Below are 124,763 nucleotides of genomic sequence, written 5' to 3' on the forward strand. Positions count from 1 at the left end.
GATCGCTGGCAACTGACTCCTACGACTTGTGATCAATGTCACTGAACTTTATGTAGCGTTTGCAGACGTCTTTAAAGCAGAGACATGGATGGCCGGTGGGTCTGATCCCAGTGACGAGCTCGCTGGACAATGTGTCCTTGGGGATCCTGATGTCTTCCATGCAGCTCACATGGCCAAGCCGTCTCAAGCGCCGCTGGCTCAGTAGGGTGTATATGCTGGGGATGTTGGCCGCCTCGAGGACTTCTGTGTTGGAGATATGGTCCTGCCACCTGACGCCAAGGATTCTCCGCAGGCAGCGAAGATGGAATGAATTGAGGTGTCGCTCTTGGCTGACATACGTTGTCCAGGTTTCGCTGCCGTAGAACAAGGTACTGAGGACACAGTCTTGATGCACTCGAACTTTTGTGTTCTGTGTGTTACACACAACCTCACTAGTGGGCAAATTATTGGAATCTACTCTGAGAGACAAGATAAACTGTCACTTAGAAAGGCACATACCAACTTAATTGAATTTTTTAAAAGGATGATAGATGAGGGGAGTGCAGTTGATGGTGTCTACATGAATTTTAGCAAGGCTTTTGACAAGGTCAGAAAATGAAGAATCTTTAAAAAATAACATCTCATGGGATCCAGGGAAATGCAGCAAGGTGGATGCAAAATTGGCTCAGTGGGAGGAAACAAAGAGTAATTGTTGAAGGCTGCTTTTGAGACTGGAGGGCTGTTTCCAATGGTTTTGCACAGGGCTCAGTAATGGATCCCCTGCTTTTTTTGATGATCTATATGAACAATTTGGACATAAATGTTGGGGGGCTCGATCAAGACGTTTGTAGACAACACCAATATTGGCCGTTTGGGACATAGCGAGGAGGATTGCTGTGGACTGGTGGAAGATGTTTATGGTCTGGTCAGAAGGAAACAATGAGGTTCATAAAAATTTGGCTGAAATTTGCTGTCTATGATTTATGTGGAATCGTCCTCCACTGGTAGAGAGTTCTGCAGATTTTATTTTACAATGTAATTTTATTTTTTCATAAGTCATTTTGGACTTTAGATAAGTACGTGCGATTACAATGTGGCACAATGGGCAGATCTTTTCTGGAATTCAACCTGGAGATGTGTGACGTAATGCACTTGGGGAGGTCAAACAATGAAAAGGAATACACGATTAATGGGAAACTACTGAGAGGTGCAGAGGAGGTGAGGGACCTTGGAGTAAATGTTCACAGATCCCTGAAGGTAACAGGGCAGGGCGATAATATGGTTAAGAAGACATATGGAATCCATTCCTTTATTAGCCGAGGTATAGAATACAAGAGGAGGAAGGGCATGCTGAAACTTTATCATAATTGATTCGGCCACAACTTGAGTTCTGTGTGCAGTTCTGGTCACCTCATTACAGAAAGGATGTAATTGCACTAGAGAGGGTACAGAGGAGATTTCCGAGGATATTGCCGGGACTGAAAAATGCAGCTATGAGGAAAGATTGGATAGACTGTGGTTGCTCCCCTTGGAACAGAGAAGGCTGACGGGAGATCTGATTGAAATGTACAAAATGTTGAAGGGCCTGGATCGAGTGGAGCTGAAGGGTCTATTTACCTCAGCAGAGAGATCAAAACCTTTCCTGGGAACTCTACATTTAGCGAATAGTTCGGCATGAAAATGTGTAGATGTGAATATTGTGTAAGAGAGAGTGTATTAAAGGTGCTGGCGGGTTAGTCTAATGTCACTGTGTTTGTGGGAACGGTCTCATCGCCGGATTTCCGAGTCCCTCTTGTGTAAAATAGCAAGATTTTCCAGTCAAAGAAGCACATTGCTCCCCTTCTCATTCCCAAAGTGGGAATTCAGTGTAGTTCCTTTGTTGATTTCAAGATCTCCGTCCAAAAGTGGAGAACATGTCAGCGATCGGGGGAGAGAGCGCCATCAGTGCAGCAATAAAACGGGTTTCAGTCAAGAATGGAGTCTTTACTTCAAGTACAAACTTTTGGATAGCAAGCAGTCTGATGTCAGAGACAGGAAGGATCTAGTCTGGCATTCTGCAGTACCGAATTTCAGTGGAATTGGAGAGTTTAAGATCAGAGACAAACACAGAGAGGCAGAACGAGCCGGGAGCTGACAGCAGGTTGTCTCCGCCCCCGTCCGCTCACTGCCTTTAAGTTGCTCAGTGGGTGATGGGACAGTGTAGAGGGAAATTTACTCTGTGTCAAACCCAACATTGTGCCTAGCTTGGGAATGTTTAATGGGACAGTGTAGCTGGAGATTTACTCTGTATCCCTGGAATTTTGAAGGTTATGGGGTGATTAGATGAATGTTTTCAAGATGATAAGGGAAACTGATCGGGTAGACAGAGAGTAACTATTCCCACTGGCTGCGCAGTCAGGAACTTGTGGGCATAGTCTAAAAATCTAAACTTAGTTTCAAAAGGTTTCAGGAGTGAAATGAAGAAACACTTCAACACACCAGGTGTGGTTTCAGTTTGGAACTCTCTTCCACAAACAGCAATTCATGCTGAGACACTTGTAAATTTTTTAATATGAGAAAGATAGATTTTTTTAACCAGTGGGATTAAGAGATAAAGGGCAAAGGTGGAAGATATGGTGTTAGCTGGATCACAGTTTAGCCCTGATCTCATTGAATGCTGGAACAGGGTCAAGGGGTTAAATTGCCTCCTCATCTTCCTATGTCAGATGTTAAATATCCTTCTTTCACTCTCAGTCACCCTGTCTGTCTGTGTCTGCCTCTATTTCTTTCAATCTCTCTCTCTCTCTCTCTGTTTCGGACAGTGCAGAGTGAAATTCACTCTGTACCCACCCCATGATGTTACTGTCCTGGGACTGTTGGATGGGACAGTGGAGAGGGAGCATTACTCTGTATCTAATCCAAGCTGTACCTGCCTGGGGAATGTTGATGGGAGAGTGGAAAGAGAGAGGTCTGGGACCAGGGTCCTCATGGGGACGACTTAATGCTGTCTCCTAATTGACCAGTTAGCAATATTGGTGCTCCAGGGATGAAAAGGACATTGGCTGAGTGGATACGACATTGGCTGAGAGAGTGGACAATGGTTGTTTCAGACTGGAGGCAGGCATACAGTGGAGGTTTATATTCGGACCACTGCTCTTTTTGATATATACTAATGACTTGGACTTGTGTTTACAGGGCATAACTTCAATGTTGCCAATGTTTGTGTCATCTGCAATGTAATAAAAGGGAAGGGACTAGCAGCAGACTTCAGGAGGATAGAGGCAGTCTGGTGAAATGGAACACACAAGAACAAACGAATTATGAGCAGGAGTAGGCTATTCGGCCTCTCGTGTCTGCTCTGCCATTCAATGGCCGATCTGATTGTGAACTCAACTCCACTTTCCTGTCTGTGTCCCATAACCCTTGACTCCCTAACTGGTAAAAGATCTATCGAACTCAGCCTTGAATATATTCTATGATCCACCCTCCACTGCTCTCTGGGGAAGAGAAATCCACAGACTGACCCCCCTCTGAGAGAAAAACATTTCTCCTCAGCTCATTTTTAAATGGGACGTCCCTAATTTCTAAACTGTGTCCCCTAGTTCTAGTCTCCCCAACAAAGGGAAACATTCTCTCAGCATCCACCCTGTCCAGTCCCGTCGGGACCTGAGATGTTTCACTCAGATCACCTCTCATTCTTCGAAACTCCAGTGGGTATAGACCCAACCTGTTCAACCTTTCCTCGTAAGATAACCCCTTCATCCCAGGAATCAGCCCAGTGAACCTTCCTTGAACTACTTCGAATGCATAGAACATAGAACATTAGAACATTACAGCGCAGTACAGGCCCTTCAGCCCTCGATGTTGCGCCGACCTGTGAAACCATCTGACCTACACTATACCATTTTCATCCGTTTGTCTATCTCATGACCACTTAAATGCCCTTAAAGTTGGCGAGTCTACTACTGTTGCAGGCAGGGCGTTCCACGCCCCTACTACTCTCTGTGTAAAGATACTACCTCCGACATCTGTCCTATATCTATCACCCCTCAACTTAAAGCTATGTCCCCTCGTGTTTGCCATCACCATCCAAGGAAAAAGGCTCTCACTATCCACCCTGTCCAACCCTCTGATTATCTTATATGTCTCTATTAAGTCACCTCTTCTCCTCCTTCTCTCTAACGAAAACAACCTCAAGTTCCTCAGCCTTTCCTCGTAAGACCTTCCCTCCATACCAGGCAACATCCTAGTAAATCTCCTCTGCACCTTTTCCAAAGCTTCCACATCCTTCCTGTAATGCGGTGACCAGAACTGCACGCAATACTCAAGGTGCGGCCGCACCAGAGTTCTGTACAGCTGCAGCATGACCTCGTGGCTCCTAAACTCGATCCCCCAACTAATAAAAGCTAACACACCATTTGCCTTCTTAACAGCTCTATTTACATGGGTGGCAACTTTCAGGGATTTATGTACCTGGACACCAAGATCTCTCTGCTCATCGACACTACCAAGAATCTTCCCATTAGCCCAGTATTCTGCAATCCTGTTACTCCTTCCGAAGTGAATCACCTCACACTTTTCCGCATTAAACTCCATTTGCTATCTCTCAGCCCAGCTCTGCAGCCTATCTATGTCCCTCTGTAACCTACAACATCCTTCGGCACTATCCACAACTCCACCGACCTTAGTGTCATCCGCAAATTTACTAACCCACCCTTCTACACCCTCATCCAGGTCATTTATAAAAATGACAAACAGCAGTGGCCCCAAAACAGATCCTTGCGGCACACCACTAGAAACTATACTCCAGGATGAACATTTACCATCAACCACCACCATCTGTCTTCTTTCAGCTAGCCAATTTCTGATCCAAAGCACTAATTCACCTTCAATCCCATACTTCTATATTTTCTGCAATAGCCTCACGTGGGGAGCTTTATCAAACTCCTTACGGAAATCCATATAGACCACATCCACGGCTTTACCCTCATCCACCTGTTTGGTCACCTTGTCAAAAAACTCAATGAGGTTTGTGAGGCACGACATACCCTTCACAAAACCGTGCTGACTATCTCTAATGAACTTATTCTTTTCAAGATGATTATAAACCCTATCTCTTATAACCTTTTCCAACATTTTACCCACAACCAAAGTAAGGCTCACAGGTCTATAATTACCAGGGCTGTCTCTACTCCCCTTCTTGAACAAGGGGACAACATTTGCTATCCCCCAGTCTTCCGGCACTATTCCTGTCGACAATGACGACATAAAGATCAAGGACAAAGGCTCTGCAATCTCCTCCCTGGCTTCCCAGAGAATCCTAGGATAAATCCCATTTGGCCCAGGGAACGTATCTATTTTCACACTTTCCAAAATTGATAACACCTCCTCCTTGTGAACCTCAATCCCATCTAGCCTAGTAGTCTGTATCTCAGTATTCTCCTCGACAACATTTTCTTTCTCCACTGTAAATACTGACGAAAAATATTCATTTAACACTTCCCCTATCTCCTCCGATTCCACACACAACTTCCCACTACTATCCTTGATTGGCCCTAACCTATCTCTAGTCATTCTTTTATTCCTGATATACCTATAGAAAGCCTTATGGTTTTCTTTGATTCTATCCGCCAATGACTTCTCGTGTCCTCTCCTTGCTCTTCTTTTCTCTCCCTTTGAATCCTTCCTGGCTAGCTTGTAACTCTCAAGCGCCCTAACTGAGCCTTCACGTCTCATCCAAACATAAGCCTTCTTCTTCCTCTTGACAAGCTCTTCAACTTCTTTAGTAAACCATGGCTCCCTCGCTCGACATTTTCCTCCCTGCCTGACAGGTACATACTTATCAAGGACACGCAGTAGCTGCTCCTTGAATGAGCTCCACATTTCGATTGTTCCCATCCCCTGCAGTTTCCTTCCCATCCTCCGCATCCTAAATCTTGCCTAATCGCATCATAATTTCCTTTCCCCCAGCTATAATTCTTGCCCTGCTGTATATGCCTGTCCCTGCGCATCGCTAAGGTAAACCTAACCGAATTGTGATCACTATCACCAAAGTGCTCACCAACTTCAAAATCTAACACCTGGCCGGATTCATTACCCAGTACCAAATCCAATGTGGCATCGCCCCTGGTTGGCCTGTCTACATACTGTGTCAGAAAACCCTCCTGCACACACTGGACAAAAACAGACCCATCTAAAGTAATCGAACTATAGTATTTCCAGTCAATATTTGGAAAGTTAAAGTCCCCCATAACCACTACCCTGTTACTCTCGCTCCTGTCAAGAATCATCTTTGCTATCCTTTCCTCTACATCTCTGGAACTATTTGGAGGTCTATAGAAAACTCCCAACAGGGTGACCTCTCCTCTCCTGTTTCTAACCTCGGCCCAGACCACCTCAGTAGACGAGTCCTCAAACGTCCTTTCTGCCGCTGTAATACTTTCCTTGATTAACAATGCCACCCCCCCCCCCTTTTACCATCTTCTCTGTTCTTCGTGAAACATCTAAATCCCGTAACCCGCAACATCCATTCCTGTCCCTGCTCTACCCATGTCTCTGAAATGGCCACAGCATCGAGTTCCTAGGTACCAATCCATGCTGCAAGCTCACCCACCTTATTCCAGATGCTCCTGGCGTTGAAGTAGACACATTTTAAACCAGGCTCTTGCTTGTCAGTGCCCTCTTGTGTCCTTATAACCTTATCCCTGACCTCACTACTCTCAACATCCTGCACACTGGAACTACAATTTAGGTTCCCATCCCCCTGCTGAATTAGTTTAAACCCCTCCCCGAAGAGCACTAGCAAATCTCCCCCCCGGGATATTGGTACCCCTCTGGTTCAGGTGAAGACCATCCTGTTTGTAGAGGTCCCACCGACCCCAGAAAGAGCCCCAATTATCCAGGAAACCAAAACCCTCCCTCCTGCACCATCCCTGCAGCCACGTGTTCAACTCCTCTCTCTCCCTATTCCTCACTTCGCTAGCACGTGGCACGGGCAACAACCCAGAGATAACAACTCTGTTTGTTCTCGCTCTAAGCTTCCACCCTAGCTCCCTGAATGTCTGCCGTAAATCCCCATCTGTCTTCCTACCTATGTCGTTGGTGCCTATGTGTACCACGACTTGGGGCTGCTCCCCCTCCCCCTTGAGGATCCTAAAAACACGATCCGAGACATCACGTACCCTGGCACCTGGGAGGCAACACACCAACCGTGAATCTCTCTCGTTCCCACAAAACCTCCTATCTGTTCCCCTAACTGTGGAGTCCCCAATGTCTAATGCTCTGCTCCTCTTACCCCCTCCCTTCTGAGCAACAGGGACAGACTCTGCGCCAGAGACTTGTATCTCATTGCCTACCCCTGGTAAGTCGTCTCCCCCAACAGTATCCAAAACGGTATCCCTGTTGTTGAGGGAAACGGTCACATGGGAACCCTGCACTGCCTGCTGGTTCCCTCTCCTTCCACTGACGGTAACCCATCTACCTTCTTCTTTTACCTGAGGTGTGACTGCCTCCCGATAACTCCTCTCAATAATCCCCTCCGCCTCCCCAATGATCCGAAGTCCCTCCAGCTCCAGCTCCAGTTGCCTAACGCGATCCTCGAGGAGCTGGAGCTGGGTGCACTTCCCGCAGATGCAGTCAGCAGAGACACCCTTGGCGACCCTTAGCTCCCACATTCTGCAGGAGGAACATTCAACTGCCTTAACCTCCATTCCCACTATTCTAAATTCCCAAGTTTTTAACCAATCACACGATAAAACAAGAAGAGAAATAGAAAAAGCCTTACCTTACCGACACACAACCGAGTCCTTTTTTTTTTTGCTCTGCTCGTGTAAACAGTCTCTCCTCAAGACTCCAAACTGAGGGAAAGACTTTGACTGCAATCAATTTCTCCAGGACAGCTGCTGCAGAGGATCTGGAACCTTCTTAATTTGGACACGCGATGAACAAAAATCCCTCAGAATCCCCCAGGAACGCATCGGACAGAAACAGTCAGGAAGCAAAGGGAAACAAGTGACACTTTATTGCAGCAGTAAAAACACTTTGTCAGAATGTGGAGGTCTTTATCACTGAGCTTTATATAAACTGGAGTTGAAAAGTGGAAGCTCTTTCATACAATTTGTGTTAAATGGCCAATTCCCGGTTTGTAAACCCTTGTAACATTAAAGTGGTAAATGTCAAGAAAGATTTGTTTACCAATTACTAAAGGGTAATACATAAATACAGCAGCCTTAAATAAAGTACAAAGAATCATTGACAAATATAGCTGTAAATATGGGTCACAACTGTTGTGTGAAATGTCACCAGTTGTAAAAGTTCCTTTGGCTGCATCATTAACTTGGCTCCAGTTTCAGGCTTTGTCACACAGTGGAATTGACAATCCGAATAAAAACTGCCTGTTTATACTGCAGTCAAACAGGCATCTCCAGCAAAAACTCTTTGCCAGAATTTCAAGGTAACTGCAGGGAGACATTGTCAGTAATTTTCTGAACTTTCTGTAAACTGGAGGTGAATAGTGAAAGCCATTTAGAGCAATGAGTGTTAAATGCCCATTATCCAAACCGGCCTCTCCATGTTTTAAATTGCAGCAGCTTTTCTGCACTGTTGATGAGGTTTTTGGAGGAGGGAGCGAGAGAGAGACAGACAGGTTTCTGTCTGGAAAGATCCATTTGGGATATGGCTGGAATATCCCTCTCTCCCCCATTCCCTGTTTACACAGAGACTCACCTTGGAATGTCCCATACCTGGGAGGGAGTGTCCAGATGGAAGAAACTGAGAGCTGGTTGGATAAGCTGTATTTTCGGTGGACTGTCTGTTTTGAGTGACAGGTTCTGGGATACATTAGGACAACATCAGCCTCCATTCTTTCTTTCCATGCGGCTGGTTTATGAAGGTGAGTTTCTGTGTCTCAGTCTCTGTGCCCAGGTGAATTGGAATTGATTACACTGTGTGTGTGAGAGAGAGTCCAGTCTGAATTCCTCTCTCTGTCCCAGTCCTGACCCTTTACTCCAATTCCCACCCCAATGCTTCTGTCCAGGATCTGTTCCCCATGGACAAGCTGATGGAGGGAAGGAGTTAGAGTGAAACAATGGACCACAGACGTTGTGGGATGGTGAGTATCACATCTTTATTATCTCTCTCTCCCTCAATCGCAGTCTCTTCCCTTCAGTCTCTGTCTCTCTGAGTCATTGTGTTTCTCTCTCTCTTGCTCTCCCTCTCTCTTCCTTTGCCTCTTTCCGACTTTCTCTCTCTTTCTCTGCTTTCTCTCCCTCTTTCTCTGCTTTCTCTCCCTCTTTCTCTGCTTTCTCTCCTTCTCTCCCTTTCTCTGCTTTCTCTCGTTTGCTTTGCCCCTTTCCGACTTTCCCTTTTTCTTTCACTTTCTCTATTTTCTCTCTCTCTCTCTCTGCTTTCTCACTCTTTCTTTGCCGCTTTTCAAATTTCGCCCTCCCTCTCCCTTTCCCGACTTTCTCTCTCTCTCTTTTGCTCCTTTCTGACTTTCTCTCTCTTTTCTGCCCCTTTCCGACTGTCTCTCTCTCCCTCTCTTTCTCTGCTTTCTCTCTCTATCACTCTCTCTCTTTTTGTCTGCTTTCTCTCTCTTTTTTTGCCGCTTTGCAACTTTGTCCCTCTCTTTCTCTTTCCCTCTGATCTCTCTCTTTGCTGCCCCTTTCCGACTTTCTCTGTCTCTCTCTTTCACTTTCTCTGCTTTCTCTGTCTCTCTTTCACTTTCTCTCTTTCTTTGTTTCCCCCCCACGGTAAATATTTCCCTCCCCTCCGCAAAATATCCCCCCGCTAAACCACCGCAACCAATTATTTCCTTATGCAAATTCCACTTCCACCCCCTGAAAAGCTACCCCCGCAATTAATTTACACTGCAATATTTCCCCCGCCGTGCACATGCCTCCCTGCAACAGGCCCCTCCCCATCTAATACCCCTCCTGCGAATAGATCCCCATCTAATACCCCCCTGCGAAAAGATCCCCATCTAATACTCCTCCTGCGAACAGAGCCCCATCTAATACCCCTCCTGTGAACTGTCTCCCATCTAATACCCCTGCTGTGAACTGACTCCCATCTAATACCCCTCCTGCGAACAGACCCCCCCGTCTAATACCCCTCCTGTGAACTGTCTCCCATCTAATACCCCTGCTGTGAACTGACTCCCATCTAATAACCCTCCTGTGAGCAGACCCCCATCTAATACCACTCCTGTGAACAGACCCCCTTCTAATACCCCTCCTGTGAAGAGAATCCCATCTAACCAGCTTCATTTCTGACCCAGTTCTGACTGACAGAGAGAATTTGTGCAGAGTCCCGGACATGACCGATACAGCAGCCGCCGAAGCGGCTCCTCCAGCCACCGACGCTCAAGTCAAGACTCGCAAGAAGAAGAAAGCGGCTCCCCGGAACAAATCAGCCGGGCCCACGTTGAGCAAGAAGATCCTCAAGATTGTGGCGGATTGCACCGATCGCAGGGGGACCTCACTGCCCGCCATAAAGAAGGCTCTGGGGAGGAGCGGTGTGGATGTGGGGAAGTTCAGGACCCAAATCAAGCAAAGTATCAGGAGGAATGTGAACAAAGACTCCCTGGTGCAGAGCAGCGACACGGGTGCCTCCGGCTCCTTCAAAATCCCTAAGCAGGGAACCAAGGGAAATGTGGGAAAGAAAGTGAAGTCAGGAGCAGGCAAAAAACCTTCAGTGAAGAAAGCAGCAGGCTAGAAAGTGACCAGCAAGAAGGCGGCAACACCAAAGAAATCCCCAGCGAAGAAAGCAGCGCTTCCGAAAAAGTCTCCTGCAAAGAAGGTCAAAAAAGCCAAGAGTGCCACGGGCGGAAAGGCGCTCAAGAAAGTTCAAACATCAAGGGGCAAGACCAGGCCGAAAGCAGCAAAGGCTCAAAAAGCAGCCTCTGGAACGAAGTGAAACTGCACGGGAAAGTTGTAGACATCTGAACCCAAAGGCTCTTTTCAGAGCCACCCACATCTCTCAGGAAGGAGCTGTTCCCCCGATCTAATGACCCCTGTCACGCCGCCGTGTGCACATTTCACATAGAAATGATGGGAAGTAAATGCAGGATCCCTGGTGACTCGCTGACAAACACTACACTCAGCCCTTCCCCGACTCTCTGCAACAAAAACAGAGGGATGTCCCGGCCTCACTGGAACTGGGGATATGTTCGGTCCATTCTTAGTTCATGCTCGTTTCACTAATTCAGAGTGAGAGGGTCTAACACTGGAATACTGGCGAGAAACCCCGAATCACAACTCAAACCCCAATACATGAGTTTCTCTAAATCAGCTGGGGTAAGGTGTTAGTAAACTGATCAATCCGTCTGGGAGGGGAGGTGTGTGGAAACGGGGTGACTTGTGATCGGAAGCACTGTACTTAGGCGGATATATGATCAACTTTTAATTGTAACAGATCCTTATTTAAAAGCAATCGGGTTCTGTTATCTTTGACTATAAAGGCCGAGTCTGGAAGTTTTGCGCTGAGCTCTATTGTTGAGAGTTTTTTTTTGAATTGGCGGTTCGAGCAAGTGGGAGGCGGAGCTGGAGGCTGAAAGACATTTCTCTGCTCTGTCTGTCACTCAGTTTCCTCCCCGCCCCGCCTCTCGCTCACTGTCACTTTCTCAGTCAGGTCCGGGCGGGCTGTATAAAAAAGGCAGCAGAAATAGCTCGTTTCTCATTCAGCAGTGATTTGAGTGAAGAAGCGTCATGTCTGGAAGAGGTAAAGGAGGCAAAGGACTCGGCAAAGGCGGAGCAAAGCGGCACCGCAAACTGCTTCGTGATAACATCCAGGGCATCACCAAGCCAGCAATCCGCCGCCTGGCTCGCCGTGGTGGAGTGAAGCGCATCTCGGGTTTGATCTATGAGGAGACCCGTGGGGTGCTGAAGGTTTTCCTGGAGAATGTGATCAGAGATGCGGTCACCTACACTGAGCACGCCAAGCGCAAGACGGTCACCGCCATGGATGTGTTGTATGCTCTGAAACGCCAGGGCCGTACTCTCGATGGATTCGGCGGCGAAGTAAATCCACCCTTTCTAGCAAACACAAAGGCTCTTCGAAGAGCCACCCAAAGCCTCACATAGAGAACAGTGACCTTGCAACTGGAATTAATAAGACCAAGTTATCTGTATATTGTTTATCTTTATCAACAACTGCTTCTATACATCATTACATTCTCTCATTAAATTTACATATAGCAGAATTTCACTGTCTTTTTCTCTTCATTGTTTATCGAACGCGTCATGAATTAAACGGTTGCATTTGATAATTGAGGGTCTGAACTGCCGGCACGAAGGGGGATTTACTGCTGTTATAGTAAGTAATGACTGGCGCTTTATTCCCGCCAGAGAACACTATTCAAATTGTGTTGTAAGATACAGAGGGGGAATCTAGGAAGAAAGAAATAAACCCAACTCTGTTTGTTCTCGCTCTAAGCTTCCACCCTAGCTCCCTGAATTTCCGCCTTAAATCCCCATCTGTCTTCCTACCTATGTCGTTGGTGCCTATGTGTCCCACGACTTGGGGATGCTCCCCCTCCCCCTTGAGGATCCCAAAAACACGATCTGAGACATCACGTACCCTGGCACCTGGGAGGCAACACACCAACCGTGAGTTTCTCTCGTTCCCACAAAACCACCTATCTGTTCCCCTAACTATGGAATCCCCAATGACTAATGCTCTGCTCCTCTTACCCCTTACCTTCTGAGCAACAGGGACAGACTCTGCGCCAGAGACCTGTATCCCATTGCCTACCCCTGGTAAGTTGTCTCCCCCAACAGTATCCAAAACGGTATACCTGTTGTTGTAACTACAAGGTACAAACTCAGGTTCTGTGATCAAGTCAGAGAGTTTATTAGGTTTAACTGAGATGCACAAAGTTAATACTTAACAAGGCAATAGATATGCAGTAACACACAACACCCGTTCTTGTTTCTGTGCTTGCTGCGGCACGGACTTCTCTCCTTCTTCATCCCTTCCTGTGTTTTCTTGACTGTATTCTATCTTCTCCTTTTAAGTACCAACGATCTTCTGTTGACCCCTGTCTAAGTGTGCTGACGATGTCCTGTAAAACACTTTCTTTTAGCCTTCTTGTGGTGCAAGGATGTTACCATATTAGTTTTGAATTGTTCTAAGTGTCCTAATTGGTCCAGGTTGACATCATTATTTGACAATAGTTAGTTAATGGTTGAATCTATATACATTACAGATGTTTCCCAATTCTTTCTATTTTAGCAAGGATCCGAAAGGTTACATTCTTGCTGATCCCAGATATTTTTCTTTAAATCTGCCTTTATCCCATCTCCCTCCCTGCAAGGAGTGCTGGTTTCTTTCCCAACGTTCTCACACAAATGTCGAAACAAAGTATAGCCTTGAAAACACATTTCAGAATAAAGCAAGCAACAGATCAAACAGACTTCAATATATTGATGTACAAAGCATATCATTAATCCTATTATTTTAGCTGTCCTTATTTGTCACAAACGTAAAATATATCACGCTCCATCGCCGCCACATTGTGGATCCCCCTCCAGCTACATGACTTGCCTATGGCTAAGTGCATCTTCCACACTGAAACATCTTTCAACATGACATTTTAACATAGTTCAGTGAAGATGACCGTCATGCTTTACAATCCAACCTTGACGTTGCAGTTCTTGCATAAATGTAAGCTATGAAAATGCTCTAAACTTTACACAGCGGTGAGCAGTGTTCAGGTGATAAAGAAAATCTGGTGCGTTGGGCAGAGACAATCAGTTGATCTATCAAAGTCTCTTGATGTTATGCTCCTATGTTATGCTCCTATCTATACTACTTACAACACAACTATTCTTTTGTTATTGAATAGCTTGGATAGAATGCTCTGGACTATGTTATCTAAGTAAGTGGTTGTTCTCCTTACAGTAATGTGGATTGAGGGGAAATTTGACACAGGTGTAGGTAAGTTAGACAAGGATAACCTGTTCCCATTAGTTGATGGTACATGGACAAGGCGACACAGATTGATGGTTTTGGGAAAGAGATGCAGGGAAATGTGAGGAAGCACTTTTTGTTTTACCTGCGACAACTCCCTGCCCACAAGTGTGGTGGAAGCAGAGACAATCAATGATTTCAATAGGAAATTGGAGAAACACTAGAAGGAAACAAACTTGCTGCAGGGCGACGTCGATGAAGCAGGAGAATGAATCTGATTGGATGATGAGAATATTTTGTCAATTTCAATTCTGTCAAGGCTTTGACATTTTTTTCCTTTGTAAAATACTGCAACATAAAGACAACCTGCAATTTAAGAAACAAAAACAAGAAATGCTGGATTCACTCAGCAGGTCTGGCAGCATCTGTGGAAAGAGAAGCAGAGTTAACGTTTCGGGTCAGTGACCCTTCTTCGGAACCCTGTTGTTGATAGATTGCGATAGCTGGGAATCAAACCCAAGTCAACTGCTTGGAAGGCAGTTATGCTCACCACTACACCACCACACCACCATCGCGAACGTTACTGTCCTGTTTGGGCGTCGGTTTGATTAACAGAACGCATTAAAATCATTTTAACTTGTACCTGAGCAATACGTTTATGTTAATAAAAACGCAATACTGTGAATGCTGGAAATCTGAAATAAAAACAGAAAGTGCTGCAAATATTCTGATCAAAGATCACTGACCTGAAACGTTAACTCTGCTTCTCTCTGCACAGATGCTGCCAGACCTGCTGAGTATTTCCAGCATTTCTTGTTTTTATTTCAGATTTCCAGCATCCGCAGTATTTTGCTTTTATTTTAGAGTTTAGTAGTGAACTGATCCTGTTTGCTTACTGGGCAGAACTATGCAGTGGAGTGACGCAGAAAACTGTCCGAAGAACAATGTTTTTAACGGGCCCACAATTTCGAAGTTTGAGGAGGACAAAATACATAGCAATGTATGCAAATAGTAAAGAGCTGTAAGTTTCAGGGAGATGTTACCTGAACAGAGGTGAGACAGACAATACTCAACCCGTCTCACCTTTAGAGTCCTGACCAAGATAGACCTACAAGGTACAAACTATTGTTATGTGACCAAGTCAGTGACTTTATTGGGCTTAACTAAGATGCACAAAGTTAATACTTAACAATGGTAATAGATATTCAGTAACACACAACACCCGTTCTTGTTTCTGTGCTTGCTGCGGCAGGGTCTTCTCTCCTTCTTCTTCCTTTGCTGTGTATTCTTCACTGTGTTCTACCTTCTCCTTCCAAGAGGTAGCGATCTTCTGTTGACCCCTCTCATTGCAGAAACTGACAGATACAGAGTAAAATCAACATTCACATACCAGGAACTGACAGGTACAGAGTAAAATCAACATTCACATACCAGGAACTGACAGGTACAGAGTAAAATCAACATTCACATACCAGGAACTGACAGGTACAGATTAAAATCAACATTCACATACCAGGAACTGACAGGTACAATACAGATCGTTCGCCAGTATTTATTTTAAGGCAGGGAATTAAAAAGTGACGCAATGATCGAATCGATCCATGAAAGTTCTTGTCGGAGATCTCGAAGTTACCTTCAGCTGAAATGTGAGCAGTTGGTATTCAAATAACTGCAGTAAATCGATTCTTTCAGAGAGGATGTCAGTGGATCCTAAAAGAGCCGATGTCCTTGGTGCTTTATTTTTGTACATTGTTGAGATCTGCAAGGAACTGTTCTGCTTGGTCACCGCAATGTCCAGTCGCAGGTCCAATTTATGTTGCAGTATTTTACAAAGGAAAAAAATGTCAAAGCCATTACAGAATAGAAGTTGATAAAATATTCTCATCATCCAATCAGATTCATTCTCCTGCTTGTTCGACGTCGCCCTGCAGCAAGTGTGTTTCATTCAAGTGTTTCTCCAATTTCCTATTGAAATCATTGATTGTCTCTGCTTCCACCACACTTGTGGACAGACAGTTGCAGCAGGTAAAACAACATTCCCTGCATCTCTTCCCCAAAACCATCATTCTCTGCCTCCCAGTTCTTGTTCCATCAACTTTAGTTTCGAGATACAGCACTGAAACAGGCCCTTCGGCCCATCGAGTCTGTGCCGACCATCAACCACCCATCCATACTAATCCTACACCAATCCCATATTCCTACCACATACCCACCTGCCCCTATATTTTCCCGACCACCTACCTATACTAGGGGCAATTTCTAATGGCCTATTTACCTATCAACCTGCAAGTCTTTGGCATGTGGGAGGAAACCGGAGCACCCGGAGAAAACACACGCAGACACAGGGAGAACTTGCAAACTCCGCACAGGCAGTACCCGGAATTGAACCCGGGTCGTTAGAACTGTGAGGCTAATTACTGCGCCACTGAACACTGCTCACGCTGTGTAAAGTTGAAAGCATTTACATAGCTTACATTTATGCAGAACTGCAATGTCAAGGTTGCATTGTAAAGCATGACGGTCATCTTCACTGAACCTTGTCAAAATGTCATGTTGAAAGATGTGTCAGTGTGGAAGATGCACGCAGCCATCGGGAAAAAAGGCAAGTCATGCAGCTGGAGGGGGATCCACAATGTGGGGACGATGGACCGTGACATATTTTACGTTTGTGACAAGTAAGGACAGCCAAAATAATAGGATTAATGATATGCTTTGTACATCAATATATTGAAGTCTGTTTGATCTGTTGCTTGCTTGATTATGAAATGTGTTTTCAAGGCTATACTTTGTTTAAACCTTTGTGTGAGAACAAAGGGAGAGTCACCAGCGCTCCTTGCAGGGAGAGAGATGAGATGAAGGTGAAACTGCAGAATTGAAAGCAAAATGTCTGGGATCAGCAAGAATGAAAACTTTAGGATCCTTGCTAAAATAGAAAGAATCGGGAAACATCTGTAATGTGTGTAGATACAACCATTTACTAACTGGTGTCAAACAATGATGTCAACCTGGACCAATTAGGACACTTGGAACAATTCAAAACTAATATGGTAACATCCTTGCACCACAAGAAGGATAAAAGAAAGGGTGTTACAGGACATCGTCAGCACACTTAGAGAGGGGTCAACAGAAGATCGTTGGTACTTAAAAGGAGAAGACAGAATACAGTCAAGAAAACACAGCAAGGGATGAAGAAGGAGAGAAGTCCGTGCCGCAGCAAGCACAGAAACAAGAACGGGTGTTGTGTTTTACTGCATATCTATTGCCTTGTTAAGTATTAACTTTGTGCATCTTAGTTAAACCTAATAAACTCTCTGACTTGGGTACATAACTTGAGTTTGTACCTTGTAGGTCTATCTTGGTCAGGAATCTAAAGGTGAGACGGGTTGGGTATTCTCTGTCTCACCTCTGTTCAGGTAACATCTACCTGAAACTTACAGCTCTTTACCATTTGCATGCATTGCTGTGTATTTTGTCCTCCTCAAACTTCAACATTGTGGGCCCTATTGAAGTAATGTTCTTCGTACAGTTTTCTGCGTCACCCCACTGCATAGTTCTGCCCAGTCAGCAGAAAGGATCAGTTCACTACTAAACTCTAAAATAAAAGCAAAATACTGCGTATGCTGGAAATCTGAAATAAAAACAAGAAATACTGGAAATACTCAACAGGTCTGGCAGCATCTGTGGACAGAGAAGCAGAGTTAACGTTTCAGGTCTGTGACCCTACTTCAGAACAAGCAAATATTAGAATTGTCAAAGGTGAAAACCAAGTAAAGCGGGGGTAGGGCAAGAGATAAAAAAGGAGAAGGTGTAAATAAGACAAGGTCACAGAATAGGTTCCTATCCTTTAACCAACTACCATTTCAGGATACCAGTGTCAATATTAACATGCATTTCTATTCTCCATGTAAGTCTGTTATTCACTACTTGATTGAATGCCTTTGGAAGAGCATATATCCAATAATTGCTGTACTACCTTCAGTAACTTCAACCACAAGAATTCAATCATGTTAGTCGCACATGATTTGCCCTGAGCAAATTCGTACTGGATGTCCTTTATTAACTCACCACTGATATCAAAAATAATGGTCTTTATTACGAGATTTTTCCTTCCCCTGGTTCTGCCTGGTTGGAATCATGGTGTTAGGGTGGATATGGAATATTTTGTACAAATCACTGTCATCATTATTTCAATGATTGTCGCTGCAATCAAGCTTTGAATTATATTGATCAAAAGCAAATTAATGGTAACGTGTGTGACACTGAGACTGGAAGATGGTCGGAAGAAAGCGGAGGAAGGGGTGAGGGGGCGGCTCCTAAACTGTCCAAACGGATCTCGTCGAAGTGTAAAAGTGAATCCGACTGTTTGAGGGATGAAAGTTAAACATCTGATAGTCTCTGCTTCATATCATCAGAATGAATCTCTTAGTGACTGAACATATATCTGAATGGCCTTGTCCTGCGAATCTGCAGAGAGTCCAACAGGTAAAAGTGGTTCAGTGAGAAATACAGTATTTGTTTATAATCTGGCCCTGTTTTGATTTTGGAAATAATAGAGGTTGTCTCTGGTACAATATGTCAGCGAGAGACTAGTTTACATTTTTCTACATTGAATAAGTCTTTACCCAAATAGAACAGGATCTCTGTCAGTGTGTTACATTATATAAACGTCCCAGGCAACTTCCCCTCCGTATTCTGTCTCCCTGCTCTCGATCTCCTCCCTATCCAGTTCATTATTATTGCTGATCATTATTTTGGCCTATTAATTCTCTTCCATCTCAGACAGTCCCTCGCGATCAGGGATGACTTTTTTCCACTCCAGTTTGATGGGTTATGAAATGGCTGATAAGTCCAATGCATGATCTGCAGACTCAGTCATATCAGGGACAGGTGGTGCTGGAAGGGTCAGGTAAATGACTGCATCGGAGGTGTGGGTGCTGCCTTCGCTCCCTTCGCTGCCTAGAGTTCGCCTTTGCATGTTCCTGACAAATATCCCTGAAGAGTACAATGTCTTCCCAAATGAGGGATGATTTGAGGACATCTCTGAAGTGTTTCCACTGTCCTCCTGGGGTTCTCCTACCATGACCAAGTTCTGAGTAGAACAGCTGCTTCGGGATATTGGATTTACAGGTTCTTGGAGAGGCGCCTATTCATGGTAAGTGAAAGACGAACACTGACTGACTGAACACATGTCAGTTGCTGTCTGAGAGTGAGAGGTACTGGAACACTTTCCCTCACATAATGTACCAGATACAGTAAGGAAAGATGGAGTGGACTAGCCTCTGTCTTTCTCCAGTACTGAATTATAGTGAGTTGGATGTTCAGTCAGTCCCGAACTGTCCTTGTTGGGTGAGTAGGCAACGGAATCGAGACCATTTCCCGTCCCTGTGTGACTGTCACTCAAACCGTCCTGTGTGTGCAGGATTAACCCTGAGTCCCTCTATCCACCTCTGTCTGCTATATCTGGAAAAATGCTGAACCTTTCACTTGTTGATCTGCTCAAACCGAGTTCAAGACCCAAGTAGTGAACAGAATGTCTCATTAATTGTTTGAACAATACTATGATTGATCAGCAGGTTATGATCGACTCAGCCAAAGTTTAGAAAGATTCCTGTCCATAAATCTTTCAAAATGGAGTGTGAGGATCTCCTCACTCCGAGTGTTTAAGGGATACAGGACTAGACATCAGCAACTAACCACAGAGATTCACAGCAAAGACTGTGTACATGAGGACATTTAACAACCGGGAGCTGAAACTCTGGGACGGTCTCTATTGTCACTGTGTTTGTGTGTCCGGTATAATCGCGGCAGCTCCCTGTCTCTCTTGTTTAGAATGAAACGATGAAGATCGCCATTCGGTATTACTCACATTGACAGCGGGTTTCACTCCGGTTAGACAAACCTTTGCTGACTGAAATGAATTCTACAAGGTCCCAGCAAATACAACGACTCCCTCCTTCCTCCCATGTTTCTGTCGGATTGTTTTGAGAGGAGGGTCTCAATATTAACAAACACCCTGCAGGGAGAGACGGCAATTTGAACATCTAAATGGGATCAGCTGCCGGCTTTCCAGGTTATAGATTCCCTCCACCCCTCCCCACCCTCCCTCCACCCTAACCCCATGTTCAGTTTCATTGTTCACACATTGATGACGGTGAAATGGGGAAAGTTCCCATTGAGTTTTGAACGCTGAATTGTTGCAGAGATCTGCGCAAGCGCAATATAGCTCCGCCCACTAGGACATCATAATGAAGCGAAGAGCGCATGCGCTCCCCTTCCCCCAACGCTGTCTCTGAGCGTCATTCAGTGAGTGAGCGGAAGATTGTTTAAATCAGCTGCGAATGGAGACATCCGGGTCCCGGGGTAAGTGAACAAACAACATCTGCTTCCAGCAGCAACACCAGGTTTGGGAGCGAGTCTGCAGATGTGTTCCGAGATTAACAGTGAATAGCGGGGAAGTTCAACGGGAGTCGGGGACTGTGTGGAATGTGCACTGGAGGCCTGGATACCCGAGTCCAACCCGAGCGGGACCCGAGCACATGTGTCCGCCTCGGCTCGGGTCCAGCTTGCGGCTCCGGCTTTCGGGCTCGGGTCCAGTTCTGGTTCAGGTCGGACACACTCGGTCAGTCTCTGCTGGTCGGTATTGAAATTTTAAAAACTGACCGGAGCTGGGAGTCTGGCTCGGAACTGAGTCTGCGCAGTGAGCTGGTGCCTTCACTTTGCCCTCATCACGCATGCGCTGCAGCTTCTTGCAGGTTGGGTGTCAGGAAGGGAAGTAAAGGGATGGTCGGGACGGGTCGGGCTCGGATCAGCTGTGGTTCGGTCAGGTACTGTGTGTGTGTGTAGATTTGAGTCCTGACAGTGAACAGGTTATATTTTTAATACAAATACTGTACATTTTATAATCATTTTCTAATAATTAATCACTCAGGACCTTCCTGCTCTTTGCCACTCAGCTGCTCACTGGATAAACTTGCAGCAAGTATTTCAACCTGTAAAGCAGGAGTTTAGGTAATGTATAATGATATTTACTGAGCCTTCAGGCAATTGCTGTGTTTATTTTAAGCAATACAGATACTGGTGCAGTGTGGCACAAACTGTCTGGACACAACTCCATGGGTTTCTGTTTAACTCATGACCAAGCAATCACTGACATCGTGGCTCCAATCTTCACCTTTTTAAACAACCTTTGAAGTCCGATTAATACTGTGTTTGTCCGACCCGAGCCCACAAGCTCGACCCGGAAGAGTGACCGACTCAAACCCGACACATGTCGTCAGGTCCTGTCGGGTTCGGGTCTGGCAGCAGGCCTTTAGCAGGTCCTGGTCCTGGGACATGGAGTGAGTCAGGAGAAGAGAGTGATATTTCTCAGGCAGTGTCTGGACAGGGTGAGAGAGACATAATGAGAAGAACTCACTATTGAAAATTATTGCTGCTTTCTGTCTCCAAACTGTAATGAATGTTCCTGGTTCAGATCTAGAGTCTCACTGTTCATTGTTATTGGACAGTGAACAGCAGAAAAAAATGGCTGCACTATAACGATGCGGCGGTTTTTAAAAGACGAGGTGTGAAGTTCAAGGACACATTTTATACAGTGTCTGCTTGTTTTTCCTTCAACAATAGGACTTGGAAGTAGAAATCTGACTTAAAGATGGGCTGCCTGACCCAAACACGATTAAACCCGACTACATGTGTCCAAAGGTGATTTTACACTTCAGTGCACTATGGATGTAAAACAAATGCTGTCTACTGGAGAATGTTTAGCAGTGAAAAGTCCTGTAGCTGGAAAACGTAAATCTTCCGTGTGGGAACATTTCAATGTTGTTGTTTTCCGCAATAGTAAAAGTTCAAGTGGATTTGTACAATGTAAATCTTGCAAACTTCGACTAAAATATCACAGCAAAAAGACAGGAAATTCATCTTTGCAGCAGCACACTGTAAAAGGATGTACTCAACCCACAGCAGGGCCAAGTCGGTCAGACTTAACTTGCTTTGTACGGACAAGAAAAAAAAACATACCCGCTCACAAGAAATCAGAAATTATAGACAAATGCGTGAGTTTCTGTTGCAAGGATATTCGATCTTTCCAAACTGTCTCTGGTGAAGGGTTTGTTGAGCTAGCACAAGAGCTTATCAATATGGGTGCGACATACGGTCAAGTATCAGCATCAACTGTGTTACCAAATCCAAGTACAGTTTCAAGAAGGTGTCGTGATGTGGCCAAAGAAAAGAGATAAGAACTAATTTCTCAGATTACTGACATACTGAAGGATGTGAATGTGGGAATGACAACTGACATGTGGACAGACGACTACAATAAAATCCATTATATGTCGATAACTTGTCATTCCATCACAGTAGATTTTAAACTTAATGTCAAGGTTTTAACAACAGCAATGTTTCCACTGGAGGACGACAAAACTGGTAAAAACATCAGGCAGGAGATTTTAAATCTGCTCGTGAATACATTTGGATTCGACCCAGCAAATTTACATAAACTAGTCTGGGTGATTGGTCAAGGCACTAACATAGTGTTTTATCTTAGACATATCGACGTCTGGATTGTCAGGGCCATGTATATAACACGGTCCTTCAACGTTCACTTGGTACAAAGGAATTAGCTTCTGAAGCTCCAGATGTTGTAGAAACTATACATCATGCCAAAGAATTGGTGACAAGTCTGGTCTTGCTGCACAGTTGTCTAAAACTTGAAATACAATGGAAGAAACGAGGTACAGTACTGTATAGCTGACACTGAATTCAATTCAGGATATTTATCATGAGCTGCAGGAGAAACTGGAACAGCGTGGGGAAAGCTACAGTCTGGAAAATATCACCCCTGATGTCTTGCAGTTTTTGGTGGATTTCCTCCGACCATTTTATGAAGCTCAGAGGGAACTCGAGGGAGACCAATATCCTACATTGAACCTGGTAATTCCATGGTTTGAGAAACTTAAACGACTCTGTATGCCACTGTCTTCAGATACTCCAATGCAAGCAGTTGTCAGGGAACGGCACAGACAGTGGCTTCTGAAGAAAGTTAAAATAAATGACGAGCACAAGATAGCAATATTTCTCTGGCCTAAATTTAATCAGCTGCGAATGTTATCCAGCCATGATAGGGAAGAAGTTTATTCTGAAGTGTGCAGACTTATCAACAACATTAAAACAGAAGACCCGGTGAAGGAAACGGCAGTGGTTGATAATGAAACTACAGCTGCCAAAAAAGCAGTGACTGCATTTGCTGAATGGGAGAATGTTCATGAAGAAATAGACACAAATGATGAAGTGCAGCAGTACACAGCACAGAGACCTGCTGTGTCGGCGATGGAAAACGAACGTGATCTGTTGGGCTGGTGGAAGGAACACAGTGTTACATACCCTAAATTGACCAGGCTGGCGAGAAGTATACTTTGCATTCCGGCGAGCTGTAGCATCAGGGAGAGGAAATTCAGCGTAGCTGGAAGGACATTAAACCAGTGGAGGACTGTCCTTCAGCCTTCCACTGTTGACTCTATTCTTCTTTTACATGACAATTTATAAGACCTCTTGTTCTTTTCTTTCCTATGTCTGTGACAGAGACTACTGACTTGCTGTGGCTGTGACTGAGACTACTTACTTTCTGTCTCCGAAACTGAGACTACTTACTTGCAATCTCTGGACTGAGACTATTTACTTGCTATGTCTGGGACTGGGACTACTTACTTGCCCTGTCTGTGACTGGGACTACTTACTTGCTCTGTCTGTGAATGGGACGACTGACCTGTTATCTCTGTAACTGAAACTACTTACTTGCTCTGCCTGTAACTGAGACTACTTACTTGCTCTGCCTGTAACTGAGACTACTTACTTGCTCTGCCTGTAACTGAGACTACATACTTGCTATGTCTGTAACTGAGACTACTTACTTGCTATCTCTGTAACTGAGACTACTTACTTGCTCTGCCTGTAACTGAGACTACTTACTTGCTCTGCCTGTAACTGAGACTACTTACTTGCTATCTCTGTAACTGAGACTACTTACTTGCTCTGCCTGGAACTGAGACTACTTACTTGCTCTGCCTGTAACTGAGACTTCTTACTTGCCCTGCCTGTAACTGAGACTACTTACTTGCTATGTCTGTGAATGGGACGACTGACCTGTTATGTCTGTAACTGAGACTACTTAATTGCTCTGTCTGTAACTGAGACTACTTACTTGCTATGACTGTAACTGAGACAACTTACTTGCCCTGCCTGGAACTGAGACTACTTACTTGCCCTGCCTGTAACTGAGACTACTTACTTGCTATGTCTGTGAATGGGACGACTGACCTGTTATTTCTGTAACTGAGACTACTTACTTGCTCTTTCTGTAACTGAGACTACTTACTTGCCCTGCATGTAACTGAGACTACTCACTTGCTATGTCTGTGAATGGGACGACTGACCTGTTATGTCTGTAACTGAGACTACTTACTTGCCCTGCCTGGAACTGAGACTACTTACTTGCTATGTCTGTGAATGGGACGACTGACCTGTTATGTCTGTAACTGAGACTACTAAATCCAATGTTCACCTCACTGCTGATTGGGTGTCTCGTTGGAGTAGGCCATTTGTTTTCTTTGTAATCTGCGGTTTGACACGATTTGTTTCTGTTTTATTTGGTTATTATCACAGTGCTGTTTGTGGGAACTTGCTGTGGGCAATGGCTGTTGTGTTTCCTACTTTCCAACAGTGACTACAATTCACAAAGAACTGCATTGGGTGGAAAGTGGTTTGGGACGTCCTGTGATTGTGAAAGTTGCTCGAGAAGAGCAAGTCTTTCTTTGTGGAGAGAAAATGGAAAATCTCATGAGAAGACTGCTTAAAAATTATGAGGGAGTCAAGACATTGTTTGAAAGTCTCAGAAGAGACAGGCTGATATTTCTGACAGAAAAGAGAAACACTGTGTGTATTTGAAAGTTATCTACGAAAACTTACTTCCACTCCGAGAGTTGAGATCTTTAATTTTATGTACTCAAGGAGTTTGAAGACAGATTTTCAATAAATTCATAACTGTATTTGATCACTTTTAGATTATTTGTTTTGCATTTTAATACTTCAAATCAGGGTTTCTGGGATGTTTTATCTCTTCTAAGACTGAACTGTAATCTTATAGAGGAACAAGAAAGTCCAGTGTGGAAAAAAAATTAACAAGCATCACTTGCGGATTGTTTATCTGGCAGTGCTACAAAAACTTACAAATATCTAAAACATAGATGGACAATCTGAAAGTGTTGGGGGGTTGAGTTTCACCCTTGACATCAAATAATCTGGGGGAAGAATATTTTCTTTAAAAAAGTGACAGGAAACTTTATGTAAAAATGTTTTAAATGTCAATGCTAGAAATTGTTCAACATACTTTGTCAACATGAACATATATGTTTTGTTTTCCTTTGCAAGCTATTCAATGTGCAGGCCATTATGTGCATGCTGAGCAACCAGATATCTTCCATCAATCAGTACTGTAGATCTGTAGTACTGTAGACTAAAGATCAGACAGCACCGGGAATCTGCAGTACTGCAGACCAATGATCAGACAGCACCGGGAATCTGCAGTACTGTAGACTAATGATCAGACAGCACCGGCAAACTGCAGTACTGTAGACTATTGATCAGACAGCACCGGGAATCTGCAGTACTGTAGACGAATGATCATACAGCACTGGGAATCTGCAGTACTGTAGACTAATGATCAGACAGCACTGGGAATCTGCAGTACTGGAGACTAATGATCAAACAGCACCGGGAATCTGCCGTACTGTAGACTAATGAACAGACAGCACTGGGAATCTGCAGTACTGTAGACTGATGATCAGACAGCACTGGGAATCTGCAGTACTGTAGACTAATGATCAGACAGCACCGGGAATCTGCAGTACTGTAGACTATTGATCAGACAGCACCGGGAACCTGCAGTACTGCAGACGAATGATCAGACAGCACCGGGAATCTGCAGCACTATAGACGAATGATCAGACAGCACTGGGAATCTGCAGTACTGTAGCCTAATGATTAGCGAGCACCAGGAATCTGCAGTACTGTCGACTAATGATCAGACAGCACCGGGAATCTGCAGTACTGTAGACTAATGATCAGACAGCACTGGGAATCTGCAGTACTGTAGCCTAATGATTAGCGAGCACCAGGAATCTGCAGTACTGTAGACTAATGATCAGACAGCACCGGGAATCTGCAGTACTGTAGACTAATGATCAGACAGCACAGGGAATCTGCAGTACTGTAGACTAATGATTAGCGAGCACCAGGAATCTGCAGTACTGTCGACTAATGATCAGACAGCACCGGGAATCTGCAGTACTGTAGACTAATGATCAGACAGCACAGGGAATCTGCAGTACTGTAGACTAATAATTAGCGAGCACCAGGAATCTGCAGTACTGTAGACTAATGATCAGACAGCACCGGGAATCTGCAGTACTGTAAACTAATGATCAGACAGCACCGGGAATCTGCCGTACTGCAGACTAATGATCAGACAGCACCGGGAATCTGCAGTACTCTAGACTAATGATCAAACAGCACCGGGAATCTGCCGTACTGTAGACTAATGATCAGACAGCGCCGGGAATCTGCAGTACTGTAGACTAATGATCAGACAGCACGGGAATCTGCAGTACTGCAGACTAATAATCAGACAGCACTGGGAATCTGCAGTACTGTAGACTAATGATCAGACAGCACCGGGAATCTGCAGTACTGTAGACTAATGATCAGACAGCACAGGGAATCTGCAGCACTGTAGACTAATGATTAGCGAGCACCAGGAATCTGCAGTACTGTAGACTAATGATCAGACAGCACCGGGAATCTGCAGTACTGTAAACTAATGATCAGACAGCACCGGGAATCTGCCGTACTGCAGACTAATGATCAGACAGCACCAGGAATCTGCAGTACTGTAGACTAATGATCAGACAGCGCCGGGAATCTGCAGTACTGCAAACTAATGATCAGACAGCACGGGAATCTGCAGTACTGCAGACTAATAATCAGACAGCACTGGGAATCTGCAGTACTGTAGACTAATGATCAGACAGCACTGGGAATCTGCAGTACTGTAGACTAATGATCAGACAGCACTGGGAATCTGCAGTACTGTAGACTAATGATCAGCGAGCACCAGGAATCTGCAGTACTGTAGACTAATGATCAGACAGCACCGGGAATCTGCAGTACTGTAGACTAATGATCAGACAGCACTGGGAATCTGCAGTGCTGTAGACTAATGAACAGACAGCACTGCGAATCAGCAGTACTGTAGACTAATGACCAGACAGCACTGGGAATCTGCAGTACTCTAGACTAATGATCAGACAGCACCGGGAAACTGCAGTACTGTAGACTAATGATCAGACAGCACTGGGAATCTGCAGTACTTTAGACTAATGTTCAGACAGCACCGGGAATCTGCAGTACTGTTGACTCATGATCAGACAGCACTGGGAATCTGCAGTACTGTAGACTAATGATCAGACAGCACCGGGAATCTGCAGTACTGTAGACTAATGATCAGACAGCACCGGGAATCTGCAGCACTGTAGACTAATGATCAGACAGCACCGGGAATCTGCAGTACTGCAGACGAATGATCAGACAGCACTGGGAATCTGCAGTACTGTAGACTAATGATCAGACAGCACTGGGAATCTGCAGTACTGTAGACTAATAATCAGACAGCACCGGGAATCTGCAGTACTGTAGACTAATGATCAGACAGCACTAGGAATCTGCAGTACTGTAGACGAATGATCAGACAGCACCGGGAATCTGCAGTACTTTAGACTAATGATCAGACAGCACCGGGAATCTGCAGTACTGTCAACTAATGATCAGACAGCACTGGGAACTGCAGTACTGTAGACTAATGATCAGACAGGACTGGAAATCTGCAGTACTGTAGACTAATGATCAGACAGCACTGGGAAAGCCTGCTATCTTATCTTTCATTTTTCCAACCAATCAATCTTTCCGTTCACTGAAGGTCACTTGCAGGCACAGCAAGCAATTATCAAGGTGAATGGTATGTTGGCCTTCATTGCAAGAGGATGAGTGGAGGAGTAAAGATGTCTTGCTGCAATGAAATAGAGCCTTGTTGAGATTGTACCTGGAGTATTGTGTGCAGTTTTGGTCTCTTACCTATAAAATGATATACTTGTCATCGAGGGAGTGCAATGAATGTTCACCAAACTAATTCCTGTGATGAACGGATTACCTTATGAGGAAAGATTAAACAGACTGGGCCTTTATTCTCTGGAGTTTAGAAGAATGAGAGGTGATCTCATTCAAACATACAAGATTCTTGCAGGGCTTGACAGTGTAGATGCAGGAAGGATGTTTCCCCTGACTGGGGATCTTGAAACAGGGGACACAGTCTCAGAATAAGGAGCAGGACATTTAGGACTGAGATGAGGAGGAATTTCTTCACTCAGAGGCTGGCGAATCTTTGGAATTCTCTACCCCAGAGGGCTGTGGATGCTCAGTCATTGAGTATGTTGAAGATGGGGATCGGTACATTTCTATATATTAAAAAATGTCAAGGGTTACAGATGTTGAAGCAGACCAACCATGATCTCATTGAATGGTGGAGAGGGCTCAAAGGGCTGAATGGCCTACTCCTGCTCCTAGTTCTTCTGTTCTTGTGCTGTGGTCAGGGTAAGGGGGAACAAAACTGTGCTGCTGTACTGCAGTGCTGTCCAACACTGACACTTTGTATCACCGGGTTCCCACTGTGGAAATGACAATGATGAAACTGTAAAGTTCTAACCCTCACCTGTTCTTGTCTTACATGGAATACTTCTCCTTTGTGCAGGAACCGGAATCCATGCGATGTTTCCCAGGACCAAGGAACAGTGCAGCCCAGCTCCTTCTAACGCACAGTAGGTCTGTGATCATTCCCATAGTGTAAAGGCACAGACAGCTCACCAGTTCCACTGTCAGGGACACCAGAAGGAATCAGTCTCACACTGATCCCAAGATCCAGACACAGATTTTCAATCCCAACAAGGTAAACAGGGCAGGAGAGACAGACATTGTATCCAGTTCAACCCAATTCAGTGCTGCTGAGAGGTAGAGACATGAATCCCAGGTCAACTATCAGATTTAAACAGAACCAGACAGTTATTTACAGCCCAGAGGAGGCTATGCGGCCAATTGACTCCATGTTTACCATCCACGAAGCAATACAGTCAGTCCCACTCCCCGGCTCGATCCCCATAGCCCTGCAAGTCTATTTCTCACAGGTGACCATTCAACCTCCCACTGAAGTCAGTGATTGTCTCCACTTCCGCCTCCCTTGTGGGCAGTGAGTTCCAGGTCATTACTACCCCCTGTGTAAAACAGTGTTTCCTCATATTCCCCCTGAATCTCTGGTCAAAAACATTCTATCTGTGTAAGCTAGTCCTTGTCCCATTTGTTAATGGGAACAGTTTTTCCCTTCCCAGCTTGCCTGTTAATATCTTGTACACTTCAGTTAAATCTCCCCTCAATCTCCTTTTTTCTGAGGAGAACAAGCCCAGATTTTCCAGCCTAACCTTGTAACAAAAATCCTCCATCCCTGAAAACATTCTGGTAAATCTCCCTCTGCACCCTGTCAAGGACCCTCCCATCCATGCTGAGGTATGGTGACCAGAACTGGACACACTACTCCAGTTGGGGTCTTACCAGAGCTTTATAAATGTTCAGCAAAACCTCCCTGCTTTTGTACTCAATGCCTCTGTTGAGAAAGCCCAAGATCCCATTTGCTTTACTAACCACTCTCTCAATATGTCCTGCCAGCGACAATGATCTCTGCACTTGCACCCTCAGGATCCTCTGTTGTTGCAGATTCTTTAGAACTGTTCCAATAATTATATATTGCCTCTCCCTATTCCTTCTGCCAAAATACATCACCTCACACTTGTCAGTATTAAATTCCATCTGCCACCTCTCTGCCCATTCTACTAGCCTATCTATGTCCTGTTGCAGGCGGTTCATATCAACCTCGCTGTTTGCCTCACCTCCATGTTTGGTGTTGCCATCAAATTTTGAAATAGACTCTGTGCAGGCTGAGCTACAAATTAAATATTAGATAGATCTGACACACTGTACTCGATTGAAAGGTGTTGAATTCATACCAGGAAGATGCTCCGGGACACAAATTGCAATGTCACCCACTTAACCTACAGTATGACTTTAAACAATATTCATCCCAATAGTGTAACCTCACAGCCAGCTTCGATGCAAGTTCAAAATTCTGTGCAGTATCAGATTGAGTGATGCTGTAAAATAGTGAAACCCCGAGGGACAACTTTGATCATAGTTCAGCATTCATCCACATTATACAGCTGCAGGATACAGTATCAATTGTTTTCAGCCCAGAGCTACACATCACATCCCATTTCAAACTGAAAGATACAGTGTCAATTCCATCACTGTACATTGAGTTCCAGAATACAAGCCAGTCCAAAAACCTCATGCACTATTATTAGTGCTGTAAAGCTTGAACTAATATTATGTATCTCTCTTGTGTTCATAGGGAGACTGAACAATAGTAGTTAAAAAGACTCTCATAATAGTTAAATAAAACCAACAGCATCAAACAAAGTGTTGCCATCATTTAAATTAAATGTCAAGCAAATATATTGTGTGGGATTAATTCTGTTACTTCCAGTGTCTGTTACTGTGTGAGAGTGTGGGATTAATTCAGTATCTGTCAGTGTCTCTTACTGTGTGTGTGTGGGATTAATTCTGTATCTGTCAGTGTCTGTTACTGTGTGAGAGTGTGTTATTAATTCTGTATCTGTCAGTGTCTCCTACACTGTGTGTCGGATTAATTCTGTATCTGTCAGTGTCTGTTACTGTGTGTGAGTGTGGGATGCATTCAGTATCTGTCACTGTCTGTTACTGTGTGTGAGTGTGGGATTAATTCTGTTTCTGTCAGTGTCTGTTACTGCGTGTGAGTGGAGGATTAATTCTGTATCTGTCAGTGTCTGTTGCTGTGTGTGAGTGTCGGATTAATTCTGTATTGTCACTGTCTTTCACTGTGTGTGAGAGTTTGGGAGTAATTCTGTATCGGTCAGTGTCTGTTACTGTGTGTGAGTGTGGGATTAATTCTGTATCTGTCAGTATCTGTTACTGTGTCTGAGTGTGGGATTAATTCTGTATCTGTCAGTGTCTGTTACTGTGTGTGATTGTGGGATTAATTCTGTATCTGTCAGTGTCTGTTACTGTGCGTGAGTGTGGGATTAATTCTATATCTGTCAGTGTCTGTTACTGTGTGTGAGTGTGGGATGAATTCTGTATCTGTCCATGTTTGTTTCTGTGTGTGAGTGTGGGATTAATTGTGTATCTGTCAGTGTCTGTTACTGTGTGTGAGTGTGGGATGAATTCTGTATCTGTCCATGTCTGTTACTGTGTCTGACTGTGAGATTAATTCTGTATCTGTCAGTGTCTGTTACTGTGTGTGTGTGTGGGATTAATTCTGTATCTGTCAGTTTCTGTTACTGTGTGTGAGTGTGGGATTAATTCTTTATCTGTCCGTGTCTGTTACTGTGTCTGAGTGTGGGATTAATTCTGTATCTGTCAGCGTCTGTTACTGTGTGTAAGTGTGGGATTAATTCAGTATCTGTCAGTGTAATTTACTGCGTGTGAGTGTGCGATTAATTCTGTATCTGTCAGTGTCTGTTACCGTGTGTGAGTGTGGGATTAATTCTGCATCAATCATTGTCAGTTACTGTGTTTGAGTGTGGGATTAATTCTGTATCTGTCAATGTCTGTTACTGTGTGTGAGTATGGGATTTATTCTGTATCTGTCTTTGTCTGTTACTGTGTGTGAATGTGGGATTAATTCTGTACCTGTCAGTGTATGTTACTGTGTGTGAGTGCGGAATTAATTCAGTATCTGTCAGTGTAATTTACTGCGTGTGAGTGTGCGATTAATTCTGTATCTGTCAGTGTCTGTTACCGTGTGTGAGTGTGGGATTAATTCTGTATCAATCATTGTCAGTTGCTGTGTTTGAGTGTGGGATTAATTCTGTATCACACACTGTCTGGTACTGTGTGTGTTTTTGTATTTCACCTGCATCTGTCAGTCTCTGCTATTTTTTCATGTGTGGGATTAAAATTGTTACTGTCAGTCTCTGTTGCAGTATGTGAGCATGGGATGTATTTTATATTTATATCAGTCTCTGCGACTGTGCGTGTCGAATTCTACCTGTATCTGTCTGTCCATGGGAAATGTGTGTGTGTGTTTTGGATTCATTCTCAGTGTTCATTACTCCATGAGAGAGTGGGATTCTTTCTGCATCTGTCTCTGCTACTGTCTGTGAATGTGGGATTCATTCTGTATTTGTCAGTCTATGTAGTTTATTGTCAGTGTGCACTATCTTTTTTATCTGTAAGTCTCTGGTACTGCATCTGAATGTGTGTGTGTTTTCTGTGTGTGTGACAGAGAAATTCATTCTCTGTCAGTATCTGTTACTGTGTCTGAGTGTGGGATTAATTCTGTATCTGTCAGTGTCTGTTACAGTGTGTGAGTGTGGGATTAATTCTGTATCTGTCACTGTCTGTTACTATGTGTGCGTGTGGGATTAATGCTGTATCTGTCAGTGTCTGATACTGTGTGTGATTGCGGGATTAATTCTGTATCTGTCAGTGTCTGTTACTGTGTGTGAGTGTGGGATGAATTCTGTATCTGTCCGTGTCTGTTACTGTGTCTGACTGTGGGATTAATTCTGCATCTGTCAGTGTCTGTTACTGTATGTGAGTGTGGGATTAATTCTGTATCTGTCAGTGTCTGTTACTGTGTGTGAGTGTGGGATTAATTCTGTATCTGTCAGTGTCTGTTACTGTGCGTGAGTGTGGGATTAATTCAGTATCTGTCAGTGTCTGTTACTGCGTGTGAGTGTGCGATTAATTCTGTATCTGTCAGTGTCTGTTACTGTGTGTGATTGTGGAATTAATTCTGTATCTGTCAGTGTCTGTTACTGTGTGTGAGTGTGGGATTAATTCTGTATCGGTCAGTGTCTGTTGCTGTGTGTGAGTGTGGGATTAATTCTGTATTTGTCAGTGTCTGTTACTGTGTGTGCGTGTGGGATTAATTCAGTGTCTGTCAGTGTCTGTTACTGTGTGTGAGTGTGGGATTAGTTCAGTATCTGTCAGTGTCTGTTACTGTGTGTGACTGTGGAATTAATGCTCTAGCTGTCACTCTCTCGGACAGTATGTGGTTTGGGTCTAAGTCTCTAGCTGTCATAATCTGTTACTGTGTAAGTGTGAAATTAGTTCAGGATCTTTCTCTCTTTCTCTCGCTCTCTCTCTGTTGTCTGTGTGTCTGGAATTTATTCTGTATTCACTCTGCTCTGCTATAATATGTTAGTGAGTGTTTCAGTCTGTATCTGCCACTCTGTAGGAATCCGGATTCATTCTGTATCTGCCTGTCTCTGCTATTGTATCTTCGTGTGAGAGAAATTGATTCTGGATCTCTCAGTCCCTGGTGCAGTTTGTTAGTGTGAGATTCATTCTGCCTCTGACACTCTGATTCAATATGAATGAGAGATTAATTCTGTATCACACACTGCCTGGTACTGTGTGTGTTTTTGTATTTTACCTGCATCTGTCAGTCTCTGCTATTTTTTCATGTGTGGGATTAATATTGTTACTGTCAGTCTCTGTTGCAGTATGTGAGCATGGGATGTATTTTATATTTATATCAGTCTCTGCTACTGTGCGTGTCGAATTCTACCTGTATCTGGCTGTCCATGGGAAAAGTGTGTGTGTTTTGGATTCATTCTCAGTGTTCATTACTCCATGAGAGTGTGGGATTCTTTCTGCATCTGTCTCTGCTACTGTCTGTGAATGTGGGATTCATTCTGTATTTGTCAGTCTATGTCGTTTATTGTCAGTGTGCACTGTCTTTTTTATCTGTAAGTCGCTGGCACTGCATCTGAATGTCTGTGTGTTTTCTGTGTGAGAGAGAGAGAAATTCATTCTCTGTCAGAATCTGGTACTGTGTATAAGTGGGATTAATTCTGTATTTTTCAGTCTCTAGCACTTTATGTGAATGTGTGGTTCATTTTGTCTATGTCAGTAGTGTGTGAGTGTGGCATTCTGTCTGTACCTATCAGTCTGTGGTACTGTTTGAGGGGTCTGACATCCACTGCTACCGTGTGTAAGCATGTGATTCATTCTGTTTGTGGTACTGGAGGAAAGTGTGATTTCGTCTGTATCTGTCAGTCTCTTGTATGTCTGTGCATCTGCTGTTCATTTGTCAGATGTATTTCATTTGCATCTCACTTCTGTTCTCTCAAATAATATATTTAACATTACTACCTCAGTAGGTATTTACGTCACATTTAATTTAAATTATGACAGCACTGGGTTTGATTCTGTAGATGCTGTTTAACGAATATGAGAGTGTTATAACTACTATTGACTCAGTCTCCCTGTAAACACATCAGTGATACATAATTTTAACCCAACCTTTACAGCACTAATGATAGTGCATGAGGTTTTTAGACTGGCTTGTATCCTGGAGCTCAATCGACAGTGATGGAATTGACACTGTATCTTTCAGTTTGAAATGGGATGTAATGTGTAGCTCTGGGCTGAAAACAATTGATACTGTATCTTGCAGCTGTATAATGTGGATGAATGCCGAACTGTGATCAAAGTTGTCCCTCGGGGTGTCACTATTTTGCAGCATTACTCAATCTGATATTGCACAGAATTTTGAACTTGCATCTAAGCTGGGTGTGAGGTTACACTATTGGGATGAATATTGTTTAAACTGATACTGCAGGTTAAGTGGGTTGTTTTTTTTAAATGTGAGTCCAAGTGCACCTTTTCTGTGATGAATTCTACACCTTTCAATCGAGTACATGTCTCAGATCTATCTTATATTTAATTTGTAGCTCAGGCTGCACAGAGTCTATTTCAAAATTTGTTGACGGCACCAAACATGGAGGTGAGGCCAACAGTGAGGATGATATGAACCGAATGTAACAGGACATAGACAGTCTAGTAGAATGGGCAGACAGGTGGCAGATGGAATTTAATACTGACAAGTGTGAGATGATGCATTTTGGCAGAAGGAATAGGGAGAGGCAATATATAATCATTGGCCCTGTTCTAAAGAGTTTGCAGGAATAGAGGGGCCTGAGGGTGCAAGTGCATAGATCATTGCAGGTGGCAGGAGGTATTGAGAGAGTGGTTAGTAAAACATATGGGATCTTGGGCTTTATAAACAGCGGCATTGAGTACAAAGGCAGGGAAGTTATGCTGAACCTTTACAAAGTTCTGGTCCAGTTCTGGTCACCATACCTCAGCATGGATGGGAGGGTCCTTGAGAGGGTGCAGAGGAGATTTACCAGAATGGTTTCAGGGATGGAGGATTTTAGTTACAAGGTTAGGTTGGAAAAGCTGGGCTTGTTCTCCTCAGAACAAAGGAGATTGAGGGGAGGTTTAACAGAAGTGTACATGATTTTCACAGGCAAGCTGGAAAGGGAAAAACTGTTCCCATTAACAAATGGTACAAGGACTAGTTTACACAGATTGAATGTTTTTGACCAGAGATTCAGGGGGAATATGAGGAAACACTGTTTTACACAGAGGGTGGTAATGACCTGGAACTCACTACCCACAAGGGAGGTGAAAGTGGAGACAATCACTGACTTCAGTAGGATGTTGGATGGTCACCTGAGTGAAATAGACTTGCAGGGCTACGGGGATCGAGACAGGGAGTGGGACTGACTGTATTGCTTTGTGGAGAGTAAACATGGTGTCAATTGGCCGAATAGCCTCCTCTGCTGTATATGACTCTATTTAAATCTGACAGTTGACCTGTATTCATGTCTCTACCTGTCAGCATTACTGAATTGGTTTGTATTGGATACAATGTCTTTCTGTCCTGCACTATTTACCTTGTTGGGATTGAAAATATGTGTCTGGATCTTGGGATCAGTTTGAGACTGCCTCCTTCTGGTGTCCCTGACATTGGAACTGGTGAGCTGTCTGTACCTTTACACTATGGGAATGATCACGTACCTACTGCTTGTCAGAAGCAGCTGGGCTGCACGGTTCCTTGGTCCTGGGAAACATCACATCTATTCCAGTTCCTGCACAAAGGAGAAGTATTCCTTGCAGACAGGAACAGGTGAGGGTTAGAACTTTGCAGTTTCATCATTGTCATTTCCACAGTGGGAACCCGGTGATACAAAGTGTCAGTGTTGGACAGCACTGCAGTACAGCAGCACCGCTTTGTTCCCCCTTACCCTGACCACAGCACAAGAACATAGGAACTAGGAGCAGGAGGAGGCCATTCAGCCCTTTGAGCCCTCTCCACCATTCAATGAGATCATGGTTGATCTACTTCAAAACCATTTTCCTGGACTATCCCTGTAACCCTTGATGTTTTTAGTATATAGAAATGTATCGATCTCCATGCTGAACATACTCAATGACTGAGTCTCCACAGCCCTCTGGGTAGAGAATTCCAAAGATTCACCAGCCTCTGAGTGGAAGAAATTCCTCCTCATCTCAGTCCTAAATGGCCTGCTCCTTATTCTGAGACTCTGTCCCCTGTTTCAAGATCCCCAGTCAGGGGAAACATCCTTCCTGCATCTACCCGGTCGAGTCCTGTAAGAATTTTGTATGTTTGAATGAGATCACCTCTCATTCTTCTAAACTCCAGAGAATAAAGGCCAAGTCTGTTTAATCTTCCCTCATCACGCAATCCCTTCATCCAAGGAATTAGTTTGGTGAATCTTCATTGCACTCCCTCTATGACTAGTATATATTTTTATAGGGAAGAGACCAAAACTGCACACAATACTCTAGGTACAGTCTCAACAAGGCTCTATTTCATTGCAGCAAGACATCTTTACTCCTATACTCATCCTCTTGCAATGAAGACCAACATACCATTTACCTTGTTAATTGCTTGCTGTTCCTACAAGTTACCTTCAGTGAAAGGAAAGATTGATTGATTGGAAAAATGACTGATCAGATAGCAGGCTTTCCCTGTGCTGGTTGATTTTTAATGTACAGTACTGCAGATTCCCAGTGCTGTCTGATCATTAGTTTACAGGACTGCAGATTCACGGTGCTGTCTGATCATTAGTCGACAGTACTGCAGATTCCCGGTGCTGTCTGATCATTAGTCTACAGTACTGCAGATTTCCGGTGTTGTCTGATCACTAGTCTACAGTGCTGCAGATTCCCAGTGCTGTCTGATCATTAGTTTACAGGACTGCAGATTCCCGGTGCTGTCTGATCATTAGTCTACAGTACTGCAGATTCCCGGTGCTGTCTGATCATTAGTCTACAGTACTGCAGATTCCCAGTGCTTTCTGATCAATAGTATCCAGTACTGCAGATTCCCGGTGCTGTCTGATCATTAGTCGACAGTACTGCAGATTCCCTGTGCTGTCTGATCATTAGTCTACAGTACTGCAGATTCCCGGTGCTGTCTGATCATTAGTCTACAGTACTGCAGATTCCTGGTGCTGTCTGATCATTAGTCTACAGTGCTGCAGATTCCCGGTGCTGTCTGATCATTAGTCTACAGTACTGCAGATTCCCAGTGCTGTGTGATCATTAGTCTCCAGTACTGCAGATTCCCGGTGCTGTCTGATCATTAGTCTCCAGTACTGCAGATTCCCGGTGCTGTCTGATCATTAGTCTACAGTACTGTAGATTGCCAGTGCTGTCTGATCATTAGTCTTCAGTACTGCAGATTCCCAGTGCTGTCTGATCATTAGTCTCCAGTACTGCAGATTCCCGGTGCTGTCTGATCATTAGTCTACAGTACTGCATATTCCCGGTGCTGTCTGATCATTAGTCTACAGTACTGCAGATTCCCGGTGCTGTCTGATCATTAGTCTACAGTACTGCAGATTCTCGGTGTTGTCTGATCATTAATCTACAGTGCTGCAGATTCCCAGTGCTGTCTGATATTTAGTCTACAGTACTGCAGATCTACATTACTGTTTGATTGAAGACTTCTGGTTGATCAGCAAACACATAATAGCCAGCACCTCGAATAGCCGACAAAGGAAAACAAAACATATATGTTAACATTGACAAAGCATGTTGAACAATTTCCAGCATTGACATTTAATACAATTTTGCATGAAGTTACCTATCACTTTTTTTAAGGAAAAATATTCTTAGCCTAGATTATTTGATGTCATGGATGAATCTCAAACCTCCAAAGCTTTCAGAGTGTCCATCTATCTTTTGACATCTTTGTAAGTTTTTGTGGCACTGTCAGTTCAACAATCTGTTTCAGCTGGTTGAAAGATTGTTTAAAAGATGATGATTGGAGCACAATGTCAGTGATTGTTTGGTCATGAGTTAAATAGAAACCCGTGGAGTTGATTCCACACTGTACCAGTATCTCTATTGCTTAAACTAAACACAGCAATTGCCCGAAGGCTCAGTAAAGATCATTATACATTGTGTGAACTCCTGCTTGCAGGTTGAAATACTTGCGGCAAGTTTATCCAGTGAGCAGCTGAAATGCAGAGAGCAGGAAGGTCCTGAATGAATAATTATCATAAAATGATTATAAAATATACAGTATTTATATTAAAAAATCAAACTGTTCACTGTCAGGACTGGAGTCTGCACACACACCAAGAACCCGACCGAACAACAGCGGACCCGACCTAACCCTTCCTGTCCCCCAACCGGCAAAAAGCTGCAGCGCATGCGTGATGACAGCGGCTCAGTGTGCAGACTCAATTCCGACCCGGACTTCCAGCTCCGGTCAGTTCAGTTTCGTGACACAGCACTGAAAGAGGCCCTTCGGCCCACCGAGTCTGTGCCGACCATCAACCACCCATTTATACTAATCCTACACTAATCCCATATCCCTACCACATCCCCACCTGTCCCTATATATTTCCCTACCACCTACCTATACTCGGGGCAATTTATAATGGCCAATTAATCTATCAACGTGCAAGTCTTTGGCATGTGGGAGGAAACCGGAACACCCGGAAGAAACCCACGCAGACACAGGGAGAACATGCAAATTCCGCACAGGCAGTACCCAGAATCGAACTCGGGTCCCTGGAGCTGTGAGGCTGCGGTGCTAACCGCTGCGCCACTGTGCCGCACGTGAGTTTTTTAAAATTTCAATACTGTCCAGCAGAGACTGACCGAGTGTGTCCGACCCAAACCCGAACTGGACCCGAGCCCGAAAGCTGGAGCCGCAAGCTGGGCCCGAGCCGAGGCGGACACATGTGCTCGGGTCCCGCTCGGGTTGGACTCGGGTATCCAGGCCTCTCGTGTACATTCCACACAGTTCCCGACTCCCGCTGAACTTCCCGCTATTCAATGTTAATCTCTGAACACATCTGCAGACTCGCTCCCAAACCTGGTGTTGCTGCTGGAAGCAGATGTTTGTTCACTTACCCCGGGACCCGGATGCCTCCATTCGCAGCTGATTTAAACAATCTTCCGCTCACTCACTGAATGGGGGTTTCAATTACTAGAGGACACGAGTTCAAAGTGAAAGGGGAAAAGTTTATTGGGGATATGCGTGGAAAGTTCTTTACGCAGAGGGTGGTGGGCACCTGGAACGCATTGCCAGCGGAGGTGGTAGATGCGGGCACGATGGAGTCTTTTAAGATGTATCTAGACAGATACATGAATGGGCAGGAAGAAAAGAGATACAGAACCTTAGAAAATAGGCGACATTTTTAGAGAGAGGATCTGGATCGGCGCAGGCTTGGAGGGCCGAAGGGCCTGTTCCTGTGCTGTAATTATCTTTGTTCTTTGTTCTTTGACGCTCAGAGACAGTGTTGGGGGAGCATGCGCTCTTCTCCTCATGAGGACGCCTCCAGTGGGCGGCGCTATACCGCGCGTGCGCAGATCTCTGCAACGAAAATAAATGGGAACTTTCCCCATTTCACCCTCATCAATGTGTGAACAATGAAACTGAACATGGGGTTAGGGTGGAGGGAGGGTGGGGAGGGGTGGAGGGAATCTATAACCTAGAAAGCCGGGAGTTGATCCTATTTAGATGTTCAAATTGCCGTCTCTCCCTGCAGGGTGTTTGTTATTATTGAGACCCTCCTCTCAAAACAATCCGACAGAAACATGGGAGGAAGGAGGAAGCCGGTGTGTTTGCTGGGACCTTGTAGAATTCATTTCAGCCAGCAAAGGTTTGTCTAACTGGAGTGAAACCCGCGGTCAATGTGAGTAATACCGAATGGCGATCTTCATCGTTTCATTCTAAACAAGAGAGACACGGAGCTGCCGCAATTATACCGGACACACAAACACAGTGACAATGGAGACCGTCCCAGAGTTTCAGCTCCCGGTTGTTAAATGTCCTCATGTACACAGTCTTTGCTGTGAATTTTCAGGGCTCAGCTGCCGATTTCTACTCCTGTATCCCTGAAGCACTCGGAACCAGGAGATCCTCGAACTCCCTATTGAAAGATTTATGGACAGGCATTTTTCCAGCCTTTGGTCCAGTCGATCATAACCTGCTGTTCAATCATAGTATTATTCAAACAATTAATGTGAAAATCTGTTCACCACTCAGGCCTTGAACTCGGTTTGAGGAGATCAACTGCTAAAAGACTCAGCATCTTTCCAGATATAGCAGCCAGAGCTGGATAGAGGGACTCAGGGTTTAATCTTGCACACACACAACAGAAGGAGTGACAGTCACACAGGGATGGGAAGTGATATCGTTTCTGTCGCCTGCTCACCCAACAGGCAGAGTTAGAGACTGATTAAACATCCAACCCACTGCAATTCAGTACAATGGAGGAATACAAAGGCTCTTCCACTCCATCCTTCCCTCCCGTACACTCGGCAGATTGACAGCACAAGGCCTTTCAGGTATCATTTCCGTGAACAAGAGTTTCACTCCCATGATATTAAACAGAGAGTATCAGATGTCTATTTTTCATCCTGGAAATACTCGGACTCACTCTGACACTTCTACCAGATTGTTTTGGCCAAATGAGGAGCCGCCCCTGCACCCGCTCTCCTGCCTTATTCAGACAACCTTCCAGTCTCAGCGTCACACACGTTACCAATAATTTGCTTTTGATCAATATGACGCAAAGATTGTTTGCAGCGCCAATCACTTAAATAATATTGCCAGTGATTTATACAAATATCCCATATTCTCGACATCACCATGATTCCAACCAGGCAGAATAGTGAGAGTGCAGGGAAAAAAAAATGTTTGCAAGAGATTATAAGAAAATATTAATGAGTAACAGTAGAGAGAAACAAAAATCACTGATAAATATACAAAAATGTAAAATGATAGTGCAAGAAATTGCGGAGCTTTTAGGGATAAAGAACGGAAATCTCCTTGTGTTGGAAAAGGTAATGAATGAGAGTGTTATATGTCTGTTCACAAAAGCAAGGATGAAGTTAATGTTCCAGTAGAGGAGAGGTACAGAGATATTGGACAGAATGAAAATAGACAGAAAGGAGGTTCTCAATAGATTGGGATCACTTCACGTTAATGACTCCAGATAGAAAACATCCAGATTGCTGGGGGAGATAACAGAAATCCTGACGATAATGTTTGGATATTGAAGTAGTTCCAGTTGCCTGAAACAGTGCAAATGTTACAGTCCTGTTCTAGAAATGGGAAGGATAAAGCTGGTGACGACAGTCCATCAGTGGTCGAAAACAATTGGAGACAAGTGTCAAGGATCAAATGAACTTCAACTTGAAGAATGATGAGTTAATAAGGGACAAGCAGTACCGATTTGCTAAGGACAAATCATGTGCGACTAACCTGATTGAATTCTTGGGGTTGACTTTGCTGAAGTTAGTCGGATCGATATTGGATATCTGCTTTTTAAAAGGCATTCGATCAAGTAGTACATAACAGAGTTACACAGAAAATAGAAGTTCATGTTAAAAATTGATACTGGTCTCCTGAGATGGTAGTTGGCTAAAGGATAGGAGACAGAGTGTCGTAGTGAACTGATGTCTTTTTAATGTGAAGAAGTATGCAGTCGGTGACACAGAAATCTTTATAAACAACATTGCTTTCAAAGGACCATAATTTGGAAGTTTGAGGAGGACAAAATACATAGCAATGTTTGTAAATAGTAAAGAGCTGTAAGTTTCAGGTAGATTTTACCTGAACAGAGGTGAGACAGAGAATACCCAGCCTGTCTCACCTTGAGATTCCGGACCGAGATGGACCAACAAGGTATAGAGTCAAGTTCTGTGATCAAGTCAGAGAGTTTATTGGGCTTAACTAAGATGCACAAAGTTAATCCTTAGCAACAGCAATAAGTATACAGTAACACTCAGTACTGGTTCTTGCTTATGAGCTTGCTGGGACATGGACTTCTCTCCTTCTTCTTCTCTTGCTGTGTTGACCATAGTCTATCTTCTCCTTCTAAGTGTGCCAACAATGCTCTGTTCATCCCTTGCTAAGTGATGACATCCCCTATCACCCTTTATTTTACCATATTAGGTTCTGATTTGTTCCGATTATCCTAATTGGTTTAATCTACACACTTTACAGATGCTTCCTGTGTCTTTCACTTTTAGCAAGTATCCTTGTGTTCCTGGTTCGAGTCTCTCTCATCAGGGTAAACATCCTCTCAGTATCCACCCGGCCAAGTGCTCTCAAGATCTTATGGATTTCAATAAGATCACTTCTCATTCTCCTTAACTCCATTGGATACAGGACAACCTGTCCAACCATTTCCCAGAAGATAACCCCTTCATTCCAGCGATCAGTCGAGTCAACCTTCTCTGAACTGCTTCTAATGCAATTTCTGTGCTTTCATCAGTAAGGAGACCAAAACTGTACATAGTATTACAGATACAGTCTCACCAATACCCTGGACAACTGTAGCAAATCTTCCTTACTTTAATAGTCCATTCCCCTTGCAATAACTGACATCATTCCATTTGTCTTCCTAAACTCATGTTGCACGTGCATACTAACTTTTTGTGATTCATGCACCAGGATACCCAACTCTGTCGCGTTGTTTTACTGTCTGTTTCTTTTCCATGTTGACTCAGCACATCAGGAATGAAACGGCTGCAAATGATAATGTATTCGTGAGGGCCGATTCAAACCGAGTTGGAAGACAGTGGGGGATGTAGGACGAAATAAATGAAGCTGCAAGGAGTCAGATTTCATAATTCTTCCCGCCAAATTAGTTTTTTTTTTAAATCTTTGCCTTGTTTTGCTATCTGAAATTGGCGGGCTTTTTGAGTTCGATTACATTTCAGTTGCAGTTCAACCAATCAGGGCACAGCATTTCCCGCCGCCCTTTTATTTCGCAGAGCTGGTTTCAAACTTGACTGATGGACGGGGCTGCATCCAATCACAACACAAGGGCGGTCCCTCTACTGTCTTAAACAGACAGTCCCTGAGCAGCCTCAACATTTACAGTGTCTTTGTTCCACATCTTCTACCAGAATGGCCAGAACCAAGCAGACAGCGCGCAAATCGACCGGAGGGAAAGCTCCTTGCAAGCAGCTGGCTACCAAAGCGGCCCGCAAGAGCGCTCCAGCCACGGGCGGAGTGAAGAAGCCTCACCGTTACAGACCCGGCACTGTGGCTCTGCGGGAGATCCGCCGCTACCAGAAATCCACCGAGCTGCTCATCCACAAACTGCCCTTCCAGCGCCTGGTGCGGGAGATCGCGCAGTACTTCAAGACAGACCTGCACTTCCAGAGCTCGGCCGCCATCGCCCACCGGTTTTCCCTCTTCCAAACATTAACACCCCACCCGCACCCTCCAAAAAAAATCTTTCATCATAAAAATCTATAAAAACTACATTACAAAACTGTTCAGGAAGAATGATCAAATCCGTCCACTTATCCCTTCTGGATGAATGATAGTGAGGACACTGGTGATTGGTCACTCTGTGCAGCTTCTCATTGTGTTGTTCATGTTACCAATCAGATAGTTGCTTCGTTCACCAATGCGGAGACATCACGTTAATAGGGCGGAAAATAACCACGCCGGATTGGCAGACACCAAACGGCTTCTTTTTCAAATTTGAAAAGTCCGCCAATCGATTTGAAAAACAAGGAGCGGCTTGACTGCATATCACGTTAATCGATCATATAGCCTTACGACAGGGATGTAAAAATATCCCCCATATTGTATTATTTCACATTTTCTCACAAGTTCCAGATTCGCTTTTCCAATCCGACATCTATTCGGATTCATTCTCTGTCCTGTTTTAAAACAATCTGTAACCGGCAGGAAAAAAGTCTCATTCACAACATTCTGTAACCGGATACATTTCAGATCAATGTTAAAAAAACGGATCTCGCATTATAAATTGGTACGATTCGTGGGAGACAAAAGAGGAGTGTAGATTTTCAGTGTGAGGTGTTAAAGAGTGAGACTGAGGGTTCCGACACAACCGGGGTTTCTAAATAATGTACTTATTAATTATTGAAACTAAACTTATGGAAGTCTGTGCCTTTCTCTTTGTTAGTGTCCGAAATGTGAATTTGGAGTTTAATCTGTACCTGTCAGTTTCTGCTATGGAAGGTTGTTTGATTTTGCCTCTGTACTTGTTAGTCAGTAATATGTTTGTGTAGCTTCACACTGCACATGTTAATTGATGGTAGGTGAGTCTGGTTTTCACTCGACATGTCAGTCTCTGGTTTGGAAGCCTCGACTGTATTCTGTACCTATCAGACTTCGACATATGAGGGTATGTTTTAACCTGTTCCTGCCAATCTGTTTTATGTCAGTACTGTTTATTATCTGTATCTGTAAGTTTCTGATGAATGAATGTGGACTGTATCATATCCCTGTCAGTGATCATTAAGAGTTATTTTACACTGTAACTGCCAGTATCTGATATGTGAGTGTGGGTTGTGATCTGCATCTGCCTGTTTCTGGTATGTGACATGAGCATTGTTTTTACACTGTGTGTGTTAGCCTCACGTGTCAGAAGCTGGGTTTAATTGTACATCTCACTTTCTGCTGCATGATTGTGGAATTTCATCTGTAAATTTATTTTCTGATATGGGCGTGTGAATTTTATTCTGTGTGCCAATTTCTGGTATGTGATTGTGTGTTCTTTCTGTTCCTGTCAGTTTCTGACATGTGAATATGCATTTTCCTCTGTTCTGGTCAGTTACTGCAATGAAAGGCGCTCCTTTATTCTGTGCCTCTCAGTTTCTGGTCTGGAAGAAAGATTTTTATTCTTTACCTTTTGTATTCTGACAAGTGAATGTGAGATCACCCTGTATCTGTCAGTTTGTGACATGTTACTGTGTCTTTTACTCTTCACCTGTCAGTTTCTGATATGTGAATGTGGATTTTATTCTGTATCTGTCAGTTACTACAAAGCAAGTATGTATTTTATTCCGTACCTGTTTGTTTCCTGTAATTGATCGGAGCTTTTACTCTATATCTGTCAGTCTCTGGAATGTGAATGTTGCTATTACTCTGTGTCTGTCTGCGTCAGATTTGTCAGCAAGTGTTTTAATTTCCTTTTCTGTTCCTGACACAAGAATGTGGATTTTACGATGCATCTCTCAGTTACTGGTATGTGATTGTGGGTTTTATTCTGTGTCCACTAGCCTATGATTAGTGATTGTGGCTTGTGTCCTAGGCCTGTCACTATCTTGTTTCATATGCCCATTATTCTGTGCATGTTACTTTATGGGAAATGACTGCAGGATTTACACTTTTCCTGCCATATTACTACTATTGCTTCCAGAGCTGGTCAGAAGCCGGAAACTCTGTGGTTAGTAACTCACGTCCAAACTCCTTAAATACTTTCCACCACTGACAAGCCACAAGTCAGAAGTCTGATGGATTACTCCCCACTTGCCTGGATGTATGCACCTCTAACAATACTCAAGAAACCCTATACCATCCAGGACAAAGCAGTAGGCTTGATTGGCTTACCATTCACCAGATTAACCATTTACTCCCTCCACCACCAGTGCACAGTGTGTACCATCTACAAGACGTACTGCATCAACCAGAGGAAGCACCATGAAACCCACGGCATCTGCTACCAAGTAGAACATGGGCAGGAAACGTATGAGAACATGACCACCTGCAATTTCATCACCAGTTCATATGTCATCCTGGCTTGAAAAAATAACACCACTCCTGCATCATCACTCAGTCCAAATTCTGCAACTCCCTACCGAACACCACTTTGGGTGTACCTACACTACAAAGACTGGAGGGAGCAAGAAAGCCACAAGACACCATGTTCTAAACGGCAATGAGGGATGGACAACTATTACTGGCCTTCCTCGAGATACTCACATCCCATAAACATACACTACAAATAATCAGAAAGGTGTGTATATGAATAACATTCGTTCTGTGTCTGTTCATCACTGGTACAGTATGAGTGTGGAAGTCATCCTCCATCTGTCAGTCTGAAAGACAGGATCTGTTTGTTTATCTTTAAAAAACAATGAAGGAACTCTTACACATCTAGATCTGTCCAACTATCTGTCCCTCTTTGTATGGTATGAGAGTGAGGGATTTATTCTTTATCTCAGAATGTGGAATGTGACTGTGGGTTTTTCTCTGTATCTGTCAATTACTGATAAACACATATGGGCTTTCCACTGTCCCTGCCAACTTCTGATGTGAGTTTGGGTTTTATTATGTATCTATCAGCTTCTGGTATGTAAGTGTTGGTTTTGTAATGTACCTGTCAGTTTCTGCTGGAGTGAACAGTGGTTTTGGTTTGAATGTCTCACTATCTGTTATGTGAGAATGAGCATTGTTTTGTACTTGTAAATTTCTGGAATAGCAGAAAGCTCTTTACATTGAACATAATACAAAGCAAAATACTGTGAATGCTGGAAATTAAAAAACAGAAAATGCTGTAAACACTCAGCAGGCTGCCAACATCTGTGGAGACAGAAACAGAGTTAACCTTTCAAGTCAATGGTCGTTCATCATTGATCTGAAATGTTAACTGTCTCCCTCTCTCCACAGGTGCTGCCAGACTTACAGAGTATTTCCAGCATTTTCTGCTTTCATTTACACTGTACCTTCTTTATTCTGCCGAGTGAATGCGGGATCACTCTTCACCCTTTCATTTCTGATATCGGAATGTGGGTTTCACCCAGCATGTTGTCATTTACTGCAAAGCAAATATCTGTTTTATTCTGTACCTTTTTGTTTGTGGTAATTGATTGTGGATTTTAAATTGCATCTGTCAGTCTCTGTAATGTGAAAGCTGCCACTACTCTGTACTTGTCTGTGCATGATTTGTGAGTATATGTTTTACTTTCCCTGTCTGTTTCTGGCATGTGAATGTGGATTTTACCATGTCCCTCTGAGTTACTTTATGTGTATATGGGTTTTATTCTGTTTCTGCATGTCTCTGGTGAGTGTTACGTATTCCCTGTACCTATCAATATCACACTTGTCAGTATGGCCATTATTCTGTACTTGTTGCTTTATGGTAGTGCTTTTCCTGTCAATCTCTGATATGCTACTATACATTTTATTCTGTACTTGTCAGATTCTGCGATGTGATATTGGCTTTTTTCTGTCTGTCTGTGTCTGGTATGTCATTATCAGTTTTACTGTGCACCTATTAGCTTCTGGTATTTGAGTAGGAGGTTCACATTGCATATTTCAATTTGTTCTGTGAATCTGCTTCGACCTTGAACGGACAGTTTCTATTCTGTGACTGTACTTTTAAAGGGTGATTGTTAATTTCTGCGGAATAGGTGTTCATTTTACTCTGTGCATGTCAATCTCTGCAATGGGAATTTGTGATTTATGCTGAATCTGCCATTTGTTTATCTTGATGGTGTGCTTAATTCTGTTCCTGTCAGTCTCTGTTAAAACTGTATTTTTTTCTGAATATTTGTCAGTCTCTGAAGTGTGAGTGTGGGATTTCCATTGTACCTGTAAGTTTCTAGTGTGAATGAGAGGTTTTTAATTCTGTACATGGCAATTCCTGATAAACGAGCATGGGTTTTACTCTGTAACCCTCAGACTCTGGTCTTTGAGTTTGTGTCTTTCTTTCTTCTTGTTACCTGTCTGTTTCTGAAAAGTTGGTTTGAATTTTACTGTGCACCAGTTTCATTCTGATCGCCATTTGTGGGGTTTACTCTGCACCTCGCACTTTCTTATTGATTGAGTTTTATATCTGTACCAGTCAGTCTCTGGTATGTGCATCAAGATTTTACTCTACCTCAGTCTAACTCAGAATACTGAGTGCTGGTTTTTATCTGGTTTCGTTGTATTTTTCAGTATGGAACTGTACTTGTCACTTTCTGGTATGTGTGTATAGCTTTTATTTCATGGCTATCAGTTTCTGTTGTGTTTTTCTGTATTGGGTGCGGGGGGAGGGGGTGGGGGGTGGCACGGGGGTTTGCTTCATGCCTGTCAGTTTCTGGTATGTTAGTGCAGTTTTATTCTTTTATCGTGGGTGAGTGTTTTTTTTCACTTCTTTTGCTGCATTATTCAGTTTCTTGGATACGGGTGCAAGTTTCACTCTTTCTCTCTCAAGCCCCAGTCTGCATTTTATCTCTGTCAGTTTCTGATTTTGAGTGTGGGTTTATCTGTATCTGTCACTTTGTTTCATGTGAGAAACATCTTATTCTGTATCTTTCAGTTTCTGATGTTTGTTTGTGTGTCTTGAACTTGTGCCCCTCAGTTTATTGCATGTGAATGTGGGTTTGACTGTTAATCTAACACTTTCTTGCTTTGAGTGGTGTTCACTCTTTATCTTTGATTGTCCGGTTTGTAAATTTAAGTTTTAACCTGTGCATTTAAATTTCTAATGTGCAGGTATGATTTTTAACCTGTCTATGTCACGGTCTGGTATACAAGTACGTTTTTCAGTCTGGCTTTTGAGTCTGGATTGCACACCACATCTCTGCATTCTCTAGAATGTGAGTGCGATTTTTAATCTGTACATGGCAATTTCTGACATGTGCCTGTGAGGTTTACTTTGTACATTTCATTCTCTGGTCTGTGACTGCTGAATTTATTCTGCATCTGTCAGTTTATGTTATGTGAGTGTGTTGCAGTCTGTATCTGTCAGTATCTGGTTTATAAATCTTCTTAATGATGTGTGTGTTTTATTCTGTATCTGTCAGAGTGTGAAGTGCAAGTGTTGGGTTTTCTTTGTGTCTGTCAGTTATGGATGAGAGATATTCACTCTCTGACAGTAAATGTCTTGGAATTCACTGTGGATTTCACTCTGTGTCTGTCAGTCTCTGGTAGTTGAGTGTGGCTTTTATACTGCATTTGCTATTTTCTGATATGTAAATGTTGATTTTAATCTTTACCTGTTAGTTTCTAGTATGCGAGTCTGGGTGTCAAACTTATCTGTCAGTTTCTCATATGTGAGGGAGGCAGTTATCCTGCACCTGTTACTTTCCGAAATGTGTGAAGGTTTTTATCTTTCCCTGTCAGTTTCTGGAATGTGATTGTGGCCTTTGTTCTGTCCCTATCTGTTTCTGTGAATGGAATGTGGGTTCTGTTCCCGTCAGTTTCTGGTATGTGATTGTGGGTTTGTTCTGTATCTTTCAATCTTTGGAATTTGATGATGTACTTTCTGCAGCACCTTTTAGCTTCTGTTAAGTGAATGAGAGGTTAAATCTGCACCTGTCCATTGATAGTATATGAATGTTTATTTTACTCTGTACCTGTCAGTTTATGGAACATGAAGGTGTTCCCGCCCCAACCTGCCAACTTCCAATATGTGATTGTTGTTTTATTCTATACCTGCCATTTTCTGTATATAATTCTGTTTTTTGATCTTTACCTGTCAGTTTCTGTTACTTGAGTGATTTTTACTTTGTACCAGTTGGTTTCTGGTATGTGTCCCTTTTAAGCTGTACCTGTAAAGTTAAGATATAACAGTGTGGGTTTATTCTGTATCTTTCAAACTCTAGTGTGAGATGGAGCTTTTCTCTGAATCTTTCTATTTTTGGTCTGTGTGTTTTAATCTGCAGCGTAGAGTCCCTGACAGGTGTGTGTGCACATTTTCTTTTGATCTGCAGCTATCAACGTCTACTACACAATTATGTGTGTTATTCCTATCATTCAATTTCTCTTATTGGAGAATTGATTTTCCTTTGTCCCTCTCAGTCTCTGGTATGTGTCCACGTGTTTTACGTGGTAAGTGTCTGTCTCTGTTAGGTGACTCTGGTGTTATTCTCTATCTGACAGTCTCTTGCATGTGAGTGGTTTTATTTTCTTCTCTGTAGCTGTCAGTCTCCCTTCTGTGACCGGAGGTTTTAATCTTTACTTTAACTCTTTTATAATTTGTAAATGTGAATTTCACTCTGTGTCTGTCTGTTTACAGTATAGGAATGTGTTTATTTTCTTTTAATCATCAATTTCATAAAATCATCGAACGCTTAAGGCACGGAAAGAGGCCGCTTCTTCTAATCCCACCTTCCAGGAATGGTCGTGGACCCTGCAGCTTATGGCACTTGAGGTGCCTTGCCAGAGTACTTCTGAATCAATTGAGGGTCCCTGCCTCAACTATCCTTTCAGGCAGTGAGTTCCAGACCCCTAACACCCTCTGAGTGATTTTCTTTCCCTCATCTCCCCTCTAATTTTTCTCCCAATCACTTTAAATCTCTGGCCTTCGTCACTGACCTCTTTGTTAAGATGAATAGACCCTTCACCTCCACTCTGTCCAGGTCCATCAAAATTCGATACATTTCAATCAGCTCTCCCCTCAGCCTTCACTGTTCCAAAGAGAATAATCCCAGCCTATCCAATCTTTCCTCACAGCTGCATTTTTCCAGCCCTGGCATCATCCAAATAAATATCCTCTTTACCCTCTCTCGTGCAGTTACATCATTTCTGTAATGAGGTGACCAGAGCTGCACACAGTTTCAGGTATGTGAGGGTGAGATTCACTCTCTATCTTACTGTCTCCAGGATGTGTCCCTCTTGTGAGATTGATATCGTGCCTTTCAATCTGACCGTGTGTGTGCTTTTGAACTGAGATTGATGTACCTAACATTCAGCAGTACAGAATTGGAATGGATAGGACACAATGTCTGTCTCTTCTGTTTTGTTTGATTGCTGGATTGAAAATGTGTCTCTGAACTTGGGATCAGTGAGAGTTTGACTACTTCTGCTCCATGTGACTCTGGAATTAACAGATGGCTTCTGGGAGTAATAACAAACCTACTCTGTGTTGCAAGGAGCTGACTGCACATTTCCTTGTGCCTGGGAAGCATCACATTCATTCTGTTCCCTTGAAGGATTTGCCGACAGAAAGGAAGAACAATATATCTTGTAACTGAAGATCAGTGGAGGTGGAAGCTAGAAAAGAGATTAATGTAACATTTCAATTAATAATCATTATGAATAACCACAAATACTCACCAGAAATACAAAGAATGTCAGTGTCTGATTTCACTGCAGATCTCAGCATCTGCTGACCAGGTGTTTTGGCCGATTTACAACAATTTAGTGACATCCAGAAACAAGCCAACATCTGCACTGCTCCAAGATTGCGAATAACTGAGTGATGTTTGTGCAGATCAGGTTTCTATTTCCATCTGACATTATAACATAAGAACCTAAGAAGTAGGAGCAGGAATAGGCCATTCAGCCTCTCGAGTCTGATCCGCCATTCAATAAGATCATGGCTGATCTGATCCTGGCTTCAGCTCCATTATCCTGCCTGCTCCCAGAACACATTACTCCCATGGAGATCAAAAGTTTAACTCATCCTTGAATATATTTAACAACCCAGCCTCCAGTGCTCTCTGAGGTAGAGAATCCCAAAGATGACTGACGCTTTGAGAGAAGAAATTCCTCCTTACCTCCGTCTAAAATGGGAGACTCCTTATTCTGAAACTGTGCAGCCTGGATCTTGATTCCACTATTCACTGCACACTCACAGTAAACAGCGTGAAACAGGAGTTAAACCACCAACATGTATTACAGAACTGAGGCGAGAAACAGCAAAGATTTTCAACAGCAGCTTATTCACGTTCTGTCTCACTTACCCAGTGCACACACACAGGCCGAGAAAGGCCTCTCCATTCCGCCGCTCACTCCATGTTGCGGGATCAGTTCATCCTCCACATTGCCTCTCACAAACAGCCCGCGACTCCCCCTGTTCTTGCTCCGGAGTCAATGGCGATCTCTGATCCAGACTGCGGACAGGGTCCCAAAGCAATGTGCTGCTGGAAGCAGATTGCTGTTTACTGCCTTACCCCGAGGCTGTAATATCTCCATTCTCTCTGTTAAAAACAAACTCTTTCCGCTCACTGAACAAATGGCGTTCAACAGATTTGCTGGCGGAGGGGAGCACACATGCGTACATTCGCTCATTCACAATCACTGGTGGGGGCGGTGCTGTACCGCGCATGCGCCTCATTCGGCAATGGTTTGAAAAACAAAAATCAATCGGAACTTTCTCCAGTTCAGTTTTATCTGATTTTGAGCAATGGAACCGGGACTGTGGGCAAGATTAGAGAAGGTTTCCAGCTGGGAGATTACCCTTTTACCAAGCTCAACTTGAGATCATTCTCTGCAATATGTTTGCTGTTCATTCGCTCGAATTCTCAAAGTGATCCTCCGAGGGAGGCGATGTGTTTACAGGAATGGCGCAGGAGTAAATATCTGACAGTTACAGTCACAGATCAATTTAATCAGATTGAAACTGTCTGTCACTGAGAGTCAGAGCGAAGGGTTTGAGCTGAAAGATTACAGAGAGTTGAACAGGGCAGAGAAAGTTACACTTGGGACATTGTATGCCTCACTCTCTGACACTTTCCCGGACTGTGTGATTAATAATGTGTCTTCCTCTGGCACTATATCAGTGAGAGATGAGAATGTAACGTCTGTTTCCCCAGGCGTATCTTTCGAGATAAAAACGAATCTTACATTTCAGTCTACAGCTCAATAATTACAGGCCACTCAGTCTAACCTCAGTAGTGGGCAAATTATTGAAATCTATTCTGAGAGACAAGATAAACTGTCACTTAGAAAGGCACATACAAACTGAGTTGAATTTTAAAAAGGATTATAGATGAGGGTAGTGCAGTTGATGGATTCTGCATGAATTTTAGCTTTTGACAAGGTCCCAAAATACAGAATCTTTAAAAAATAAAATCTCATGGGATCCAGGGAAATGCAGCAAGGTGGATGCAAAATTGGCTCAGTGGCAGGAAACAAAGAGTAATTGTTGACGGCTGCTTTTGAGACTGGAGGGCTGTTTCCAGTGGTTTTCCGCAGGGCTCTATAATGGGTCCCCTGTTTTGTTGATGATCTATATAAACAATGTGGACATAAATGTTGAGGGACACAATCAAGAAGTTTGCAGACGACACCAATATTGGCCGTGTGGTAGATAGCGAAGAGGATTGCTGTGGACTGGAGGAAGATGTTTATGGTCTGGTCAGAAGGGCAGAAAAGTGGCAAATAGAATTCACTCCACAGAAGTGTGACGTGATGCACTTGGGGAGGTCAAACAATGCAAAGGAATACACGATTAATGGGAAAATACTGAGAGGTGCAGAGGAGGTGAGGGACCTTGGAGTAAATGTCCACGGATCCCTGAAGGTAACAGGGTAGGGTGATAATATGGTTAAGAAGACTTATGGAATCCTTTCCTTTATTGGCCGAGATATAGAATATAAGAGGAGGAAGGTTATGCTGGAACTTTGTCATCATTGGTTAGGCCAGAACTTGAGTTCTGTGTGCAGTTCTGGTCACCTCAGTACAGAAAGTATGTAACTGCAGTAGAGAGGGTACAGAGGAGATTTACGAGGATGTTGCCGGGACTGAGAAAAGCAGCTATGAGGAAAGATTGGAAAGACTGTGGTTGTTCTCCTTGGAACAGAGAAGGCTGACGGGAGATCTGATTGAAATGTATAAAATTTTGAAGGCCTGGATAGAGTGGAGCTGAAGTGTCTATTTACCTCAGCAGAGAGATCAAAACCTGTCCTGGGAACTCTACATTTAACGAACAGTTCGGCATGAGAATGTGTAGATGTGAATATTGTCTAAGAGCGAGTGTATTAAAGGTGCTGGCGGGTTAGTCTAAGGTCACTGTGTTTGTGGGACCGGACTCATCGACGGATTTCCGAGTCCCTCTTGTGTCAAGTAACAAGATTTTCCAGTCAAAGAAGCACATTGATCCCCTTCTCATTCCCAAAGTGGGAATTCAGTGTAGTTTCTTTGTTTATTTCAAGATTTCAGTCAAAATGTAGAGAACATGTAAGCTATCGGGAGAAAGAGCGCCATCAGTGCAGCAATAAAACGGGTTTCAGTCAAAAATGGAGTCTTTACTTCAAGTGCAAACTTTTGGATAGCAAGCATTCTGATGTCAGGGACAGGAAGGATCTAGTCTGGGATTCTACAGTACCCGAATTTCAGTGGAATCGGAGAGTTTAGGCCCAGAGAGAAAAACAGAGAGGCAGCAGGAGCCGGAAGCTGACAGCAGGTTGTCTCCGCCCCCGTCCGCTCACTGCCTTTAAGTTGCTCAGTGTCGCCACCACCGGCTTCATTTCTGACCCAGTTCTGACTGACAGAGAGAAGTTGTGCAGAGTCTCGGACATGACCGATACAGCAGGCGCCGAAACGGCTCCTCCAGTCGCCGCCGCTGAAGTCAAGACTCCCAAGAAGAAGAAAGCGGCTCCCCGGAACAGGTCAGCCGGACCCACGTTGAGCGAGAAGATCCTCAAGATTGTGGCGGATTGCTCCGAAAGCAAGGGGACCTCACTGCCCGTCATAAAGAAGGCTCTGGGTCGGAGCGGTGTGGATGTGGGGAAGTTCAGGAAATCAAGCAAAGTATCAGGAGGAATGTGAACAAAGGTGCACAGCAGCGGAACGGGCGCCTCCGGCTCCTTCAGAATCCCGAAGCAGGGAACCAAGGGAAATGTGGGAAAGAAAGTGAAGTCAGGAGCAGGCTAAAAACCTTTAGTGAAGAAAACAGCTGGCAAGAAAGTGACAGCAGAGAAATCAGCAGCCAAGAAATTACCAGTCAAGAAACTAGCAGCCAAGGAATCGGCAGCGAAGAAAGCAGCAGGCAAGAAAGTGAACAGCAAGAAGGTGGCAACGCCAAAGAAATCCCCAGAGCAGAAAGCAGCGCTTCCGAGAAAGTCTACTGTGAAGAAGGCCAAAAAACCCAAGAGTGCCAAGGGCGGAAAGGCGATCAAGAAAGTTCAATCATCAAGGGGCAAGACCAAGCCGAAAGCAGCAAAGGCTCAGAAAGCAGTCCCTGGAAAGAAGTGAAACTGCACGGGAAAGTTGTAGACATCTGAACCCAAAGGCTCTTTTCAGAGCCACCCAGTTCTCTCAGGAAAGAGCTGTTCCCCCGATCAAATGATCCCTGTCCCGCCGCCGTGTGCACATTTCACAGAGAAATGATGGGAAGTAAATGCAGGATCCCTGGTGACTCGCTGACATTCACGACACTCAGCCCTTCCCCCACTCTCTGTAACAAAACAGAGGGGCCTCACTGTAACTGGGGATCTGTACGGTACATTCTCAGTTCATGCTCGTTTCACTAATTCAGAGTGAGAGGGTCTATCACAGGAATACTGGCGAGAAACCCGCGTCACAACTCAAACACCAATACATGAGTTTCTCTAATTCAGCTGGGGTAAGGTGTTAGTAAAATACTCAATCCGTCTGGGAGGGGAGGTGTGTGGAAACGGGTTGACTTGTGATCGGAAGCACAGTACTTAGGCGGGTAGATGACCAACTTTTCATTGCAACAGATCCTTATTTAACAGCTGCGGGTTTCTGTTATCTTTGACTATAAAGGCCGAGTCTGGAAGTTTTGTGCTGGGCTCTGTTGTTGAGAGTTTTTTTTTTGAATTGGTGGTTCGAGCAAGTGGGAGGCGGTGCTGGAGGATGAAAGACATTTCTCTGCTCTGTCTGTCACTCAGTTTCCTCTCCGCCCCGCCTCTCACTCTCTGTCACATTCTCAGTCAGGTCCGGGCGGGCTGTATAAAAACGGCAGCAGAAACAGCTCGTTTCTCATTCAGCAGTGATTTGAGTGAAGTCTGGAAGAGGTAAAGGAGGCAAAGGACTGGGCAAAGGAGGAGCAAAGCCCGACACCGCAAAGTGCTTCGTGATAACATCCAGGACATCACCAAGCCAGCAATCCGCCGGCTGGCTCGCCGTGGTGGAGTGAAGCACATCTCGGGTTTGATCTATGAGGAGACCCGCGGGGTGCTGAAGGTTTTCCTGGAGAGTGTGATCAGAGATGCGGTCACCTACACTGAACACGCCAAGCGCAAGACGGTCACCGCCATGGATCTGGTGTGCGCTCTGAAACGCCAGGGCCGCACTCTCTATGCATTCGGCGGCAAAACAAATCCACCCTTTCTACCAAACACAAAGGCTCTTCCAAGAGCCACCCAAAGACTCACAGAGAGAGCAGTGACATGGCAACTTGAATTAATACGATCAAGTTATCTGTATATTGTTTATCTTTATCAACAACTGCTTTTGCACATCTTTTCATTCTCTCAGTAAGTTTACATATCACTGAAATTTCACTGTCTTTTTTTCTTCATTATTTATCGAACACGTCATGAATTAAACGGCTGCATTTGATAATTTATACGTCAGGGTCTGAACTGCCGGCACGAAGCGGGATTTACTGCCGTTATTGTAAGAAATGACTGGCGCTTTCTTCCCGCCATAGACCACTGTTCCAACTGTGTTGCAAGACACAGAGGGGGACTCTAGGACGAAAGAAATAAAGCTACAAGGAGTGAGATTTTATAATTGTCCCCGCCAAATTAGGTGTTTTTTAATCTTTGCCTTGTTTGCTCATCGGAAATTGGCGGGCTTTTTGAAATTGATTAAATTTCAGTTTCAGTTACAGTTCAACCAATCAGTGCACAGCATTTCCCGCCGCTCTTTTACTTCCCGGAGCTGGTTTCAAACTTGACTGATGGACGGGGCTGCATCCAATCACAACACAAGGGCGGTCCCTCTACTGTCTTAAATAGACAGTCCCTGAGCAGCCTCAACATTTACAGTGTCTTTGTTCCACATCTTCCACCACAATGGCCAGAACCAAGCAGAAAGCGCGCAAATCGACTGGAGGGAAAGCTACCTGCAAGCAGCTGGCTACCAAAGCGGCCCGCAAGAGCGCTCCAGCCACGGTCGGAGTGAAGAAGCCTCACCGGTATAGACCCGGCACTGTGGCTCTGCGGGAGATCCGCCGCCACCAGAAATCCACCGAGCTGCTCATCCGCAAACTGCCCTTCCAGCGCCTGGTGCGGGAGATCGCGCAGGACTTCAAGACAGACCTGCGCTTCCAGAGCTCGGCCGTCATTGCCCTGCAGGAGGCCAGCGAAGCTTACCTGGTGGGGCTCTTTGAGGTCACCAACCTGTGCGCCATCCACGCCAAGCGAGTCACCATCATGCCCAAAGACATCCAGCTGGCCCGCCGTATCCGCGGGGAGCGCGCCGAAACTCACCCTGCCCCGAACTGAGTTTGGCATCAAATAACACAACGGCTCTTTTAAGAGCCACCAAATCGGCAAAACAAAGAACAGCGATCTCCTGTTGTCGATTCCAGCAGAGAAAACTGTGGTCTAGAGCAGATCACTTTATTGGAGAGCCTATCATTTTGCAAAAGCTTTTGTTGTGCTTAAACGGTAGATTTGTTAAAATGTCACAAGAGGCGAGCAGTTAAATGCCCGAATCCTAGTAGGGAGAAGGCTGAGGGGAGATCTGATTGAAATGTACAACATTTTGGCGGGTCTGGAGAGAGTGGAGGTGAAGAGTCTTAGCAGAGAGGTCAGTGACTATGGGCCATATGTTTAAAGTGATTGGTAGAAAAATTAGAGGGCAAACGAGGATTTTATTTTCACCTTGAGGGTGGTGGGAGTCTGGAACTCACTGCCTGAAAGGGTAGTTGAGGCAGAGACCCCCAATTCATTCAAAAGGAATCTGGATATGCATCTGAAGTGTTGTAATCTGCAGGGCGACGGACTGAATGCTGGACGGTGGGATTAGAATAGGTGGGTCGTTTTTCGGCCGACACCCACACGATGGGGCAAGTGCCCTCTTTCTATCCCAACACAAAGCAGCGCTAGCATTATAAAATTGCCGCCTCTCAGACAGCAAGCAGCCCTTGAACAGATAAAGTGGGTGGCTCTGAAAAGAGCCTTTGGGTTCGCAGATTTATGTCAGGCTGCTTCTCTTGCTCTTTGTGCTCGGAGCGCTGGTTTTCTTGGGTAGCAGCACGGCCTGGATATTAGGCAGCACAACGCCCTGAGCGATGGTCACCCCTCCCAGCAGCCTGGTGAGCTCCTCGTCGTTGCGGACTGCCAGCTGGAGGTGTCTGGGGATGATGCGGGTCTTCTTGTTGTCCCGGGCCGCGTTGCCGGCCAGCTCGAGGATTTCAGCTGTCAGATACTCGAGCACAGCAGCCAGATAAACCGGGGCTCCGGCACCCACACGCTCAGCATCGTTCCCCTTTTTAAGGAACCTGTGAACACGGCCCACCGGGAGCTGCATTCCAGCCCGGGAGGAGCGAGACTTGGCCTTGGACCGAGCTTTACCACCGGTCTTCCCTCTTCCAGACATTTCCACAATCTGACAAACACTTTCAGGAAGAATGCTGAGAACCGCCCACAATGGTCCTATTTATACCTTCGGGAGGAATGGTGTCGGCGGCACTGGTGATTGGTCACTCAGCACTGGGTGTCATTGTACTCTTCATGTGACCAATCAGAGAGCTGCTGAATTCACCAATCCGGAGACGCCAAGGAGATGAGGGCGGAAAATAACGGAGCGAAATTGTCAGACTGTAAACGATTTTTCAAATTTGAAAAGCCCGCCAATATATTTGTAAAACACAGAGCGGCTTCAATATAGATCATCACATTTTCTGGTAACTTGGTTTTACCGCAAATATTTTAAAATCTTTTTCATATTGTATTATTCTGCATGTGGTAACAATTCCAGATTCGCTTTCACATTCCGCCATCTATTCGGGTTCACTCTCTATCCTTTTTGAAACTTTCTATAACCAGCGGACAGAAAGCCTCTTTCACAGCATTCTGTAACCATTTCAGCTCAATGTTCCTAATGATACCGCATCACTGATTATAGATTGATCCCTATTATTAGTGAGAGACAACAGCGGAGCGTATAATCTTAGTGTCAGGTGTCAAAGAGTGAGACTGAGGGTTCCCACACCACCGGGGTTTCTAGATAATGTGCTGATTACTTACTGAGGACAAACTTGATCTCGGGATATGAGTGACTGAGAAATGATGCATGTGCGTTAAATCAGATTTTATTATCGAAATACAGCAAAGGGGCCGAAAATGACCGAGTCCGTGAACAAAGCTCACAAATGGTCAGTAATTAATGATCGGGACATTATTAAGTAGAGACAGGAAGATCGCACGGGCAGTGAAACTGAATGAACCAGAATCTGTGGGATTAAAACAGAGATCACAAAGGCAGTTGGAAAATACTTGGTAAAAATATCAAAACAAATTGATATTATAGAGATAATGTTGTAGCTTTTTGAGAGACGTGGTGGGTGGCTCTTAAAGTTCGGAACTCGCATTTTATACACATCACCAGAGCTCTATGTTCATGAAGGATGGGGTGAAAACCGTGTTCGTGATTGGCTGGTTTACAATGAAGTCAATTCTTGAGATTCTGTATTTATCTGATTGGGTATCTAAAGTAACCAATCAAATTTAGTGCTCGGCGAAGCCACAACATTTCGCCGCTGTCAGCTCATCCATTGCTTTTGCCTGTCACCTATCCACCGATATCCCTGACTTTCTCACTCCCTCTGTTACTGTCTCTTCAACTGTTTCAGTTCTGTTGGCACCAGCCTGTCACCTTTTTCATTCTGCACGGATCATTCCTCCGCACTTCAGCTTACTCACAGAAGACAAGGTGGCCGAGTGATTAAAACGATGAACTGCTAATCTGTTGTGATCTGCATGCATGGGTTTGTATTCCATACTCCTTGTTTCTGAATGTTTAAAATAAGAGCACCGTCTTCGTGTTCCATTCGAGTGCGCTGGTTCTTTCTAAACAAGAAATACAGATGTGTAAAATAAACACAGTGACGGTGTTGTACTGGAGTATTGTATCCAGTTCTGCTCATTTGAGGGTAAAGAGGAGATTTATCAGAATGTGTGAAGTCGGTAGAGATGGGTTTGTTCTGCATTGAATCATCAACATTGAAACAGTTGAAGAGGAAGTAGTAGAGGGAGTCAGAAATTCAGGGATATTGGTGGATAGGTGACAGGCAAGATCAGTGGACGAGCTGACTAAAGGGAGATTTACTACAAGCGTGAAACATCATGACAAGTGAGACAAGGAAGAACAGTTCCCATTAGCTCATTGTACAAGGACATAGTGACAGAAATTGAGGATTTTGGGCAGGAGATTTGGTGCGAACACGGAGTGAGTGGTTTGGCACTTACTTCCCACAAGGGTGCTGGAAGTAGAGACAATCAATTACTTCAAGAGATTATTTACTCAGCATTTGAAGGAATTAAACTTGCAGAGCTACAGGGATCGACCGGTGGAGTGAGTGTGACTGGATTGCACTGTGGAGAGCTGTCATGGACTCGATGGGCCAAATAGCCTCCTTCGGTGTCTGTAAATAACTCTATGTTTAGTATTAGTTTCAGACTGAAAGCTGATCAGTTTAAAGGCTATTTTAAATCTATATTTATTCAAAAAATGATAAATTTCTGGGAGACGTACATGGATGATGAGAATCATTTTATAAATTGCATTGACTTGTTCAGTTTTAAAACTGTTTTTTTTTGTATTTTGTCTGTGTTTAGCTTGTACTCTGTTCCCATCAGTTCCTGGTCTGTGAGTGTGGGTTTACCTCATTTTATTTCATTCTCTGTTATCTGAGTGTGGGTTCAATATTTACCCAGAGCACCGTTTGTGAACTGAACTTTACCTATCTCCCTTTTTATTATTATTTAACAAAGATCTGCACACTCTTGTTTCTGACTGAGAACTCATTTATTAGTTTAAAGGACATGTCTTCTTTAACATAAATTTCATTGAAAGAAAATTGAACTTCAGCATTGTGGGAGACGCACAGGGATGATGAGAGTCTTTTGTAAGTTTTAATTTGGAAATCACATTGATCATTTTTAAGTTATAAAATGAAGCTGCATGATACCAGAATTGAGGTCTGACCTGAAGCAGAGAACCCATGTCAACTGCTTGGAAGGCAGATATTCTCAGCACTATACCAACATCACTCTGTGAGTTTAACGTACGTAAATGAGTACATTATTCTGTAACATTTATTTTCTGTTCTGTGACTATGTCTGGTTCCAGTTCATCATGTCAGCCTCTGGTACTCTGTATGAGGTAGGATTAATGTGGACTATGTCAGTTTCTGGTACTGCCTATGAGTGTGAATATATTTCTGTATCCATCAGTCTCTCAAATTGAATGTGAGTGTGGATTAATTCATTTATCATCCGTCTCCGCATCTGACAGTGAGAATGTGATTCATTCAGTATCTCTCTGTCTCTGGTATTGTTTGTGAATGTGTTGCTTATTCTGTGTTTTTCTGTGACTGGTAGAGTTTGTGAGTGTGGCATTCATTCTGTACCTGTTAGGAAAATTATTGAATGGCATTGTGGACTCAGTGTTTTTTAGGCACTCCAACTCGATGTGAATCAGATTTGTACTGTGTCTGTCGGTTTCACCTCATGTAATTGAGTGTGGGATTCATTATATAGCTGTCAGTATCTGGCTGTGACAGATATATAGATAGATAGATAGATAGATAGATAGATAGATAGATAGATAGATAGATAGATAGATAGATAGATAGATAGATAGATAGATAGACAGATAGATAGATATATAGATAGATAGATAGAGAGATAGATAGATAGATAGATAGATAGATAGATAGATAGATAGATAGATAGATAGATAGATAGATAGACAGATAGACAGACAGACAGACAGATAGATAGATAGATCGATAGATAGATAGATAGATCGACAGACAGATAGACATTTGATCTACAAGGCAGTAAAGGGTTATTGGGACAGCCAGGAAAGTGAAGTTAAACACAGTCAGATCAGCCATGATCATATTAAATGGCAGAGTAATGTGGAGAGGCCACATGGCCTACTCTTGGTCATATTTGTTATGTTCTTATGATCTTCTCTTACTTGACATGATTGTGGGCCACATTCTGTATCTTTAAATAACTGGTCCTGTGTGTCAATGTAGGTTCATTCTGAATTTGACAGTCTCTGGTACAGAATGTGTGTTTGCAATTCATTCCTTATGTATCTGCCTCTGGGGGAGTGTGCAAGTGTGAGATTAATTCTGTATCAGCCAGCATCCGTACTGTGTATGCATGTTGGACCCATTCAGTATATGTAAGTTATGGGTACTGTGTCTGTATATGTGATTCATTCTCCATCCATTCGGCTCTGGTACCCTGTTTCAGTGTCGGATTCAATTTGCATCTATGTGTCTCTGTGTTGTATGTGTCTGTGTGATCCTACTGTATCCTGTATTTAATATGTACCTCAAGCATTCTGTTGGCTACTGTTTCATATTTTTGTGTATCAATATTTGTCCCTTGTGTTTAATTTAAAATATGGATTAACTATTTCATCGCTGCCTGTTTTATTCAATTCTCGTACATGAGTTGTGAATTGGTATCCAATTCATAGTTCTTCCAAATTAACTGTGAGTGTTAATCTTTCAATCTGATACATGAACTGGTATGGACAGTCAAATTTCTTTGTATTGTAAAAACATAGAATGAATACTGTATGTTTCTGTCTGACCCATAGTGAAATGTTTGGAATTGTTTGAACTGTGTAACTCAGTTAAAATTGTGGGGCACCTGTTGGGACTTATTCTCTAGCTTTCAATCAGGTAAATTTTGCCTGTTCTAGTTAAGATATCTTATTTGAAATATAGTCAAATTGACAGAGTGTATTTAAATCTGATAATGAGTGTGATTTTAGACTGGGGTTGATGTATCTACCAGTCAGCTGCAGTGAAAGAGAAACAACTTCAATCTTTCCTGCTCTGCTTGACTGTTGGATTGAAAATGTGTCTCTTGATCTTGGGATCAGTGTGGGTCTGACTACTTCTTTTGTTTGTTGCAGTGGAAAAGATGAGCTGGCTGTGTCACTGTGCTTTGTGAGTGACACTGTATCTACCTACTGTGTGTTGGAACAAGCTGGCTGCTCTTTTCCTTGTGTCCAGGAGTCAGGACTTTCATTCTGGCTCCTTCAAATGTTTGCCTGCAGGAAGAAAAAGTAATTCTTAGACTTGAAGAAAGGTCAGTGAGAAGAATCACAGAATAATTACAGTGCAGAAGGAGGCCATTTGGCCCATCGTGTTTGCACCGGTTCTCTGAAAGAGCAACTCCCTCAATTCCATTCCCCTGCCTTCTCTATATGACCCTGCAAATTCTTCCCTTTCATACAACTGTCTAATTCCCTTTTGAATACTTCGGTCAAACCTGCCTCCACCAAATTCTCAGGCAGTGCATTCCAGACCTTAACCACTCGCTGCATGAAAAAGGTTTTCCTCATGTACCTTTTGCTTTTCTTATCAAATACTTTAAATTTGTGCCCTCTCGTTCTCGATCCTCTCATGAGTAGGAATTGTTACTCTCTATCTGCTCTACCCAGACCCCTCATGATTTTGAATCCCTCTATCAGATCACCTCTCAGTCTTCTCTTCCCCAAGTCAAACAGTCCTAACTTCTCCAATCTATCTTCATAACTGAAATTTCTCATCCCTGGAACCATACTTGCAAAGTTTCTCTGTACTCTCTCTGATGCCCTCAGGACTTTCCTCATGTGAGGTGCCCAGAATTGGACATAACACTCCAGCTGAGGCTGAATTAGTGTATTACAGAAGTTCAACATAACTTCCTTGCTCTTGTACTTTATTCCACTATGAATGAAGCCTCGGATGCTGTATGTTTTATTAAACACATTCTTAACCTGTCCTGACACTTTCAATGATTTATGCACAGACACACCTCAGTCCCTTTGCTCCTGCACCCCCTTTAGAATTGTACCTTTTATTTTATATAACTCCTCCATGTTCTTACTACCAAAATGAATCACCTCACATTTCTTTGCATTGAACTTCATCTGCCACCGGGCTGTCCATTCCACCAACTTGTCTATGTCCTTTTATAGTTCGACACTATCCACCTCACGTTTCAAAATGCTTCCAAGTTTCGTATCATTTGCATACTTTGAACTTGTGCACCAAGGTCTCGGAGATTAACCTATATCAGCCAAAGCTGGGGTCCAAACACTGATCCCTGGAAAACTCCATCACAAGCTTCGTCCAGCCAAAAAATCATCCATTATCCACTGCTCTTTGTTTCCTGTCACTCAGGCAATTTCGTATCTCGTTGCGACCGTCCATTTTATTGCACGAACTACATGTTTGATCACAAGTCTGTTGTGTGGCACTGTATCAAACGCCTTTTGAAAGTCCATGTACACCACATCAACAGCATTGCCCTCATCAACCCTCTTTGTTACCTCCTCAAAAGACTTCAGCAATTTGCTTAAACATGATTTTCCCTGAAGAAATCCATGCTGCCTTTCCTTAATTAACTCACATTTAAAGTCATAGAGTTCTACAGCACATAAATAGGACCTTCGGCCCATCATGTACATGCCGGCCATCAAGTACCTAAGTATTCTAATCCCATTTTCCAGCACTTGGCCAGTATCCCTGTGTGCTATGGCAGTTCAAATGTTCATCCAAATACTTCTTGAATGTTGTGAGGGTTTCTGCCTCTACCATCTCTTCAGACAGTGTGATCTACATTTCAACCATCTTCTGGGTGAAAATATTTTTCCTCAAAGCCCCTTTAAACCTCCTGTTCCTTACCTTAAATCTATGTCCCCTGATTATTGACATCTCTGCTCAAGGGGAAAAAAAATCTATCCTATCTATGCTCCTCTTAATTTTGTTTCCCTCAATCAGGTCCCTCCTCAGCCTTTTCTGCTTTAATAGTAGCTGTGACTATTGATTTTGCACCTAATAAATTTTTCTCGATCTTTTCCCAACACTGAATTTAAACTAACAGGCCTGTAGTTGATTGGCTTATATTTACACCCTTTTTTGAACAAGCGTGTAACCTTTGCAATTCGGTAGTCCTTTAGTACCACCCCCGAGTCTAAGGAAGAGTGAAAAATTATGGCCAGATCCTCTGTGATTTCCACCCTCACTTCCCTCAGTTTTCTTAGATGCATCTCATCTGGCTCTGGTGCTTTATCCACTTTACGTACAGACAGACTATCTAATATTTCTTCTTTATCAATTTTAAAACCCTTTAATATCTGACTTATCTCCTCTTTCAACATTACCAAGGAAGAAGATGCAACCCAGCCAAAGACAGATGCAAAGTATTCCTTTAATACCACAGCTATGCCCTCTGCCTCCATTTGAAAATCCACGTTCTGGTCCCTAATCGGCCGCACTCCTCCTTTTACCACCTTTTTACTATTTATATGCTTATAGAAAACGTTGGGATTTCCTTTACTGCTCGCTGGCAATCTCATTTCATGTTCTCCCATTGCTTCTCTTATTTGTTTTTTCACTTCCCCTCTGGACCATCTATATTCAGCCTGGTTCATACTAATATTTTCTACCTGGCATCTCTGAGAAGCACACTTTTTCTTCTTTATCTTAAACTCTACTTCTTTTGCCATCCAATGAGTTCTGGGTTTGTTTGTTTTAATTTTCCGCTTCAAGGGAACATTCATCGACTGTGCCTGAACTATCTCTTCTTTGAAGGTAACCCAATGTTCATCGACCTGTTTTACTGCCAGCTTTAGACTCCAATTTATTCGCCCCAGCTCCATCCTTACCCCGTTGAAGTTGACTTTCCCCCAGTTAATTATTCGTACCTTGGACTACTCTTTGTCCTTTTCCATAGTCAACCTAAACCGTATGATACAATGATCACTATCCCTTAAATGCACTCCTTATGATACTTGATCCACTTGGTCCACCTCATTCCGAAGAACCAGGTCCAACAGTGCCTCCTTTATCGTTGGACTAGCAACATACTGTTGTAGAAAATTTTCCTGAACATACTCTCGGAAATCTTGCCCCACACTGCCCTTTACACTACTATTATGCCAGTCTATGTTTGGATAATTAAACTCTCCCATTATAACTACCCTACAATTTTTGCACCGTGCTGTAATTTCCTTGCAAATTTGTTTTTCCATGCCCTACCCACTAGCTGGTGGCCTATAGACAACACCGAGCAATGTATCTGCAGCTTTTTTGTTCCTTAGCTCGAGCTAAATTGATTCTGTCCTCGACCCCTCTGGGACATCCTTTTTCTCCAGCACTGAAATACTCTCCTTAATCAAAACTGACACCCCTCCCCCTTTATTTCCTTTCATGTTTTCCCTGAACAACTTGTATCCAGGAATATTTAACACCCAGTCCTGTCCTTCTTTGAGCCAGGTCTCTGTCAGAGCCTATTTTTCATCTTATTTCCACATGACAATCTCCGCCTGTACCTCACCAGTCTTATTAACCACACTCCGTGTGTTCACATACATGTACCCTGATTCAGACTGTATTACTTTCTCTCTTATTCTGACCCCACCTGATAGCCTATTATTCCCTACTGTTGTGTTATCAGTCTCGCCCAGTGTTCTGTGCATCTCGGTATCCCTCTCTAATACCTGCAGCTGGTTCCCACACCCCTGACAATTAAATGACATGATACAAAAGTGATCAATGCAATCTTTTCAATAATCATCATTATGAACAATCGGAAACTGAAAACCAGCAACTTAAACAGTGTCTGTCTCCTGTAGCACTCTGCTTCTGCTTGCCACCTGTTTGCAGCGGTTGTGCAACAGTTTGTCAGATTCAGAAACAACCTATGCCCCTCACCGCTCCATGAATCGGACTTCCCGATGAAGTAGTGACGTCTCCCTTCCCGCCTGCTCACTCCATGTTCCGAGACCAGCTTCTGCTCCACAGTGCACATTGCAAACAGTCCCCGACTCCAGCTGAACTTCCCCGCTGTTCAATGCTAATCTCTGAGCACATCGACATAAGCTCCCAAACCTGGTGTTGCTGCAGCAAGCAGATGCTGTTTGTTCACTGACCCCGGGAACCAGATGTTTCCTTTCGCCGCTGATCTAAACAATCTTCCGCTCAATCGGTGAATGGAGCTCACAGGCAGAGCTGGGGAAGGAGTGCGCATGCCGTCTTCGCCTCATGATGACGTCATAGTGGGCTGCGTTACATCGCGCGTGCGCAGATCTCTGCAACAATTCAGCTTCAAAACTCAATGGGAACTTTGGTCACTGACCCGAAACGTTAACTCTGCTTCTCTTTCCACAAATGCTGCCAGACCTACTGAGTGGTTCCAGCATTTCTTGTTTTCATTTCAGATTTCCAGCATCCGCAGTATTTTGCTTTTATTTGAGGGAACTTAGCCCATTTCACACTCATCAATGTCTGAACAATGAAACTGAACATGGGATCTGAATGGAGGGAGGGTGGGGAGGGGTGGAGGGAATCGATAACCGAGAAAGCCGGGAGCTGATCCCATTTAGATGTTCAAATTGCCGTCTGTCCCTGCAGGGTGTTTGTTATTATTGAGACCCTCCTCTCAAAAAAATCGGACAGAAATATGGGAGGAAGGAGGGAGTCGGTGTGTTTGCTGGGACCTTGTAGAATTAATTTCAGTCAGCAAAGGTTTCTCTAACCGGAGTGAAACACGCAGTCAATGTGAGTAATACCGAATGGCGATCTTCATCGTTTCATTCCAAACAAGAGAGACACGGAGCTGCCGCGATTATACCGGACACACAAACACAGTGACAATAGAGCCCAACCCAGAGTTTCAGCTCCCGGTTGTTAAATGTCTTCATGTACACAGTCTTTGCTGTGAATCTCTGGGGTTAGTTGCCGATGCCGAGCCCTGTATCCCTGAAACACTCGGAAGCAGGAGATCCTCACACTCCATTTTGAAAGATTTATGGACAGGAATTTATCCAAACTTTGGCTGAGTCAATCATAACCTGCTGTTCAATCATAGTACTATTCAAACAATTAATGAGACATTCTGTTCACTACTCGGGTCCTGAACTCGGTTTGAGCAGATCAAAAAGTGAAAGGTTCAGCATTTTTCCAGATGTAACAGACAGAGCTGGATAGAGGGACTCAGGGCTAATCCTGCACACACAGGGCAGTTTGAGTGACAGTCACACAGGGACGGGAAATGGTCTCGATTCCGTTGCCTACTCACCCAACAAGGACAGTTCGGGACTGACTAAACATCCAACTCACTATAATTCAGTACTGGAGAAAGACAGAGGCTTGTCCACTCCATCTTTCCTTACTGTATCTGGGACATCATGTAAGGGAAAGTGTTCCAATGCCTCTCACTCTCAGACAGCAACTGATATGTGTTCAGACAGTCAGTGTTAGTCATTCACTTACCATGAATAGGCGTCTCTCCAAGAACCTGTAAATCCAATATCCCGAAGCAGCTGTTCTACTCAGAACTTGGTCATGGTAAGAGAACCCCAGGAGGACAGTGGAAAAACTTCAGAGATGTCCTCAAATCATCCCTCATTTGGGAAGACATTGTAATCTTCAGGGATATTTGTCAGGAACATGCAAAGGCGAACTCGACGCAGCGAAGGCAGCACCCACACCTCCGATGCAGTGATTTACCTGACCCTTCCAGCACCACCTGTCCCTGATGTGACAGAGTCTGCAGATCATGCATTGGACTTATCAGCCATTTCATAACCCATCAAACTGGAGTGGAAAAAAGTCATCCCTGATAGTGAGGGACTGTCTGAGATGGAAGAGAATAAATAGGTCAAAATAATGATCAGCAATAATAATGAACTGGATAGGGAGGAGATCGAGAGTAGGGAGATAGAATAGGGAGGGGAAGTGGCCTGTGACGTTTATATAATGTAACACATTGACAGAGATCCTGTCCTATTTGGGTAAAGACTTATTCAAGATAGAAAAATGTAAACTACTCTCTCGCTGACATAGTGTACCAGAGACAACCTCTCTATTATTTCCAAACACAAAACTGGGCCAGATTATGAACAAATACGGTATTTCACACTGAACAACTTTTACCTGTTGGACTCTCTGCACATTCGCAGGACAAGGCCATTCAGATATATTTTCAGTCACTAAGAGATTCATTCTGATGACATGAAGCAGAGACTCTCAGATGTTTAACTTTCATCCCTCAAACACTCGAACTCACTTTTACATTTCTACGAGATCCGTTTGGCCAGGTTAGGAGCCGCCCACTCACCCCTTCCTCCGCTTTATTCCGACCATCTTCCAGTCTCACTGTCACACACGTTAACATTAATTTGCTTTTGATCAATATAATTCAAAGGTTGTTTGCAGCGCCAATCATTGAAATAATGATGACAGTGATTTGTACAAAACATCCCATATCGAGCCTATCACCGTGATTGCAACCAGACAGAATAGCGAGAGTGCAGGTGGGAAGCGAAACAAGTTTATAAGAGACAGTATGAGAAAATATTAAAGGGTAAAACCAAAGGAAATCAATAATCATTTATAAACAAATAACATTTCAAATGACAGTGCAAAAAATTGTGCTTTGTTTATGGGCAAAGAAAGAAACGCCCATGTGATGGGAAAGGTAATGAAAAGGTGTAATAATATAAAAGCAAAATACTGCAGATGCTGGAAATCTGAAGTAAAAACAAGAAATGCTGGAACCACTCAGCAGGTCTGGCAGCATCTGTGGAAAGAGAAGCAGAGTTAACGTTCCGATGAAGGGTCACTGACCCGAAACGTTAACTCTGCTTCTCTTTCCACAGATGCTGCCAGACCTGCTGAGTGATTCCAGCATTTCTTGTTTTTGTTCATGAAATGGTGTGTTATATGTATGTTCACAAAAGAAAGGGGTGAAGTTAATATCCCGATATAGGAGGGGTGCAGAGTTATTGGATAGGATGAAAAAGTTCTGGATAGGTTGACATCTCTTTAAGTTAATAAGTCCAGAAAGGAAGTATCCCAAATTACTGAGGGACATACCAGAAGCTCAGAGCAAAATCCTTGAATATGGAAGATGTGCCAGGTGACTGAAGGATTACATTACCGTTCTGGAAAGGAGAAGGAAAAATCTGGTAACAAAGACCATTATTTTTGACATCAGTGGTGAATTAATAAAGGACAACCAGTACGGATTTGCTGAGGGCACATCATGTGCAACTAACATGAATGAATACTTGTGGTTGAAGTTACTGAAGGTAATTCAGTAATTATTGGATATATGCTCTTCCAAAGGCATTCGATCAAGTAGTGAATAACAGACTTACATGGAGAATAGAAATCCATGTAAAAAATTGACCCTGGCATCCTGAGATGGTAGTTGGTTAAAGGATAGGAGGTTATTCTGTGACCTTGTCTTATTTACACCTTCTCCTTTGTTATCTCTTGCCCCACCCCCACTTTACTTGATAATAACCTTTTACAATTCTAATATTTGCTCGTTCTGAAGTAGGGTCACTGACCTGAAACGTTAACTCTGCTTCTATCTCCAAAGATGCTGCCAGACCTGCTGAGTATTTCCAGCATTTCTTGTTTTTATTTCAGATTTCCTGCATCCGCAGTATTTGGCTTTTATTTTAGAGTTTAGTAGTTAACTGATCCTTTCTGCTGACTGGGCAGAACTATGCAGCGGGGTGACGCAGAAAACTGTACGAAGAACATTAATTCGATAGGGCCGACAATGTCGAAGTTTGAGGATGACAGAATACATAGCAATGTGTGCAAATAGTAAAGAGCTGTAAGTTTCAGGTAGATGTTACCTGAACAGAGGTGAGACAGAGAATACCCAACCCGTCTCACCTTTAGATTCCTGACCAAGATAGACCTGCAAGGTACAAACTCAAGTTATGTGACCAAGTCAGAGAGTTTATTAGGCTTAACTAAGATGGACAAAGTTAATACTTAACAATGGTAATAGACATGCAGCAACACACAACACCCGTTCTTGTTTCTGTGCTTGCTGCGGCACGGACTTCTCTCCTTCTTCATCCCTTGCTGTGTTTTCTTGACTGTATTCTATCTTCTCCTTTTAAATACCAACGATCTTCTGTTGACCCCTGTCTAAGTGTGATGACGATGTCCTGTAACACCCTTTCTTTTATCCTTTTTGTGGTGCAAGGATGTTACCATATTAGTTTTGAATTGTTCTAAGTGTCCTAATTGGTCCAGGTTGACATCATTGTTTGACACTAGTTAGTTAATAGTTGAATCTACACACATTACAGATGCTTCCCGATTCTTTCTATTTTAGCAAAGATCCTAAAGGTTACATTCTTGCTGATCCCAGACATTTTTTTCTTTAATTCTGCCTTTATCTCTTCTCTCTCCCTGCAAGGAGTGCTGGTGTCTCTCCCATTGTTCTCACACAAAGGTTTAAACAAAGTATAGCCTTGAAAACAAATTTCATAATAAAGCAAGCAACAGATCAAACAGACTTCAATATATTGATGTACAAAGCATATCATTAATCCGATTATTTTAGTTGTTCTTATTTGTCACAAACGTAAAATATGTCACGGTCCATCGCCCCCACATTGTGGATCCCCCTCCAGCTACATGACTTGCCCTTTTTTTCCTATGGCTACGTGCATCTTCCACACTGACACCACTCTCAACATGACATTTTGACGTAGTTCAGTGAAGATGACCGTCATGCTTTACAATCCAACCTTGACATTGCAGTTCTTGCACAAATGTAAGCCATGAAAATACTCTAAACTTTACACAGCGGTGAGCAGTGTTCAGGTGATACAGAAAATCTGGTGCGTTGGGCAGAGACAATCATTTGATCTATCAAAGACTCTTGATGTTATGCTCCTATCTATACTACTTACAACACAACTATTCTTTTGTTATTGAAAAGCTTGGATAGATGGCTCTGGGTTGTGTTATCTAAGTAAGTGGTTGTTCTCCTGACAGCAATGTGGATTGAGGGGAAATTTGATACAGGCTTAGGTAAGTTAGACAAGGAGAATCTGTTCCCATTAGTTGATGGTACAAGGACTAGGAGACACAGATTGATGGTTTTGGTAAAGAGATGCAGGGAAATATGAGGAAGCACTTTTTGTTTTACCTGCTGCAACTGTCTGTGCACAAGTGTGGTGGAAGCAGAGACAATCAATGATTTCAATAGGAAATTGGAGAAACACTTGAAGGAAACAAACTTGCTCCAGGGCGACGCTGATCAAGCAGGAGAATGAATCTGATTGGATGATGAGAATATTTTATCAACTTCAATTCTGTCAAAGCTTTGAAATTTTTCGTTTGTAAAATACTGCAACATAAAGTAAACCTGCATCTTCGGATTGCGATGGTCAGGAAACGAACCCAGACCCACTGCTTGGAAGGTAGCTACGCTCACCACTGCACCACCATCGCTTACTGCAATGCATTTTCCGGCGTTTTGATTAATAGAATGCTGTACAATGATTTCAACCTGTCGCAGCAATACGTTCATGTCAATAAAAACACAACACTATGAATGCTGGAAATCTGAAATAAAAACAGACAGTGCTGCAAATATTCTGATCAAAGGTCACTCACCTGAAACGTTAACTCTGCTTCTCTCGACACAAATGCTGCCAGACCTGCTCAGTATTTCCAACATTTCTTGTTTTTATTTCAGATTTCCAGCATCCGCAGTATTTTGCTTTTATTTTAGAGTTTAGCAGTGAACTGATCCTTTTTGCTTACTGGGCAGAAGTATGCAGTGGAGGGACGCAGAAAACTGTACGAAAAATAATGTTTTTAACGGGCCCACAATTTCGAAGTTTGAGGAGGACAAAATACATAGCAATGTATGCATATAGTAAAGAGCTGTACGTTTCAAGAAGATGATCCCTGAACAGAGGTGAGACAGAGAATACCCAAACCGTCTCACCTTTAGATTCCTGACCAAGATAGACCTACAAGGTACAAACTCAAGTTATGTGACCAAGTCAGAGAGTTTATTAGGTTTAACTAAGATGTACAAAGTTAATACTTAACAATGGTAATAGATATGCAGTAACGCACAACACCCGTTCTTGTTTCTGTGCTTGCTTCGGCACGGACTTCTCTCCTTCTTCTTCAATTGCTGTGTTTTCTTAACTGTATTCTATATTCTCCTTTTAAGTACAACGATCTTCTGTTGACCCCTGTCTAAGTGTGATGACGATGTCCTGTAACACCCTTTCTTTTATCCTTTTTGTGGTGCAAGGATGTTACCATATTAGTTTTGAATTGTTCTAAGTGTCCTAATTGGTCCAGGTTGACATCATTGTTTGACACTTGTTAGTTAATGGTTGAATCTACACACATTACAGATGTTTCCCGATTCTTTCTATTTTAGCAAAGATCCTAAAGGTTACATTCTTGCTGATCCCAGACATTTTTTCTTTAATTCTGCCTTTATCTAATCTCACTCCCTGCAAGGAGTGCTGGTGACTCTCCCATTGTTCTCACACAAAGGTTTAAACAAAGGATAGCCTTGAAAACACATTTCGTACTAAAGCAAGCAACAGATCAAACAGACTTCAATATATTGATGTGCAAAGCATATCATTAATCCTATTATTTTAGTTGTTCTTATTTGTCACAAACGTAAAATATGTCACGGTCCATCGCCCCCACATTGTGGATCCCCCTCCAGCTACATGACTTGCCCTTTTTTTCCTATGGCTACGTGCATCTTCCACACTGACAACACTCTCAACATGACATTTTGACGTAGTTCAGTGAAGATGACCGTCATGCTTTACAATCCAACCTTGACATTGCAGTTCTTGCATAAATGTAAGCCATGAAAATACTCTAAACTTTACACAGCGGTGAGCAGTGTTCAGGTGATACAGAAAATCTGGTGCGTTCGGCAGAGACAATCAGTTGATCTATCAAATTCTCTTGATGTTATGCTCCTATCTATACTACTTACAACACAACTATTCTTTTGTTATTGAAAAGCTTGGATAGATGGCTCTGGATTGTGTTATCTAAGTAAGTGGTTGTTCTCCTTACAGAAATGTGGATTGAGGGGAAATTTGATACAGGTGTCGGTAAGTTGGACAAGGAGAACCTGTTGCCATTAGTTGATGGTACAAGGACTAGGAGACACAGATTGATGGTTTGGGGAAAGAGATGCAGGGAAATGTGAGGAAGCACATTTTGTTATAACTGCTGCAACTGTCTGTCCACAAGTGTGGTGGAAGCAGAGACAATCAATGATTTCAATAGGAAATTGGAGAAACACTTGAAGGAAACTAACCTGCTCCAGGGCGAAGCTGATCAAGCAGGAGAATGAATCTGATTGGATGATGAGAATATTTTATCAACTTCAATTCTGTCAAGGCTTTGAAATCTTTTCGTTTGCAAAATATTGCAACATCAAGTAAACATGCAATTTTAGATTGAGATGGTCGGGAATCGAACCAAGGTCAACTGCGTGGAAGCTAGCTATGCTCACCACTATACCACCATCGCTTACTGCGCTATGTCTTTCCGGCGTTTTGATTAATAGAATGCTGTACAAAGATTTCAACTTGCAGCTGAGCAATCCGTTCATGTCCATAAAAACACAATACTGTGAATGCTGGAAATCTGAAATAAAAACAGACAGTGCTGCAAATATTCTGATCAAAGGTCACTCACCTGAAACGTTAACTGTGTTTCTCTCTGCACAGATGCTGCCAGACCTGCTGAGTATTTCCAGCATTTCTTGTTTTTATTTCAGATTTCCAGCATCCGCAGCATTTTGCTTTTATTTTAGAGTTTCGTAGTGAACTGATCCTTTTTGCTTACTGGGCAGAACTATGCAGTGAGGTGACGCAGAAAACTGCATGGAGAACAATGTTTTTAACGGGCCCACAATTTCGAAGTTTGAGGAGGACAAAATACATAGCAATGTATGCATATAGTAAAGAGCTGTAAGTTTCAGGTAGATGTTACCTGAACAGAGGTGAGACAGAGAATACACAACCCGTCTCACCTTTAGATTCCTGACCCAGATAGACCTAAAAGGTACAAACTCAAGTTATGTGACCAAGTCAGAGAGTTTATTAGGCTTAACTAAGATGGACAAAGTTAATACTTAACAATGGTAATAGAAATTCAGTAACGCACAACACCCGTTCTTGTTTCTGTGCTTGCTGCGGCACGGACTTCTCTCCTTCTTCATCCCTTGCTGTGTTTTCTTGACTGTATTCTATCTTCTCCCTTTAAATACCAACGATCTTCTGTTGACCCCTGTCTAAGTGTGATGACGATGTCCTGTAACACCCTTTCTTTTAACCTTTTTGTGGTGCAAGGATGTTACCATATTAGTTTTGAATTGTTCTAAGTGTCCTAATTGGTCCAGGTTGACATCATTGTTTGACACTAGTTAGTTAATAGTTGAATCTACACACATTACAGATGCTTCCCGATTCTTTCTATTTTAGCAAAGATCCTAAAGGTTACATTCTTGCTGATCCCAGACATTTTTTTATTTAATTCTGCCTTTATCTCTTCTCTCTCCCTGCAAGGAGCGCTGGTGTCTCTCCCATTGTTCTCACACAAAGGTTTAAACAAAGTATAGCCTTGAAAACAAATTTCGTAATAAATCAAGCAACAGATCAAACAGACTTCAATATATTGATGTACAAAGCATATCATTAATCCTATTATTTTAGTTGTTCTTATTTGTCAGAAACGTAAAATATGTCACGGTCCATCGCCCCCACATTGTGGATCCCCCTCCAGCTACATGACTTGCCTTTTTTTTCCTTTGGCTACGTGCATCTTCCACACTGACACCACTCTCTACATGACATTTTGACGTAGTTCAGTGAAGATGACCGTCATGCTTTACAATCCAACCTTGACATTGCAGTTCTTGCATAAATGTAAGCCATGAAAATACTCTAAACTTTACACAGCGGTGAGCAGTGTTCAGGTGATACAGAAAATCTGGTGCGTTGGGCAGAGACAATCAGTTGATCTATCAAAGTCTCTTGCTGTTATGCTCCTATCTATACTTCTGACAACACAACAATTCTTTTGTTATTGAAAAGCTTGTATAGATGGCTCTGGATTGTGTTATCTAAGGAAGTGGTTGTTCTCCTTCCAGCAATGTGGATTGAGGGGAAATTTGATACAGGTGTCGGTAAGCTAGACAGGGAGAACCTGTTTCCATTAGCTGATGGTACAAGGACAAGGAGACACAGATTGACGGTTTTGGGAAAGAGATGCAGGGAAATGTGAGGAAGCACTTTTTGTCATACCTGCTGCAACTGTCTGTTCACAAGAGTGGTGGAAGCAGAGACAATCAATGATTTCAATAGGAAATTGGAGAAACACTTGAAGGAAACAAACTTGCTCCAGGGCGACGCTGATCAAGCAGGAGAATGAATCTGATTGGATGATGAGAATATTTTATCAACTTCAATTCTGTCAAGGCTTTGAAACTTTTTCGTTTGTAAAATACTGCAACAGAAAGTAAACCTGCAATTTAAGATTGCGATGGTCGGGAATCGAAGCCAGGCCAACTGCTTAAAAGGCAGCTCCGCTCACCACTATACCACCATCGCTTACGGCACTGAGCACCTCCGGCGTTTTGATTAATAGAATGCTGTACAATGATTTCAACTTGCAGCTGAGCAATGCGTTCATGTTCATAAAAACACAACATTGTGAATGCTGGAAATCTGAAATAAAAACAGACAGTGTTGCAAATATTCTGATCAAAGGTCACTCACCTGAAACGTTAACTGTGTTTCTCTCTACACAGATGCTGCCAGACCTGCTGAGTATTTCCAGCATTTCTTGTTTTTATTTCAGATTTCCAGCATCCGCAGCATTTTGATTTTATTTTAGAGTTTCGTTGTGAGCTGATCCTTTTTGCTTAATGGCAGAACTATGCAGTGAGGTGACGCAGAAAACTGTACGGAGAACAATGTTTTTAACGGGCCCACAATTTCGAAGTTTGAGGAGGACAAAATACATAGCAATATATGCATATAGTAAAGAGCTGTAAGTTTCAGGTAGATGTTACGTGAACAGAGGTGAGACAGAGAATACACAACCCGTCTCACCTTTAGATTCCTGACCAAGATAGATCTACAAGGTACAAACTCAAGTTATGTGACCAAGTCAGAGAGTTTATTAGGCTTAACTAAGATGTACAAAGTTAATACTTAACAATGGAAATAGATATGCAGCGACACACAACACCCGTTCTTGTTTCTGTGCTTGCTGCGGCACGGACTTCTCTTCTTCTTCATCCCTTGCTGTGTTTTCTTGACTGTATTCTGTCTTCTCCTTTTAAGTACCAACGATCTTCTATTGACCCCTGTCTAAGTGTGATGACGATGTCCTGTAACACCCTTTCTTTTATCCTTTTTGTGGTGCAAGAATGTTACCATATTAGTTTTGAATTGTTCTAAGTGTCCTAATTGGTCCAGGTTGACATCATTGTTTGACACTAGTTAGTTAATAGTTGAATCTACACACATTACAGATGCTTCCAGATTCTTTCTACTTTAGCAAAGATCCTAAAGGTTACATTCTTGCTGATCCCAGACATTTTTTTCTTTAATTCTGCCTTTATCTCTTCTCTCTCCCTGCAAGGAGTGCTGGTGTCTCTCCCATTGTTCTCACACAAAGGTTTAAACAAAGTATAGCCTTGAAAACAAATTTCATAATAAAGCAAGCAACAGATCAAACAGACTTCAATCTATTGATGTACAAAGCACATCATTAATCCTATTATTTTCGTTGTTCTTATTTGTCACAAACGTAAAATATGTCACGGTCCATCGCCCCCACATTGTGGATCCCTCTCCAGCTACATGACTTGCCCTTTTTTTCCTATGGCTACGTGCATCTTCCACACCACTCTCAACATGACCTTTTGACGTAGTTCAGTGAAGATGACCGTCATGCTTTACAATCCAACCTTGACATTGTAGTTCTTGCATAAATGTAAGCCATGAAAATACTCCAAACTTTACACAGCGGTGAGCAGTGTTCAGGTGATACAGAAAATCTGGTGCGTTGGGCAGAGACAATCAGTTGATCTATCAAAGTCTCTTGATGTTATGCTCCTGTCTATACTACTTACAGCACAACTATTCTTTTGTTATTCAAAAGCTTGGATAGATGGCTCTGGATTGTGTTATCTAAGTAAGTGGTTGTTCTCCTTACAGCAATGTGGATTGAGGGGAAATTTGATGCAGGTGTAGGTAAGTTAGATAAGGAGAACCTGTTCACATTAGTTGATGGTACAAGGACTAGGAGACACAGATTGATGGTTTTGGGAAAGAGATGCAGGGAAATGTAAGGAAGCACTTTTTGTTATACCTGCTGCAACTGTCTGTCCACAAGTGTGGTGGAAGCAGTGAAAATCAATGATTTCAATAGGAAATTGGAGAAACACTTGAATGAAACAAACTTGCTGCAGGGCGACGCCGATCAAGCAGGAGAATGAAGCTGATTGGATGATGAGAATATTTTATCAACTTCTATTCTGCAATGGCTTTGACATTTTTTTCCTTTGTAAAACATTGCAACATAAATTTGACCTGCGATTGGACATTGCGGTGACCAAGCACAACAGCTCCTTGCAGATCTCCACAATGTACCAAAATAAAGCATCAAGCACATCGGCTCTTTTAGGATCCACTGACAGAGTCTCTGAAAGAATCGATTTACTGCAGTTATTTGAATACCAACAGCTGAAGGTAACTTCGAGATCTCCGACAGGAACGTTCATGGATCGGTTCGATCATTGCGTCATTTTTTAATTCCCTGCCTTAAAATAACTACCGGCCAATGATCTGTATTGTATCTGTCAGTTCCTAGTATGTGAATGTTGATTTTACTCTGCACCTGTCAGTTCCTGGTATGTAAATGTTGATTTTACTCTGCACCTGTCAGTTCCTGGTATGTGAATGTTGATTTTACTCTGTACCTGTCAGTTCCTGGTATGTGAATGTTGATTTTACTCTGTCCCTGTCAGTTCCTGGTATGTGAATGTTGATTTTACTCTGCACCTGTCAATTCCTGGTATGTGAATGTTGATTTTGCTCTGCACCTGTCAGTTACTGGTATGTGAATGTTGGTTTTACTCTGTACCTGTCAATTCCTGGTATGTGAATGTTGATTTTACTCTGCACCTGTCAGTTCCTGGTATGTGAATGTTGGTTTTACTCTGTAACTGTCAATTCCTGGTATGTGAATGTTGATTTTACTCTGTACCTGTCAGTTCCTGGTATGTGAATGCTGACTTTACTCTGCACCTGTCAGTTCCTGGTATGTGAATGTTGGTTTTACTCTGTACCTGTCAATTCCTGGTATGTGAATGTTGATTTTACTCTGCACCTGTCAGTTCCTGGCATGTGAATGTTGATTTTACTCTGCACCTGTCAGTTCCTGGTATGTGAATGTTGATTTTACTCTGTACCTGTCAGTTCCTGGTATGTGAATGTTGATTTTACTCTGTACCTGTCAGTTCCTGGTATGTGAATGTTGATTTTACTCTGTACCTGTCAGTTCCTGGTATGTGAATGTTGATTTTACTCTGTACCTGTCAGTTTCTGGTGTATGAACGTTGCTTTTACTCTATGTCTGTCAGTTCCTGGTTTGTGAATGTTGATTTTACTCTGTATCTGTCAGTTTGTGCAATGGGAGGGGCCAATAGAAGATCGTTAGCGCTTAGAAGGAGAAGGTAGAACACAGTCAAGAAAAAACAGCAAAGGAAGAAGAAGGAGAGAAGTCCGTGCCGCAGCAAGTACAGAAACAAGAATGGGTGTTGTGTTTTACTGAATATCTATTGCCTTGTTAAGTATTAACTTTGTGCATCTTAGTTAAACCTAATGAACTCTCTGACTTGGTCACATAACTTGAGTTTGTACCTTGTAGGTCTATCTTGGTCAGGAATCTAAAGGTGCGATGGCTTGGGTATTCTCTGTCTCACCTCTGTTCAGGTGACATCGACCTGAAACTTACAGCTCTTTACCATTTGCATGCATTGCTATGTATTTTGTCCTCCTCAAACGTCGACATTGTGCGCCCGATAAAAACATTGTTCTTCGTACAGTTTTCTGCGTCACTCCACTGCATAGTTCTGTCCCAGTAAGCAAAAAGGATCAGTTCACGACTAAACTCTAAAATAAAAGCAAAATACTGCGGATGCTGGAAATCTGAAATAAAAACAAGAAATGCTGGAAATACTCAGCAGGTCTGGCAGCATCTGTGGAGAGCGAAGCAGAGTTAACATTTCAGGTCGGTGACCTTACTTCAGAACGAGCAAATATTAGAATTGTAAAAGGTTATAAGCAAGTAAAGTGGGGGTGGGGGAAGAGATAACAAAAGAGAAGGTGTAAATAGGACAAGGTCACAGAATAGCCTCCTATCCTTTAACCAACTATCATCTCAGGATACCAGTGTCAATTTTAACATGCATTTCTATTCTCCATGTAAGTCTGTTATTCACTACTTGATTGAATGCCTTTGGAAGAGCATATATCCAAGAATTACTGTACTACCTTCAGTAACTTCAACCACAAGAATTCAATGATGTTAGTCGCACATGATTTTTCCTGAACAAATCCGTCCTGGTTGTCCTTTATTAATTCACCACTGTTGTCAAAAATAATGGTCTTTGTTACCAGATATTTCCTTCTCCTTTCCAGAACAGGAGTGTAATCCATCAGTCACCTGGCACACCTTCCATATTCAAAGAGTTTGCTCAGAGCTTCTGGTATCTCACTCAGTAATATGGGATACTTCCTTTCTGGACTTATTAACTTAAAGAGATGTCAACCTATCCAGAACTTTTTCATCCTATCCAATAACTCTGCACCCCTCTTCTCCCGTGATATTAACTTAACCCTTTTCTTTTGTGAACATACATATAACACACTATTTCATTACCTTTTCCTTCACATAAGCGTTTCTTTCTTTATCCATAAACAAAGCCCAATTTTTTGCACTGTCATTTGAATTTTTGTTTCTTGATAAATGGTTATTGATTTCCTTTTTGTTTCCCCATTAATATTTTCTCATACTGTCTCTTATAAACTTGTTTCCCTTCCCAACTGCACTCTCACTATTCCGCCCGGTTGGAATCATGGTGATCGGGTGGATATTGGATATTTTGTACAATTCACTGCCATTATTATTTCAATGATTGGCGCTGCAAACAACCTTTGAATTATCTTGATCAAAAGCAAATTAATGGTACTGTGTGTGACAGTGAGACTGGAAGATGGTCGGAATAAAGCGGAGGAAGGGGTGAGGGGGCGGCTCCTAAACTGGCCAAACGGATCTCGTAGAAGTGTCAAAGTGAATCCGAGTGTTTGAGGGATGAAAGTTATAGTCTCTGCTTAATGTCATCAGAATGAATCTCTTAGTGACTGAAAATATATCTGAATGGCCTTGTCCTGCGAATCTGCATAGAGTCCAACAGGTAAATGTGGTTCAGTGAGAAATATAGTATTTGTTTACAATCTGGCCCTGCTTTGAGTTTGGAAATAATAGAGAGGTTGTCTCTGGTACAAAATGTCAGCGAGAGAGTAGTTTACATTTTTCTATCTTGAATAAGTCTTTACCCAAATAGGACAGGATCTCTGTCAATGTGTTTCATTATATAAACGTCACAGGCCACTTCCCCTCCCTATTCTATCTCCCTGCTCTCGATCTCCTCCCTATCCAGTTCATTATTAATGCTGATCATTATATTGGCCTATTTATTCTCTTTCATCTCAGACAGTCCCTCGGGATCAAGGATGACTTTTTTCCACTCCAGTTTGATGTGTTCTGAAATGGCTGATAAGTACAATGCATGATCTGCAGACTCTGTCTCATCAGGGACAGGTGGTGCTGGAAGGGTCAGGTAAATGACTGCTTTGGCGGTGTGGGTGCTGCCTTCGCTGCGTCGAGTTCGCATTTGCATGCTCCTGACAAATATCCCTGAAGAGTACAATGTCTTCCCAAATGAGGGATGATTTGAGGACATCTTGATGTGTTTCCACTGTCCACCTGGGGTTCTCCTACCACGACCAAGTTCTGAGTAGAGCAGCTGCTTCGGGATATTGGATTTACAGGTTCTTAGAGAGTCGCCTATTCATGGTAAGTGAAAGACTAACACTGACTGTCTCAACACATGTCAGTTGTTGTCTGCGAGTGCGAGGCACTGGAACACTTTCCCTTACAGAATGTCCCAGATAAAGTAAGGAAAGATGGAGTGGACAAGCCTCTGTCATTCTCCATACTGAATTATAGTGAGTTGGATGTTTAGGCAGTCCAAAACTGTCCTTGTTGGGTGAGTAGGCAACGGAATCGAGATCAGTTCCCGTCCCTGTGTGACTGTCACTCAAACTGCCCTGTGTGTGCAGGATTAACCCTGAGTCCCTCTATCGAGCTCTGTCTGCTATATCTGGAAAAGTGCTGAACTTTTCACTTGTTGGTCTGCTCAGACTGAGTTCAAGGCCTCAGTAGTGAACAGAATGTCTCATTAATTATTGCTATTAGTTATTGCTATTACTGAGAGTTATTGCTATTACTGAGACTTGGTTGAGGGAAGGGCATGATTGGCAACTAAATATCCCAGGATATCGATGCTTCAGGCGGGATAGAGAGGGAGGTAAAAGGGGTGGAGGAGTTGCATTACTGGTCAAAGAGGATATCACAGCTGTGCTGAAGGAGGGCACTATGGAGGACTCGAGCAGTGAGGCAATATGGACAGAACTCAGAAATAGGAAGGGTGCGGTAACAATGTTGGGGCTGTACTATAGGCCTCCCAACAGCGAGCGTGAGATAGAGGGACAAATATGTAAACAGATTATGGAAAGATGTAGGAGCAACAGGGTGGTGGTGATAGGAGATTTTAATTTTCCCAACATTGACTGGGATTCGCTTAGTGTTAGAGGTCCAGATGGAGCAGAATTTGTAAGGAGCATCCAGGAGGGTTTTCTAGAGCAGTATGTAAATAGTCCAACTCGGGAAGGGGCCATACTGGACCTGGTGTTGGGGAATGAGCCCGGCCAGGTTGTTGAAGTTTCAGTAGGGGACTACTTTGGGAATAGTGATCACAATTCCGTAAGCTTTAAAATACTCATGGACAAAGACGAGAGTGATCCTAAAGGAAGAGTGCTAAATTGGGGGAAGGCCAACTATACCAAAATTCGGCAGGAGCTGGAAAATGTAGATTGGGAGCAGCTGTTTGAAGGTAAATCCACATGTGATATGTGGGAGGCTTTTAAAGAGAGGTTGATTAGCGTGCAGGAGAGAAATGTTCCTGTGAAAATGAGGGATAGAAATGGCAATATTAGGGAACCATGGATGACAGGTGAAATTGTGAGAGTAGCTAAGAGGAAAAAGGAAGCATACATAAGGTCTAGGCGGCTGATGAAAGACGAAGCTTTGAAAGAATATCGGGAATGTAGGACCAATCTGAAACGAGGAATTAAGAGGGCTAAAAGGGGTCATGAAATATCTTTAGCAAACAGGGTTAAGGAAAATCTCAAAGCCTTTTATTCATATATAAGGAGAAAGAGGGTAACTTGAGAAAGGATTGGCCCACTAAAGGACAAAGGAGGAATGTTATGCTTGGACTCAGAGAAAATGGGGGAGATTCTAAACGAGTACTTTGCATCGGTATTCACCGAGGAGAGGGACATGATGGATGTTGAGGTTAGGAACAGATGTTTGATTACTCTGGGTCAAGTCGGCATAAGGAGGGAGGAAGTGTTGGGTATTCTAAAGGGCATTAAGGTGGACAAGTCCCCAGGTCCGGATGGGATCTATCCCAGGTTACTGAGGGAAGCGAGAGAGGAAATAGCTGGGGCCTTAACAGATATCTTTGCAGCATCCTTAAACACGGGTGAGGTCCCGGAGGACTGGAGAATTGCTAATGTTGTCCCCTTGTTTAAGAAGGGTAGCAGGGATAATCCAGGTAATTATAGACCGGTGAGCCTGACGTCAGTGGTAGGGAAGCTGCTGGAGAAGATACTGAGGGATAGGATCTATTCCCATTTGGAAGAAAATGGGCTCATCAGTGATAGGCAGCATGGTTTTGTGCAGGGAAGGTCATGTCTTACCAACTTAATAGAATTCTTTGAGGAAGTGACAAAGTTGATTGATGAGGGAAGGGCTGTCGATGTCATATACATGGACTTCAGTAAGGCGTTTGATAAGGTTCCCCATGGCAGGCTGATGGAGAAAGTGAAGGCGCTTGGGGTCCAAGGTGTACTAGCTAGATGGATAAAGAACTGGCTGGGCAACAGGAGACAGAGAGTAGCAGTGGAAGGGAGTTTCTCAAAATGGAGACGTGTGACCAGTGGTGTTCCACAGGGATCCGTGCTGGGACCACTGTTGTTTGTGATATACATTAATGATTTGGAGGAAAGTATAGGTGGACTGCTTAGCAAGTTTGCAGACGACACTAAGATTGGTGGAGTAGCAGATAGTGAAGGGGACTGTCAGAGAATACAGCAGCATATAGATAGATTGGAGAGTTGGGCAGAGAAATGGCAGATGGAGTTCAATCAGGGCAAATGCGAGGTGATGCATTTTGGAAGATCCAATTCAAGAGTGAACTATACAGTAAATGGAAAAGTCCTGGGGAAAATTGATGTCCAGAGAGATTTGGGTGTTCAGGTCCACTGTTCCCTGAAGGTGGCAACGCAGGTAAATAGAGTGGTCAAGAAGGCATACGGCATGCTTTCCTTCATCGGACGGGGCATTGAGTACAAGAGTTGGCAGGTCATGTTACAGTTGTATAGGACTTTGGTTCGGCCACATTTGGAATACTGCGTACAGTTCTGGTCGCCACATTATCAAAAGGATGTGGATGCTTTGGAGAGGGTGCAGAGGAGGTTCACCAGGATGTTGCCTGGTATGGAGGGCGCTAGCTATGAAGAGAGGTTGAGTAGATTAGGATTATTTTCATTAGAAAGACGGAGGTTGAGGGGAGACCTGATTGAGGTGTACAAAATCATGAGAGGTGTAGACAGGGTGGATAGCAAGAGGCTTTTTCCCAGAGTGGGGGTTTCAATTACTAGAGGACACGAGTTCAAAGTGAAAGGGGAAAAGTTTAGGGGGGATATGCGTGGAAAGTTCTTTACGCAGAGGGTGGTGGGCACCTGGAACGCATTGCCAGCGGAGGTGGTAGATGCGGGCACGATGGAGTCTTTTAAGATGTATCTAGACAGATACATGAATGGGCAGGAAGAAAAGAGATACAGAACCTTAGAAAATAGGCGACATTTTTAGAGAGAGGATCTGGATCGGCGCAGGCTTGGAGGGCCAAAGGGCCTGTTCCTGTGCTGTAATTATCTTTGTTCTTTGTTCTTTGTTCTTAATTCCTTAAATAATACTATGATTGAACAGCAGGTTATGATCGACTCAGCCAAAGTTTGTAAAAATTCCTGTCAATAAATCTTCCAAAAGGGAGTGTGAGGATCTCCTGGTTCCGAGTGTCTAAGGGATACAGGACGAGGAATCAGCAACTAACCCCAGAGATTCACAGTAAAGACTGTGTAAATGAGGACATTTAACAACCGGGAGCTGAAACTCTGGGACGGGCTCTATTGTCACTGTGTTTGTGTGTCCGGTATAATCGCGGCAGGTCCGTGTCTCTTGTTTAGAATGAAACGATGAAGATCGCCATTCCGTATTACACACATTGACCGCGGGTTTCACTCCGGTTAGACAAACCTTTGCTGACTGAAATTAATTCTTCAAGGTCCTACCAAACACACCGGCTCCCTCCTTCCTCCCATGTTTCTGTCGGATTGTTTTGAGAGGAGAGTTTGTATAATAACAAACACCCTCCAGGGAGAGGCGGCAATTTGAACATCTAAATGGGATCAGCTCCCGGCTTTCTAGGTTATAGATTCCCTGCACCCCTCCCCACCCTCCCTCCACCCTAACCCCATGTTCAGTTTCATTGTTCAGACATTGATGAGGGTGAAATGGGCAAAGTTCCCTTAAATAAAAGCAAAATACTGCGGATGCTGGAAATCTGAAATAAAAACAAGAAATGCTGGAACCACTCAGCAGGTCTGGCAGCATCTGTGGAAAGAGAAGCAGAGTTAACGTTTCAGATCAGTGACCAAAGTTCCCATTGAGTTTTGAAGCTGAATTGTTGCAGAGATCTGCGCACGCGCGATATAACCCAGCCCACTATGACGTCATCATGAGGCGAAGACGGCATGCGCACCCCTCCCCCAGCTGTGCCTGTGAGCGCCATTCACCGAGTGAGTGGAAGATTGTTTAGTCATGTCAAGCAGGAGAAGATCTTAAGAACATAACAAAGATGACCAAGAGTAGATTATTTGACCTCTCCACCCTACTCTGCCATTTAATATGATCATGGCTGATGTAATTGTGCTCAACTTGACTTTCCTGGCTGTCCCAAGAACGATTTACTGCCTTGCGGATCAAAAATCTATCTATCACAGCCATGGACTAACAGTTATATAATGCACCCCACACTCAATTACATGACGTGAAACAGATGGACACAGTACAAATCTGATTCACATCGATTAGGAGTGCCTAAAAAACACTGAATCCACAATGCCATTCAATAATATTTCCTTACAGGTACAGAATGAATGCCACACTCACAAACTCTACCAGTCACAGAAAAACACAGAATAAGCAACACATTCACAAACAATACCAGAGACACAGAGATACTGAATGAATCACATTCTCACTGTCAGTTGCGGAATGGATGAAAAATGAACTAATCCACACTCACATTCTGTTTGAGAGACTGATGGATGCAGAAATATATTCACACTCACAGGCAGTACCAGAAACTGACATACAGCACATGAATCCTACCTCATACAGAGTACCAGAGGCTGACATGATGAACTGGAACCAGACATAGTCGCATAACAGAAAATAAATGTTACAGAATAATGTACTCATTTAGATACGTCAAACTCACATAGTGTTGGTGGTATAATGCTGAGAATATCTGCTTTCCAAGCAGTTGACCTGAGTTCTCTACTGCAGGTTAGACCTCAATTCTGGTATAATGCAGCTTCATTTTATAACTTAAAAATGATCAATGTGATTTCCAAATTAAAACTTACAAAAGACTCTCATCATCCATGTGCATCTCCCACAATGCTGAACTTCAATTTTCTTTCAACGAAATTTATGTTGAAGAAGACATGTCCTCTAAACTAATAAATGAGTTCACAGTCAGAAACAAGAGTGTGCAGATCTTTGTTAAATAATAATAAAAAGGGAGATAGGTAAAGTTCAATTCACACACGGTGCTCTGGGTAAAGATTGAACCTACATTCAGATAACAGAGAATGAATTAATGTAAGGTAAACTCACACTCACAGACCAGGAACTGACGGGGACAGAGTACAAACTACACACAGACAAAATATTTTAAAAAAACAGTTTTAAAACCGAACAAGTCAATGCAATTTATAAAATGATTCTCATCATCCATGTACGTCTCCCGTAAATTTATCATTTTTTGAATAAATATAGATTTAAAATAGCCTTTAAACTGATCAGTTTTCAGTCAGAAACTAATAGTAAACATAGAGTTATTCACAGCACCGAAGGAGGATATTTGGCCCATCGAGTCCATGACAGCTCTCCACAGTGCAATCCAATCACACTCACTCCACCGCTCGATCCCTGTAGCTCTGCAAGTTTAATTCCTTCAAATGCTGTGTCAATAATCTCTTGAATAATTGATTGTCTCTACTTCCAGCTCCCTTGTGGGAAGTGACTTCCAGATCATCACCACTCACTCCGTGTTCACCCGACATCTCCTGCCCAAAATACTCAATTTCAGTCACTATGTCCTTGTACAATGAGCTAATGGGAAGTGTTTTTCCTTGTCTCACTTGTCATGATGTTTCACACTTGATGTAAATGTCCCTTCAGTCAGCTCGTCCACTGATCTTGCCTGTCACCTTTCCACCAATATGCCTGACTTTCTGACTCCCTCTACTACTGTCTCTTCAACTGTTTCAATGTTGTTGACTCAATGGAGAACAAACCCATCTCTATCGACTTCACACATTCTGATAAATCTACTCTGTACCCTCAAATAACCAGAACTGGATGCAATACTCCACTACAACACTGTCACTGTGCTTATTTTACACATCCGTATTTCTTGCTTTGAAAGAAGCAGCGAACTCGAATGGAACACGAAGCCGGTGCTCTTATTTTAAACATTCAGAAACAAGGAATATGGAATTCAAACCCACGCATGCAGAGCACAACAGATTTGCAGTTCATCGTTTTTATCACTCGGCCACCTTGTCTTCTGTGAGTAAGCTGAAGTGCGGAGGAATGATCCGTGCAGAATGAAAAAGGTGACGGGCTGGTGCCAGCAAAACTGAAACAGTTGAAGAGAGAGTAGCAGAGGGAGTGAGAAAGTCAGGGATATCGGTGGATAGGTGACAGGCAAGAGCAATGGACTGAGCTGACTGCTGTGAAATGTTGTGGCTTCGCAGAACACTAAATTTGATTGGTTATCTAAAGTAAGCAATCAGATAAATACAGAACCTCAAGAATTGACTTCATTGTAAACCAGCCAATCACGAACATGGTTTTCACCCATCCTTCATTAACATAGATCTCTGGGGATGTGTATAAACTGCGAGTTCCGAATTTAAGAGCCACCCACAACGTCTCTCAAAAAGCTACAACATTATCTCTATAATATCAATTTGTTTTGATATTTTTAGCAAGTGACTTGTATTTTCTAAATGCCTTTGTGATCTCTGTTTTAATCCCACAGATTCTGGTTAACACAGTTTCACTGCCCGTGCGATCTTCCTGTCTCTACTTAATAATGTCCCGATCATTAATTACTGACCATTTGTGAGCTTTGTTAATGGACGCGTTCATATTCGGCCCCTTTGCTATATTTCGATAATAAAATCTGATTGAACGCACAGGCATCATTTCTCACTCACTCATATCCCGAGATCAAGTTTGTCCTCAATAAGTAATCAGCACATTATCTAGAAACCCCGGTGGTGTGGGAACCCTCAGTCTCACTCTTTGACACCTGACACTAAGATTATAAACTCCGCTGTTGTCTCTCACCAATAGGGATCAGTCTATAATCAGCGATGCAGTATCATTAGGAACATTGAGCTGAAATGGTTACAGAATGCTGTGAAAGAGGCTTTCTGTCCGCTGGTTATACAATGTTTCAAAAAGGATAGAGAGTGAACTCGAATCGATGGCGGAATGTGAAAGCCAATCTGGAAATTGTTACCACATGTAGAATAATACAATATAAAAAAGATTTTAAAATATTTGCGGTAAAACCAAGTTACCTAAAAATGTGATGATCTATATTGAAGCCGCTCTGTGTTTTACAAATATATTGGCGGGATTTTCACATTTGAAAACTCGTTTGCAGTCTTACAATTTCGCGCCGTTATTTTCCGCCCTCATCTCCTTGGCGTTTCTGGATTGGTGAATTCAGCCACTCTCTGATTGGTCACATGAAGAGTACAATGTCACCCAATGCAGAGTGACAAATCACCAGTGCCCCCGACACCATTCCTCTCGAAGGTATAAATGGGACTATTGTGGGCGGTTCTCAACATTCTTCCTGAAAGTATTTGTCAGATTGTGGAAATGTCTGGAAGAGGGAAGACCGGTGGTAAAGCTCGGTCCAAGGCCAAGTCTCGCTCCTCCCGGGCTGGACTGCAGTTCCCTGTGGGCCGTGTTCCCCAAGAAAACCACCGCTCGGAGCACCAAGAGCAAGTGAAGCGGCCTGACTTAAATCTGCGAACCCAAAGGCTCTTTTCAGAGCCACCCACTTTGTCTGTTAAAAGGCTGCTTGCTGTCTGAGAAGGCAATTTTTTAATGCTGGCGCTGCTTTGTATTGGCCTACAACGAGGGCACTTGCTCCATCGTGTATGTCCCGGCCGAAAAACGGCCCACCTATTCTCATCCCACCTTCCAGCATTCAGACCGTCGCCCTGCAGATTACAGCACTTAAGATGCATATCCAGATTCCTTTTGAATGAGTTGGGGGTCTCTGCCTCAACTACCCTTCCAGGCAGTGAGTTCCAGACCACCACCACCCTCTGGGTGAAAATAAAATTCTCGTTTTCCTCTAATTTTTCTACCTATCACTTTAAACATATGCCGCACAGTCACTGAACTCTCTGCTAAGACTCTTCACCTCCACTCTCTCCAGGCTCGCCAAAATTTTGCACATTTCAATCAGAACTCCCCTCAGCCTTCTCAGTACTGGATTCGGGCATTTAGCTGCTCGCCTCTGGCGATATTTGTCAGGGATTTTAGCAAATCTACCGTTTATGCAAACGAAAGCTTTTACACAATGATCGGCTCTCTAATAAAATGATCTGCTCTAAACCACATTTCTCTGACAACAGGAGATCGCAGATCTTTGTTTTGCCGATTTGGTGGCTGTTAAAAGAGATGTTTAGTTTAGTTTTGTTTAGAGATACAGCACTGAAACAGGCCCTTCGGCCCACCGAGTCTGTGCCGACCATCAACCACCCATTTATACTAATCCTGCACTAATTCCATATTCCAACTACATCCCCACCTGTCCCTATATTTCCCTACCACCTACCTATACTAGGGGCAATTGCTAATGGCCAATTTACCTATCAACCTGCAAGTCTTTGGCATGTGGGAGGAAACCGGAGCACCCGGAGGAAACCCACGCAGACACAGGGAGAACTTGCAAACTCCACACAGGCAGCACCCAGAATTGAACCCGGGTCGCTGGAGCTGTGAGTCTGCAATGCTAACCACTGCACCACTGTGCCGCCCCATGTTGTGTTATTTGATGCCAATCTCAGATCAGGGCAGGGTGAGTTTAGGCGCGCTCCCCGCGGATACGGCGGGCCAGCTGGATGTCTTTGGGCTTGATGGTGACTCGCTTGGCATGGATGGCGCACAGGTTGGTGTCCTCAAAGGACTCCACCAGTAAGCCTCGCTGGCCTCCTGCAGGGCCATGACGGCCGAGCTCTGGAGGCGCAGGTCTGTCTTGAAGTCCTGCGCGATCTCCCGCACCAGGCGCTGGAAGGGCAGTTTGCGGATGAGCAGCTCGGTGGATTTCTGGAAGCGGCGGATCTCCCCCAGAGCCACAGTGCTGGGTCTGTAACGGTGAGGCTTCTTCACTCCGACCGTGGCTGGAGCGCTCTTGCGGGCCGCTTTGGTCGCCAGCTGCTTGCGGGGAGCTTCCCCTCCGGTCGATTTGCGCGCTGTCTGCTTTGTTCTGGCCATTGTGGTGGAAGATGTGGAACAAAGACACTGCAAATGTTGAGGCTGCTCAGGGACTGTCTATTTAAGACAGTGGAGGGACCGCCCTTGTGTTGTGATTGGATGCAGCCCCGTCCATCAGTCAGTTTGAAATCAGCTCCGGGAAGTCAAAGGGCGGCGGGAAATGCTGTGCACTGATTGGTTGAACTGTAACTGAAACTGAAATTTTATCAATTTCAAAAAGGCCGCCAATTTCAGATGAGCAAACAAGGCAAAGATTAAAAAGCACCTAATTTGGCGGGAACAATTATAAAATCTCACTCCTTGTACGTTTATTTCTTTCCTCCGAGATCCCCCTCTGTGTTTTACAACACAGTTTGAATAGTTTTCTCTGGCGGGAATAAAGCGCCAGTCATTACTTACTATAACGGCAGTAAATTCCGCTTCGTGCCGGCAGTTCAGACCCTCAGGAATAAATTATCAAATGCAAACGTTTAATTCATGACGCGTTCGATAAATAATGAAGAGAAAAAGACAGTGAAATTTATGTGACATGTAAATTTACTGAGAGAAGGTAATGATGTATAAAAGCCTTTCTTGATAAAGATAAACAATATTCAGATAACTTGATCTTATTAATTCAAGTTGCCATGTCACTGCTCTCTCTGTGAGTCTTTGGGTGGCTCTTAGAAGAGCCTTTGTGTTTGGTACAAAGGGTGGATTTGTTTAGCCGCCGAATCCAGAGAGATTGCGGCCCTGGCGTTTCAGAGCGTGCACCACATCCATGGCGGTGACCGTCTTGCGTTTTGCGTGCTCAGTGTTCGTGACCGCATCTCTGATCACATTCTCCAGGAAAACCTTCAGCACCCCGCGGTTCTCCTCATAGATCAAACCCGAGATGAGCTTCACTCCACCACGGCGAGCCAGGCGGCGGATTGCTGGCTTGGTGATACCCTGGATGTTATCACGAAGCACTTTGCGGTGCCGCTTTGCTCCGCCTTTGCCCAATCCTTTGCCTCCTTTACCTCTTCCAGACATGACACTTCTTCACTCAACTCGTTGCTGAATGAGAAACGAGCTGTTTCTGCTGCCTTTTTTATGCAGCTCGCCCGGACCTGACTGAAAAACGGGCAGAGAGTGAGAGGCAGGGCAGGTAGGAAATTGAGTGACAGACAGAGCTGTGAAATGTCTTTCATCCTCCAGCTCCGCCTCCCACTTGCTTCAACCGCCAATTCAAAAACAAAACTCTCAACAATAGAGCTCAGCACAAAACTTCCAGACTCGGCCTTTATAGTCAAAGATAACAGAAACCCGGAGCTGTCAAATAAGGATCTATAACAATTAAAAGTTGATCATCTACCCGCCTAAGCACAGTGCTTCCGATCACAAGTCAACCCGTTTCCACACACCTCCCCTCCCAGACGGATTGAGTATTTTGCTAACACCTTACCCCAGCTGAATTAGAGAAACTCATGTATTGGGGTTTGAGTTGTGACGCGGGAATTCTCGCCAGTATTCCTGTGTTAGACCCTCTCACTCTGAATTAGTGAAAGGAGCATGAACTGAGACTGTACCGAACATATCCCCAGTTGCAGTGAGGACGGGACATCCCTCTGTTTAGTTGCAGAGAGTGGGGGAAGGGCTGAGTGCAATGTATGTCAGCGAGTCACCAGGGATCCTGTATTTACTTCCCATCATTTCTATGTGAAATGTGCACACGGCGGCGGGACAGGGATCATTTGATAGGGGGATCAGCTCTTTCCTGAGAAATGTGGGTGGCTCTGAAAAGAGCCTTTGGGTTCAGATGTCTGCAAGTTTCCCGTGCAGTTTCACTTCTTTCCAGGGGCTGCTTTCTGAGCCTTTGCTGCTTTCGGCTTGGTCTTGCCCCTTGATGATTGAACTTTCTTGAGCACCTTTCCGCACTCTTGGGTTTTTTGGCCTTCTTCACAGGAGACTTTTTCGGAAGCGCTGCTTACTTCGCTGGGGATTTCTTTGGCGTTGCCGCCTTCTTGCTGGTCACTTTCTTGCCTGCTGCTTTCTTCGCTGCCGATTTCTTGGCTGCTAGTTCCTTGACTGGTAATTTCTTGGCTGCTGATTTCTTTGCTGTCACTTTCTTGCCAGCTGTTTTCTTCACGAAAGTTTTTTTGCCTGCTCCTGACTTGACTTTCTTTCCCACATTTCCCTTGGTTCCCTGCTTCGGGATTCTGAAGGAGCCGGAGGCGCCCGTTCCATTGCACTGCACCAGGGAGCCTTTATTCACATTCCTCCTGATACTTTGCTTGATTTGGGTCCTGTACTTCCCCACATCCACACCGCTCCGACCCAGACCCTTCTTTATGGCGGGCAGTGAGGTCCCCTTGCGATCGGAGCAATCCGCCACAATCTTGAGGATCTTCTCGCTCAACGTGGGACCGGCTGACTTGTTCCGGGGAGCCGCTTTCTTCTTCTTAGGAGTCTTGACTTCAGCGGCGGCGGCTGGAGGAGCCGTTTCGGCGCCTGCTGTATCGGTCATGTCCGGGACTCTGCACAAATTCTCTCTGTCAGTCAGAACTGGGTCAGAAATGAAGCCGGTGGGGGCGGCACAGAGCAACTTAAAGGCAGTGAGCGGACGGGGGCGGAGACAACCTGCTGTTTCTCTCTGGTCCTAAACTCTCCAATTCCACTGAAATTCGGGTACTGCAAAATCCCAGACTAGATCCTTCCTGTCTCTAACATCAGAATGCTTGCTGTCGAAAAGTTTGTACTTGAAGTAAAGACTCCATTTTTGACTGAAACCCGTTTTATTGCTGCACTGATGGCGCTCTCTCCCCCGATCACTGACATGTTCTCCACTTTTGGACTGAAATCTTGAAATCAACAAAGAAACTACACTGAATTCCCACTTTGGGGATGAGAAGGGGAGCAATGTGGTTCTTTGACTGGAAAATCTTTTTATTTTACACAGGAGGGACTCGGACTCGGACCCACAAACACAGTGACATTAGACTAACCCGTCAGCACCTTTAATACACTCTGTCCTACACAATATTCACATCTACACATTTTCATGTCGAACTGTTCGCTAAATGTAGAGTTCCCAGGACAGGTTTTGATCTCTCTGCTGAGGTCAATAGACCCTTCAGCTCTACTCTATCCAGGCCGTTCAACATTTTATACATTTCAATCAAATCTCCCGTCAGCCTTCTCTGTTCCAAGGAGAACAACCACAGTCTTTCCAATCTTTCCTCATAGCTGCATTATTCAGTCCCAGCAACATCCTCGTAAATCTCCTCTGTACCCTCTCTGGTGCAGTTACATCCTTTCTGTAATGAGGTGACCAGAACTGCACACAGGACTCAAGTTGTGGCCTAACCAATGATGATAAAGTTCCAGCATAACCTTCCTCCTCATATATTCTATACCTCAGCTAATAAAGGCATGGATTCCATATGTCTATTAACCATATTACCGCACTGCCCTGTCACCTTCAGGGATCTGTGGACATTTACTCCAAGGTCCCTCACCTCCTCTGCACCTCTCAGTATTTTCTCATTAATCGTGTATTCCTTTGCATTGTTTGACCTCCCCAAGTGCATCACGTCACACTTCTCCGGGTTGAATTCTATGCACCACTTTTCTACCCTTCTGACCTGACCATAAACATCTTCCTCTAGTCCACAGCAATCCTCCTCTCTATCTACCACACGGCCAATATTGGTGTCGTCTGTAAACTTCTTGATCGTGTCCCTCAACATTTATGTCCAACTTGTTCATATAGATCATCAACAAAACAGGGGACCCATTACTGAGCCCTGGGGAAAACCACTGGAAGCAGCCCTCCAGTCTCAAAAGCAGCCGTCAACAATTACTCTGCGTTTCCTTCCACTGAGGCAATTTTGCATCCAACTTGCTGCATTTCCCTGGATCCCATTAAATTTTATTTTATAAAGAGTCTGCCTTTTGGGGGCCTGTCAAAAGCTAAAATTCATGTCGAATCCATCAACTGCACTACCCTGATCTGTCATCCTTTTAAAAATTCAATTCAGTTGGCACGTGCCTTTCTAAGTGACAGTTTATCTTGTCTCAGAATATATTTCAATAATTTACCCACTGCTGAGGTTAGACTGACTGGCCTGTAATTATTGAGTTTTAGGCTGAACTGTAAGATTCGTTTTATCTCGAAAGATCCGCCTGGGGAAACAGACGTTACAATCTGATTAAATTGATCTGTGACTGTAACTATCAGATATTAACTCCTGCCCCATTCCGGCAAACACATCGACTCTCTCGGAGGTTCACTTTGAGAATTCGAGCTAATGAACAGCAAACATAGTGCAGAGAATGATCTCAAGTTGAGCTTGGTAAAGGGTTCATCTCCCAGCTGGAAACCTTCTCTAATCTTGCCCACAGTCCCGGTTCCATTGCTCAAAATCAGATAAAACTGAACTGGAGAAAGTTCCGATTGATTATTGTTGTTCAAACTGTTGCCGAATGAAGCACATGCGCGGTACAGCCCCGCCTCCACCGGTGATTGTGAATGAGCGAACGAGCGCATGCGCGCTCCCCTACTCCAGCAAATCTGTTGAACACCATTTACTCAGTGAGCGGTAAGAGTTTGTTTTTAACAGAGGGAATGGAGATATTGCAGCCTAGGGGTAAGGCAGTAAACAGCAATCTGCTTCCAGCAGCACATTGCTTTGGGATCCTGTCCGCAGTCTGGACCAGAGATCTCCATTGACTCCGGGGCAAGTTCAGGGAGAGTCGCGGGCTGTTTGTGAGAGGCACTGTGGAGGATGAACTGATCCCGGAACATGGAGTGAGCGGCGGAATGGAGAGGCCTTTCCCGGCCTGTGTGTGCACTAGGTAAGTGAGACCGAACGTGAATAAGCTGCTGTTGAAAATCTTTTCTGTTTCTCGCCTCAGTTCTGTAATACATGTTCGTGGTTTAACTCCTGTTTCACGCTGTTTACTGTGAGTGTACCTTTCAAGTGTTCACCTGCCTCGGCTCAACTATCACCAGTAACCTGTCTGTAGATGCAGAAATCAACAAGTGCATGGGTAAGGCTTCCACTGCTATGTCCAGACTGGCCAAATCTGATCTGCACAAACATCACTCAGGTAATCGCAATCTTGGAAGAGTGCAGATGTTGGCTTGTTTCTGGATGTCACTAAATTGTTGTAAATCGGTTAAAACACCTGATCAGCAGATGCTGAGATCTGCAGTGAAATCAGACACTGACATTCTTTGTATTTCTGGTGAGTATTTGTGGTTAGTAATAATGATTATTAATTGAAATGTTACATTAATCTCTTTTCTAGCTTCCACCTCAACTGATCTTCAGTTACAAGATATATTATTCTTCCTTTCTGTCGGCAAATACTTCCAGGGAACAAAATGAATGTGATGATTCCCAGGCACAAGGAAATGTGCAGTCAGCTCCTTGCAACACAGAGTAGGTTTGTTATCACTCCCAGAGGCCATCAGTTAATTCCAGAGTCACATGGAGCAGAAATAGTCAAACTCTCACTGATCCCAAGTTCAGAGACACATTTTCAATCCAGCAATCAAACAAAGCAGAAGAGACAGACATTGTTTCGAATCCATTCCAATTCTGTACTGCTGAAAGTTAGGTGCCTCAATCTCAATTCAAAAGCACACCCACGATCAAATTGAAAGACACCATATCAATCTCACAAGAGGGACACATCCTGGAGACAGTAAAATAGAGAGTGAATCTCACCCTCACATACCTGAAACTGTGTGCAGTTCTGGTCACCTAATTACAGAAAGAATGTAACTGGACTGGAGTGTGTTCAGAGGAGATTTATTTGGATGTTGCCAGGGCTGGAAAAATGCAGCTGTGTGGAAAGATTGGATAGGCTGCGGTTTTTCTCTTTGGAACAATGAAGGCTGAGGGGAGATCTGATTGAAATCTACAGAATTTTGAGGGACCTGGACAGTTTGGAGGTGAAGGGTCTATTCACATTAACAGAGAGGTCAGTGACGAAGGCCAGAGATTTAAAGTGATTGGTAGAAAAATTAGAGGGGAGATGAGGGAAAGAAAATCACCCAGAGGGTGTTGGGGGTCTGGAACTCACTGCCTGAAAGGATAGTTGAGGCAGGAACCCTCAACTAATTCAGAAGTACTCTGGCAAGGCACCTCAAATGCCGTCAACTGCAGGGTTCCGGACCAAATCCTGGAAGGTGGGATTAGAACAAGTGGCCTCTTTCCGTGCCTTAAACTTTCTATGATTCTATGGAATTGATGATTAAACAGACAGACACAGAGTGAAATTCACAATTACAAATTATTAAAGAGTTAAAGTAAAGATTAAAACCTCCAGCCACAGAAGGGAGACTGACAGCTACAGTGAAGAAAATAAAACCACTCACATGCAAGAGACTGCAGATAGAAAATAACACCAGAGTCCCCTAACAGAGACAGACAGTTACCACGTAAAACACATGGACACATACCAGAGACTGAGAGGGACAAAGGAAAATCAATTCTCCAAAAAGAGAAATTGAATGAGAGGAATAACACACATACTTGTGTAGTAGACATTGATAGCTGCAGAACAAAAGAAAATGTGCACACACACCTATCAGGAACTGTAAGCTGCAGATTAAAACACACAGACCAAAAATAGAAAGGTTCAGAGAAAAGCCCCATATCACACACTCGAGTTTGAAAGATACAGAATAAATCCACACTGTTATATATTAACTTTACAGGTGCAGCTTAACAGTGACACTCACATACCAGAAACCAACTGGTGCAAAGGAAAACTCACTCAAGTAACAGAAACTGACAGGTAAAGATCAAAAACCATAATTATATACAGAAAATGGCAGGTATAGAATAAAACAACAATCACATATTGGAAGTTGGCAGGTGGGGGGGCGGGGGGGGGGACACCTGCATGTTCCATAAACTGACAGGTACAGAGTAAAATAAACATTCATATACTATCAATGGACAGGTGCAGATTTAACCCCTCATTCAATTAACAGAAGCTGAAAGGTGCTCACTCAAATTCCAAAATTGAAAGATACAGAATAAACCCACATTCACACACCAGATACTGACAGGAACAGAACCCACATGCCACTCACAGAAACAGATAGGGACAGAACAAAGGCCACAATCACATACCAGAAACTGACAGGGAAAGATAAAAACCTTCACACATTTCAGAAAGTAACAGGTGCAGGATAACTGCCTCCCTCACATATGAGAAACTGACAGATATAGATTGACACCCAGACTCGCATACCAGAAAATAACAGGTAAAGATTAAAATCTACATTTACATATCAGAAAATAGCAACTGCAGTATAAAAGCCACACTCAACTAGCAGAGACTGACAGACACAGAGTGAAATCCACAGTGAATTCCAAGAAATTTACTGTTAGAGAGTGAAAATCTCTCATCCATAACTGACAGACACTAAGAAAACCCAACACTTGCACTTCACACTCTGACAGACGCAGAATAAAACACACACATAATTAAGAAGATTTATAAACCAGATACTGACAGATACAGACTAAAACTCAATGTCACTTAACATAAACTGACAGATGCAGAATAAATTCAGCAGTCACAGACCAGAGAATGAAATGTACAAAGTAAACCTCACAGACACATGTCAGAAATTGCCATGTACAGATTAAAAATCATACTCACATTCTAGAGAATGTAGAGATGTGGTGTACAATCCAGACTCAAAAGCCAGACTAAAAATCGTACTTGTATACCAGACCGTGACATAGACAGGTTAAAAACCATAAGTGCACATTAGAAATTTAAATGCACAGGTTAAAACTTAAATTTACAAACCAGACAATCAAAGATAAAGAGTGAACACCACTCATATACAAGAAAGTGTTCGATTAACAGTCAAACCCACATTCACATGCAGTAAAGTGAGGGGCACAAGTTCAAGAAACACAAACAAACATCAGAAACTGAAAGATACAGAATAAGATGTTTCTCACATAAAACAAAGTGCCAGATACAGACAAACCCACACTCAAAATCAGAAACTGACAGAGATAAACTGTAGACTAGGGATTGAGAGAGAAAGAGTGAAACTTACACCCGTGTCCAAGAACCTGAATAATACAGCAAAAGAAGTGAAAAAAAACACTCACCCACGATAAAAGAATAAAACTGCACTAACACACCAGAAACTGACAGGCATGAAGCAAACCCCCGTGCCACCCCCCACCCCCTCCCCCCGCACCCAATACAGAAAAACACAACAGAAACTGACAGCCATGAAATAAAAGCTACACACACATACCAGAAAGTGACAAGTACAGTTCCATACTGAAAAATACAAGGAAACAAGATAAAAACCAACACTCACGATTCTGAGTTAGACTGAGGTAGAGTAAAATCTTGATGCAAATACCAGAGACTGACTGGTACAGATATAAAACTCAATCAATAAGAAAGTGCGAGGTGCAGAGTAAACCCCACAAATGGGGATCAGAATGAAACTGGTACAAAGTAAAATTCAAACCAACTTTTCAGAAACAGACAGGTAACAAGAAGAAAGAAAGACACAACCTCAAAGACCAGAGTATGAGGGTTACAGAGTAAAACCCATGCTCGTTTATCAGGAATTGCCATGTACAGAATTAAAAACCTCTCATTCACACTAGAAACTTACAGGTACCAAGGAAATCCCACACTCACACTTCAGAGACTGACAAATATTCAGAAAAAATACCGTTTTAACAGAGATTGACAGGAACAGAATTAAGCACACCATCAAGATAAACAAATGGCAGATTCAGCATAAATCACAAATTCCCATTGCAGAGATTGACATGCACAGAGTAAAATGAACACCTATTCCGCAGAAATTAACAATCACCCTTTAAAAGTACAGTCACAGAATAGAAACTGTCCGTTCAAGGTCGAAGCAGATTCACAGAACAAATTGAAATATACAGTGTGAACCTCCTACTCAAACACCAGAAGCTAATAGGTACACAGTAAAAAGTAAAACTGATAATGACATACCAGACACAGACAGACAGAAAAAAGCCAATATCACGTAGCAGAATCTGACAAATACAGAATAAAATGTATAGTAGCAGATCAGATATTGACAGGAAAAGCACTACCATAAAGCAACAAGTACAGAATAATGGCCATACTGACAAGTGTGATATTGATAGCTCCAACACAGAAGTCCTTGAAGCGGCCAACATCCCCAGCTTATACACACTACTGAGTCAGCGGCGCTTGAGATGGCTTGGCCATGTGAGCCGCATGGAAGATGGCAGGATCCCCAAAGACACATTGTACAGCGAGCTCGCCACTGGTATCAGACCCACCGGCCGTCCATGTCTCCGTTATAAAGACGTCTGCAAACGCGACATGAAATCGTGTGACATTGATCACAAGTCGTGGGAGTCAGTTGCCAGCATTCGCCAGAGCTGGCGGGCAGCCATAAAGACAGGGCTAAATTGTGGCGAGTCGAAGAGACTTAGTAGTTGGCAGGAAAAAAGACAGAGGCGCAAGGGGAGAGCCAACTGTGCAACAGCCCCAACAAACAAATTTCTCTGCAGCACCTGTGGAAGAGCCTGTTACTCCAGAATTGGCCTTTATAGCCACTCCAGGCGCTGCTTCACAAACCACTGACCACCTCCAGGCGCGTATCCATTGTCTCTCGAGATAAGGAGGCCCAAAAGAAGGATATTGATAGGTACAGGGAAAACGTTACACTCACCAGAGACATGCAGAAACAGAATAAAACCCACATACAGATAAAGTAACTCAGAGGTACACAGTAAAATCCACATTCACATGCCAGAAACAGACAGGGAAAGTAAAACATATCCTCACAAATCATGCACAGACAAGTACAGAGTAATAGCGGCATTCACATTACAGAGACTGACAGATGCAGGGTAAAATCCACAATCAATTACCACAAACAAAAAGGTACAGAATAAAGCAGATATTTCCTTTGCAGTAAATGACAACATGCTGGGTAAAATCCACATTCCCATATCAGAAATGAAAGGGTGAAGAGTGATCCCACATTCACTCGCCAGAATAAAGAAGGTACAGTGTAAATGAAAGCAGAAAATGCTGGAAATACTCTGCAAGTCTGGCAGCACCTATGGAGAGAGGGAGACAGTTAAAAGTTCAGAACAATGATGAACGGCCATTGACCTGAAAGGTTAACTCTGTTTCTGTCTCCACAGATGTTGGCAGGCCTGCTGAGTGTTTTACAGCATTTTCTGTTTTTTAATTTCCAGCATTCACAGTATTTTGCTTAGTATTATGTTCAATGTAAAGAGCTTTCATCTATTCCAGAAATTTACAAGTACAAAACAATGCTCATTCTCACATAACAGATAGTGAGACATTCAAAACAAAACCACTGTTCACTTCAGCAGAAACTGACAGGTACATTACAAAACCAACACTTACATACCAGAAGCTGATAGATGCATAATAAAACCCACACTCACATCAGAAGTTGGCAGGTACAGTGGAAACCCCATATGTGTTTATCAGATACAGAGAAAAACCCACAGTCACATTCCACATTCTGGGATAAAGAATAAATCCCTCACTCTCATACTATACAAAGAGGGACAGATAGTTGGACAGATCGAGATGTGTAAGAGTTTCTTCATTGTTTTTTAAATATAAACAAACAGATCATGTCTTTCAGACTGACAGATGGAGGATGACTTCCACACTCATACTGTACCAGTGATGAACAGACACAGAACGAATGCTATTCATATGCACACCTTTATGATTATTTGTAGTGTATGTTTATGGGATGTGAGCATCTCCAGGAAGGCCAGTAATAGTTGTCCATCCCTCATTGCCATTTAGAAGATAGTGTCTTGTGGCCTTCTTGCTCCCTCCAGTCTTTGTAGTGTAGGTACACCCAAAGTGGTGTTAGGTAGGGAGTTGCAGAATTTGGACTGAATGATGATGCAGGAATGGTGTTATTTTTCCAAGCCAGGATGACATATGAACTGGTGATGACATTGCAGGTGGTCATGTTCTCATACGTTTCCTGCCCATGTTCTACTTTGTAGCAGATGTCGTGGGTTTGGCAGGTGCTGTTTCATGGTGCTTCCTCTGGTTGATGCAGTACGTCTTGTAGATGGTACACACTGTGCACTGGTGGTGGAGGGAGTAAATGGTTAAGCTGGTGAATGGTAAGCCAATCAAGCCTACTGCTTTGTCCTGGATGGTATAGGGTTTCTTGAGTATTGTTAGAGGTGCATACATCCAGGCAAGTGGGGAGTAATCCATCAGACCTCTGACTTGTGGCTTGTCAGTGGTGGAAAGTCTTTAAGGAGTTTGGACGTGAGTTACTAACCACAGAGTTTCCGGCTTCTGAGCAGCTCTGGAAGCCATAGTGGTAATATGGCAGGAAAAGTGTAAATCCTGCAGTCATTTCCCATAAAGTAACATGCACAGAATAATGGGCAGATGAAACAAGATAATGACAGGCCGAGGACACAAGCCACAATCACTAATCATAGGCTTGTGGACACAGAATAAAACCCACAATCACATACCAGTAACTGAGAGATGCATCGTAAAAGCCACATTCATATGTCAGGAACAGAAAGGGAAAGTAAAAACACTTGCTGACAAATCTGACGCAGACAGACACAGAGTAATAGCAACATTCACATTCCAGATACTGACAGATATAGAGCAAAAGCTCCAATCAATTACAAGAAACAAACAGGTACAGAATAAAATACATACTTGCTTTGTAGTAACTGACAGATACAGAATAAAATCCACATTCACATCTCAGAAACTGACAGGTGAAGAGTAAAAGACACAGTCACATGTCACAAACTGACAGATACAGGGTGATCTCACATTCACTTGTCAGAATATAAAAGGTAAAGAATAAAAATCTTTCTTCCAGACCAGAAACTGAGAGGCACAGAATAAAGGAGCGCCTTTCATTGCAGTAACTGACCAGAACAGAGGAAAATCCATATTCACATGTCAGAAACTGACAGGAACAGAAAGAACACACACTCACATACCAGAAATTGGCACACAGAATAAAATTCACACGCGCATTTCAGAAATTAACTTTACAGATGAAAATCCACGATCATACAGCAGAAAGTGAGATGTACAATTAAACCCAGCTTCTGACACGTGAGGCAAACACACACAGAGTAAAAACAATGCTCATGTCACATACCAGAAGCAGGCAGATGCAGATCACAACCCACACTCACATATCAGATACTGGCAGTTATCGTGTGAAATAACTCTTAATGATCACTGACAGGGATATGATACACTCCACATTCATTCATCAGAAACTTACAGATACAGATAATAAACAGGACTTACATAAAACAGATTGGCAGGAACAGGTTAAAACATACCATCATATATAGATGTCTGATAGGTACAGAATACAGTCGAGGCCTCCAAACCAGAGACTGACATGTCGAGTGAATACCAGACTCACCTGTCATCAATTAACATGTGCAGTGTGAAGCTATACAAACATATTACTGACGAACAAGTACAGAGGCAAAATCAAACAACCTTCCATAGCAGAAACTGACAGGTACAGATTAAACTCCAAATTTGCATATCGGACACTAACAAAGAGAAAGGCCCAGACTTCCATAAGTTTAGTTTCAATAATTAATAAGTACATTATTTAGAAACCCCGGTTGTGTCGGAACCCTCAGTCTCACTCTTTAACACCTCACACTGAAAATCCACACTCCTCTTTTGTCTCCCACGAATCGGGACCAATTTATAATGCGAGATGCGTTTTTTCTAACATTGATCTGAAATGTATCCGGTTGCAGAATGTTGTGAATGAGACTTTTTGCCTGGCGGTTACAGACTGTTTTAAAACAGGACAGAGAATGAAGCCGAATAGATGTCGGATTGTAAAAGCGAATCTGGAACTTGTGAGAAAATGTGAAATAATACAATATGGGGGATATTTTTACATCCCTGTCGTAAGGCTATATGATCTATTAACGTGATCTGCAGTGAAGCCGCTCCTTGTTTTACAAATCTGTTAGCAGGCTTTTCAAATTTGAAAAAGAAGCTGTTTGGAGTCTGCCAATCCTGAGCGGTTATTTTCCGCCCTATTAACGTGATGCCTCCGGATTGGTGAACGAAGCAACTATCTGATTGGTAACATGAACAACACAATGAGAAGCTGCACAGAGTGACCAATCACCAGTGTACTCACTATCATTCATCCAGAAGGGATAAGTGGACGGATTTGATCATTCTTCCTGAACTGTTTTGTAATGTAGTTTTTACAGATTTTTATGATGAAAGATTTTTTTTTGGAGGGGGCGGGTGGGGTGTTAATGTTTGGAAGAGGGAAAACCGGTGGTAACCCTCAGTCCAAAGCCAAGTCTCACTCCTCTCCGTCTGGACTGCAGTTCCCGGTTGTTCGTGTTCACTGGCTCCCGAGAAATAGGGAACGATGCTGAGCGTGTGGGAGCCGGAGCTCCGGTCTATCTGGCTGCTGTGCTCGAGTATCTGACAGATGGAATCGTCGAACTAGCCGGCAACGCGGCCCGGGACAACAAGAAGATGCGCATCATCCCCAGACACCTCCAGCTGGCCCAAAGGCTCTTTTCAGAGCCACCCACTTTATCTGTGAAAGGGCTGGTTCCTGTCTGAGAGACGGCAATTTTATAATGCAAGCGCTGCTTTGTGTTGGTATGATTCGGGATTTAGCCGCTTGCCTCTGGAGATATTTGTCAGGCATTTTAACAATTCCAGCGTTTCTGCGCAAATAAAGCTTTTGTTTAGTCCTAAGCTGCTCGCCCCTCCAATAAAATGATCTGTGCACATTGGTTTCGCTGCTCTGGACCACATTTCTCTGCTGCAGAGATCGCAGCTCTTTGTTTTGCCGATTTGGTGGCTCTTAAAAGAGCCGTTGTGTTATTTAATGCCAAACTCAGTTCGAGGCAGGGTGAGTTTAGGCGCGCTCCCCGCGGATACGGCGGGCCAGCTGGATGTCTTTGGGCATGATGGTGACTCGCTTGGCGTGGATGCCGCACAGTTTGGTGTCCTCAAAGAGCCCCACCAGGTAAGCCTCGCTGGCCTCCTGCAGGGCCATGACGGCCGAGCTCTGGAAGCGCAGGTCTGTCTTTCAGTCCTGCGCGATCTCCCGCACCAGGCGCTGGAAGGGCAGTTTGCGGATGAGCAGCTCGGTGGATTTCTGGTAGCGGCGGATCTCCCGCAGAGCCACAGTGCCGGGTCTGTAACAGTGAGGCTTCTTCACTCCGCCCATGGCTGGAGCGCTCTTGCGGGCCGCTTTGGTAGCCAGCTGCTTGCGGGGAGCTTTCCCTCCGGTCGATTTGCGCGCTGTCTGCTTTGTTCTGGCCATTGTGGTGGAAGATGTGGAACAAAGACACTGTAAATGTTGAGGCTGCTCAGGGACTGTCTATTTAAGACAGTAGAGGGACCGCCCTAGTGTTGTGATTGGATGCAGCCCCGTCCATCAGTCAAGTTTGAAACCAGCTCTGGGAAATAAAAGGGCGGCGGGAAATGCTGCGCCCCAATTGGTTGAACTGTAACTGAAATGTAATCGAACTCAAAAAGCCCGCCAATTTCAGATAGCAAAACAAGGCAAAGATTTTAAAATAAAACTAATTTTGCGGGATCAATTATGAAATCTGACTCCTTGCAGCTTCATTTATTTCGTCCGAGATCCCACACTGTCTTCCAACTCGGTTTGACTCGGCCCTCACGAATACATTATCACTTGCAGCCGTTTCATTCATGACGCGCTGAATCAACATGGAAAAGAAACATACAGTAAAACAACGCGACAGAGTTGGGTATCCTGGTACATGAATCACAAAATGTTAGTATGCACGGACAACATGAGTTTAGGAAGAGAAATGGAATGATGTCAGTTATTGCAAGGGGAATGGACTATTAAAGTAAGGAAGATTTGCTACAGTTGTCCAGGTTATTGGTGAGACTGTATCTGTAATACTGTGTACAGTTTTGGTCTCCTTACTGATGAAAGCACAGAAATTGCATTTGAAGCAGTTCAGAGAAGGTTCACCCGACTGATCGCTGGGATGACGGGGTTATCTTCTGGGAAATGGTTGAACCGGTTGGCCTGTACCCATTGGAGTTAAGGAGAATGAGAAGTGATCTCATTGAAATCCATAAGATCTTGAGAGCACTTGGCAGGGTGGATACTGAGAGGATGTTTCCCCTTATGAGAGAGACTCGAACCAGGAATACAAGGATCCTTGCTAAAAGTGAAAGACACAGGAAGCATCTGTAAAGTGTGTAGATTAAACCAATTAGGATAATCGGAACAATTCGGAACCTAATATGGTAAAATAAAGGGTGATAGGGGATATCATCGATACACTTAGCAAGGGGTGAACAGAACATTTTTGGCACACTTAGAAGGAGAAGATAGACTATGGTCAACACAGCAAGAGAAGAAGAAGGAGAGAAGTCCATGTCCCAGCAAGCTCAGAAGCAAGAACCAGTACTGAGTGTTACTGTATACTTATTGCTGTTGCTAAGGATTGACTTTGTGCATCTTAGTTAAGCCTAATAAACTCTCTGACTTGATCACGGAACTTGACTCTGTACATTGTTGGTCCATCTTGGTCCGGAATCTCAAGGTGAGACGGGTTGGATATTCTCTGTCTCACCTCTGTTCAGGTAACATCTACCTGAAACTTACAGCTCTTTACTATTCACATACATTTCTTTGTATTTTGTCCTCCTCAAACTTCCAAATTATGGTCCTTTGAAAGCAATGTTGTTTATAAAGGTTGCTGTGTCAGCCGACTGCATACTTCTTCGCATTAAAAATACATCAGTTCACTACGACACTCTGTCTCCTATCCTTTAGCCAACTACCATCTCAGCATACCAGTATCAATTTTTAACATGAACTTCTATTTTCTGTGTAACTCTGTTATGTACTACTTGATCGAATGCCTTTTAAAAAGCAGATATCCAATATCGATCCAACTACCTTCAGCAAAGTCAACCCCAAGAATTCAATCAGGTTAGTCGCACATGATTTGTCCTAAGCAAATCGGTATTGCATGTCGCTTATTAACTCATCATTCTTCAAGTTGAAGTTCATTTGATCCTTGACACTTGTCTCCAATTGTTTTCGACCACTGATGGACTGTCGTCACCAGCTTTCTCCTTCCCATTTCCAGAACAGGACTGTAACATTTGCACTGTTTCAGGCAACTGGAACTACTTCAGTATCCAAACATTATCGTCAGGATTTCTGTTATCTCCCTCAGCAATCTGGGATGCTTTCTATCTGGACTCATTAACGTGAAGTGATCCCAATCTATTGAGAACCTCCTTTCTGTCTATTTTCATTCTATCCAATATCTCTGTATCCCTTCTCTACCGGGACATTAACTTCATCCTTGCTTTTGTGAACAGACATATAACGCACTCATTCATTTCCTTTTCCAACACAAGGAGATTTCCGTTCTTTATCCCTAAAAGCTCCGCAATTTCTTGCACTATCATTTTGCATTTTTGTATATTTATCAATAATTTTTATTCTCTCTGCTGTTACTCATTAATATTTTCTTATAATCTCTTGCAAACATTTTTCTTTTTATCCCTGCACTCTCACTATTCTGCCTGGTTGGAATCATGGTGATGTCGAGGATATGGGATATTTGTATCAATCACTGCCATTATTATTTAAGTGTTTGGCGCTGCAAACAATCTTTGAGTCATATTGATCAAAAGCAAATTATTGGTAAGGTGTGTGAGGCTGAGACTGGAAGGTTGTCTGAATAAGGCAGGACAGCGGGTGCAGGGGCGGCTCCTCATTTGGCTAAAACACTCTGGTAGAAGTGTAAGAGTGAGTCCGAGTATTTCCAGGATGAAGGATAAACATCTGATAGTCTCTGTTTAATATCAACGGAGTGAAACTCTTGGTCACGGAAATGATACCTGAAAGGCCTTGTGCTGTCAATCTGCCGTGTGTATGTGGGGGGGGAAGGATGGAGTGGAAGAGCCTCTGTATTTCTCCAGTACTGAATTACTCTGGGTTGGATGTTTAATCAGTTTCTAACTCTGCCTGTTGGGTGAGTAGGCGACAGAAACGATACCAGTTCCCATCCCTGTGTGACTGTCACTCCTTCTGTTGTGTGTGTGCAAGATTAAACCCTGAGTCCCTCTATCCAGCTCTGGCTGCTATATCTGGAAAGATGCTGAGTCTTTCAGTAGTTGATCTGCTCAAACCGAGTTCAAGGCCTGAGTGGTGAACAGAATTTCACATTAATTGTGTGAATAATACGATGATTGAACAGCAGGTTATGATCGACTGGACCAAAGGCTGGAAAAATTCCTGTCCATAAATCTTTCAACAGGGAGTTCGATGATCTGCTGGTTCCGAGTGTTTCAGGGAAACAGGAGTAGAAATCGGCAGCTGAGCCCTGAAAATTCACAGCAAAGACTGTGTACATGAGGACATTTAACAACCAGGAGCTGAAACTCTGGGACGGGCTCTATTGTCACTGTGTTTGTGTGCCCGGTATAATCGCGGCAGCTCCGTGTCTCTCTTGTTTAGAATGAAACAATGAAGATCGCCATTCGGTATTACTCACATTGACAGCGGGTTTCATTCCAGTTAGACAAACCTTTGCTGGCTGAAATGAATTCTACAAGGTCCCAGCAAACACACCGACTTCCTCCTTCCTCCTATGTTTCTGTCGGATTGTTTTGAGAGGAGGGTCTCAAGAATAACAAACACCCTGCAGGGAGAGACGGCAATTTGAACATCTAAATAGGATCAACTCCCGGCTTTCTAGGTTATAAATTCACTCCACCCCACCCCACTCTCCCTCCACCAATCCCCACCCTTCCTCCACCCTAACCCCATGTTCAGTTTCATTGTTCACACATTGATGAGGGTGAAATGGGGAAAGTTCCCATTTATTTTCGTTGCAGAGAGCTGCGCACGCGCGGTATAGCCCCGCCCACTGGAGACGTCATCATGAGGAGAAGAGCGCATGCTCCCCCAACACTGGTTCTGAGCGTCATTCAGTGAGTGAGCGGAAGATTGTTTAAATCAGCTGCGAATGGAGACATCCGGGTCCCGGGGTAAGTGAACAAACAACATCTGCTTCCAGCAGCAACACCAGGTTTGGGAGCGAGTCTGCAGATGTGTTCAGAGATTAACATTGAATAGCGGGGAAGTTCAGCGGGAGTTGGGGACAGTGTGGAATGTACACTGGAGCCCTGGATCCCCGAGTCCAACCCGAGCGGGACCCGAGCACATGTGTCCGCCTCGGCTCGGGCCCAGCTTGCCGCTCCGGCTTTCGGGCTCGGGTCCAGTTCGGGTCGGGTCGGACACACTCGGTCAGTCTCTGCTGGTCAGTATTGAAATTTAAAAAAAACTGACCGGAGCTGGGAGTCCGGGTCGGAATTGAGTCTGCGCAGTGAGCCAGTGCCGGCACTGTCATCACGCATGCGCTGCACCTTTTTTTGGTTGGGTGTCAGGAAGGGTTGTGTCGGGTCCGCTGTTGTTCGGTCGGGTTCTTGGTGTGTGTGTCGACAGGAGTCCTGACAGTGAACAGTTTAATTTTTTTTATATAAATACTGTATATTTTATAATCATTTTACGATAATTATTCATTCAGGACCTTCCTGTTCTCTGCATTTCAGCTGCTCACTGGATAAACTTGCCGCAAGTATTTCAACCTGTAAAGCAGTAGTTTACATAATGTATAGTGATATTTACTGAGCCTTCTGGCAATCGTTGTGTTTATATTAAGCAATACAGATACTGGTACAGTGTGGAAACAACTCCATGGGTTTCTATTTAACTCGTGACCAAACAATCACTGACATTGTGCTCCAATCATCATCTTTTTAACAATCTTTCAACCGGCTGAAACAGATTGTTTATCTGACAGTGCCACAAAAACTTACAAAGATGTCAAAAGATAGATGGACACTCTGAAAGCTTTGGAGGTTTGAGATTCATCCATGACATCAAATAATCTAGGCTAAGAATATTTTTCTTTAAAAAAAGTGATAGGTCACGTCATGTAAAATTGTATTAAATGTCAATGCTGGAAATTGATCAACATGCTTTGTCAATGGTAACATATATGTTTTGTTTTGATTTGTCGGCTATTCGAGGTGCTGGCTATTATGTGTTTGCTGATCAACCAGAAGTCTTCAATCAAACATTAATGTAGATCTGCAGTACTGCAGACCAATTATCAGACAGCACTGGGAATATGCAGTACTGTAGACTAATGATCAGACAGCACCTGGAATCTGCAGTACTGTAGACTAATGATCAGACAGCACCGGGAATCTGCAGTACTGTGGACTAATGATTAGACAGCACTGGGAATCTGCAGCACTGTAAACTAATGATCAGACAGCACTGGGAATCTGCAGTACTGTCGACTAATGATCAGACAGCACCGGGAATCTGCAGTACTGTAGACTAATGATCAGACAGCACCGGGAATCTGCAGTACTGTAGACTAGTGATCAGACAGCACCGGGAATCTGCAGTACTGTAGACTAATGATCAGACAGCACCTCTTTACCCTCTCTCGTGCAGTTACATCATTTCTGTAATGAGGTGACCAGAACTGCACACAGTTTCAGGAATGTGAGGGTACGGTTCAATCTCTATCTTTCTGTATCCAGGATGTGTCCCTCTTGTGAGATTGATATAGTGTCTTTCAATCTGATCGTGGATGTGCTTTTGAATTGAGATTGATGTACCTAACTTGCAGCAGGACAGAATTGGAATGCATTGGACACAATGTCTGTCTCTTCTGCTTTGTTTGACTGCTGGATTGAAAATGTGTCTCTGAACTTGGGATCAGTGAGAGTTTGACTACTTCTGCTCCATGTGACTCTGGAATTAACTGATGGCCTCTAGGAGTGATAGCATACCAACTCTGTGTTGCAAGGAGCTGACTGCGCATTTCCTTGTACCTGGGAATCATCACATTCATTCTGTTCCCTTGAAGTATTTGCCTACAGAAAGGAAGAACAACATATCTTGGAACTGAAGATCAGTTGAGGTGGAAGCTAGAAAAGAGATTCATGTAACATTTCAATCCATAATCATTATTACTAACCGCAAATACTCACCAGAAATACAAAGAATGTCAGTGTCTGATTTCACTGCAGATCTCAGCATCTGCTGACCAGGTGTTTTGGCCGATTTACAACAATTTAGTGACATCCAGAAACAAGGCAACATCTGCACTGCTCCAAGATTGGGATAACCTGAGGGATGTTTGTACAGATCAGGTTTCTATTTCCATCTGACATGATAACATAAGAACCTAAGAAGTAGGAGCAGGAGTAGGCCATTCAGCCTCTCGAGTCTGATCCGCCATTCAATGAGATCATGGCTGATCTGATCCTGGATTCAGCTCCATTATCCTGCCTGCTCCCCGAACAAATTACTCCCATGGAGATCAAAAGTTTAACTCATCCTTGAATATATTTAACAACCCAGCCTCCAGTGCTCTCTGAGGTAGAGAATTCCAAAGATGACTGACGCTTTGAGAGAAGAAATTCCTCCTTACCACCGTCTAAAATGGGAGACTCCTTATTCTGAAACTGTGCAGCCTGGATCTTGATTCAACTATTCACTGTACACTCACAGTAAACAGCGTGAAACAGGAGTTAAACCACGAACATGCATCACAGAACTGAGGCGAGAAACAGCAAAGATTTTCAACAGCAGCTTATTCACGTTCTGTCTCACTTACCCACTGCAGAAACACAGGCCGAGAAAGGCCTCTCCATTCCGCCGCTCACTCCATGTTGCGGGATCAGTTCATCCTCCACATTGCCTCTCACAAACAGCCCGCGACTCCCCCTGAACTTGCTCCGGAGTCAATGGCCATCTCTGATCCAGACTGCGGACAGGGTCCCAAAGCAATGTGCTGCTGGAAGCAGATTGCTGTTTCTGCCTTACCCCGAGGCCGTAATATCTCCATTCCCTCTGTTAAAAACTAACTCTTTCCGCTCACTGAGTAAATGGCATTCAACGGATTTGCTGGCGGAGGGGAGCGCGCATTGCGCTCGTTCGCTCATTCACAATCACTGGTGGGGGCGGTGCTGTACCGCGCATGCGCCTCATTCGGCAATGGTTTGAAAAACAAAAAACAATCGGATCTTTCTCCAGTTCAGTTTTATCTGATTTTGAGCAATGGAACCGGGACTGTGGGCAAAATTAGAGAAGGTTTCCAGCTGGGAGATTACCCTTTTACCACGCTCAACTTAATAGAACATAGAACATAGAACATACAGCACAGAACAGGCCCTTCGGCCCACAATGTTGTGCCGATCCTTTGTCCTCTGTCAAGGACAATTTAATCTATACCCCATCATTCTCCTTTATCCATATACCTATCCAAAAGCCTTTTGAAAGTCCCTAAAGTTTCTGACTCAACAACTTCCCCGGGCAAGGCATTCCATGCCTCGACCACTCTCTGGGTAAAGAACCTTCCCCTGACATCCCCCTTATATCTCCCACCCTTCACCTTAAATTTATGACCCCTTGTAACGCTTTGCTCCACCCGGGGAAAAAGTTTCTGACTGTCTACCCTATCTATTCCCCTGATCATCTTATAAACCTCTATCATGTCACCCCTCATCCTTCTCCGTTCTAATGAGAAGAGGCCTAGAATGTTCAGCCTTTCCTCGTAAGACTTATTCTCCATTCCAGGCAACATCCTGGTAAATCTCCTCTGCACCCTCTCCAAGGCTTCCACATCCTTCCTAAAATGAGGCGACCAGAACTGCACACAGTACTCCAAATGAGGCCTTACCAAGGTCCTGTACAGCTGCATCATCACCTCACGGCTCTTAAATTCAATCCCTCTGCTAATGAACGCTAACACCCCATATGCCTTCTTCACAGCCCTATCCACTTGAGTTGCAACTTTCAATGATCTATGCACATAGACCCCAAGGTCTCTCTGCTCCTCCACATGCCCAAGAACCCTACCGTTAACCCAGTATTTTGCATTCATGTTTGTCCTTCCAAAATGGACGACCTCACACTTTTCAGGGTTAAACTCCATCTGCCACTTTTCAGCCCAGCACTGCAACCTATCCAAGTCCCTTTGCAGACGACAATAGCCCTCCTCGGTATCCACAACTCCACCAACCTTTGTATCATCTGCAAATTTACTGACCCACCCTTCGACTTCCTCATCCAAGTCGTTAATAAAAATCACAAACAGGAGAGGACCCATAACTGATCCCTGCGGCACGCCACTGGTAACTGGGCTCCAGGCTGAGTATTTACCATCTAAGACCACTCTCTGCCTTCTATCAGTTAGCCAATTCTTAATCCAACTGGCCACATTCCCCACTATCCCATGCCTCCTGACTTTCTCCATAAGTCTACCATGGGGGACCTTATCAAATGCCTTACTAAAATCCATGTACACCACATCCACTGGTTTACCCTCATCCACTTGCTTGGTCACCTGCTCAAAGAATTCAATCAGGCTTGTGAGGCAAGACCTACCCCTCACAAAACCGTGCTGACTGTCCCGAATCAAGCAGTGTCTTTCCAGATGCTCAGAAATCCTATCCCTCAGCACCTTTTCCATCAACTTGCCTACCACCGAAGTAAGACTAACTGGCCTGTAATTCCCAGGGTTGTTCCTATTCCCTTTCTTGAACAGGGGCACAACATTTGCCACCCTCCAATCACCTGGTACCACCCCCGTCAGCAGAGAAGATGAAAAGATCATTGCCAGCGGCTCTGCAATTTCATCCCTTGCTTCCCATAACATCCTTGGATATACCCCGTCAGGCCCGGGAGACTTGTCTATCTTCAAGTTATTCAAAAACCCCAACACATCTTCCCTCCTAACGAGCACTTCCTCGAGCTTACCAGTCTGCTTCCCACCGTCCTCTTCAGTAATACACCCCTTCTCATTCGTAAATACCGAAGAGAAGTACTCATTCAAAACCTCACTTATCTCTTCCGGCTCAACACACAGTCTCCCGCTATTGTCCTTGACCGGACCTACGGTCCCCCTAGTCATCCTCATATTTCTGACATACGCGTAAAAGGCCTTGGGGTTTTCTTTTATCCTACCCGCCAAGCATTTTTCATGCCCTCTCTTAGCTCTCCTAATCCCTTTCTTCAGATCCTTCCTGGCCATCTTGTATCCCTCCAGAGCTATGCCTGCGCCCTTTTTCCTCAACTTTATATACGCATCCTTCTTCTTCCTAACAAGACTCTCAACCTCTCTTGTCAACCACGGTTCCCTCACATGACCATCCCTTCCCTGTCTGACAGGGACATGCTTATCAATGGCCCCTACTATCTGCTCCTTGAAAAAGTTCCACATTTCGACCGTGCCCTTCCCTGCCAGCATATGCTCCCAACTTATGCTCCTCAGTTCCTGCCTGACAGCATCATATCTACCCTTCCCCCAATTGTAAACCTTGCCCTGTTGCACATACCTATCCCTCTCCATTACCACAGTGAATGCTACAGAATTGTGATCACTATCTCCAAAGTGCTCGCCCACCAACAGCTCTATCACTTGCCCTGGTTCATTACCTAGTACCAAATCCAATATTGCCTCCCCTCTGGTCGGGCAGTCTACATACTGAGTCAGAAAAGCTTCCTGGACATACTGCACAAACACTACCCCATCCAAACTATTCGATCTAAAGAGTTGCCAATCAATATTTGGGAAGTTGAAATCCCCCATAATTACTACCCTGTGACTTCTGCTCCTTTCCAAAATCTGTTTCCCAATCTGCTCTTCCACCTCCCTGCTGCTATTGGGGGGCCTATAGAAAACTCCCATCAAGGTAACTGCTCCTTTCCTGTTCCTGACCTCAACCCACAGTGCCTCAGTCGGCAGATCCTCCTCGAAAATTCTTTCAGCAGTTGTTACACTATTTCTAACTAACAATGCCACCCCCCCACCTCTTTTACCACCATTCCTAATCTTATGAAAACATCTATAACCAGGTACCTCCAAAAACCATTCCTCCCCCTCACCTATCCACGTTTCAGTGATGGCCACAACATCGTAGTCCCAAGTGCCCATCCACGCCTTCAATTCACTCACCTTATTCCTGATGCTTCTTGCGTTGAAGTATACGCACTTTAACCCTTCTCCGTGCCCATCTGTCCTCTGCGACAGTGCTACCTTCCCCAATACCTCACTACACTCTTTGTCTTTCTGAGTGGACCCACTGGTCCCTGGATTACAAGTCCGGTTCCCATCCCCCTCCCAAACTAGTTTAAACCCTCCCGAACAGTACTAGCAAACCTCCCTCCCAGGATATTGGTGCCCCTCTGGTTCAGATGCAGCCCGTCCTGTTTGAACAGGTCCCATCTTCCCCAGAATGCAGTCCAATTATCCAAGAACTGGAAGCCCTCCCTCCTACACCGTTCCTGCAGCCACGTGTTCAGCTGTGCTCTCTCCCTATTCCTAGCCTCACTATCACGTGGCGCCGGCAACAAACCAGAGATAACAACTCTGTCCGTCCGAGCTTTCAGCTTCCAGCCTAACTCCCTAAACTCACTTCTAACATCTGTGCCACCCTTCCTTCCTACGTCGTTGGTGCCAATGTGCACCACGACCTCTGGCTGCTCCCCCTCCCCTTTAAGGATCCTGAAGACGCGATCACAAACATCACGGACCCTGGCACCAGGGAGGCAACAAACCATCCGTGCGTCTCGCCTGCGCCCACAGAACCGCCTGTCCGTACTCCTCACCATCGAGTCCCCGATGACTAGTGCTCTCCCATTCTCCCTCCTTCCCTTCTGAGCCACAGTGCAGGACCCCGTGCCAGAAGCCCGGTCACTGCAGCCTGCCCCCGATAGGCCGTCCCCCCCAACAGTATCTAAAACTGTATACTTGTTGTTGAGGGGAACGACCACAGGAGATCCCTGCACTGACCTCTTCCCACCTCTAACTGTTACCCAGCTGCCTTTGATTTGTGGAGTAGCGACCTCCGTGTAGCTTCTATCTATCAACCCCTCAGCTTCCCGAATGATCCTCAGTTCATCCAGCTCCAGCTCCAATTCCCTAACACGGTCTGATAGGAGCTGGAGACGGATGCACTTCCAGCAGGTGAAGTCGGCAGGGCCACCGGAGGTTTCCCTCACCTCGAACATTCTGCAGGAGGAGCAATACACTACACTGGCTGCCATTTCTTTTATTCAATTACCCCTTAGTTAAGTAAGTTCCGCCGGGAACTTGAGATCATTCTCTGCAATATGTTTGTTGTTCATTCGCTCGAATTCTCAAAGTGATCCTCCGAGGGAGTCGATGTGTTTGCAGGAATGGCGCAGGAGTCAATTTCTGACAGTTACAGTCACAGATCAATTTAATCAGATTGAAACTGTCTGTCACTGAGAGTCAGAGCGAAGGGTTTGAGCTGAAAGATTACAGAGAGTTCAACAGGGCAGAGAAAGTTACACTTGGGACATTGTATGCCTCACTCTCTGACACTTTCCCGGACTGTGAGATTAATAATGTGTCCTCCTCTGTCACCATATCAGTGAGAGATGAGATTGTAACGTCTGTTTCCCCAGGCGTATCTTTCGAGATAAAAACGAATCTTACATTTCAGTCGACAGCTCAATAATTACAGGCGACTCAGTCTAACCTCAGTAGTGGGAAAATTATTGAAATCTATTCTGAGAGAAAAGATAAACTGTCACTTAGAAAGGCACATACAAACTGAATTGAATTTTAAAAAGGATCATAGATGAGGGTAGTGCAGTTGATGGATTCTACATGAATTTTAGCTTTTGACAAGGTCCCAAAATACAGAATCTTTAAAAAATAAAATCTCTTGGGATCCAGGGAAATGCAGCAAGGTGGATGCAAAACTGGCTCAGTGGCAGGAATTGTTGAAGGCTGCTTTTGAGACTTGGAGGGCTGTTTCCAGTGGTTTTCCCCAGGGCTCAGTAATGGGTCCCCTGTTTTGTTGATGATCTATACAAACAATTTGGACATAAATGTTGAGGGACACGATCAAGACGTTTGCAGACGACACCAATATTGGCCGTGTGGTTGATAGCGAGGAGGATTGCTGTGGACCGGAGGAAGATGTTTGTGGTAGGGTCAGAAGGGCAGAAAAGTGGCAAATAGAATGCAATCCGGAGAAGTGTGACGTGATGCCCTTGGGGAGGTCAAACAATGCAAAGGAATACACGATTAATGGGAAAATACTGAGAGGAGCAGAGGAGGTGAGGGACCTTCTGGTAAATGTCCACGGATCCCTGAAGGTAACAGAGTAGGGCGGTAATATGGTTAAGAAGACATATGGAATCCTTTCCTTTATTGGCCGAGTTATAGAATATAAGAGGAGGAAGGGTATGCTGGAACTTTATCATCATTGGTTAGGCAAGAACTTGAGTTATGTGTGCAGTTCTGGTCACGTCATTACAGAAAGGATGTAACTGCACTCGAGAGAGTACAGAGGAGATTTACGAGCATGTTGCCGGGACTGAAAAATGCAGCTCTGAGGAAAGATTGAATAGACTGTGGTTGTTCTCCTTGGAACAGAGAAGGCTGACGGGAGATCTGATTGAAATGTATAAAATGCTGAAGGGCCTGGATAGAGTGGAGCTGAAGGGTCTATTTACCTCAGCATTGAGATCAAAACCTGTCCTGGGAACTCTACATTTTTCGAACAGTTCGGCATGAGAATGTGTCGATGTGAATATTGTGTAAGAGAGAGTGTATTAAAGGGGCAGGCGGGTTAGTCTAATGTCACTGTGTTTGTGGGTCAAGACTCATCGCCGGATTTCCGAGTCCCCCTTGTGTCAAGTAACAAGATTTTCCAGTCAAAGAAGCACATTGCTCCCCTTCTCATTCCCAAAGTGGGAATTCAGTGTAGTTTCTTTGTTGATTTCAAGATTTCAGTCAAAATGTAGAGAACACGTCAGCTATCGGGGGAGAGAGCGCCATCAGTGCAGCAATAAAACGGTTTTCAGTCAAAAATGGAGTCTTTACTTCAAGTGCAAACCTTTCGACAGCAAGCATTCTGATGTCAGAGACAGGAAGGATCTAGTCTGGGACTCTGCAGTACCCGAATTTCAGTGGAATTGGAGAGTTTAGGGCCAGAGAGAAACACAGAGAGGCAGCAGGAGCCGGGAGCTGACAGCAGGTTGTCTCCGCCTCCGTCCGCTCACTGCCTTTAAGTTGCTCAGTGCCGCCATGACCGGCTTCATTTCTGACCCAGTTCCTACTGACAGAGAGAATTTGTGCAGAGTCCTGGACATGAACGATACAGCAGCCGGCGAAACGGCTCCTCCAGCCGCCGCCGCTCAAGTCAAGACACCCAAGAAGAAGAAAGCGGCTCCCCGGAACAATTCAGCCGGTCCCACGTTGAGCGAGAAGATCCTCAAGATTGTGGCGTATTGCTCCGATCACAGCGGGACCTCACTGCCCTCCATAAAGAAGGCTCTGGGTAGGAGCGGTGTGGATGTGGGTAAGTTCAGGACCCAAATCAAGCAAAGTATCAGGAGGAATGTGAACAAAGGCTCCCTGGTGCAGAACAGCGGTACGGGCGCCTCCGGCTCCTTGAGAATCCCTAAGCAGGGAACCAAGGGAAATGTGGGAAAGAAAGTGAAGTCAGGAGCAGCCAAAAAACCTTCAGTGAAGAAAACAGCTGGCAAGAAAGTGACAGCAAAGAAATCAGCAGCCAAGAAATTACCAGTCAAGGAACTAGCAGCCAAGAAATCGGCATCGAAGAAAGCAGCAGGCAAGAAAGTGGCCAGCAAGAAGGCGGCAACGCCAATGAAATCCCCAGCGAAGAAAGCAGCGCTTCCGAAAAAGTCTCCTGTGAAGAAGGCCAAAACACCAAGAGTGCCACGGGCGGAAAGGCACTCAAGAAAGTTCAATCATCAAGGGGCAAGACCAAACCGAAAGCAGCAAAGGCTCAGAAAGCAGCCCCTGGAAAGAAGTGAAACTGCACGGGAAACTTGTAGACATCTGAACCCAAGGGCTCTTTTCAGAGCCACCCACATCTCTCAGGAAAGAGCTGATGCCCCGATCAAATGATCCCTGTCCCGCCGCCGTGTGCACATTTCACATAGAAATGATGGGAAGTAAATGCAGGATCCCTGGTGACTCACTGACATACACTACACTCAGCCCTTCCCCTACACTCTGTAACAAAACAGAGGGATGTCCCGGCCTCACTGTAACTGGGGATATGTTCGGTACAGTCTCAGTTCATGCTCGTTTCACTAATTCAGAGTGAGAGGGTCTAACACAGGAATACTGGCGAGAAACCCCGAATCACAACTCAAACCCCAATACATGAGTTTCTCTAATTCAGCTGGGGTAAGGTGTTAGTAAACTGATCAATCCGTCTGGGAGGGGAGGTGTGTGGAAACGGGTTGACTTGTGATCGGAAGCACTGTACCTAGGCGGATATATGATCACTTTTAATTGTTATAGATCCTTATCTAAAAGCTCCGGGTTTCTGTTATCATTGACGAGAAAGGCCGCGTCTGGATGTTTTGTGCTGAGCTCTGTTGTTGAGCAATGTTTTTTTTTTGAATTGGCGGTTCGAGCAAGTGGGAGGCGGCGCTGGAGGATGAAAGACATTTCTCTGCTCTGTCTGTCACTCAGTTTCCACTCCGCCCCGCCTCTCACTCTCTGTCCCTTTTTCAGTCAGGTCCGGGCGGGCTGTATAAAAAAGGCAGCAGAAACAGCTCGTTTCTCATTCAGCAGTGATTTGACTGAAGAAGCGTCATGTCTGGAAGAGGTAAAGGAGGCAAAGGATTGGGCAAAGGCGGAGCAAAGCCCGGCACCGCAAAGTGCTTCGTGAAAACATCCAGGGCATCACCAAGCCAGCAATCCGCCGCCTGGCTCGCCGTGGTGGAGTGAAGCGCATCTCGGGTTTGATCTGTGAGAGACGCGCGGGGTGCTGAAGGTTTTCCTTGAGAATGTAATCAGAGATGCGGTCACCAACACTGAGCATGCCAAGCGCAAGACGGTCACCGCCATGGATGTGGTGTACGCTCTGAAACGCCAGGGCCGCACTCTCTTTGGATTCGGCGGCTAAACAAATCCACCCTTTCTACCAAACGCAAAGGCTCTTCCAAGAGCCACCCAAAGACTCACAGAGAGAGCAGTGACATTGGAATTGGAATTAATAAGATCAAGTTATCTGCATATTGTTTATCTTTATCAACAACGGCTTTTATACATCATTACAGTCTCTCATTAAACTTACATATCACAGAAATTTCACTGTCTTTTTTTGTTCATTGTTTATCAAACGCATCATGAATTAAACGGTTGCATTTGATAATTTATACGTGAGGGTCTGAACTGCCGGCACGAAGCGGGATTTACTGCCGTTATAGTTAGTAATGACTGGCGCTTTATTCCCGCCAGAGACCACTATTCAAACTGTGTTGTAAGACACAGAGGGGGATCTAGGACTTTAGAATTAGAATTAGAACATTACAGCGCAGTACAGGCCCTTCGGCCCTCGATGTTGCGCCGACCCGTGAAACCTAATTCTAATTCTAATCTAATCTACACCATCTGACATACACTATTCCATTTTCATCCATATGTCTATCCAATGACCACTTGACCAATGACTAACAAATAAAGCTACAGGGAGTGAGATTTTATAATTGTTCCCGTTATATTAGGTGTCGTTTCAAAAACAATCTTTGCCTTGTTTGCTAATCTGAGATTGGCGGGCTTTTTGAAATTGATTACATTTCAGTTTCAGTTGCAGTTCAACCAATCAGGGCCCAGCATTTCCCACCGCCCTTTTCCTTCCCAGAGCTGGTTTCAAACTTGTCTGATGGACGGGGCTGCATCCAATCACAACACTAGGGCGGTCCCTCTACTGTCTTAAATAGACAGGCCCCGAGCAGCCTCAACATTTACATTGTCTTTGTTCCACATCTTCTACCATAATGGCCAGAACCAAGCAGACAGCGCGCAAATCGACCGGAGGGAAAGCTCCCCGCAAGCAGCTGGCTACCAAAGCGGCCCGCAAGAGCGCTCCAGCCACGGGCGGAGTGAAGAAGCCTCACCGTTACAGACCCGGCACTGTGGCTCTGCGGGAGATCCGCCGCCAACAGAAATCCACCGAGCTGCTCATCCGCAAACTGCCCTTCCAGCACCTGGTGCGGGAGATCGCGCAGGACTTCAAGACAGACCTGCGCTTCCAGAGCTCGGCCGTCATGGCCCTGCAGGAGGCCAGCGAGGCTTACCTGGTGGGGCTCTTTGAGGACACCAACCTGTGCGCCATCCACGCCAAGCGAGTCACCATCATGCCCAAAGACATCCAGCTGGCCCGCCGTATCCGCGGGGAGCACGCCTAAACTCACCCTGCCTCGAACTGAGTTTGGCATTAAATAACACAACGGCTCTTTTACGAGCCACCAAATCGGCAAAACAAAGAGCTGCGATCTCTGCAGCAGAGAAATGTGGGGGGGCGAGCAGTTTAGGACTAACCAAAAGCTTTATTTGCCGATCATTGTGTAAAAGCTTTCGTTTGTATATACGGTAGAATTGCTAAAATCCCTGACAAATATCACAAGAGGGAAGCCGCTAAATGCCCGAATCCAGTACGGAGAAGGCTGAGGGAAGATCTGATTGAAATGTACAACATTTTGGCGGGACTGGAGAGAGTGGAGGTGAAGAGTCTTAGCAGAGAGGTCATTGACAATGGGGCATATGTTTAAAGTGATTGGTCGAAAAATTAGAGGGAAAACGAGGATTTTATTTTCACCCAGAGGGTGGTGGGGGTCTGCCACACACTGCCTGAAAGGGTAGTTGAGGCAGAGACCCCCAACTTATTGAAAAGAAATCTGGATATGCATCTCAAGTGCTGTAATCTGCAGGGCGATGGACTGAATGCTGGAAGGTGGGATTAGAATAGGTGGGTCGTTTTTCGGCCGGCACCGACACGATGGGCTTCCCCACCGGTCTTCCCTCTTCCAGACATTTCCACAATCTGACAAACACTTTCAGGAAGACTGCTGAGAAAAGCCCACAATAGTCCCATTTATACCTTCGGGAGGAATGGTGTCGGGGGCGCTGGTGATTGGTCACTCTGCACTGGGTGTCATTGCACTCTTCATTTGGCCAATCAGAGAGCTGCCAATCCGGAGACGCCAAGGAGATGAGGGCGGAAAATAACGGCGCGAAATTGTCAGACTGCAAACGATTTCTCAAATTTGAAAAGCCCGCCAATATATTTGTAAAATACAGAGCGGTTTCAATATAGATCATCACATTTATAGGTAACTTGGTTTGACAGCAAATACTTTAAAATCTTTTTCATATTGTATTATTCCACATGTGGTAACAATTTCCAGATTCACTTTCACATTCCGCCATCTATTCGGGTTTACACTCTATCCTTTTTGAAACATTCTATAACCAGCGGACAGAAAGCCTCTTTCACAGCATTCTGTAACCATTTCAGCTCAATGTTCCTAATGATACCGCATCACTGACTATAGATTGATCCCTATTGGTGAGAGACAACAGCGGAGTGTATAATCTTAGTGTCAGGTGTCAAAGAGTGAGACTGAGGGTTCCCACACCACCGGGGTATCTAGATAATGTGCTGATTACTTATTGAGGACAAACTTGATCTCGGGATATGAGTGAGTGAGAAATGATGCCTGTGCGTGAAATCAGATTTTATTGTCGAAATACAGCAGAGGGGCCGAATATGAACGCGTCCGTGAACAAAGCTCACAAATGGTCAGTAATTAATGATCGGGACATTATTAAGTAGAGACAGGAAGATTATAGAGATAATGTTGTAGCTTTTTGAGAGACGTTGTGGGTGGCTCTTAAAGTTCGGAACTCGCATTTTATACACATCCCCAGAGCTCCATGTTCATGAAGGATGGGGTGAAAACCGTGTTCGTGATTGGCTGGTTTACAATGAAGTCAATTCTTGAGATTCTGTATTTATCTGATTGGGTATCTAAAGTAACCAATCAAATTTAGTGCTCGGCGAAGCCACAATATTTCGCCGCAGTCAGCTCATCCATTGCTTTTGCCTGTCACCTATCCACCGATATCCCTGACTTCCTCACTCCCTCTGCTACTCTCTCTTCAACTGTTTCAGTTCTGTTGGCACCAGCCCGTCACCTTTTTCATTCTGCCCGGATCATTACTCCTCACTTCAGCTTACTCACAGAAGACAAGGTGGCCGAGTGATTAAAACGATGAACAGCTAATCTGTTGTGATCTGCATGCGTGTGTTTGAATTCCATACTCCTTGTTTCTTAATGTTTAAAATAAGAGCACGGGCTTCGTGTTCCATTCGAGTGCACTGTTTCTTTCTAAACAAGACATACGGATGTGTAAAATAAACACGGTGACGGGGTTGTAGTGGAGTATTGCATCCAGTTCTGGTTATTTGAGGGTACAGAGGAGATTTATCAGAATGTGTGAAGTAGAGATGGGTTTGTTCTCCATTGGATCAACAACATTGAAACAGTTGAAGAGACAGTAGTGGAGGGAGTCAGAATGTCAGGGATATTAGTGGATAGGTGACAGGCAAGATCAGTGGACGAGCTGACTGAAAGGAGATTTACAACAAGTGTGAAACATCATGACAAGTGAGACCAGGATAAACAGTTCCCATTAGCTCATTGTACAAGGACACAGTGACAGAAATTGAGGATTTTGGGCAGGAGAATTGGGGCGAACACGGTGTGTGTGGTGATGATCTGGAACTCACTTCCCACAAGGGAGCTGGAAGTAGAGACAATCAATTATTCAAGAGATTATTGACACAGCATTTGAAGGAATTAAACTTGCAGAGCTACAGGGATCGAGCGGTGGAGTGAGTGTGACTGGATTGCACTGTGGAGAGCTGTCATGGACTCGATGGGCCAAATAGCCTCCTTCGGTGCTGTGAATAACTCTATGTTTACTATTAGTTTCTGACTGAAAACTGATCAGTTTAAAGGCTATTTTAAATCTATATTTATTCAAAAAATGATAACTTTACGGGAGACGTACATGGATGATGAGAATCATTTTATAAATTGCATTGACTTGTTCTGTTTTAAAACTGTTTTTTTTAATATTTTGTCTGTGTGCAGCTTGTACTCTGTCCCCATCAGTTCCTGGTCTGTGAGTGTAGGTTTACCTCTTTATCTTTCATTCTCTGTTATATAAGTGTGGGTCCAATCTTTACCCAGAGCGCTGTTTGTGAACAGAACTTTACCTATCTCCCTTTTTATGATTGTTCAACAAAGATCTGCACTCTTTTTGCTGACTGAGAACTCATTTATTAGTTTAAAGGACATGTCTTGTTTAACATAGATTTCATTCAAAGAAAATCGAAGCTCAGCATTGTGGGCGATGCACATGAATGATGAGAGTCTATTTGTAAGTTTTAATTTGGAAATCACATTGATAATTTTTAAGTTATAAAATGAAGCTGCATGAAGCCAGAATTGAGGTCTGCAGTTGAAGAGACAGTAGCAGAGGGATTCAGAAAGTCAGGGATATTGGTGGATAGGTGACATCAAGATCAATGGACGAGCTGACTGAAGGGACATTTACAACAAGTGTGAAACATCATGACAAGTGAGACAAGGAAAAA

The 124,763-nt window shown here is 43.8% G+C and overlaps 6 protein-coding genes and 3 pseudogenes across 6 annotated transcripts; 5 read left to right on the forward strand and 4 right to left on the reverse strand.

Annotated features, from left to right (window-relative positions):
• Nucleotides 1–10,272: 10,272 nt before the first annotated feature.
• On the forward strand, nucleotides 10,273–10,901 carry LOC137362627 (histone H1.4-like). The gene is made up of 2 exons (XM_068026979.1): nucleotides 10,273–10,510; nucleotides 10,594–10,901. The coding sequence occupies exons 1-2, from the start codon at nucleotides 10,273–10,275 to the stop codon at nucleotides 10,899–10,901; spliced, it is 546 nt and encodes a 181-aa protein (XP_067883080.1).
• Nucleotides 10,902–54,397: 43,496 nt separating this feature from the next.
• Nucleotides 54,398–55,104, forward strand: LOC137362628 (histone H1.2-like). The gene is made up of 2 exons (XM_068026981.1): nucleotides 54,398–54,631; nucleotides 54,694–55,104. The coding sequence occupies exons 1-2, from the start codon at nucleotides 54,398–54,400 to the stop codon at nucleotides 55,102–55,104; spliced, it is 645 nt and encodes a 214-aa protein (XP_067883082.1).
• Nucleotides 55,105–56,865: 1,761 nt separating this feature from the next.
• Nucleotides 56,866–57,231, forward strand: LOC137362616 (histone H3-like; the record flags this gene model as incomplete). The annotated part of the gene is made up of 1 exon (XM_068026968.1): nucleotides 56,866–57,231. A coding segment is annotated over exon 1 (366 nt), but the record flags the coding sequence as incomplete, so codon positions are not given.
• A 760-nt stretch (nucleotides 57,232–57,991) lies between these two features.
• Nucleotides 57,992–58,396, reverse strand: LOC137362629 (histone H2A-like). Its single transcript, XM_068026982.1, has one exon. The coding sequence runs from the start codon at nucleotides 58,394–58,396 to the stop codon at nucleotides 57,992–57,994; it is 405 nt and encodes a 134-aa protein (XP_067883083.1).
• A 32,360-nt stretch (nucleotides 58,397–90,756) lies between these two features.
• On the reverse strand, nucleotides 90,757–91,166 carry LOC137362630 (histone H3-like; annotated as a pseudogene).
• A 1,948-nt stretch (nucleotides 91,167–93,114) lies between these two features.
• Nucleotides 93,115–93,654, reverse strand: LOC137362608 (histone H1-like). The gene has a single exon (XM_068026964.1). It carries the CDS (start codon nucleotides 93,652–93,654, stop codon nucleotides 93,115–93,117), a length of 540 nt encoding a protein of 179 aa, XP_067883065.1.
• Nucleotides 93,655–105,117: 11,463 nt separating this feature from the next.
• LOC137362631 (histone H3-like) lies at nucleotides 105,118–105,528 on the reverse strand (annotated as a pseudogene).
• A 6,312-nt stretch (nucleotides 105,529–111,840) lies between these two features.
• On the forward strand, nucleotides 111,841–119,984 carry LOC137362632 (uncharacterized; annotated as a pseudogene).
• Nucleotides 119,985–121,095: 1,111 nt separating this feature from the next.
• LOC137362633 (histone H3-like) lies at nucleotides 121,096–121,506 on the forward strand. Its single transcript, XM_068026983.1, has one exon. It carries the CDS (start codon nucleotides 121,096–121,098, stop codon nucleotides 121,504–121,506), a length of 411 nt encoding a protein of 136 aa, XP_067883084.1.
• Nucleotides 121,507–124,763: the final 3,257 nt, after the last annotated feature.

Source organism: Heterodontus francisci, unplaced genomic scaffold (assembly GCF_036365525.1).
Source record: "Heterodontus francisci isolate sHetFra1 unplaced genomic scaffold, sHetFra1.hap1 HAP1_SCAFFOLD_452, whole genome shotgun sequence".
Lineage (NCBI taxonomy): Eukaryota > Metazoa > Chordata > Chondrichthyes > Heterodontiformes > Heterodontidae > Heterodontus > Heterodontus francisci.

What these genes read in the sequence shown, in the direction of transcription:
- LOC137362627 (XM_068026979.1), top strand. Translation starts at nt 10,273, where the DNA reads ATGACCGATACAGCAGCCGCCGAAGCGGCTCCTCCAGCCACCGACGCT. An exon ending in CAGGACCCAAATCAAGCAAA is followed by an intron (nt 10,511 to 10,593) that starts GTATCAGGAGGA and finishes ATCCCTAAGCAG; the next exon opens with GGAACCAAGGGAAATGTGGG.
- LOC137362633 (XM_068026983.1), top strand. Translation starts at nt 121,096, where the DNA reads ATGGCCAGAACCAAGCAGACAGCGCGCAAATCGACCGGAGGGAAAGCT.
- LOC137362628 (XM_068026981.1), top strand. Translation starts at nt 54,398, where the DNA reads ATGACCGATACAGCAGGCGCCGAAACGGCTCCTCCAGTCGCCGCCGCT. An exon ending in AGTTCAGGAAATCAAGCAAA is followed by an intron (nt 54,632 to 54,693) that starts GTATCAGGAGGA and finishes CGGCTCCTTCAG; the next exon opens with AATCCCGAAGCAGGGAACCA.
- LOC137362608 (XM_068026964.1), bottom strand. Translation starts at nt 93,654, where the DNA reads ATGACCGATACAGCAGGCGCCGAAACGGCTCCTCCAGCCGCCGCCGCT.
- LOC137362629 (XM_068026982.1), bottom strand. Translation starts at nt 58,396, where the DNA reads ATGTCTGGAAGAGGGAAGACCGGTGGTAAAGCTCGGTCCAAGGCCAAG.